Source organism: Heptranchias perlo, chromosome 34, assembly GCF_035084215.1.
Source record: "Heptranchias perlo isolate sHepPer1 chromosome 34, sHepPer1.hap1, whole genome shotgun sequence".
Classification (NCBI taxonomy): domain Eukaryota; kingdom Metazoa; phylum Chordata; class Chondrichthyes; order Hexanchiformes; family Hexanchidae; genus Heptranchias; species Heptranchias perlo.
Window position 1 is genome coordinate 26,499,948 of NC_090358.1, and position 144,179 is coordinate 26,644,126.

At 43.3% G+C, this 144,179-nt stretch overlaps 1 protein-coding gene across 4 annotated transcripts; it reads right to left on the reverse strand.

The window, feature by feature from the left end:
* Nucleotides 1-2,036: 2,036 nt before the first annotated feature.
* abhd17c (abhydrolase domain containing 17C, depalmitoylase) lies at nucleotides 2,037-78,188 on the reverse strand. 4 transcript variants are annotated; one of them, XM_067971180.1, is made up of 4 exons: nucleotides 77,337-78,188; nucleotides 43,370-43,428; nucleotides 43,216-43,266; nucleotides 3,682-3,775 (listed from the first exon to the last, which is right to left on the reverse strand). In XM_067971180.1, exons 1-4 carry the CDS (start codon nucleotides 77,801-77,803, stop codon nucleotides 3,762-3,764), a joined length of 591 nt encoding a protein of 196 aa, XP_067827281.1. In that variant the 5' UTR covers nucleotides 77,804-78,188; the 3' UTR covers nucleotides 3,682-3,761. The 4 variants fall into 4 exon arrangements, with proteins under 4 accessions (XP_067827278.1, XP_067827279.1, XP_067827281.1 ...); XM_067971179.1 differs by lacking the exon at nucleotides 3,682-3,775 and adding an exon at nucleotides 29,269-29,420; XM_067971177.1 differs by lacking the exons at nucleotides 43,216-43,266; nucleotides 43,370-43,428 and adding an exon at nucleotides 29,241-29,420 and having other exon boundaries at nucleotides 2,037-3,775.
* Between the last annotated feature and the right edge of the window lie 65,991 nt (nucleotides 78,189-144,179).

The window sequence follows — 144,179 nt, forward strand, 5'->3', positions numbered from 1 at the left end:
CAGGTGCAGCCCGTCCCAATGGTACAGCTCCCTCCTGTACCTGTACTGGTGCTAGTGTCCGATGAAATGGAACCACTCCTTCAGTTACGTGTTCATCTTCTTGATCTGTTTGTCCCTATGACAGTTAGCACGTAGCTTGGGTAATAATCCGGAGATTACCACCCTTGAGGTTTTGCTTTTTAATTTAGCTCCTAACTCCTGATACTCCCTCAGCAGGACTTCCTCCCTACGGCAATGGTCCTGACCTGGCCCACGACAACTGGATCTACCCCCTCCCTTTCCAAATTCCTTTCCAGCCTGATCTTACCCTGGCACCAGGTAAACAAAACACCCTTTGGGACTCTCTATTGTGACTGCAGAGAATGCCATCAATCCCCATAATTATTGAATCCCCTATAACTACTACGTTTCTATTCTGCTCCTCCCCACTTTGGACAGCCCACTGCTCCCCAGTGCTTAGGTCAAAATTATGGCTGACCTCCCCGCAGTCTTTCTCCGTATCCTCACTGGTATCAAGTATATTGTACCTGTTGGATAGAATCAGTGTCTGCAGGACCTCCTCCTCTATCTCCCCTCAGTTCCCCCTACCCTGCTGACGAACAGTCACACTCTCCCCTTCCTGTACCTGTGTTTTCCTCTGGGGTGTGACTGTGCACTGGAGAAAACTATCCAGAAATTCCTCCTCCTCCCTAATGTGTCAGAGTGATTCTAACTCTCACTCAGCTCAAGGACTGGAGTGTCTCAAGGCAGAGACATTTCCTGCAGATTTGGAAATCCAGGACAGTCTCGCTGTCCACAAACTCCCACATATCTCAGTTCTGACACATAGCCTGCATTGCCATTCCTAGTTTTTAAATCTATTTATTAGTAATTTAATTCCAGATATAATAGAATTACTTGAGATCTAGATTATATTTAGTAGATGGATTTAGCTTGATTCAGATTAATTTGTAACTATTTAGTCTTGTTTATTGTTTATTAACTTCTTTATTTTAGTATCCTCTTAACTCCCATTTATTATGTATACCAGATTTTTATTTAATGCAATTCAGATCCCTTTAATGTTGGTATCCTCCATTTAGTTCATTCTAATTTTATCCCCTTAGATCTAATTAATTACTGATTATTTATATACATTTACTTATTTACTGTTGTCCCTTGGTTTAAATTACTCCTTCCCCCCTGCACCAAATTCCCACACTCACCAAATTCCCATCATCACTCTGTTTAAACTCCACGTACCAAGGATAGGATAATCAGAATAAGTACTACTTTAGTCTTTAGTTTCCAATCAGGCACATCACCATAACGATACCAGGGAAAATAACCAGTAGGTCACACTGCATCACAAAAGTGATAAGCCTGCTCATGCCAAGTTCCCAATTTTAGTCGTGATGTCTGGGGAGGTAGCAAACAGAGGCCAAGGAGTTCCCTCTAGGGAAAGGAAACAGCAGTATTAATTGTCCGATATGCCCTCCGTTTTTTGGATCAGACATTAAACTGAGGACCAGACTTCCCTCTCAGGTGGATTTAAAAGACCTAATGGTACTATTCAAAGAGCAAGAGAGTTCTCCCCGGTGTTCTGGCCAACATTCATCACTCAACCAACATCACAAACAGATTATCCGGTCATGTATCTCGCTGCTGTTTGTAGGATCTTAATGTGCGCAAATTGGCTGCTGCATTTCTCTACATTAGAACTGTGACTATATCAAGTATACTTCATTGGCTGTAAAGTGGTTTGGGACATCTTGATGATGTGATAGGCACTATATAAATATAAGTTCGTTCTTTCTTCTTTACACACCTCCTTGCTACAGGTTTAAGGATGGCATTGATAGAAACCTATAGGTAGATCTGCCTCTCCCCTTAGATAGATCAAAGGACAAGAATTAGAAAGGAAAGGAGGAAATAAAGTACATTGAAGAAAATTCACACCTGTTTTGGAGTATAGGAAGTCAGAAATTAGCTTGTATCTTGCTTTTCTACAAAAATCAAAATAATTGTAAAAAGGAACTGTACAATTAGTCAAAAGGTTTGTTTTACACAGTATTTTCAATGTTTAATCCAGATTTTAAATCACAAGTTTTTTTTGGCTGATCACACCAAATGATTCTGCAATTGTGCGATAGTGTTTTGTTGCTTTTTCATGTACACAAACAGTTAAGTTCTGCTAACTTAAAAGTCTCATCCTAAATTCCATGCATCCTTCATTCCATTGAAACTATCTGTTGCTTATATGCAACTTACAGCAATGAACTACTGAAATCAAATATACAGCAATCGGAGGCATACAGTACATTTAAGGCTTTGATTTGTTTGTCTAGTAGTGTTATTCCTAATGTCTTGCATTATTTATGCATATTTCAATGTGATTCCAGTGTCAAAATCATAACCTCAAATCACTGGTTGTTCCAACTAAATCAGCAAATTACATCTGTTCCTGTATAAAATACAGATGTGTAAATTTATGAAATTAAATGGTAACAGGTTTTTTTTATAAAGTTGAATGGTTAAGTAATTCAGGGTAAAAAATAGTTACATCCACGAATCAAACACGTTTCACAGAATAAAGCTGTATCAAATTAGGCAGTTATCACATCTATTCTCAACACTTTTTGAAACAGAAAATGTTTCTATAACCTTGAAAGACATCATATACAAACATTGCAATTTATGAAGATACAACAGTTATTTTGGGAATACGAACTTCAAAGGGGATTGCGATTGAAAAGTATATTACCTATTCTGAAAGACAATACACAGCAACATTTTAAAACAGTCAAAATAGTTCATAAATTTACACATTTGTGAAAAAAAGTATTCGGCTATATGCCACGTTTTGCACCATTAGAGAAGTACTTGAGGTATTGTTTCACATCTTTAATATGGAAAAACCCTCCACGAATATTAGAACATTAAGACCATTCAAAAGAACATGTGTTCATTAGCAAAGAAGTGGAAATTATCTTTCCAAATTCACTGAGTTTTACAAATACAGTACTTTCTGAGGCAATGTTAGAAATATTAAGAATGTGATAAACATTCAGATCACATTCATCGTGTTGGGTTGATCAATCCTTCAGTGAAGGGCTGCTTTATCTATGAAGCCACAATCGCATGACCTGCCATGTTATGTTACGTTTTACAAAAAATAATCCCAGCTTATGAACTAGTTGCAAAACAAAACAAGTTAAAAGCCTTTGTGACATACAATTGTGGCCCAAATACTAAAAGAGACCATAACCCCTGATGAATGAACTACAATTTTAAGGAATGCAGGAAACAAATGCAAAGAAAAGGATGATAACCATCAAAAACTGGTTCAAAATTACAGTAGGTGAATATTACTTCATGTGCAAGGTACATAAACCACATGAATTCCTGGTATAAAAAGACTGAGATTTTGTTCAGTGTTTCAAATGAATCAGCCTGAAAGTTGATAGCTTCTTGTATTGTCGAAAGCTACAGTTATCCAGTTAAACCATGTGCAAATTACTTCAGAGATCAGTTCTCCCATTCACATTTGCCTAGGAAATATCCATACAACAGTCTTCAAGAGATGGGTAGCTCATGACATATGAAATGTTTCAGTCTTTCAAGGTACTGTGCATAAAGCTCAATGTCATTATGTCCGGCTCCCTCGACCCAAAGAGGCTCAACTGCTCTTGGACATTGCTCGTACATTGCAAGACCATGGGAAAAATCAATCACCTCATCTTCAGTGCCATGAATTACCAGCACAGGAGAAGCTACCTTGGTTATCTTGTCAATGCTGAAAGAGATGAAAAAAAGTTGAGAAATAAAAACAATGGTATGATATTAAAGCATTAAATATCAGTACTAGTTTTCATTACATCAGATGTTTTAGATAAAGTGCCAGAAGTCAAAAAATGAAACATCACTCCAATTTTTTATATTTACTTGCTAGAAACTGCCCAATTTAGATGAGGAGTCAGTCTTGGCTCAGTGGTAGCACTCTCATCTCAGTCAGAAGATTGTGGGTTCAATCCCCACCACAAATACTTGAGCACATAATCCAGGCTGACACTTCATTACAGTACTGAGGGAGTGCTACGCTGTCTGAGGTGCCATATTTGGATCAGAAATCCTCAAGCGGACATAAAAAAAATCCCGATGTTATAGCCAATATTTTTTCCCTCAACCAAAATCACTAAACCAGATTATCTAGTCATTTATCTCAATGCTGTTCCTGGGACTTTACTGTGCGCAAATTGGTGCCATGTTTCCTACATTACATTACAACAGTGATTGCACTTCAAAAGTACTTCATTGGTTGTGAAGCACTTTGGGATGTCCTGAGATAGTGAAAGGCGCTATGTAAATGCACGCTCATTAGTTCTTTAGCTTTTTGAACCCAATAAAACAATTAATGAAGCAAATGGCTGGGCAAAGCAAACAATTATGCTTAATTCTATAGAAAGCCTTTTGTCAAGAGTTAAATTACCTCACTTTTCAAGGCTGTTAATACAATCTGCTATTTCATATCCCATGGTGCATATTCTCCCTGAAGGAAGGAGGCTTAAAACCCACTCTGGGGCCCATTAAACCAGTGTTTACCAATACATTAGCCACTAGTCACATGTTGCAAATTGGGAATCCAGATGTAGCTATTTGCATTTCTGATCAGTAAATAATTAATGAGTAATAGGAACAAGAGTAGGCCTTTCAGCCCCTCGAGGCTATTCCGCCATTCAATTAGATCATGGCTGATCTGTACCGTAACCCCATTTACCTGCCTTTGACCCATATCCCTCGATAGATAGATTAAGTGAGTGGGCAAAACTATGGCTATGTCCTTTTGTAACATCTTGCTCCCATCTGCACTACTTATTGTGCATCCCAACTTAGTGTCATCTGCAAACTTGGATATACAACTCTCTCTTCTACATCCAAGTCAATGATAAATATTGTGAAAAGGTGAGGCCCCTGTACAGGTCCCTGGGGAACACCAATTGTCATATCCTACCAGAGTACGTACCCTTTATCCCTACTCTCTGTCTCCTACCTCCCAAGCAATTGACACCATCATTGGGCATGTGATCTCAATACTCATAACGACATGCCGCGTTCATGTGTACTTCAACCTTTTTGTACATTTGTTGGTAAATTAGTAAGACAAAAAGCAGATTGTACAATTGTTTTTTTTGATTGTTGTGTGATTTACTTCATTGGTTGCTGAATGATGGTAGATGTTTGTTAAGTAAATATACACGTAAAGTATATTCACCTGTATTGTGCGAGTGTTTGTAAGGTGCTTCCTACTAAAATTAGTACATGCGGCTAAAACGGTGTTGCCATAGCCACATCTATGGCTAGTTAACAATTACTATTGGGTGACACTACAATAAACTGACATTGTTTCATGACTGTGCTTTTCTCCCCACTTCACCCAGAAGTTTGAATTCCAGTGTAATTATATGGTGAACTCCCCCAGTTCAGTTTATTTTTTGGCATCAACCCTTTATTTTCACAGCAAAGTGCGTAATCAACTTAATGTTCAACAGAGAATTGGGTGTTTCTGCCAGAGAACTACAGCAGTTAATTGTGGGCGTCTGCTCTTACAGTACATAACTGAGCAGCTGTAACTTTCAAAACAGCACAACTACTGTGGTCCTCAGTACCTTTTTCTTTCAACTTTCCACATCATTGTTAAAGAGCGAAACCAATTTCTCAGTGACTGTACTGCATTAAAATTTAGCACAAATTACAATACTCAAAATTTTGGGACTGGTGTCCTAATAATAGGAGATACATGTCACACAAACGTGGAAATGTACAGATCTCTCCCATGGCTCACAGTAAATTGGATGATACACAGTTTAATAACAGGAGTTATATCCAGTAATGCATAATTTATTTTTCTGTTGCTAAGGTTCTGTGTTCCTTTAAGGCCAGAAAGTCAGCTTTAAGTCAGAGTTCAACTGTTTGTTGAGGAAATTGCACAAATTGGAAAAAGCTTGCAGGTTTCAGGCTCCAGGTGAAATGCACCATCTCTAAGCGACTGGTTTTCTTTCTCTATAGAAGTTTTTCTTTTGCATCTGTGATGCATGACAGACAAGTGCATACTGGATGCAATACACGACCAGATCTCCTGTGGCGTATTCATTGACAAACGGTGAAGGGTACAGTAGCCTAGTGGGTATGGTACTGGATTAGCAAACTAGAGACCAAGAGTTCAAATGTTACCATGGCAAGTTGTGAAACTGAATTCAATAAATCTCGTAATTTGTGACCATGAAAGCTTTCAGATTGTTGTAGCAATCCAACCAGTTCACCCATGTCCTTCAGGGAAGGGGCCTGCCACCCCTACCTGGTCTGGCCTACATGTGACTCCAGTCCAACATTATGGCAATAAATATTACCTTGCCAGTGTTGCCTGCATCTCAAGAACAAATTTTAAAAGTTTTGTACTATAACAATAGGGTGCAATGCCATGTAACACACAATATATCAGGATCAATGATTTAAAGTGACTGAATTAAGTCAAGTTATGTATGTATTACATGATTTTCTGGGATCTTTACTGTTTTTTGGGGGATCAAATTCCATGACTCTGGAGGAGGCCATGTGGCCCATTGCGCCTGTGCTGGCTCTTTGAAAGAGCCATCCAATCAGTCCCAATCCCCCGTCCTTACCTCATAGCCCTGCAAATTTTCCCCTCTCAAGTATTTATCCAATTCCCTTTTGAAAGTTATTATTGAATCTGCTTCCAGCACCCTTTCAGGCAGTGCATTCCAGATCATCATAGCTCACTGCGTAAAACAATTAGCTGCAGTTGGGGTGATTCTGGGTTTTGGCAACACTGGGGAATGATCCTGAGGTCTAGCATCATTGTTTGGGGTTTGGCAGAACTAGAGGGGTGGAATGAGTGATTTTAAAATTTCTTATGACATGGGGTGGGGGGGGGGGCTTGGGAAACACAGGAGGATTGTAAAGGACTTGAGGGCATAGGCAGGTTAACGGAATGGTCAGATGCATTTTAACGTGCAGAAGTGTGAGGTAATACATCTTGGGAAAGAAAAAGAATAAGAGTAAACACTTCATGGAAAGATGCTGAAGGGTGTGGATAAACAAACACCATGGGGTTCTAATTCATAATTCCCTGAAAGTGTGAGTGAGTGAAAGTAGATATCATAAAGAAAGGCCAATAGTATTTTGGGTTTTATAAATAGCAGCTAAGTGTACAAAAATAAAGATAAATTTGTACAAGGAATGCTCAAAAGAGTACTGTGCATAGTTTTGGAAGGCAAATTATAGAAAGGACATTAAAGGCACCGGGAGTGTACAGTTAGATTCACCAGGAAGATCCTAGGAATGGGAAACTACAGTTAGGAGGAAAATTGAGATACTGGGAATACTTCCACTGGAGCATAAAAGGTTAAAAAGAGATTGGACAGAGGCTTTTAATATTATGAAGAGTTTTGATAGGAAATAGTCTTTCCTTATTCACCATCTGGGTGGGAGTTAGTGATGAGGGCTCATCAATTTAAAACTATCAGACTGGGAACAGATGATAGAAGTTTCTTTACATAGAAGGTTGTTGCAGCATGGAATGCTTTGCCTCGGAGTGGTCGAGGCACAGACCAATCTTGCAAGGAAAAAGTAGATAGATAGTAGATAGTAACCTTCTATGATTCTATATTTGAACTGGGGAAGATACAAGGCTATGGGGAGAGTGGGGCAGTGGGATTAGTTTTAGATTGCTCAAGTGAAGAGCCAGCACATACATAATAGGTCAAAAATAGCTTCCTTCTGTGCTGTAAACTTCGGTGGATTCCTTGGGCTCAATTGTGAAATGGTGGTAGGATGGCAGCAGGCAGGGGGGGGGGGGGGGGGGAAGAGAAAAAGAGGGGGAGATCAGTGTGGGGGGGGGGGGTGTCTTAAAAAGGAGAGGGAGATGGAGACAAAAGTTTTGGGAGGGAATTCCACAGCATGGGGCCTAGACTGCTGAAGGCACAACTGCGAATGGTGGGGCCAAGGGATGGGGAATGCTGATAAGGCTGGCCAGAAGGAGGGAAGAGGTGGAGGAAGAAATAGAGAGGAGCAAGGCCATGAAAGTATTTAAACACAAGGATGACAATTTTATATTGGAGGCATTATAGGACAGCAAGGACAGGGGTGATAGCTGAGCGGGATCTACTTCATCGGCTGTAAAGCGTTTTGGGACGTCCTGAGGTTGTGAAAGGTGCTATATAAATGCATGTCTTTCTTTCTTAGTGGGGATAGGATATTGACAGGAGTTTTGGATAAGCTGACGTTTACAGAGGATGAAGGATGGGTGGCCGGGCAGGAAAGCATTTGTCTGGTGGTGACAAAGGCATAGATGAAGGTTTCAGTGGCAGATGGGCTGAGGTAGGGAACATTGGAGAAGTAGGCAATCTTTATGTTGAAGAGTACATGGGGTCGGAAGCTCAGCTCAGGGTTGAACAGTCTGGATCAGCCTAAAACAATGGTCAGGAAGGGACATATGTAATCGCTCGCAAGGCTATGGAGTTTGTGGCTGGGGGCAGGGGGGGGCGTCAATGGCTTCAGTGTTCCTAATGTTTAACTGCAGGAAATTGTGGCTCATCCGCAACTGGATATCAGACAAGAGTCTGACAACTCAAAGATAATGGCGGGGTTCAGAGAGGTAATGGAGAGGTAGAGCTAGATGTTGCCAGCGTCGCGTGGAAGTTAACCCCATGTCAATCCCATCAGTCAGAAAGGCACTGGAGGAGGTTGGTGTAGTCAACTGTGTCAAAGGCTGTAGAGAAGTTGAGGAGAAAAAGAGGAAGGATAATGCACCACAGTCATAGAGGATGTTATTTGTGACTTTTGTTAGAGCCGATTCGGAGCTGTGGCAGGGATGGAAACTTGATCAGAGAGTTTCAAGCTTGGAGTTAAGGGAAAGATGGGTACGGATTTGGGAAGTGACAATGTGTTCCACAAAGGATTTGAGGGGAAAGGGATGTTGGAGATGGATTGGTAGTTTGCAAGGACAAACTTTTTTTTTTGAGGGGGTGATTATTGTTTTGAAAGGGAGGGGGACAATACCCGAGGAGAGGTAATCATTTACAATATCAGCTAACGTGGCAACAAGGAAGGGAAGTTGGATGATCAGCAGTTTATGCAGGAATGGGGCCAACAGGAACAAGAGGTGGGTCTCATGGACAGAAGACCAGAAAGGGAAATTTGAGGAGATGGGAGAGAAACTAGAGAAAGATGTGGGTTCAGGACTAGGCCAGGGGAGTTTAGCTTAGTGAGCAAGGAGAAGCAGCAGAGGCAGCTGAACGTATGGTCTCAATGTTAGTGATAAGGAAGTCCATAAGCTCCTTGCACTTATTGGTAGTGGTGGTGAGGCATGTTCAAGGAGAAGGGTGATAGTGGAGAAAAAAAAGCCAGGGATTTGCTCTCCAGCATGATTCTGGAATAGAGGGTGATTTTGGCAGAGGGAAGCGACTCTTGATGTGGTTGGGCCAGATCTGGTGATGGATGGTTAAAAAAAGTGTTGTCCAATAGATTGCTGACTAGCCATATGCACTAATTTTAGTAGAAAACGCCTTACATGCACTCACAATTTGGCTAAACGTACTTCACATATATATTTACTTAACAAACATCTACCACCATTCAGTAACCATGGAAGTAAAGCACTCAACAATCATAAAACACTCAATCTACTATACCATTTTGCCAACAAGCACACAAAAAGGTTAAAGTTCACATGCATACGCCATGAAAATGACTTTCAGATCAGATGCCCAGCGACAGTGTATTACTCAGTTTTTATTTATCAGAAATGCAATTAGCCACTTCTGTATTCCCAACGTATTGGACAACATTGGGTTAAACACACTTGCGCACCTGATACGGTCAAGTCTGCACTGCTTGGATATCAGTAAGCGAAGGTAGGGTCTATACCAGTGGGAGAATCAACTGGCATGGAGTGTGTAAAGGTCTTGCTGGGGACAAAACTTGTAAAGAAAGCCGGTGGCCCACAAACTTTTGTCTCCCACCATCATCATTTAACCAGCAGTTTAGTTTTAAAGGCATTAATTATGCTTACAATGTTGGTAAAATCATGATAAATACAAGTGCTTTCAAAAGTCAAGTACCAGTTAACTGGTAAAGGTGAGAGAGCAGGTCTGTAGGAGTCCAGCAGCAAAGTGGATGATCAAACCCTGCCCAATAGTAGGCAGGGATCCCAGGAACAGTAAAGAGCAGGCCCAGGCCTCAGGAGGAAGACACTAGTGCAGGGAAGTGGGAGTATGGCAGACGCGAGCGTCGACCAATATTTTGGCGGGTGCAAGCCAGAAAAAAAACAGGAAAACACGCTGGGGCCAGAAGTTATTTATCAAAAAAAAAATGGGCCTTGCCAGACAACCGCTGGGAATTATTTTGGTGGATTCAGGAGGGATTCTGAATATATTTAAAATGAGGTGCAGGTGCACTGGTTTTAATATTTTTAATAGTTTGACTTAAAGTTTGCCAGTAGAGTTAGAAGAGAACAACTTGTCCAGAAGGTACAATAATGTCATCTAGTGCTGGGAGGCCTGCAATTCTAGTGAGACAGGTAAATGTTGACTTAAGATGTTTCCAATGTAAAATGTTGACACAAAATGCATAACTAAAAATTGTGATGCATGTATTAAGGTTATGTGGTCAGGAAATGCACGCCACTCAGGAGACTTTCAAAATATTATAGATAAATGTATTACGCAGCTCTCCCACAGCGTTGCTCACTAAGGTGAATGACAGACTAAGGACATCAGCATTACGCCTTGTAATAATACACAATGTATTATTTTGCTGCTGAGGTGGAGCTATCCCTTTAAGGCCACAAAGTTTAACTGCTGCCTTAAGTAAACATAAACTCAGGTGAATCAGAGTTCAATTGTTTGATGATGGAACCATGTAGAAGTTTAATTGCTCTTCTGGCTGCAAGACAGAATCTAAGATGAAATGTCTGGCTTTCTTTCTTTCCTTTCCCCCCCCCCCCCCCCCCAAGAATGATTGCTTTCATTAAATTTTAAGTGATACAGGATCCTGATTGTCTGTAACCCATTAACAAATTATCTTCTGTTGCTGGCAGAGTTTCTCTGCTCATTCTAAACTGGCTTTTGCAAAAAAAAAACTGGGAGAAATGTTTGTATTTGATTCAAGCAACTGGAAGAAATTTGCCTAGACTAGATTTTTGCTTATGATTTTGCCTGAGAAGACAAGACCAGGAAGTGGTCAGGTTTGGTTTTATTATGTTACCAGCTGATGATCTGTGAAACTGATCAAAGAGAACACAAAAAGAAATTGGTGTAAAACTGCAATAAATGTTATAATATACTAGATCACCTGTGGCAATGCTCACAGTTAGTGGGCGGCTTTAGAACGGGATTATGCTGCAAAGTAGTATTATTGGGGCACCGACTTCTCAGCATTGGAGCAGCCATAGGATCTGTGAGCACTGGGAAAGTGGCCTAGTATCTGGCAATATTGGGATGGGGTCTCAGGAGCTCATAGTATTGGGGTGGGGGGGATGTTGTTTCAGGAGCTAGCAGTATTGGGGGTGGGTCTCGGTCTGGGAGACTAGGAACTGTTCCCAGGTTCTGAGATCACGGAGAAATATTTGGTGCTGGCCCCTTTTGAACCATCGGGCTCCAACCCTCTCATGTTCCTGCCAGTCAGCCTCCTCCCTGACATATCTTAAGCCCCTTTTGAGCCCTCAAGTACCCCCTATAAGCATGTTCCCCATTGTCAACTGATTCCTGACTTTATGTTCCTGACTTAAAGCACTGATGCAAAAATTTTCCACTTCTTAAAATCATAAACTGGGCATGCACAACTTCCTGATGTGTACTCGTGGCGTGTACCAGGAGTGTGGAAGCATAACGTTTGGTGCACTATTAGTATGTATGCCAACTTATGTAGTCTTTAACAAACAGATTTCCATAAATAAAAATTACCTCAAAACACTGTTTATGCAGTTTTCAAGTTATTAAAATTCTTTAAGCCTCAAAAATGATTTAGATGAGATTTTTTAAACCAAATTTTTGACAGCAATAAACAGCAAAACATTTTTGACAATGTTTCTTTTCTAAACAATGAAGAAACCATATTGTAGTTTACAGTTATCTATCTGAACAGTTCATGAGCGGAAACAGCATTTGTTAATAAATTTGAATGACAGACTTGCCTAACTTACAGCTTTGAGAATTCAATCTCCAGTTACTTTCAAAATCTTTTGGAAAAAGTGGAGAAACTCTCAAATCCTCACAGGATAAGGTGACACACCCATCTAGCCGTCAACTCCTCTTTATGCATAGATTGCATGCCGGGAAATTCTGCAAGCTGCATATGCTCAGAATGCACAAACGTAGTTGAAAGCTCTTTCCAACTGCTCTGAGGTATATTGGGCTTTTAAGAGGCATTGAAGTAAAATCTTTCACTGAGGTATTAAAAGACAAAAAAAAAGTGTACCTCCCATGGTGCTGACGATGAGTTAGAGAACACAGTTTTATAAGTAAGAGATGGGTGAAAAGGCAATTTGACCAAGGAGGTAGAAAGAATTTTAAGATCGATGTGGTGAGAGACCGTGAAATCAGTGGTACCGCTTTTGATTGTTTACTGGTAAATTTGAGACAATGGTGAATTTTTATAATGTGATGCACAATGTAGGTATGATGGACCTATGCTACTTTTTCCACTGCCCATTGGACATTCCTGGTTACTGTGTTTTATGCGGCTAGTAGAAAGATAACTTATGGGGGGGGGGGGGGGGGAAACTCTGTAGAACAGATGGTTCAATAGATTATGGGACAATTCAGTAGAAACACTTCTCCTGTATCTTTCAAGACAGCTGAAAATAAGTTTAAAATTATAAAACCGATATGCCTGACTACAATTCATGGGTATACCCAGGATTAATGTCCTATTTTTAGATCTGAACCATGTAACGCTTCCATATAAAGTAGATTTTACAAATTTGGACTCAGAGCTTCATCCCTCAGGAGCACATATTAGGAATTTGGAGCACTGGAGGTCAGCACAGGATTTTCCACCTGGTGCACAAGTTCACAAAGCCTACCCTTCTATCTCTATTATTTATGATTGGCTTTCTGAAAAACTATTTTAAAAACAGCTACAAAAGAAAAATCATCCCACAAATCATGACAAACAATTGTCAGGTCATCGCCTGGTAGGTCATGTGACAGCTTGAGTCACAAGACTTCACAATGAAATCCACATCTGTATTAAAACATGACATTACGACACAATGGTTTTTTCAAATAAAGTTGTTGGCTGCTTGAATGTACAGCAGTTAACCTTTGTGTCCGACTGTGAGGAGAGCTTGGGAGTGAGTTTTGAAACAATATTTATACACTGCCATGGAGAACTTTAAAGTGCTCGTGACACAACTGGAGAATCTGCTTATAAATTGGCATATTTAGATCTGCACTGCAACTGACCAACCCATCTTCTGAGAAGCATCAGAATGAAATCATTTGCTGATTAGAAATTCTAACTCCAGCCTTTACAAGCCAGGTAATAGAATCCCTTCTGCTGCAGCTGCCAATCAACAGTGACCAATTCTGATTGTGGGAGCACTGGCATTCTGCAGGTGCAGATATGGTTAGAGACGTAAATTTAAGACTGTGCGAAGCATTGCCGAAAACGATGATTACAATAGACTATGTTCTCTGGCAATTCCTACTAGAGTTTGATATCCCAATACGGTATATTATTGCCTTAGCAGCAGTCTGTAATTCCCTGGTGTAACTACAAACAAAGAAACAGAAAGCTGGGGCAGCCGAATTTGTTCTTCACTATAAACATTCAAACCTTTCTAAGCCTCGCACAGCTGACACAGTGCTGACTGTCTTCTCTGTATCAGGGAAAAGGCAGAGGTACATCTGTTCTGATCCTATTGCTATTCCTGCAGTAATGAGCGTACGCGAAAAGGAGCTGCCAATTTTAATTTATTATCTGTGGGAGAAATCAGATCTGTGCTGCAGAACCAGTAGAAAGAAAAACTAGTACAGGTTTAGTCATAAACTCTGGACAATCGGAGATGAGGCATGGATTATCCAACAAGTGAAGAAAGGGCAAACCACATTCATAGCGATCACCATTATCCACAAGAGAAGAGATTTCTGTACAGGTCTTTAGGTGTAGTGGTACAGCTGACCCAGAACAAAGAAGTGGTAACGAATTTTCAGGAGATGCTACAAAATGTTCAACATGAAGGTGGTTTAGAGATGATATAAGCTACTGGAATTGGTACTGTGCTGTAATCCCACTTGGATACCATCTTAACTACACAGAAGGATTTTGTAAAGTTAAATGTATTTTTAGTAAAACTACAAGTTCCTTACAGATTATTAAGGACCAAACCGACAGTGAAATAGTAATGATTAAAAGCACACTCATTTCATGCTAGGGACAGCTAAAGTCACACTCTCCCAAGCTCTTCATTCCCTGCGGAATAGAGATGAACATTCTACAGAATATGCAAAGCCATTTCAACATGAAGATTTTGTGAATGAAGGCTGAGGTCAGGGACAGGAGTGAAATTTGATAAAGACTGTGATACTCTTAGCTAGTGCTATCCAACCCAATGAAAAACAGCCCACCTACATCAGACAGACGGAATTGCTGACCTATGCAGGAGCTAGCTCATTGGGGCTGAGCCGACAGAGACAATAACAACTTCCATTCAAAAGTCTGCCATGGATGCCAGCACATCCTCATTAAACAGGAGCCTTTATTAAATGATAATGGCAAATTAATTAAAATATTCCTCAATAGTGTTTTCCGCTTGCCACGTTTGGAGGCCAACAGGGCCAATGAAAGCACTAACCTAGACATGGCAGAGACGGATGCTTTACAGTGACCAAATTGGCTTCTCTGCAGGATCTTCTGAAGATATTCTTACATTTGGATTTATTACTCAATGGGCTTCAATCTATGTTTAAGAACATGGAGATTTGGATACAGCCCAGGGGACGATGAATGAGAAAAAGCAAGAGACCACTTTACAGATACTGACGTTCTACTTGGATAAAATTGACAACAATAAGGTTCCTTGCCAAAATTTGGATGTTGGTGCTTCGATACACAGATCGATCACTTGTTTTAAGGCAAACAACCACTGAAAGTTTATACATACTTCTTTTTATCCAGTTATACTTTAAAGGGATTCCTATATGGGGTCATATAAATACATGAGTGGAGCACCTGAAAGCCAAAGTTGGGTTAAATCATCCCAACAGTGCATCGATATTGATGAAGTTCTGTCAAACTGTATAGCTCATGGCCAGTTGAACACATGATTTTTAAAGGAATTACTAATAATTCCTGCACAATTTCAAAAGGAATTACTAAGAAGCAATTCATCAGTTCCTGCACAGCTTTGATTGTCAATGTCCTCATTAGAAAATCTGAAGCTAACCTTGCAGATGTCCCTGGAATAATCCAAGTGCTGTACAACCAATTGCAGTCAATTACATAGCAGCGTGTGACACATACAAGCGTCACATTCCATCTACATTCTGACTTCACCCAATGCTCCAGTGGTTTTGTCCTGTCTCCTTACACACCCTATCCAATTTAACAAGTACATTAGTGACATGTGGAAATCACTATTGAGAGATCATACGTTAGCCATAACCTCAAGTAAATACTTACTTCATAGTAAAGTTACAAAGAATTCCTTATCGGATCAGAATTGTTCATCACAGATACCGTTGTGGGAAGCTTGCCTCAGTGCTTCTCCTATTATTACCTCATACTGGCTCTCCAGAAAAGGTTTGGGAAATGCTGCAATTGAAGCTTATAGAAAAATACTCCACGAAGTGATTTCTGTCATAAATGAGAAGTCTAAAGCCAACAATCTCAATAGCTGAGGCAATGTCAAGCATATCCAAGATCTTCGATCAGCTGCAAGGGAATTATGAAAAATCCTATTCTCATCAATGTGGCACTTGCAATTGAGTTTTTCTTTGAAAATTAACATGACAAGTATGAGCTGATCAAATTTGGGAACATGCAATGAAACCTGGATTTATGGTTAACATCTATTCCACCGTGGTCACTTCCTGCTGTATATAAATGACAAAAGCAATGAGGTGATAAAGGTCTGCTGAATTTGATTGCATATATTTTCTGACTCCATTATTGGACCAAAGTGTTTCAAGAGCTTTCGTTGGAGAAAACCTCACTGGATTATGAGAAATATTTGAGCGATTTCTCCTAGCACATTAGCAAAGACTTGCCCAACATCTTCTATATAGAAAGCTGTGTTGCCTTCTTCAGCAATGTACAACCTGAGATGAGAGAAAATGCAGTTACATTTATAAGTTTTCTCATACTTCAGATCGTTTTCTGTGGATCAGATTTGTGAAGAGATTATTCTTTTGCTATCGGATCATGTGCAATGTGTCAGGATTAAAGCAGTGATGGTGCTTTGGTACCTCTACATATATTAAGGACCATCAAAACAAAAGTCTTGTAAGGGAAGGAGGGGATTTTTCTGCATTGTGTTTGGAAGGAGCATGCCTGAAGTAGAGGAATTCTGATATTGAAAATGGCCAAAAGGAAGAAAATATCACAATGGAAACAGCCTGTCCTATTCTACAGGCAACATGAATGCTTCAATGGGAACCTGTATCCTTTTTACCCTCTTGCACACTATTTCTGTAAAAGACATTTTGCTCTAAATATTAGCAACAAGTTGCAATATGACTTATTCAAAAGCGATTTTATGAATAAAGGCGTTCACTTCAAGAATTATTGGCATTAATTGTGCAAATAGTATTTATTAAGCATACCCTTTTAAGTTTTCATTTTGCATTTTAAAAATGCCTTTTTCTCTTTGGGTCCATGCACACAACCTACGCCATTCTCTAGCTGAGAAGAAAGGTGGGCAAATTGCTCTAGATCTTTGGCAGTGTCATTCTAGTGTCACACACTCTAAATTTTACTTCCTTCCCTGTGGAGAAGTGCCCATCTTCTATTTGACTCCTCCCTCCCTGAGAGCCCAGTGGAGACTGAGGGATTGAAGAATTTGCAGTGGGCATAAACCCACATCCCACCATTCCTTGGTGCAGTTTGCTCAGCCCTATGCTATGCCACCTGTCAATTATTTATCATCTTCAGTACTTTTGAAGCTGGAAACAGGATCCACAAAAAACTGCTTTTACTTAAAAAAACAAACATCTGTGTCAGGAGCTGTGGATTGTGTGGGGAGAACTGCCATCAGTTTATTCTCAATAGATTGCAAAAACAGATGCAATCATCCCTTTGTAATATTTCTGCATTGGCAGTTTCTATAGTGCAAAGTAACTTTTCAACGATATACTTTAAAACACATAAACTGACTGTTTTCTTGATAATCAACTGCTTATCACAGCACATTTATGTTAGAATCGATCTTTCTTCGGTCTGGGTGGCAGCCTGACTACATCAAAGGCGTCAAATGTTGGAATAACAAAATAAAATCATCCCTCCACATTCCTGATTATAAATCATTCAATTTTCATTCTATTTGTTTTATAACTGTCATCTGAAACCCTTGATTAGATTATTCCCTTACATTCATTATTCCACAATTAACCAACCTGACCCCTTATAATCATCCAGCCCTTGTTTAGATTACTGTGTTGCAATTAATCCCGGGTATGTTTACATTTTTTGTATTTACTCCTCCGTTGTATAACATGTTATTGATCGTGACTAAATACTGTAGAATTGGCACGTGGTCTGGGACAGGAGGGTGTGACTGCGAGTGAGGCAGGTACGGGGATCCAGGATGTAGCACTGCAGCAGCCTCAGCCTCTGCACTTGTCCAATAGATACGAGGCTCTTGTAGCCCCTGTGGACAAGTGCAGGGACTGCAGGGAGGATGAGCAAACTGGCACAGCACCATGGTTCAGGGGGCCATTCAAGTGGGGGGAATAAAAAGGAATGTGGTTGTAGTAGGCGACAGTATAGTTAGAGGGATAGATACTGTTCTCTGCAGTCAGGAGCGAGAGTCCCGAAGGCTGTGTTGCCTACCCAGTGCCAGGGTTCAGGACATCTCCTCAGGGCTGGAGAGAAACTTGGAGTGGGAGGGGGAGGATCCAGTTGTCGTGGTCCACGTAGGTACCAACGACATAGGTAGGACTAAGAAAGAGGTTCTGCTGAGGGAGTTTGAGCAGAACCACAAAGGTGATAATCTCCGGATTATTACCTGAGCCACGAGGAAATTGGTAAATCAGATCAGAGAGGTGAATGCGTGGCTCAAAGATTGATGTGGGAGAAGTGGGTTTCGATTCATGGGGCACTGGCACCAGTACTGGGGAAAGAAGGAGCTGTTCCGTCAGGACGGGCTTCACCTGAACCATGCTGGGACCAGTGTTCTGGCAAAACGAATAACTAGGGCGGTAGAGAAGACTTTAAACTAAATAGAGGGGGGGGGAGGGCTCAGGTGGGGCGAAGTTTAGATTGATAAAAGAGAAAAGACAAGGAAGTAGTAAAGGAAAGTGATGGGGGTAATGATAAACAGAGTGGGTCAGGAAGGGACAGAGCGTACAAAAATAAGAGTGCACGAGCAAATGGGGCCGGAGTAGGAAAGAATGGTAAGGCGACAAAAATAAAGGTTCTTTATCTGAATGCGCGCAGCATTCGTAATAAGATAGATAAGGCAGCTGGGGAATTTAAATTCAATTAATTAAATAAAATCTAGAATTAAAATACTAGTATCAGTAATGGTGGCCATGAAACTAACTGATTGTGGTAAAAAAAACATCTGGTTCACTAATGTCCTTTAGGGAAGGAAACCTGCCGTCCTTACCCGGTCTGGCCTACATGTGACTCCAGACCCACAGCAATGTGGTTGATTCTTAATTGCCCTCTGAAATGGCCTAGCAAGCCACTCAGTTGTAAAATCTCGCTAAAAAAAGTCACAATAAGAATAAAACCGGACGGACCACCCGCAATCAGACCACTAGGCACCGGACACGACAAAGGCAAACCAAGCCCAGTCGACCCTGCAAAGTCCTCCTCACTAACATCTGGGGACTTGTGCCAAAATTGGGAGAGCTGTCCCACAGACTAGTCAAGCAACAGCCTGACATAGCCACACTCACGGAATCATACCTTACAGCCAAAGTCCCAGACTCTTCCATCACCATCCCTGGGTATGTCCTGTCCCACCGGCAAGACAGACCCACCAGAGGTGGCGGTACAGTGATATACAGTCAGGAGGGAGCGGCCCTGGGAGTCCTCAACATTGACTCTGGACCCCATGAAATCTCATGGCATCAGGTCAAACATGGGCAAGGAAACCTCCTGCTGATTACCACCTACCGTCCTCCCTCAGCTGATGAATCGGTCCTCCTTCATGTTGAACACCACTTGGAGGAAGCACTGAGGGTAGCAAGGGCACAGAATGTACTCTGGGTAGGGGACTTCAATGTCCATCACCAAGAGTGGCTCGGTAGTACCACGACTGACCGAGCTGGCCGAGTCCTGAAGGACATAGCTGCCAGACTGGGACTGCGGCAGGTGGTGAGCGAACCAACACGAAGGAAAAACATACTTGACCTCGTCCTCACCAATCTACCTGTCGCAAATGCATCTGTCCATGATAGTATTGGTAGGAGTGACCACCGCACAGTCCTCGTGGAGACGAAGTCCCATCTTCGCACTGAGGACACCATCCAACGTGTTGTGTGGCACTACCACCATGCTAAATGGGATAGATTCAAACAGATCTAGCGGCTCAAAACTGGGCATCCATGAGGCACTGTGGGCCATCAGCAGCAGCAGAATTGTATTCCAGCACAATCTGTAACCTCATGGCCCGGCATATTCCTCACTCTACCATTACCAACAAGCCAAGGGATCAACCCTGGTTCAATGAGGAGTGTAGAAGAGCATGCCAGGAGCAGCACCAGGCATACCGAAAAATGAGGTGCCAACCTGGTGAAGCTACAACTCAGGACTACATGCATGCTAAACAGCGAAAACATGCTATAGACAGAGCTAAGCGATTCCACAACCAACGGATCAGATCAAAGCTCTGCAGTCCTACCACATCCAGTCGTGAATGGTGGTGGACAATTGAACAACGAACAGGAGGAAGAGGCTCTGCAAATATCCCCATGCTCAATGATGGCAGAGTCCAGAACGTGAGTGCAAAAGACAAGGCTGAAGCGTTTGCAACCATCTTCAGCCAGAAGTGCCGAGTGGATGATCCATCTCGGCCTCCTCCCGAGGTCCCCACCATCACAGAAGCCAGTCTTAAGCCAATTCGATTCACTCCACGTGATATCAAGAAACAACTGAGTGCACTGGATACAGCAAAGCCTCTGGGCCCTGACAACTCCCGGCTGTAGTGCTTAAGACTTGTGCTCCAGAACTAGCTGCGCCTCTAGCCAAGCTGTTCCAGTACAGCTACAACACTGGCATCTACCTGACAATGTGGAAAATTGCCCAGGTATGTCCTGTCCACAAACAGCAGGACAAATCCAATCCAGCCAATTACCGCCCCATCAGTCTACTCTCAATCATCAGCAAAGTGATGGAAGGTGCCGTCGACAGTGCTATCAAGCGGCACTTACTCACCAATAACCTGCTCACCGATGCTCAGTTTGGGTTCCGCCACGACTACTCGGCTCCAGACCTCATTACAGCCTTGGTCCAAACATGGACAAAAGAGCTGAATTCCAGAGGTGAGGTGAGAGTGACTGCCCTTGACATCAAGGCAGCATTTGACCGAGAGTGGCACCAAGGAGCCCTAGTAAAATTGAAGTCAATGGGAATCAGGGGGAAAACTCTCCAGTGGCTGGAGTCATACTTAGCACAAAGGAAGATGGTAGTGGTTGTTGGAGGCCAATCATCTCAGCCCCAGGGCATCGCTGCAGGAGTTCCTCAAGGCAGTGTCCTAGGCCCAACCATCTTCAGCTGCTTCATCAATGACCTTCCCTCCATCATAAGGTCAGAAATGGGGATGTTCGCTGATTGCACAGTGTTCAGTTCCATTCGCAACCCCTCACATAATGAAGCAGTCCGAGCCCGCATGCAGCAAGACCTGGACAACATCCAGGCTTGGGCTCATAAGTAACAAGTAACATTCGCGCCAGACAATGACCATCTCCAACAAGAGAGTCGAACCACCTCCCCTTGACATTCAACGGCATTACCATCACCCAATCCCCCACCATCAACATCCTGGGGGTCACCATTGACCAGAAACTTAACTGGACCAGCCACATAAATACTGTGGCTGCAAGAGCAGGTCAGAGGCTGAGTATTCTGCAGCAAGTGACTCACCTCCTGACTCCCCAAAGCCTTTCCACCATCTACAAGGCACAAGTCAGGAGTGTGATGGAATACTCTCCACTTGCCTGGATGAGTGCAGCTCCAACAACACTCAAGAAGCTCGACACCATCCAGGATAAAGCAGCCCGCTTGATTGGCACCCCATCCACCACCCTAAACATTCACTCCCTTCACCACCGGCGCACAGTGGCTGCAGTGTGTACCATCCACAGGATGCACTGCAGCAACTCGCCAAGGCTTCTTCGACAGCACCTCCCAAACTCACGACCTCTACCACCTAGAAGGACAAGAGCAGCAGGTACATGGGAACAACACCACTTGCGCCCTCTAAGTCATACACCATCCCGACTTGGAAATATATCGCTGTTCCTTCATCGTCGCTGAGTCGAAATCCTGGAACTCACTTCCTAACAGCACTGTGGGGGAACCTTCAGCAGACGGACTGCAGCGGTTCAAGGCGGCAGCTCACCACCACCTTCTCAAGGGCAATAAATGCCGGCCTCGCCAGCGACGCCCACATCCCATGAATGAATATAAAAAAAAATTGACGGCACAAATAGAAACAAATGGGTACGATCTATTGGCTGTTAGAGACGTGGTTGCAAGGTAACCAAGTTTGGGAGCTAAATATTCAGGGTTATTTAACATTTCAGAAGGATCAGAAAAAAGGTAAAGGTGGTGGGGTAGCTCTGTTAATAAAGGATGAAATTGGTATAACAGAGAGAAATGATCTTGGCTCAGAAGATCAAGATGTCGAATCAATTTGAGTGGAGGTAAGAAATAGCAAGGGAAAGAAATCACTGGTGGGAGTAGTATATAGGCCCCCAACAGTAGCTACACTGTAGGGCAAAATATTAATCAGGAAATAAGGGGGGGGCTTGTAAAAAAGGTGATTTTAACTTTCACATAGATTGGACAAATCAAATTGGCAAAAATAGCCCTGAGAAGGAGTTCATAGAGTGTATTAGGGACTGTTTCTAAGATTAATACTTCAGGGAACTAACCAGGGAACAGGTCATTTTGGATCTGGTAATGGGTAACGAAACAGGATTGATTAATTAATGATCTCAAAATGAAAGGATCCCTTGGGAAGCAGCGACCATAACATGAATTTCACATCCAGTTTGAGATCGAGGATCTTGGGTCTGAAACTACTGTATTAAACTTAAATAAGGGCAATTATAAAGTAAGGAGGGTGGAATTGGCTAAAGTGGACTGGTTAAACAGATGAAATGGTATGATGGTGGATAAGCAGTGGCAAACATTTAAAAAGATATTTATGACTCGCAACAAAAATATATCCCTGTGAGGAGGAAAGACTCCACAAAAAGGGTGAACCAACCATGGCTAAACTAAGGAAGTCAAGGATGGTATCAGGTTAAAAGAAAAAGCATACAACGTGGCAAAGATTACTGGTAAGCCCGAAGATTGGGAAAACTTTAAAAACCAGCAAAGGATGACTAAAAGAATAATAAAGAGGGAGAAAATAAATTATGAGAGTAAACTAGCAAGAAATATAAAAACTGACAGTAAAAGCTTCTACAAGTATATAAAAAGGAAGAGGGTAGCTAAAGTAAACATTGGTCCCTTAGAGGATGAGACTTGGGAAATAATAATGGAAAACAAGTAAATGGCAGAGGAATTGAACAGATATTTTGTATCTGTCTTCACAGTAGAAGGCACTAATATACCAATAATAGTAGAAAATCAAGGGACAATGGGGAGGGAGGAACTAAAAACAATCACTATCACGAGAGAAAAAGTACTAGGTAAACTAATGGGTCTAAAGGCTGACAAGTCTCCTGGACCTGATGACTTGCATCCGAGGGTCTTAAAGGAAGTAGCTACAGAGATAGTGGATGTATTGGTTGTAATGTTCCAGAATTCACTAGATTCTGGAAAGGTCCCAGCGGATTGGAAAACCGCAAACGTAACACCTCTATTCAAGAAGGGAGTGAGACAGAAAGCAGGTAACTATAGACCAGTTAGCCTAACATCTGTCATTGGGAAAATGCTAGAATCCATTATTAAGGAAGTAGTAGCAGGACATTTGGAGACTCATAATACAATCAAGGAGAGTCAACATGGTTTTATGAAGGGAAAATAATGTCTGACAAATTTATTAGAGTTCTTTGAGGAAGTAACAGGCAGAGTGGACAAAGGGGAACCAATGGATGCAGTATATTTGGATTTCCAAAAGGCATTCGATAAGGTGCCATATAAAAGATTACTGCACAAGAGCTCATGGTGTTGGGGGTAATATACTGGCATGGATAGAGGATTGGCTAACTAACAGAAAACAAAGAGTCAGGATAAAAGGGTCATTTTCAAAATAGCAATCTGTAACTAGTGGGGTGCCGCAGGGCTCAGTGCTGGGACCTCAACTATTTACAATATATATCAATGACTTGGATGAAGGATCGGAGTGTCTTGTGGCCAAGTTTGCTGATGATACAAAGATAGGTGGAAAAGCAAGTTGCGATGAGGACACAAAGTGTCTGCAAAGGGATATTGACAGGTTAAGTGAATGGGCAAAAATTTGGCAGATGGAATATAATGTGGAAAAATGTGAAGTCATCCACTTTGGGAGGAAAAAAAAAGCAAAATGTTATTTGAATGGAGAAAGACTACAAAATGCTGCGGTACAGAGGGATCTGGGTGCCCTCGTACATGAAACACAAAAAGTCAACACACATGTGCAGCAGGTAATCCAGAAGGCAAAGGAATATTGGCCTTTATTTCTAGGGGGATGCAGTATAAAAGCAAGGAAGTCATGCTACAACTGTACAGGGTGCTGGTGAGACCACACCTGGAGTACCGCGTACAGTTCTGGTGCCCTTATTTAAGGAAGGATATAATTGCATTGGAGGCAGTTCAGAGAAGGTTCACTAGGTTGATTCCGGGTATGGAAGGGTTGTCTTATGAGGAAAGATTGAACAGGTTGGGTCTATACTCATTGGAGTTTAGAAGAATGAGAGGTGATCTTATTGAAACATACAAGATTCTAAGGGGACTCAATAAGGTAGATGCTGAGAGGATGTTACCCCTCATGGAGGAATCTAAAACTAGGGGGCACAGTCTCAGAATAAGGGGTCGCCCGTTTAATGCGGAAATGAGGAGGAATTTCTTCTCCCAGAGGGTCGTGAATCTTTGGAATTCTTTACCCCAAAAAGCTCTGGAGGTTGAATCATTGAATATATTCAAGGCTGAGTTAGACAAATTTTTGATCAGCAAGGGAGTCCAAGGATATGGGGAAAAGGCAGGAAAGTGGAGTTGAGGTAAAAATCAGATCAGCCATGATCTCATTGAATGGCGGAGCAGGCTCGAGGGGCCGAATTGCCTACTCCTATCTCTTATGGTCTAAGGCAGAATTTAAAGTGAACTTTAAGTAACTTGACAGTAGAGCCTCCATTATTGGAGAAAATCATATTCCTGATGGATAATGGAAATTAGCAAATAATCAAAGTCCCCAAATTTTCATCTTGCATGTATGTACAGCAATAACCTAGGCACAGAAATGAAAAGACGCGCACTACAAATTGAATTTAATCCTTCTCGAGCAATGAAGTTGATTTATGACAGACAGCAGGACACTGGTTTTAGTGCACAACAATGATGGGACTTTTTATGCAAGACCTTTTTCCACAAGCACTTTGGAAGCTGGTCAGGACAACAGATAATAAAGATTCCACTGAAATATAGGAGTAAACTTTGCGAGACTAGAATCCCAGTGCAGATTGGAGAATCTGGGGCTCAGGTCAGCACACCTGATTCATGGTGCTCCTGATTTTCCACACCCAATTCGCCAATCCGTGCTCGCATTGAGCAGGCTCCATACCGTGAATGTCATCTCACAAAATGTATTCATAATTACAAAAATAAGGGAACATAATTTGGCTTTGAAATAACTGTAGTCAGCAGGAAGGTTTTCTTAGTGATCTCTACAGGTGCCTGAGGAAGCATCAATTAAAATTAGATACTGGGGATTTACTCGAATCAATGCTATGGCAGCTGTTAACTTCATATAGGGTAAAAAGAAAAATCTATAGTTTTGTGCATTGAAGTGTACAAGGTACAGAGAACTTCCAGAATGTATAATGAGAGAAAGTCACAACGGTTACATGGGGAATTAATTCAGCAACCTGCTCTTAAAAATATATATTTTAAGACAGATTTCAGATAGGGAAAGCGATAAAAAGCATCTTTGCACTCTAGCCTTTTTGTGTATTTGCTAGTAAAATGGTAAGACAAAAAGTAAAGTTCACATGCATACACTATGCCAAAGTGAGTATTGCGATCATGTGCCCAACGACGGTGTCTATTACTCATTTTTTATTTACTAATCAGAAAGGCAATTGGTGTAATCCAAATTCCCAATTAGCCATAAGTTGCTAATGGCTAATGAACTGGAGAACACTGCTTTAGGGGTAGGATTTCAATTAGGTTTGAAGTTATAGTTATGGTTAGGATTCGATTTCATTTATGGCAGAAAGGTTATTTCATTGAACCAGAGACACTTTTGGGGTGGGTGGGGAGAGACTGTGCTGGAATGGATTTAACAGGGCAGATCTGTTATGGGACAATTATATTGCAAGACACTGACCACAGAATGCACCCATCACCACAGGGTGATGTATGCAAAACATGTTGCTTGTCAAGTCAGACACATTTGCAAATTGTGAGCAAGCGCCCACACTATTTTCACCACAGCAGAAAGTGCCCAGCTTGTGGGGAGAAATTTCCACCCATCCCATTCCCACTCCACCCCCCCCACCCACCAAGATGGGTGCTGCAGTGTGAGTGTAGGTTTGTGGGGCAATGGCAGCACAATAATATTTTCTGAGCACTTCCAAGGTTTGCTGGTTTCAGAAATGGAATCGATCATTCTTTGATTGATTGCATTGTCAAACAGGCCTTTTAAATCACTGACTCATTTCCCCCAGTTACATGGTATTATAATACATCCACCCATTTATAGGTAGGTGTATGCTGTGTTCACCCCCACCATGGCTAGTATTTCTGAAAGGTGAAAAAGGTGACAGGGATTCCACGTAATCAGATTCAGCCCCAAATTATGCCCCACCCACCCGGCCTCCATTTACTGCCCGAGGATCATGGAATTTTGGGACCACTGTGTATATTTATATTTGGCTAACAATTGTATATGTACCGTGGCATAGTAAAAACAAATCAGTGCACTGACCAGAAAGTGAACGCAGGAAGTATATGGTGGATTTGCAGGAAGTGCTTGGCTAAAATTATCTTTCATTTTTCCTCTTCTGCCACCTGCACCCCCCACCTCCAACCCACCAGAGATGATGCCAGATGTTTTCCCACCACTGACACTGTTGACTTCAGGTGTCGGTGCAACTGTTGCTGTTTAAACCTTTTTGGAGCTCTGGCCTACTGTACATACTGGAAGATTTATGTATAACCCAAGAATTATTTGTCACTAAGGAGGGCATTGTTAGGTGAGCTGTGGATGAATGTCTTTGTTGTAAACTGGCAGATAGAGATTACACTACTGGCAAGGTGTGGCAATCCTCACAGCTTTACTAAACTACTGTTTGGATTTGTTTTTCAGAGATGCTCCCTTTTAGTACAACAGCTTTACCCTTTAATTTAATTTTAAATACTTTCAGAACTTTTACTGTACCTTGATCAGTATGGTTGACAACTGCAAAAGAATTATACATAATTTTAAAAAAAAATGATTTTCCTATCTAGGATCTCCAAAAAGGGAAGTTAAACCTTAACACTAAGGGCACTTACTTGTCATGAGTGGACATTTTAAATGTTGGCCTCATCTATCTGAAAACAAATCAATACCTGGCAAAGTATCAGTGTGCAAAATTTCATGCTTTCATAGAATCATACCTCACCAAGGAGGCCATTCAGCCCATCGTGCCTGTGCCGGCTCTTTGAAAGAGCTATCCAATTAGTACCACTCCCCCTGCTCCCCAAATCCCACTCTTTCCCCATAGCCCTGCAATTTTTTCCTTTTCAAGTATGTATCCAATTCCCTTTTGAAAGTTACTTTTGAATCTGTTTCCATCACCCTTTCAGGCAGTGCATTCCAGATCATAACAACTCGCTGCGTAAAAATAATTCTCATCTCCCCCCTGGTTCTTTTGTCAATTGTTTTAAATCTGTCCCCTCTGGTTACCGACCCTCCTGCCAGTGGAAACAGTTTCTCCTTATTTATTCTATCAAAACTGGGAGCATTGCATTACATCATGAGGGAATCATTGGGCACTGTACAGAGCATTGTGAACGTTTGGAATTCTCTACCAGAGGGCTGTGGATGCTCAGTCATTGAGTATATTCAAGACTGAGATCAATAGATTTTTGGACTCTAAGGGAATCAAGGGATGTGGGGATCAGGCGGGAAAGTGGAGTTGATCTTACTGAATGGCAGAGCAGGCTCGAGGGGCCATATGGCCTACTCCTACTTCTATTTCTTAAATTATGCACTTTGTGAATAAAGTAAGAGCTTTAGAACCTTGATCCACTTCCCCAATACTCCCAGATTCAACGTGGACCAGCCCCTACCAAAAGGTCTCAGACTCTAGCACGTGCCTCCCTTAGTTCCATACCCAGGGGTCCTTTTCTCAAATGTTACTAGATCTCAGCACTCCGCACTCCTTCCACTGCCAAATCTCACCACAAATCTTTACAGTGATCCCATAGCCTCACATCCCTTCCCAGTACTTCCATATCCTCTTACTCAATGGTCATACATATTCCAGGAACCCCCTCCCACCGAGTGCTCCCAGACTCCACAACTCTCTCCGCCCAATGTTCCCTCTGTCCCCAGTATGACTCCACCCAAACGCCAAGATCCTGGGACATTTTCTCTGTGCTGTCACAACCCTAGGACCCCACCTACTGCTGCAGACCTCAGAAGCCCACTGCTCAGTAATCCCTGACCCAGGGACCACCCCCCCCCTCAACATTCTACGTCTTACCCCTCCCTGCACTCATTATTGATGCAAAATGACTGCAGATTTTTTTTAAAACAGAGGAAGCTATTATTTCAAGAAGTTAGTCATTTTGACTTTCTTTATAGATGAAGATCAAGGGAAAGAATGAACGGACTTAACATTTATATACCACCTTTGACGTCCTCAGAACGTTCCATAAACAGCAATGAGATAAGTGACGAAGTAGATTTGTCATCACACTTATGAATATGATGACAGCTTGCCTTTGCATTTGCATTTCCCAGGGTGATGGTAGTACAATGGTTTGGCCGATGTATGGAAATAAATTTGTTACGAATGAAACTGCCTTCCCATATGGGCCTGGCTACTGTAGTAATACTTTAAGCTAATGGCAGCTCTGACCTGAAGTAAAATAATCAACTCTGTTTTTAATTTGACTGTGTAGCTGTTGAATGATGCACAAGTTCCTCACTAATGGTCTTGAGAAGCAAAAAAATTAGCATTTTTCAAAGAATTAACTTTTCACTAACATTCAATAATCCAGGTTTGGAGGGGTTAGGAATCCACCACTTTTTAAACTCTTACCTACTATATCACTAAAATTAAAAAGAATTTTGGTCACAAATATTCTTGTCAGAGCACTCATAATACATTTGTACCACACTTTACATGTGCTATACAATATGCTGTTGAATGGCTTTTATACTTAGTGGAAAAAAAAAGTAAGAAGATATTTGGAGATTATGGTTGAATGCTACTAAACTCATTTCCGTAGTTTAAATTTGGTTAAAACATACACTTTATAGCAAAATTATAAAGCAAATATGTAGGTGTTCCTGCTAATGCATCTTAAAATATCAGTTGCATTAGCTCACAAAAGTAAGTGCCAATTTTCAGTCTTTTCACTGTTCTAAACTTTGTAAATTGAACAAATATACAAGTTTTACTGCTTCAGAGGTCAACATCAACTACACTTACCTTGGAAATGCATCAAAACAGTACGTTTTCCTGGTATCAGGGAATGCCACACGCAAGCCAGACATAAGAGGAGAATGGAGGATAACAGCTGCACATTCATAGCGTGATGCAAGATCTACTGTTGGGACAGTGCCAATGCTTTGACCATATAGAATGATGTTCTCTGGGCTAACACCATACCTATAAGAAAATGTACAAGTCTCAGGTACTTGAATAAAATAAAAAAAATAAAAAAACACTACACAATGCAGTTATTCAAAGTAAGATGCTGAAGGCCACCCCTACCCACCCCCCCCCCCTTTTCTGATGGCACTGGTATATAATTCCACAGGTGCTGGTCACCTCCAATACCTTGCTCAAGTCTCTATTCTCCATGTGTGAGATAAGAGTGAATATTGGCCACCTCTTTTAACCCTGGGAAGTATCACAGTCGAGATCTGCTCTCTCTACACCAATGAGCTTCCTCTCAAATCACTGTGTTGGAATTGAAGACTTTCTCTTTCAACTCAGGCATTCCTCAAAGCTCCATCCTCTATCCAGCTGTGCTTGCTCTTCATATTAATGACCTCCTCCACACACTCAATATTAGCACTCCTTTCCTGATTTGCATTAACTAACTTGTTTCAGGTAGCATACCCTCAGTACACACAGCCTTCATTCTTCTCCATTCAATGATGGAATCACTACATTTTGGTTTCCTTTAGGTCTTTCAACTGGGCAAAGAAAATACTTTTTCTTTCAGTTCTTTGAAGACTGCTTCTTCATGTCTTTTGGAAATTCAACTACCTCTTACCTTTGATGGTTCTACCCTTGATCCATCATCTATTGACAATGCTGGGCTTCTGAATTCAAATGGAACTCCAAAATCTCCTCTATTGCTACAGCTGTCTCAAAGAAGTTCACTTTTATGACAACCACAGTTTTTCCCTCAACAACTCAACTCTCTTTAAAGACCACTTTACACACTCTAATATTACTACCAAATTCTCAAAGGGTTCTCATACACCTGGACAGGACTGGAAAAAAACCTCACCATCTGATAGGTGATTTTTTTCTCACCTCCAGCATCTCTGATCATAAACTTTCTATATATAAAATTAAGACCCCCTCAGCTTGTTCAGAGGGACATAAAAGATCCCACAGTGATCTGGTCAACATTCACCCCTTGATCAATACCACCAAAAGCAGACTAGCTGATCAGTCATCTCGTTTGCTGTTGGTTGTGTGCAAATTAGCTGCCATGTTTGCTTATTAAACAGTGACTACACTTCAGAAGTAATTAATTTGCTCTGAAATCCTTTGGGACATTCAGAAGATACAAAAGGCATTAAATAAATCCAAGTTCTTTACTGCTATGGTCAGTATTCCTCTGCGTTCCTCTCTTGTTCATCCGATGTGGCAAATCCCCACATGCTCTTCTACCTCTCTGCAGCCATACTGTGTTAAAACCAAGAAAACTCCTCCTGTAAGCCATTTGGTCTTAGAATCTCAAAACAGAAGGCCTCTAATTTCCATTAGTCTTTCCTGTCCCCCAAAATCTTTACACTTTTAAACAGAGAGTTTGAATCAGCGAATCATTACTTTCTAGTTTACCTTATTTTTCTCCCCACAATTTGTAGTCTTGGTGGTATCCTGCTAAAGGGTCTTGAACTTTCACCTCGATTTCTCAATAACATTTAAAGCTAAGCTCATTTAGAACAGCCACATTCAACAACTAGTTGGTAACATTTTTGAATGAAAACATATGATTGTAATCCTTGCAGAGTTAGAGAATTAATTTTCTAAATTGAGAATTTTTCCTACCACGACTATAGCATGGGCTATAAAGAACATAACTGGCAGTCTTTTTATTGTATCCCTACATTGGGAAAGAGAGTTTCCTGAACATAAGAGTTGTGTGCCGAACAGCTTTCTTCATTACCTCTTTGAAAAATAAGTAGTCATTTGTTCAATCACTTAAACCCTTGGAAACCCTTAAACTGCTACCAACATGTGCTTGGATGAAAAACCTGGGTGGATAAAGCCAGCCAAAGAAGATTACTTTGTACCCAAGAAACTGCAGCTTTCTGGATCACATGGGCACAGCCACCTTGGAGGTCAATGGTACATTAGCAGTACAAATAGCCTCTGTATAATGCTAAGCAAGGTTCCACATGTTCAGAAATTTCTTCCAAGTTCCTTCAATGGGCCTTATGCCCATTACTTTGTTACGCAAGCGCGCTATCCTGGCAGCATGCAGTATTCAAACAGTCCAAGAATAATAGCCAGCCCCATATACTGAAGAAAGTGCTACTAATAATCTCATGCTCACAAAAGCAACTGATGCAAATAATGGAGAAACCAAAGTGATGAAATGGTGAGAGGTAGCTCTTGGTATTCATATACAGCATGCACAAATATTTATATCCCACATGCAATAACATACTTTCTAAATTTTCACATGTGGTAGGGTACTTAGAAGATCCTGGTGAAGAAACAAAAATCCCCTGTTCAGATTTACCACTTTGATAATAGAGTTGTCTAATCATATGTTGAGAACAATCTGAATTAAAGAAAATTGAAGAGTGAAGTCAAAATAAAAAAGAAACTTTTTTCCCCACCATGAAACTGAACTTCATGTGATATGTGATCTTACACTAAAAATAAATACAAACAGCTGGAACAGGAAAGAGGATAAAATAGCTGAAATATGCCAACACCTTAGAAGTAATACCTTATAAGGAAGGTATAAAATTTGTTTTACAAAACTAAAAGATTTCCAAATTTATCAGATATGTCCACACACGATTTCAGGTATGAATCAGAATGTGTGTGCAAAAGCTTAATTTAGGCCTTATTTAAAATTCTGTAGCTGTTCTGAGCTTCAGTGGAAATATTTTGGTCACCTCTGATGTGCACTGTTTGTATGGACAGCAATCCAAGCCACATTTTCCATCAGTAAATATTAGAGGAATTGGCTTAGTAGCATGCTTCATTTAATACCAGATCCAGTCAATATTTTCTACAGTGAAGGAATCACAAATTACATTATAACAGATAATTTGAAATAGTACAAATGGATAAAATTTTATCTTTAAAACAAATATTGCAAAAATGTAAATGCAGCTGCAGAGGAGACAATGCATTTTAATGGATTTATTCATGAAGTGCATTTCATGTAACAAAAAAATATCAACTGACTCTTGGCTCTACTTCAGGCAGCCCAAGCGAAGGCACAGATAATTAAGTAGCTTACAAGTTTTATTAACAAAACACAAAAGATCAATTACAATAACAAAACATCAATTACAATCCAGAAGAATCCTATAAAATGCAGCAAGTCAAACTGGACAGAACAGGTACAAATAACCCCAGTACTATCAGTCCTAAATAAGCAGTTTCAGTATTCTTACCTAATGCATAGGACTGGTATTAACGGTAATATAAATATCCTTACAGCGGAGGCTGGAAAATGTTACCCTCTTTGCAAATGCTGTTGCATTACAGGTCAGTGTTAGAGGGTAAACAGTTGAGAAGCTTGATTTCTTCCAGTTCTCCTTATTTGAAAGGAGAGCAGAAGTAATGTACAAATCATAACTTATTCCAGGTGTACAGTGAAGTATTGGGAGAGGAAAAGAAAAAATATTGTATTGGAACAATCATAATACTGTTCAGATTTCATTCCAACAGCAATAATGTGCTGTTGATGTGCACAAACAGACTTTAGACTGGCAGTAGCAGCTTTGCAAGCTTTTGACATTAATAAAAATGGAATTTGTATATATAGAAATTTGTAAAAAAGAGCAGAGAACATGGATTGGGTAATATGATGACAAGTTATTGCTTTCTTTGTGACATTCCAACTTACAATTTCTGCCTTTTCTCCCCCTTTCAAACCAAGACTACTATGTTATGCTGCTTTCTGTTCTCATAACCCATTTATATTGCAACCCTGCCACCAGAGTGAACCCTGAAATATATAGGAGGGAGGGTACGAGCCTCTGGAGTACCAAAACATGCCTCCTGAGGGATATTTCAATGTCTGGCATGGCAGGAAAGGTAAAAAGGCCGTCGCTGCTGTAATCTGTCACTGGCTCTGTCATTTTATCTTGCTGCACCCTCACCAATGGTTGGAGAAAAATTTAGCTGCTTTTTTTTTTAAAAAAAGAGCACAGCCACTGACTTAACAATGGAGCAGGTTTCTTTTTTCTGCTGCCCTTTGAACACGAGGATGTGAATTTTAAATTCAAGGCATGCTGTGCATCTAAAGATAGAATCTACTTGAGGAACCAGTTCTAAAAGAACTGAATCCATTCTTTCCCAATAAGTGCAATTCGGAGTTTAATACTCTAAGTCAGAGAAAGGGACAGTAGAGTAAATAAAATGCCTGCCCCTTTTGAGATCAAGTCAGCATTGAGATCAAGTCAGTACTCATGCTGACTTTTCTTTAAACTTGGTTCCGACAGAGTACAGGGAAACAATGGCTTGAATCGTCATGCCACCCACAGAACTTTTCCATGTAGGGGAGGCCTCATAGCTTCATTTTTTTTATTCGTTCATGGGATGTGGGCGTCACTGGCAAGGCCAGCATTTATTGCCCATCCCTAATTGCCCTCAAGGTGGTGGTGAGCCACCTTCTTGAACCGCTGCAGTCTGTGTGGTGAAGGTACTCCCACAGTGCTGTTAGGTAGGGAGTTCCAGGATTTTGACCCAGCGACGATGAAGGAGCAGCGATATATTTCAAAGTCAGGATAGTGTGTGACTTGGAGGGGAACGTGCAGGTGGTGTTGTTCCCATGTGCCTGCTGCCCTTGTCGTTCTAGGTGGTAGAAGTCGTGGGTTTGGGAGGTGGTGTCGAAGAAGCCTTGGCGAGTTGCTGCAGTGCATTCTGTGGACGGTACACACAGTGTTCAGTTCCATTCGCAACCCCTCAGATAATGAAGCGGTCTGTGCTCGCATACAGCAAGACCTGGACAACATCCAGGCTTGGGCCGATAAGTGGCAAGCAACATTTGTGCCAGACCAGTGCCAGACAATGACCAGAGAGTCTAACCACCTCCCCATGACATTCAATGGCATTACCATCGCCAAATCCCCCACCATCAGCATCCTGGGGTCACCAATGACCAGAAACTTAACTGGACCAGCCACAAAAATACTGTGGCTACAAGAGCAGGTCAAAGGCTGGCTATTCTGTGGCGACTGACTCACCTCCAGACTCCCCAAAGCCTTTCCACCATCTACAAGGCACAAGTCAGGAGTGTGATGGAATACTCACCACTTGCCTGATGAGTGCAGCTCCAACAACACTCAAGAAGCTTGACAACATCCAGGACAAAGCAGCCCGCTTGATTGGCACCCCATCCACCACCCTAAACATTCACTCCCTTCACCACTGGCGCATCATGGCTGCAGTGTGTACCATCTACAGGATGCACTGCAGCAACTCGCCATGGCTTCCTCGACAGCACCTCCCAAACCCGCGACCTCTACCACCTAGAAGGACAAGGGCAGCAAGCACATGGGAACAACATCTCCTGCACGTTCCCCTCCAAGTCACACACTATCCCGAATTGGAAATATATCGCCCTTCCTTCATCGTCGCTGGGTCAAAATCCTGGAATCCCTACATAACAGCACTGTGGGAGAACCTTCACCACACTGACTGCAGCGGTTCAAGAAGGTGGCTCACCACCACCTTCTCAAGGGCAATTATTGATGAGCAAGAAATGCTGGCCTTGCCAGCGACACCCACATCCCATGAACGAATAAAAAAAATACATTGCTGCATTCTGTCCCTAGACCATCCTAGCGGATGCAATCAAAAAGGATTTTTATTTTGCTGATGGCACCACCCTCTGGAATGGTTAATTCCCTATCTGAAAGAATGGCAGCAAATAAATAACAAAGTATATATGGACAAAATCAGACAGGTAAGTGGCAAGCAGCTTTTTACTGTCAGCACTAAGCCCACCATGGCAATAACTGTTGAAAGTATTTAACAATGTTGTCCACAATCCATCCTCTCTCCATAAAAATACCAAGTTCTCCAGTTGCAAACATCCTATAATGGGTCAAAGTAGGGATGGTGAAGATGACTGGAAAATTCCAATCCAATTTGCCACAGTTGGCAAATGTCCCAAATTTCAATAATGATATTGTAACTGTTTGGGAAGCTGCAGTGAAAATTTACCACCTGCTGTATCAGTTTAATGTGGCGGTTAGCCTTTATCATCAACCTCACATTATACACCATAATAAACCAGACGATACCAAAGGATCAATGTTTGAGCGAGTCATTGAGCACAGATCAGCTGCACTCGCTCATTTACAAGCAACTCAGACTTCCACATGAAAACAGCAAAATTTTGTTTTCCCAATCAATCCCAACATCTGCAGCAGGTTTTATTGAGGTAGTGCGAATTCAGATTTGTGATCCAAACCTACTCTCCCAGTAGTGATATATTACAAACTACAAGAGCGCAGTAAAATGAATGCAAATCTTCAAGCTGCCATTTCTGTTAATAGACGGACTGCACGGACACACGGACTGCAGCGGTTCAAGGCGGCGGCTCACCACCACCTTCTCAAGGGCAATTAGGGATGGGCAATAAATGCCGGCCTCGCCAGCGATGCCCACATCCCATGAATTAATAAAAAAAGACAAATCCTTGCAGCAAATTCTGGTACAGAAATAGTGTATATACGGTACAGGATTCTACAGCAGATATGTTTATACCACAATACAGCTCCATCATCATTAAAGTAGCTTTTCAAACTAGTGGTTTAATCATCTCCACAAAGAGTTGGCTATCGTTAAACTCGATTCCTATTCAAGTTAACAATTAACAATAAAGGAAAGATATAAAATGGCGTATCGAAGAATATGTTATTGTACATAATTCTGAACAGAATTTGAAGATAACCAGCCTAAATCTGCAAGGCTCTTCTGATTAATTATGAATTTATAAAAAGGTTGCTGGTACTCAGATCTTAGACATCAGCCTTAGCTCAGTAGTAGCAGTCACCAGAGTCAGAAAATGGTGGTTTGAAGACCCACTCCAAGTATTTGAGCATACAATCTAGGCTGAGACAACAGTGCAGTACTGAGGGAGTGCTGCACTGTCAGAGATAATGTCCTTAGAATCAGGCATTAAAATGAGGCCTAATTTGCACGCTCACGTGTAAAAGATCCCATGGTACTATTCAAAGAAGAGCAGGGGAGTTCTCCCAGTATGTGGTTATTTATCTCATTGTTGTTTGTGGGACTTTGCTGTGCACAAATTGGCTGCTGCATTTCCCTACATTACAACAGCAACTACACTTCAAAAGTGCTTCACTGGTTGTAAAGCACTTTGTAAAAAAGGCACAAGATTAATGCAAGTTCTTTCTTTGCAGCTTAAAAGCATTTGTAGCATTTTCTCATTTCAGCCAAAGAACTGATCCCAAGCATAAGAACACACAGTAAGCAATGTGCAGACAACATGCCACAAGTTCCAAAGTGATCCTGTCAAGCTTCTGATCATAATGGAGTTACATGTTAAAGACAGCAACCGTTACCACAAACTGGGCACTGTCAGGATCACTGATTTGAATCTTATTTAGAAAGCACTTCCTCAAGACAAAAAGAGCCATAATTTGCTGTCAAAATAATGGTGAGGCTAATCGCGCTCACCGTTATTCATGTGCAAATGCCACAATAACTTCAGGCGAGGGGCAGATGCGCGGATGAATGCAGAAATCTAGAAGTTGCTGTCCGAGATGCGATGCTCCGCCATTAGCTTCATGAAAACAGCATCTCGTCATCTGCCTCACCATTGAAATGCATTGAATGCCGTGAAGTTCCTGTATTTTCATGGTAGATACAAACTAAACTCGCCACAGAAAGTTAAGTCTTGTCCATTTCAGTCTAAGTACCCCTTTAATGATGTGATAAATGGTAATTACTGCAAGTCAACCTCTGTCACTAAAAATTAACTATTAAAAGTGTGGAGTCTCATTCCTTCAGGTTTTAACTGTCATTGGAGATTTAAAAATATTAAAATTGATCTGTTTAAAAAACTTTTCCTTTCTGTCTCTTTTTTCTCTCTTAAATAAAGATAAGATAATTGCTGGTTATCTACCTCAACTCCACTCTCCTGCCCTTTCCCCATATCCCTTAGTGTCCAAATATCCATCTGCATCAGCCTTGAAGATACTCAACGACTGAGCAGCCACAGCCCTCTGGGGTAGAGAATTCCAAAGACTCTCAACCCTCCGAGTGAAGAAATTTTCCTCATCTCGGTCCTAAATGGCCGACCCCTTATCTTGAGACTATGACCTTTAGTTCTAGACTCTCCAGCCAGGGGAAACAGCCTCTCAGCATCTACCCTGTCAAGCTTTTTATATGTTTCAATGAGATTACTCACCTCTCATTCTTATAAACTCCAGAGAATATAGGCCCATTCTACTCAATCTCTCCCCATAGGATAACCCTCTCATCCCATGAATCAATCTAGTGAACCTTCGTTACATCCCTTCTAAGGGAAGTATATCTTTCCTTATGTAAGGAGACCATAACTGTACACAGTACTCCAGATTTCTGTACCTGATTTGACATTGAATTTACCCACTCTAATTTACACTTCCTTCTTAGCCCTGGTGGTGTTTATTTCTCAATCCTTCAATTTGATTGGTTAAGGAAATACACAGCTGTTTGCCCTCTTCTTTCAGGTCCCAGATGCAATGTTGCCTTCGCTGCCTCGTACTTTCAGCAACTTGCTATGCAAATAATTATGAAACCTAAACAGGCAAAGGCAAGTCCAATGGCTGACGCCATTAGATGCCCTGCCACAGAAAGTTATGGCCCATTGTATAACGAGTTGAATCAGTGTCATGCGGATAGCACAGAAGTAGTGGCAGAAGGGTTGGTAACCAGAGAACACAGCTTTAAGATAATTGGCAAAAGAACCAGAGGGGAGATGAGAAGAATTTATTTTATGCAGCGAGTTTAAGAACATAAAAATGTTCTTGATATATATTAATGACTTGGACTCGGGTGTACAGGGCACAATTTCCAAATGTGCAGTGACACAAAACTTGGAAGGGTAGTGAACAGTAAGGAGAATAGTGACAGAATTCAAGAGGATGTAGACAGGCTTTCTTGAATGGGCGGACACATGGCAGATGAAAAATAACGCAGAAAAATACAAAGTGTTACGTTTCAGTAGGAAGAATGAGGAGAGGCAATATAAACTAAAGGGCACAATTCTAAAAGGGGTACAGGAACAGAGAGGTCTGGGGGTATAGGTACAGAAATCATTGAAGGTAGGGCAGGTTGAGAAAGTGGTTAAAAACATACGGGATACTGGGCTTTATAAATAGAGGCATAGAGTACAAAAGCAAGGAAGTCATGATGAACCTTTATAAAACACGGGTTCGGCCACAACAGGAGTATTATGTCCAATTCTGGGCACCAAACTTTAGGAAAGATGTGAAGGCCTTAGAGAGGGTGCAGAAGAGATTTACTAGAATGATTCCAGGGATGGGGGACTTTAGTTATGTGGATAGACTGGATGAACTGGCATTGCTCCCCTTGGAACAGAGAAGGTTGAGAGGAGATTTGACAGAGATATTCAAAGTCATGAAGGGTCTAGATAGAGAGAAAGTGTTTCCACTGGCGGAAGGGTCAAGAACCAAAGGACACAGATTTAAGGTGATTGGCAAAAGAACCAAAGTTGACATGAGGAAAAACTTTTTTACTCAGCGAGTGGTTAGGATCTGGAATGCACTGCCAGAGGTGGTGGTGGAGGCAGCTTCAATCATGGCTTTCAAAAGGGAACTGGATAATACTTGAAAGGAAAATATCTGCAGGGCTTTGGGGATAGGGCGGGGGAGAGGGATTGCTCTTGCATAGAGCCGGCACGGTCTCGATGGGCCAAATGGCCTCCTTCCGTGCTGTAACCTTTCTATGATTCTATGAGTTGTTATGATCTGGAATGCACTGCCTGAAAGGGTGGTGGAAGCAGAAACAATAACAACTTTCAAAAGGGAATTGGATAAATACTTGAAGAGGGAAAATCTGCAGGGCTATGGGGAAAGAGCAGAGGAGTGGGACGAACTAGATAGCTCTTTAAAAGAGGTATGATGGGCCAAATGACCTCCTTCTGTGCTGTACCATTCTATGATTCTAATGTTTAAACATATCTGTATATAATCAAACTCATAAGTGCAAGAAAACCATTACAAAATAAGAAGTCAGTATGTTACCTGTCAATTCAGATGAAGGAAAATATCACTGTGAAACCACATAACACAGGCTATTTTTCTTTGTGTCTAAACTCTTTAAAAAAATCATGTTTAAGAGTCTCGGCACCGAGCTACTGAGAAATCTAAGCCTACAGAGTATGTTTGCCCAATACACAGTGCACACTCTCCCCGTAGAGAGACACCACGCTTATTTAAGTCCAGTGTACCTATGTGCAGGTTGGCATAGTTAAGACGTAGGGATTTCCAAGTATGCACTTGGCTGCTTGAATATAGTCACCTGATACCGCACAGCTCATCAGTACAGATCAATGGTAAGCTTCCTGCTGTCTGTCTTCACAGTAGAAGACACAAAAAACATACCAGAAATAGTGGGGAACCAAAGGTTTAATGAGAGTGAGGAACTTAAAGTAATTAAGATTAGTAAAGAAAAAGTACTGGAGAGATTAATGGGACTAAAGGCCAACAAATCCCCTGGACCTGATGGCCTACCTCCTAGGGTTTTAAAAGAGGTAGCTACACAGCTAGTGGATGCATTGGTTTTGATCTTGCAGAATTCCCTAGATTTTAGAACAGTCCTTGTGGATTGGAAGGTAGCAAATGTAACCCTGCTATTCAAGAAAGGAGGGAGAGAGAAAACAGGGAACCATAGGCCAGTTAGTAGTAGGGAAAATGCTATAATCTATTATTAAGGACGTAGTAACAGGGTACTTAGAAAATTATAATATGACTAGGCAGAGTCAACACTGTTTTATGAAAGGGAAATCGCGTTTGACAAATCTATTGGAGTTTTTTTGAGGGTGTAACTAGCAGGGTAGATAAGGGATGTAGTATATTTAGATTTTCAAAAGGCATTCGATAAAGGTGCCACACAAGAGATTGTTACACAAGATTAGGGCTCATGGGATTGGGGAGTAACATATTAGCATGGATTGAGGATTAGTTAGTGGGCAGAAAACAGAGTAGGAATAAACGGGTTATTTTCGAGTTGACAGGTTGTAACTAGTGGGGTGCCGCAAGGATCAAAGCTTGGGCCTCAGCTGTTTACAATATATATCAATGACTTAGATGAGGGGACCGAGTGTAATGTATCCAAGTTTGCTGATTATACAAAGCTAGATGGGAAAGTAAGCTGTGAGGGGGACGCAAAGAGTCTGCAAAGGGATATAGATGGGTTAAGTGAGTGGGCGAGAAGGTGCAGATGGGGTATAATGTGGGGAAATGTGAAATTATCCACTTTGGTAGGAAAAATAGAAAAGTAGAATATTTTTATAAAGGTGAGACACTAAGAAATGTTGGTATTCAGAGGGATTTGTGTATCCTTGTACACAAATCACAGAAAGTTAACCTGCAGGTACAGCAAGCAATTAGGAAGACAAATGGTATGTTAGCCTTTATTGCAAGGGGGTTGGAATGTAAGAGTAAGGAAGTCTTGCTGCAATTATACAGAGATCTGGTGAGACCACAGCTGGTGTACTGTGTACAGTTTTGGTCTCCTTACTGAAGGAAGGATATACTTGCCTTAGAGGGGGTGCAACAACGATTCACTAGATTGATTCCTGGGATGAGAGGGTTGTCCTATGAGGAAAGATTGAGTAGAATGGGGCTATAGTCTCTGAAATTTAAAAGAATGAGAGGTGATCTCATTGAAACATATAAAATTCTTAGAGGGCATGATAGGGTAGATGCTGAGAGGCTGTTTCCCATGACTGGAGAGTCTAGAACTAGGGGTCATAGTCTCAAGATAAGGGGTCAGCTACTTAGGACTGAGATGAGGAAAAATTTCTTCACTCAGAGGGTTGTGAATCTTTGGAATTCTTTACCCCAGAGGGCAGTGGATGCTCAGTTGTTCAGTATATTCAAGGCTGAGATCGATAGATTGTTGGACTCTCGGGGAATCAAGGGATATGGGGATAGGGCAGGAAAGTGGAGTTGAAGTGGATGATCAGCCATGATCTTATTGAATGACTGAGCAGGCTCGAAGGGCCGTATGGCCTACGCCCGCTCCTGCTCCTATTTCTTATGTCCAACTAGAGCCACTCTCCCCATTAGGGCACTGGCTTCCTAGGTTTTCTGGAGCCGAGTTGGACAAAACCCAGCCGCAGTGACTGTTCTATCCCTCCATGCACTATTCGTGAGGTTGGCTAGTCAATCATTTATAATGCCCTGGAGCACTGGAGACCTGCCTGACACAGATATCAGCTTGTGAAATCTGCCACAGAGCAGACTTGATGCTGAACTCCCACTGTCACTTAGAACCCCACTTACCATCCCCCCCACCCCACCCCAAGGAGGATAACACTTAGCTAATCGGTGGACAAATTTTATTTTGAGCCCTCAATAGACCATAGGTTAAATTACTATTTGGGTTTATTTACAAATTAAATTTTCAAAGGAAGCAAAAACAGGCAAGATACTATATAGTATAATCACACTACATGCAAACTGGCTAGACAGTTCCAAAAAGTCCATGATTTTTTCAGTTTCTCTTGACAAAACTCAAGTCAATTTTCACTAGGACATATGCAAATACCCCTCAGAGAGCTCTAAAAGACCCTCCATACATATAATGGCTAATCACATCTCTTGCCATAATATATATCAAACATGAATTATATATTGAGGAGCACTACTTACAAGGATGTTTTTACTTTGAAGTGAAAGCTGACTCTTTGAAACAGTCAAGCAACCAAAATGTTAACGGTCTCCACAATTTGGTAGACAATGGCCCACGGTAATTGAATTTCCTTTCGGCATTTTCCACTAGTGTTGTCAAAAATGACTACAACTGGAAATAACATATCTGTTTGTCTATCAAAATGCTGCATTAGGATTTTAAACATCCTGCCCCACTAAAGAGAATCTTTTATCTGCTAATTCTCGGACAACACCACTGCCTAGTTCATTCAGGAGTGTTGTCCGAGAATTAGCAGATAATTCTCGGACATACCCCAAAATGCCTTTCCTATTCAAAAAGGACTCCATTTGGCCCCTTATAGCTTTTAAGATTTGTACACTTAAATTCTTGCATCCACCTGCATTGGTTATTGATTGCTAGTCCAAACCCAAACTCCCCCAACTCCCCTCTCACTCTCATATTCCCCCTGCACCAACCTATTGCCACCATTTTGTACAAAGTGAAAAGAGCAGGCTCCATTTTAAACTTTAAGGGGGTGCTTTTAAAACTGAGCCGGGAAGGGAGCGGGAGGGGGTCAAATTGAGGTCGGGAAACCGTTAGTACAGGTTTCCCGGACGTCCTTACGCATTTGACTCTTTTTTTTTGTCGGTTTCCTGTCCGACTGACCGGCCTGAGTGACAAGCCAGTCGAACGGGGTCGGGGGGGGGTGGGGTATGATCATTGAGGGGGGTTGGTGCAGGTAGGCTTGTTGGGCCTGGGGGAAGCACTCCTGCTCCTCCGGGCCCACAAGCTGTGCCTTTCAAGGCACCTACCTGTTAGTCTCGGGCCTTCTCACCTCCTTTCACAAGGTGTAAAACAGAAGGCCCTGGAATCCCGGCCCCCCGGTGTTGAAGTCGGGAATTAGTGACAAATGAAGGCCTGAAGCCTCCTTGAAAGGTTTTAAGGCACGACCCGCCTCCTTGGAGCAGGTTGGTCGACCGCTCCTCGTCCCGCCCCGGAAATGGGCAGGTTGGAGGCGGCTCTGAAATGGTGGCAATTTTCAATGCCCCCCCAGCCCCCAACCCATCCATTTTTAAAATTTGAATTACACAAAACCAGAGACAGAAATTCTTACCTTTGTCACATTTTCTTCCAAGACCTGACTCTATGGAAGCAGACTCGGTCACTAGAAGAGGATCAGGCATGTTACTGGAAGGAAGTTTCTGGCCAACCAAAGAGAAAGAATATTTCCCATGAACCCACCATCCTATGTTGGCTAAATTACTTACCATCAGTACCTCTGCCGTGAATACTGCCTCTCCTCACACTGCACCACCCGCCAGTTAACCTGTAACAAAACGGACCACAAGGTTGCACTGGACCACTCATGAAGCAGTAGACTTGGACCTCCCAATCAACTAAACCCAGCACAAACACCATCAGGTAGGCCCTGAACACTTCCTACAACACAGAACCCAGATGATGGCTACGACCACCATTCAGGCACCAACAACTCCAATCGTCAGATAGGCCCTTGACTGCCAAGTAGGTCCTATACTCCAGCCATACCCCAAAATGCCTTTCCTATTCAAAAAGGACTCCATTTGGCCCCTTATAGCTTTTAAGATTTGTACACTTAAATTCTTGCATCCACCTGCATTGGTTATTGATTGCTAGTCCAAACCCAAACTCCCCCAACTCCCCTCTCACTCTCATATTCCCCTTGCACCAACCTATGCATCCCTCCATGCACTCACAGCAATATCTGCTGCTGCCTCTTCATAGCAGTAATGCCAACTGCCTCATCCCCTACAAAATCTCAGCAGACTTTGCAAAATTTCATGGTGTACAGATAATTTACCAGCTGTCTGATCATGAACATCAAGAATCTCCCTATGTACTTAAAATGCTAGCAACCCACAGCACAGTACACAGCGGTATCCAGCTGATACTGACTGCCCCAACCCAGACATCTTACATTTAACAGCTAAACTGGTTTCAGATGCTTATGCATAGCATTCCCCAACCTACTTCCTGATGCACCTGACATCTGCAAAGCAACTCTGTGATGCGGGGGGAGGGGAGGCTCTGAAATGATATTTCTCAACGAGGATGAAAATCTATTTTGATGTTGGGAATAAGCAGCAGCAAATCTTTACTAATAAATACCATTTTATTGATAAAATCCAAATTAGCACTTTGTGAACCTACCTGCCACTCTTTGTAGCACTGAAATCTGCATTACATAAAAAGACAAGAGAAATGGGGAAAGTCAGGAACCCTTCCCAAACTCAGTTCCTGCTCATACATCATTTTAAAACCTGAAGTAATTGCACCTACCCCAACCCATCAAGAAGCAACAACGACCTGGTATACACAAATGGATATAGATAGTTCTGCACCATTATCGCACATAGACGCGCATCATTTTTTAAAAAAATACATTCATGGGATGTGGGCATCGCTGGCGAGGCCAGCATTTATTGCCCATCCCTAACTGCCCTTGAGAAGGTGGTGGTGGGCCTCCTTCTTGAACCACTGCAGTCTGTGTGATGAAGGTACTCCCACAGTGCTGTTTAGGTAGGGAGTTCCAGGATTTTGACCCAGCGACGATGAAGGAACAGCGATATATTTCCAAGTTGGGTTGGTGTGAGACTTGGAGAGGAACGTGCAGATGGTGGTGGTGTTCCCATGCGCCTGCTGCCCTTGTCCTTCTAGGTGGTAGAGGTCACGGGTTTGGGACGTGCTGTCAAAGAAACCTTGGCGAGTTGCTGCAGTGCATCTTGTAGCCACGGTGCGCCGATGGTGGAGGGAGTGAATATTTAAGGTGGTGGATGGGGTGCCAATCAAGCGGGCTGCTTTGTCCTGGATGGTGTCGAGCTTCTTGAGTGTTGTTGGAGCTGCATTCATCCAGGCAAGTAGAGAGTATTCCATCATACTCCTGACTTGTGCCTTGTAGATGGTGGAAAGGCTTTGGGGAGGCAGGAGGTGAATCAGTCACCGCAGAATACCTAGCCTTTGGCCTGCTCTTGTAGCCACAGTATTTATGTGGCTGGTCCAGTTAAGTTTCTGGTCAATGTTGACACCCCAGGATGTTAATGGTGGGGGATTCGGCGATGGTAATGCCATTGAATGTCAAGGGGAGCTGGTTAGACTCTCTCTTGTTGGAGATGTCATTGCCTGGCACGAATGTTACTTGCCACTTATGAGCCCAAGCCTGGATGTTGTCCAGATATTGCTGCACGTGGGCACGGATTGCGTCATTATCTGAGGGGTTGCGAATAGAACCGAACACTGCGATCATCAGCAAACATCCCCACTTCTGACCTCATGATCTGACCTCATGATGGAGAGAAGGTTGTTGATGAAGCAGCTGAAGCTGGTTGGGCCTAGAATACTATCAAAGAACGTCATGTGATCCTCACCTGATCTGTGCTACATCACGTATGTAAATTTTAAAAAATCAATTAAAATAAAAGCTTAAAATGAGTCCAGACTTGAATTCCTGTTCCAGACAAAAATGAAATTTGTTTTATAAAGTGTGTGGCTTGACTAATGTGAACCCGCTGATCAACTCTGTTCCAGCTGATTTGCTCTAATAAAACTTTATCTTTTGTGGTAAACTAGGCTTCTTGTGTGTTTAGCGTGGGGAAGCTGCAACAGGATTGCAGATTCTTATAATATACCAATTGAAAAACTATATAGTTGTAAACTTATCCTGCTGAAAGACAGTGAAGCTACATGGAGACCTCTTTTATTCAACTGGTGAAGGCTACTTGAGCACCTATGTGTCAATGTTAAAAGATGTTCAGATGACAAATCAATGACAAGAGCCATTAACAATTCATAACTACCAAATATAAGTCCACTTTGATGGTTTGATTTTGTTTTCTTCATTAAAGGTGAAGGTACAAGATCCACAGCACATAACACCAAACAGGGTGGAAAAGAGTGAAAAAGGCGGCAAAGTAAAGCAAGTAGAACTCAATCAAGCCCTGTGAACTGACTTAATGGTTGTAAACAATTTTACAACACCAAGTTATAGTCCAACAATTTTATTTTTAATCCCACAAGCCTCCGAAAGCTTGTGGGATTAAAAATAAAATTGTTGGACTATAACTTGGTGTTGTAAAATTGTTTACAATTGTCAACCCCAGTCCATCACCGGCATTTCCACATCATGACTTAATGGTAGCACTCTTGCCTAAGTAAGAAGGTTGCGAATCAAGCCTCAGTATAGACTTTAGCGCATAATCTAGACTGACCCTTCAGTGCAGTATTGAAGGAATGCTGCATTGTTGAAGGTGCTGTCTTTCAGATGAAATGGTAAAACAAGGTCCTATCCACCTGCTCTGCTGAACATAAAAGATCCCATGGCACTATTTGAAGAGGAGCAGGGAATTCTTCTAGTGTCCTGACCAACATTCCTCCCTCGACCAACACTACCAAAAACAAATTACCTGGTCATTCATCTCATTTGCCATTTGTGGGGCCATCCTGTGCAAAATTTAACTGCTGCATTTGCCTACTAACAGTGACTGCATTTCAAAAAGTAAGAGAGCACCAATGAAGTCCAGGCCAGGACATCATAAATTTCCACAGCTGCAAAAACATTTACTTTTAGATTTCTATGTCAAAAGAATAGACTTAGGACAGTGGCAATGCCCAGGTAAAGAGAAAAACATCTGCTTCAATCTCCATCAGAAGTTAATGCCAAACAATAGGGAAAAGATTTTAAGACAGCATTTATCAATTCTCACTCTGAATGTATCTTGAATTATTGATCCATGGCAGTTACCAACATTTGTCAAAAAGGGAAAATACGTACAGGAGCTTCCAAGCCATTTCAACACTTCAAACTTTGAATGGCATGTATAAATAACTACTGCTCAGTCTATGCCAACTAAATTTATTAACGCTGATCAGCAGGAAGTTCAGCTAGACTGCAGAGGTGCTGCTGTGGGCAAAAGACAGGGGAGCAGATGTGGAATGAACCTGCTCACTGTATTGCTCAAGGATGACAGAAGTACAACAAAATAAAGTATGTAAAACTCTTGATGTGAAATTTAATAGGAACACAGGTAAGCAGAGGACTGGAAAAGACTGCAGCCCTTCTGACCAGTCCCAACAACTATTATCCTTCAATCATCCACTCCTTCAGACATCGATCCAGTTCTCAGATTATATGTAGGGGCAACAAGTGTTTTGCACAGTCCTATATAAAACCTCCATTATAGCTCATAAAAAAATACCGCAAAGCTGAAACATGGGTCTCTCACATCGCATAAGAGCCCAGTGACTAGAATCTTGAAGCCTGTATGGACATATCCTACCTAAGGAACACTGTACTAGCTTCAGAACAGTAGTCACTTCTATATGGTCCACAAGATCAATACATATAAGGAACGTATTTCGATCCATCTTAACTCAACCATGTAGAAAAACAGTACAGCCTCTCCATCCTAGCACCCAACTGCTTCTTAAATGATTCCAGAGTTTTTCCTTCACTACTTGGAAGTGCTTTCCATGTGCTTATCATTCCGCGCGAAGATATCTCTGCCATCTGCCCTAAATCTGCCTTTTACTACTTCGAAACTGTGTCCTTTGTCTGACGACCATAGTTTCGAATGAAGTAATGATCCCAATCTTCCTTTTTGTACTCCTTACTATATGACACCTTTTCAAACTGGGGTCTCCAAACAGTAGGACGTCTGTAAGAAGATCATGGGGAGTCATGAGATTATCCATCTGTCATTAGATTTCTGTATCTTATTCCATTTGTTGACTTGCTAGCACATGACTTCCATTGCTTTATACTAACAAATGCTTTTTGCAACGATAACAGCTTTCCTTTGGAAAGCACGAAGGCCAATCCACCTTCCCCCCCACCTCCGCATGGCCAAAAGTCAAGTGGGACGGACCTCGAGAGTGTGCTCTGCCTGAATTAACACCCACCTGTATTTGCAAATTCAGATCACTACCCTGAACCCAACATACCCAGGTGCAGGCTGTCCCCTTGGCAGGGCCCTGTGCCTGCAAGGGGGGGGGGGGGAAGGGGAGGTGAGAACAAGCAGAAATCCAAATGCTGCTGCAAATCTAAGACGCCTGTCGCAGTTGTAATGGTTGCGGGGCCATCTAGCAGCTGTCCGAACACAAAAGCAGGCGGCTTCTGGCCCCAATCTTTTTCCTCCTGAACCTTCAAAAGAAGCTACTTGCTTTCTCTCGGCTCCAACAAGTGGCAGTCAGGCCTTGCTCAGATCCACTAATTTGAACAGGGGTATACCCACTTCTTCTGGGAATTCCTCCAAATGGGTGCCTATCCATCACTGAGAACCCAAAATAAGGCAGCAGGTTCCTTATGCCCTCCATTTCGATCCATCCTAACTCAACCATCCAGAGTAACAGCAAAGCCTCTCCATCCTAGCACCCAACTGCTCTTAAATGATTCCAGAGTTTTTCATTTGCATAGGATCTGAATCCAAAGCATTTTCATAAGGAAATGTTCAACTTTTATCAAATCATCACTAATTATCTATTTTGCTGCTTTGTTACTAATAGTTTATTTGTCATGAGTATTAGTTGTACGTTATAAGTTGTCACTTTGGTAATTATCCTTTTCTCCCTTCCCCCTAAAATGCATTAGATCCTTATTAAAAACTATTTCAACAATTTGCATTTTAATAGTGCCTTTCACATGCCTTCCTCACTCTACCATTACCAACAAGCCAGGGGCTCAACCCTGGTTCAATGAGGAGTGTAAAAGAGCATGTCAGGAGCAACACCAGGTGTACCTAAAAATGAGGTGCCAACCTGGTGAAGCTACAACTCAGGACTACATGCATGCTAAACAGCAGAAGCAACATGCTATAGACACAGCTAAGCGATTCCACAACCAACGGATCAGATCAAAGCTCTGAACTCCTGCCGCATCCAGTCGTGAATGGTGGTGGACAATTAAACAACTAACGGGAGGAGGAGGCTCTGTAAACATCCCCATCCTCAATGATGGCGGAGTCCAGCACATGAGTGCAAAAGACAAGGCTGAAGCGTTTGCAACCATCTTCAGCCAGAAGTGCCGAGTGGATGATCCATCTCGGCCTCCTCCCGATATCCCCACCATCACAGAAGGCAGTCTTCAGCCAATTCGATTCACTCCACGTGATATCAAGAAACGGCCGAGTGCACTGGATACAACAAAGGCTATGGGCCCCGACAACATCCCGGCTGAAGTGCTGAAGACTTGTGCTCCAGAACTAGCTGCACCTCTAGTCAAACTGTTCCAGTACAGCTACAACACTGGCATCTACCCGACAATGTGGAAAATTGCCCAGGTATGTCCTGTCCACAAAAAGCAGGACAAATCCAATCCGGCCAATTACCGCGTCATCAGTCTACTCTCAATCATCAGCAAAGTGATGGAAGGTGCCGTCGACAGTGCTATCAAGTGGCACTTACTCACCAATAACCTGCTCACCGATGCTCAGTTTGGGTTCCGCCAGGACAACTCAGCTCCAGACCTCATTACAGCCTTGGTCCAAACATGGACGAAAGAGCTGAATTCCAGAACTGAGGTGAGAGTGACTGCCCTTGACATAAAGGCAGCATTTGACCGAGAGTGGCATCAAGGAGCCCTAGCAAAATTGAAGTCAATGGGAATCAGGGGGAAAACTCTCCAGTGGCTGGAGTCATACCTAGCACAAAGGAAGATGGTAGTGGTTGTTGAAGGCCAATCATCTCAGCACCAGGACGTTGCTGCAGGGGTTCCTCAGGGCAGTGTCCGAGGCCCAACCATCTTCAGCTGCTTCATCAATGACCTACCCTCAAGCATAAGGTCAGAAATGGGGGTGTTCGCAGATGATTGCAGTGTTCAGTTCCATTCGCAACCCCTCACATAATGAAGCAGTCCGTGCCCGCATGCAGCAAGACCTGGATAACATCCAGGCTTGGGCTGATAAGTGGCAAGTAACATTCGCGCCAGACAAGTGCCAGGCAATGACCATCTCCAACAAGAGAGTCTAACCTCCTCCCCTTGACATTCAACAGCATTACCATTGCCGAATCCCCCACCATCAACATCCTGGGGGTCACTAATGACCAGAAACTTAACTGGACCAGCCACATAAATACTGTGGCTACAAGAGCAGGTCAGAGGCTGGGTATTCTGCAGAGAGTGACTCACTTCCTGATTCCCCAAAGCCTTGCCACCATCTACAAGGCACAAGTCAGGAGTGTGATGATATACTCTCCACTTGCCTGGATGAGTGCAGCTCCAACAACTCTGAAGAAGCTCGACACCATCCAGGACAAAGAAGCCCGCTTGATTAGCACCCCATCCACCGCCCTAAACATTCACTCCCTTTACCACCGGTGCACTGTGGCTGCAGTGTGTACCATCCACAGGATGCACTGCAGCAACTCACCAAGGCTTCTTCGACAGCACCTCCCAAACCCCGACCTCTACCACCTTGAAGGACAAGGGCAGCAGGCACATGGGAACACCACCACCTGCACGTTCCCCTCCAAGTCACACACCATCCCGACTTGGAAATATATCGCCGTTCCTTCATAGTCGCTGGGTCAAAATCCTGGAACTCCCTTCTTAACAGCACTGTGGGAGAACCTTCACCACACGGACTGCAGCAGTACAAGGCGACGGATCACCACCACCTTCTCAAGGGCAATTAGGGATGGGCAATAAATGCTGGCCTTGCCAGCGACGTCCACATCCCATGAACAAATTTTTAAAAATCCCAAGACGTTTCATAGAGGCATAAGGAAACTGTTTCCACTGGCAGCAGGGTTGATAACCAGAGGACACAGATTTAAGATAATTGACAAAAGAATCAGGGGAGAACGAGGAGGGATTATTTTTACTCAAGTTATGATGATCTGGAATGCACTACCTGAAAGGGTGGTAGAAGCATATTCAATAGGAACTTTCAAAAGGGAATTGGACATATACTTGAAAAAGAACAATTTTTCAGGGCTATGGGGAGAAAGAGCAAGGGAGAGTGACTAATTGGATAGCTCTTTTCTGTCTGGGTTAAGCAGAAACAAGCAAGCAAGCTCTCCTACTGGAGAGCTGCTGTAGTTAAATTGTAAACAATTTTACAACACCAAGTTATAGTCCAGCAATTTTATTTTAAATTCACAAGCTTTCGGAGATTTTCTCCTTCCTCAGGCAAATGTTTAAAATAAAATTGCTGGACTATAACTTGGTGTTGTAAAATTGTTTACAATTGTCAACCCCAGTCCATCACCGGCATCTCCACATCGTAGTTAAATTGGTTAGCTAGATTAAACTGGTTCCTGAAACAGTAGCAGAGTAGGGCTGACAGAGTAGGGCTGACTCATCTGAGTCATAAACAGTAGAAATACAGGGGCCTGTGAGTGTAACCGGCACTGAGTGAACTTGAGAGTTTGGTAAGTGTGGGAGTTCAGTGAAGTGGGGAAGGAGGTGCTGCTTTGCCTTGCTTTTCCTAACTTTTCCGCAGAGCGGCGGCGGACCTGAGCAGCAGCAGACCGAGAGCGAGGATAAAAGCAGCAGCAGACCGAGAGCGGGGAATAAAAGCAGCAGCAGACCTGCAACAAGAGAAAACTGCAGTGTGACATCACAGGTGAGACAGGTAAGTGGCTGCTAGTGACTGTGGGCTAAGTTTTAAGTTAACATATAACTAAATTTTAAAAACTAAATTTAATTTAATGAATCTAATAAAAGAGGTAAATAATTTGATTAATATTAAATTAATTAATTAAATAAATGAAATAATGGGAGAACAGGAGATGTGTTGCTGCTGTAATATGTGGGAGCTTGTGGACATTTTTGTCCAGGGTGACTACATCTGCAGTAAGTGTCTGCGGCTTGAGGAACTTCGGCTCCAAGTTGAGGAGCTGGAGTCTGAGCTGCAGACATTGCGAGACATCAGGGAGGGAGAAAGCTACCTGGACCTTTTGTTCCAGGAGGCAACCACACCCCTTAGATTAAATACTTTAGAATTGACACGTGGTCAGGGACAGGAGGGTGTGACTGTGAGTGAGGCAGGTACGGGGATCTAGGAGGTAGCACTGCAGGTGCCTCAGTCCCTGCGCTTGTCCAATAGATTTGAGGTTCTTGCAACCCTTGTGGACAAGTGCAGGGACTGTGGGGAGGATGAGCAAACTGACCACGGCAACGTGGTACAGGAAGCCGTTCAAGTTGTGGGGGGGGGGGGGGGAGCAAAAAGGAAAGTGGTTTTAGAAGGTGACAATGTAGTTAGGGGGATAGACACTGTTCTCTGCAGCCAGGAACATGAGTCCCAAAGGCTATGTTATCTACCCAGTGCCGCGGTAAAGGACATCTCCTCCAGGCTGGAGAAGAACTTGGAGTGGGAGGGGGAGAATCCAGCTGTCGTGGTCCACACAGACTTACCTATGTCCTTGGTACCTAAGAAAAAGGTTCTGCTGAAAGAGTTTGAGCAGCTAGGGACTAAATTATAAAGCAGAACCACAAAAGGTAATAATCTCTGGATTATTACCTGAGCCACAAGCAAATTGGCATAGGGTAAATAAGATCAGAGAGATGAATGCGTAGCTCAAAGATTGGTGTGGGAGAAGTGGGATTTGATGCACCAGCACTGGGGAAAGAGAGCGTTGTTCCGTTGGGACAGACTACACCTGAACCATGCTGGGACCAGAGTTCTAGCGAATCAAATAACTAGGGAGGTAGATAGGGCTTTAAACTAAATAAGATGGGGAGGGAGGGTCCCGGTGGAGAGAAATCTAGAATGTTAAAGAGAAAATACAAAGAAACAATGCAGGAAAGTGACTGGGGTAAGGATAACCAGATTGTGTCAGGAAGGGACAGAGCGTACAAACAAGAGTGCATTAACAAATAGGGTCCAGGTCAGAAAAAATGGTAATAAGACAAATAGGGCCATAGTACAAAAAAATGTTAAGATATCTAAAAATGTTAAAAAGACAAATCTAAAAGGCACTGGGCTAGATATTAGCAGGGCGGCGGGATCTCAGTGGGGGGTCGACTGGGCGCGTGGGTAACGCGCCTGGTGAAATCAGTGTGCTCCGCATGCAATCGCAGGCTAATTGGAGCCACTTACCTTGGCTGGTAAGCTGCGCGGCGGGCGGACTGCACATGCGCAGCAAGGTCTGTCAGCTGGAGGAGCCCTATTTAAAGGGGCAGTCTTCCACTTACTGATGCTGCAGAAAATAGGAAAAATTACAGCATGGAGCAGCCCAGGGGAGAAAGCTGCTCCCAGGTTTAATGATGCCTCACTCCAGGTATCATTAAATGGGGTGAGGAGGAGGGGGGAGGACAGAGATCTTCCCGCCCAGCGGGCGGGAGGAAGTGGCCTGTCTCTGCGACCAAGAAGGCCTGGCTTGAGGTGGCAGAGGAGGTCACCAGCACCACCAACATATCGCCCACCTGCATACAGTGCAGGAGGCACTTCAATCACCTAAGTAGGTCAGCCGAAGTGAGTACACTTCCTCGTTCCCCTACACTCCGTCTGCCACATCACCGCCCCCACCCCACATCTCCTTCTGCACTGCCAACACTACTCTGTCACATCACCCCTCACATCCACTCAAAGCTCATCCTCATCTTACCTGCACTTACTCACCACGCCAGTACTCATCCCACCACTACCACTCAACCCAATCCTCATACAATCTCATGGCTCTATCTCATACTCACCCTCTCGTGCATCTCTTTCACGGTCAGCCTCAACTCAACCTGCCACTACCTGTGCTGCAGCCACAGGGCATGCATCACATATGTGCAGTAGGAAGCGTAAGGCAAACGTGTCGTGAGCATGAGGGTTTGTCATGGTGTTTACTTATATTTAATTTCTGATCAACTCACATAACATAGTATATTATCACCACTACTGCCACGTCTTTGAGAATCTTGTCTGGTTTGTGCAATAATGCCCTTTCCTGAGGATCACTATGAAGACCCACAACTGATGCCACCCATTGTGTCACTGCAGAGTAGGTGTAGGTGTATTTGCAGGGCTCTTTTGTGCAGACGACTGAGAGACGTCGGCGATGTTCCCGGTGGCACTCTGGAAGGATGCGGAGAAGTTGTTGAGGGCAGTGGTGACTGACAACGACAGATCAGAAGATGGTGCTCGGGCCAGCCGGGAGCAGCTCGGCATGAAGGAGGTTGCAGATGTCCACGACTACATGTCGAGTGAGTCTGAGCCTCCGTGTGCACTGCTGCTCAGAGAGGTCCAGGAAGCTGAGCCTCGGTCTGTAGACCCTGTGGGGAGGGTAGTGCCCTCTGCGACGCATCTCTCTCTGCGGTTGCCCTCCCTCCTGCTGTGCAGGTGGATGTGTCACAGCACTGTGTTGTGGAACTCCACGTGTCAGAGGTGGACGGCGTGGCCGGCGAGGCTGGTGACGCTGTTCGCCCTCCGAGGAGGTCATGACTGCAGCTATGGCGGCTCCCATCCGGAAGATGTACATCCGATGGGGTCCGCAAGGTAGGTAAATGTGTCTGGACACCGGGGTAAGTGTGCAAGTTGGTGAATTTTATTGTTAGGAGGAGGCTGGTGGAGGCCAAACTTTGTCCAAAGTGACAGAGTGGCCTCCTGCAACGAGTGAGGGTCTCTTCTTCCCCCCCCCCCACTACAGCTGTCAAATGGACCTTTGCAGCTGCCACAGGCTGGTGGCTGCAATACGTCCATTTCAACTGGGAGTGTTTCCCCCAGTACGAGAAACAGTCTCAGTTCATTGCAAAATTCCACCCCTCCTAAAATATCAGGTCAATCAGGTCTGTAAACAACCTGAAGAACCTGTTTAAGTACTTTAAGTGGCACCCCGCCGGCTTTAATTGCCGGCAGGAGTCCCACATTCGGGGGCGGCGCGTCACTGGGGAACCCAGAAGTGGGCAGGTTGGAGCCGGGCTCCAGACCCGCCCTGGGAAACCCCGATTTTCGCAGCCCCCCCGCCACGAACGCACCCGATCGCGGGAGCTAAAATCGAGCCCACTGTATCTGAATGCACGAAGCATTTGTAATAAGGTAGACGAATTAACAGCGCAAATAGATGTAAACGGATATAATATAATTGCAATTACGGAGACATGGCTGCAGGATGACCAAGGCTGGGAGCTGAATATCCAGGGGTATTTGATGTTTAGGAAAGACAGACAAAAAGGAAAAGCAGGTGGGATGGCGTTTAGTGAAGGATGAAATTAGAGCAATAGTGAGAAAGGAGATTGGCTCAGAAAATCAAGATGTAGAATCAGTCTGGGTGGAGTTGAGAAGCACCATGGGGCAGAAAACACTGGTGGGAATTGTCTATAGGCCTCCAAACAGTAGTGGTAATGTAGGGGACGGCATCAAACAGGAAATTAGAGATGCATGTAACATGGGTACTACAATAATCATGGGTGACTTTAATCTGCATATAGACTGGCCAAACCAAATTAGCAATAATATTGTGGGGAATGAATTCCTGGAGTGTGTACGAGATGCTTTTTTAGATCAGTATGTTGAGGAGCCAACCAGGGAACAGGCTATCCTAGATTGGGTATTGTGCAATGAGAAGGGATTAATTAATAATCTTGTTGTGCGGGGTCCTTTAGGGAAGAGTGACCATAACATGATAGATTTCTTCATTAAGATGGAAAGTGAAGTAGTCCAATCTAAAATAGGGTCCTAAATCGAAGCAAAGGAAACTACGAAGGTATGAGGAGCGAGTTGGCTATGATAGATTGGGAAGTTTCATTAAAAGGCATGACGGTGGATAGGCAATGGCTAACATTTAAGGAACGAATGCATGAATTGCAACAATTATACATTCCTTTCTGGCGCAAAAACACAAAAGGAAAAGTGGCCCAACCATGGCTAACAAAAGAAATTAAGGATAGTATTAGATCCAAAGAGGAGTCATATAAAGTTGCCAGAAAAAATAGCAAGCCTGAGGATTGGGAGCAGTTTAGAATTCAGGAAAAAAGGACCAAGAGATTTTTTTTTTGAGGATGTAACTGGTAGGATAAGGGAGAACCAGTGGATGTGATGTATTTGGATTTTCAGAAGGCCTTTGATAAAGTCCCACAAAAGAGGTTAGTGTGCAAAATTAAAGCACATGGGATTGGGGGTAATGTACTGGCATGGATTGAAAATTGATTAACAGACAGGAAACAGAGAGTAGGAATTAATGGGTCTTTTTCGGGGTGGCATGCAGTGGCTAGTGGGGTACCGCAGAGATCAGTGCTTGAGCCCCAGCTATTCACAATATATATCAATGATTTGGATGAGGGAAGCAAATGTAATATTCCCAAGTTTGCTGACGACACAAAACTAGGTGGGATTGTGAGTTGTGAGGTGGATTTAAAGAGGCTTCAAAGCGATTTAGACGAATTGAGTGAGTGGACAAATACATGGCAGATGCAGTATAATGTGGATAAATGTGAAGTTATCCACTTCGGAAGGAAAAACAGAAAGGTACAGTTTTATTTAAATGGTGATAGATCTGGAAATGTTGATGTACAATGGGACCTGGGTGTCCTTGTACACCAGTCACTGAAAGCAAACATGCAGGTGCAGCAAACAGTTAGGAAGGCAAATGGTATGTTCGCCTTCATTGCAAGAGGATTTGGGTACAGGAGCAAGGATGTCTTACTGCAGGGCACTGGTGAGACCACACCTGGAGTATTGTGCACAGTTCTGGTCTCCTTACCTAAGAAAGGATATATTTGCCATAGAGGGAGTGCAGCGAAGGTCCACCAGACTGATTCCTGGGATGGCAGGGCTGTCGTATGAGGAGAGATTGGGTCGACTCGGCCTGTATTCACTCGAGTTCAGTAGAATGAGACGGGATTGAAACATATAAAATTCTGACAGAGTTGGACAGACTGGATGCAGGGAGGATGTTTCCCCTGGCTGTGGGGCTCCAGAATGAGGGGTCACACAGTCTCAGGATACAGGGTAGGACATTTAGGACTGAGACGAAGAGAGATTTCTTCACTCAAAAGGGTGGTGAACCTGTGGAATTCTCTACCACGGAAGGCTGTGAAGGCCAAGTCACTGAATATATTTAAGAAGGAGATAGATAGATTTCTAGACACAAAAGGCATCAAGGGGTATGGGGAGAGAGCAGGAATATGGTACTGAGATAGAGGATCAGCCATGATCATATTGAACGGTGGAGCAGGCTCGAAGGGCCGAATGGCCTACTCCTGCTCCTATTTTCTATATTTCTATGTTTCTCTTTCAAAGGGCTGGCACAGGCACAATGGGCCAAATGGCCTCCTTCCAGGCTATAAGATTCTATGAGGGTTTGAGCGTCGAAGGTAAGCAATGTGAAAATAGGCAGTCATAGTGATTTAGAGTCAGCAACTCAGTTCAGGGTCAAACAGAACACCAAGGTTGCCAACAGTTTGCTTCAGCCTGAGACAGTAGCCAGGAAGGGGAACAGAGTAGGCAGCAACTGAACAGAGTTTGTGCTGGGAGCCAAATACAATGGTTTCACTCTTCCTAATGTTTAGTTAGAGGAAGTTACGGCTCATCCAAAATTGGATTTTGGACAAGAAGTTTGACAGCACAGATGCAGTTGAGGGGTCGAGATAGAAGATAGAGCTGGGCATCATCGGCATATAGATGGATGCTGACCCCATGGCTGTGAATGATGTTGCAAGAGGACACAGGTAGATAAGGAAGAGGCCAAGGATGGACCCTTAGGGAGACTCCAGAGATGATGATGTAGGGGTGGGAACAGAAGTCAATTTGTTAAATTAATCTGCTTTTACTGCTAGATGTGGTATTCTGGTAACAATGTTCCATCCCCTCTGGTGCTGTGTAGGCTTTTTAATTTAAATTCACTTCTTTCCTTTGTCTTCACGTTGACTTGACCCTGATCCAATATCTTATACATGATCCTTATTATAATTTTATTTTGAGGAATATTTTCCTGTTCTTAAAATTTTGGATCTATTCTTTTCAGTCTTTATCAAATTTCTGTACATTGAAGTCTGAAAGACAAAAATGTTCTGCTTGAGAGAACATCCGACTCCAATAGCCATTTTTATTTTGGCTTTTACTTTTCATGTTTTTCCTAGATTAACAAGTCCGCCAGTCTCTGGAAACTGGATCAAACAGCTATCAATACTAGCAGCACACTCCTCAATGTCAGGCTCCCAGCATCTAACTCAAAAGACCAATATAAAAGACGTGTCTTCTGACATCACAAAACCTCATTCCCGATTACTCAAAAATGACAATTTATAATGGCTATTACACAGACTAAATTGGTTGCTACAATACAAAATGGTTGCAGGAAATAGTATACTATACTCAGAAGACTTATTAATGTTTAACAGCTTCCATTAAAAACTGCTGTAAGTGCTCACATTTCAACTGAATGTGGACACAGAAAACAAGAGATATGCTCTTATGCTCCATTTTGAAAACAGAACATTCCCTAAATACAGGCTGAGTAAAGGCTGTTTCACCAAGAACACTATTTTCTACTGAATCTTTGAACGTTCAAATAAATTGTGGTAATTTATCCATGTTGCTTTAACATTAGCAGTTCTATTTCTGAAGGTCATACATTACGAATCAGTATTAACCAGTAATAATCTGGGCCAGGCAGCAAATCAAAGCAGATTCACAGCACTTAAAATTCTGACATTCTATTATTTAAAAATATATTTCCTTTTACCTAGGATTTTATACTACATCCCTCATCTAAAATAATGCTTTATTTTATACAGTACTGACAATGCAAAGAAAAAGAAAGGCAAGAAAAATTAGAAGGCCCAACCTTGCTCACTCTATCCATTAGACGGTGCAACTATCTCCAAACAATAGTTATACAAACTCCTGAGGTAGGTTTAAAAAAAGAAAAAACTGTGGCCAATTTCAAGAAAAACAAACTATTTTGAATTTGTATTATGAAAAGATGTACACTGGGAGTGATTACAAGAATAGTTATCTTGAATTTCTGTACAAGGTAAGCTCATCATAGGGCGGAAGAGAAAAATCAGAGACAAGTCACAGGGATCACTTCATTTTATAGATAGTTTCAGATCATCATTGTTAGAGAAAAAGAATGGTATTTCATAGAATGGTTACAGCACAGAAGGAGGCCATTCAGCCCATCGAGTCTGAGCTGGCTCTATGCCAAAGCAATCCAGCTAGTCCCACTCCCCCACCCTATCCCCATGGCCCTGCAAATGTTTTCCTTTCAATTATTACTTATCCAATTCCCTTTTGAAAGCCACAATTGAATATGCCTCCACCACCCCCTCAGGCAGTACATTCCAGATCATAACCACTCAGTGTAAAAAAGTTTTTCCTCATGTTGCCTTTGGTTCCTTTGCCAATCATCTTAAATCTATGTCCTCTGGTTCTTGATCCTTCCGCCGATGGGAACACTTTCTCTCTTTCTAGACCCTTAATGATTTTGAATACCTCTATCAAATCGCCTCTTAACCTTCTCTGCTCGGAGAACAACCCCAGCTTCCCCAGTCTATCCACGTATCTGAAGTCCCTCATCCCTGGAATCATTCCAGTAAATCTCTTCGGCACTCTGTCTAAGACCTTCAGATCTTTCCTGCGGTGCCCAGAACTGGACACAATACTCCCGTTGTGGCTGAACCAGTGTTTTATAAAGGTTCATCATGACGTCCTTGCTTTTGTACTCTATGCCTCTATTTAAAAAGCCCAGGATCCCGTATGCTTTTTTAACCGCTTTCTCAACCTTCCCTGCCACCTTCAACGATTTGTGCACATATACCCCCAGATCTCTCTGTTCCTGCACCCCTTTAATTTATATTGCCTCTCCTCGTTCTTCCTACCAAAAAGTATCACTTCACACTTTTCTGCGTTAAATTTCATCTGCCACATGGCCGCCCATTCCACCAGGCTGTCTCTGCCCTCTTGAAGTCTATCACTATCCTTCCAAGTTTTGTATCATCTGCAAATTTTGAAATTGTGCCCGGTACACCCAAGTCCAAGTCATTAATATATATCAAGAAAAGCAGTGGTCCTAGTACCGACCCCTGTATACCTCCATCCAGTCTGAAAAACAACCGGTCACCACTACTCTGTTTCCTGTTACTTAGCCAATTTTGTATCCATGCTGCCACTACCCCTTTTATTTCACGGGTTTCAACTTTGATGACAAGCCTATTATGTGGCACTTTATCAAACACCTTTTGGAAGTCCATATACACATGAACTGCATTGCCCTCATCTACCCTCTCTGTTACCTCATCAAAAAACTCAATCAATTTAGTTAAACACGATTTGCCTTTAACAAATCCATGCTGGCTTTCCTTAATTAATCAATCCACACTTGTCCAAGTGACTATTAATTTTGTCTCGGATTATCGTTTCTAAAAGTTTCCCCTCAACCAAGGTTGAACTGACTGGCCTGTAGTTGCTGGGTTTATCCTTACACCCTTTTTTGAACAAGGGTGTAACATTTGCAATTCTCCAGTCCTCTGGCACCACCCCTGTATCTAAGGATGATTGGAAGATTATGCCCAGTACTTCCGCAATTTCCACCCTTACTTCCCTCAGCAATATAGGATGCATCCCATCTGGACCGGGGTGACATCTACTTTAAGTACAGCTAGCCTTTCTAGTACCTCCTCCATCAATTTTTAGCCCATCCAGTAACTTAACTACCTCCTCTTTTACTGTGACTTTGGCAGCATCTTCTTCCTTGGTAAAGACAGATGCAAAGTACACATTTAGTACCTCAGCCATGTCCTGTGCTTCCAAGGGTCACTAATCAGTCCACCCCTCCTCTTACTACCCGTTTATATGACTGAAGAAGACTTTTGAATTCCCTTTTATGTTAGCTGCCAGTCTATTCTCATACTCTCTCTTTCTCCCTCTTCTTATTTCCTTTTTCGCTTCCCCTCTGATCTTTCTATATTCAGCCTGGTGCTCACTTGTATTATTATTTAGAGCAGGAATACCCAGCATTGGCACTAAATAAATACCCTTCCAAAAGAATATAAAGAAGAGCTTGCATTTATATGGCACCTTTCATGATCTCAGGGTGTCCCAAAGTGCTTTACAGCGAAAGAAGCATAGTCACTGTTGTAATGTAGGGAAATGCAGCAGACAATTAACACACAGCGAAGTCCTACAAACAGTAATTAAATAATTGACCAGATCATCTGTTTTAGGTGTTGAGGGATAAATGTTGGGCAGGATACAGGGAGAACTCCCCTGCTCTTCTTTGAATAGTGCCGTGGGATCTTTTACGTCCAACTGAGCGCGCAGACGGGGACTCAGTTTAATGTCTCACCCTAAAGCACTCCCCTCAGTGCTGCACTGAAGTGCCAGTCTAGATTGTGTGCTCAAGTCGCTGGAGAGGGACAAGAACCCACGACCTAGTGACTCAGAGGTGAGAGTGCTACCACTGAGCCAAGGCTGCCACCTGAATAGTGCAGAATTGGCTGCAGCTTTGTTGAAGAAAACATCTTTCTGGGTACTTCAGGCAGGTTGCCTTTCCTGAAGGATATGAGTGAACTAGCTGGGTTTTTTCTGGTGCCAGCCCAAAATTACCAGATTTAATTGGATTCAATTGTACAACTTGCCATGATGGGATTTAAACTCAAACTATTAGAATATGCAATGGCATATAGTCAACTAAACAAAAAAGTGAAAACTGGAATAAAGAAATTTCTTGTAAAATTTTAATTTTTCAGAAATTGAACTGATGACTGATCAGGTCTGTTTCTATGTGAAGGCACTTTCCATATTACACACAGCACAAAGTAAATTTCTAAAACAAACTGGATCGCCAATATAACTTGTTAAAGAGCCCAACACACCCCATTAAGCCTCCAAACATCCTAAATTTCTTGTATGTTCTCCCCTATCTATGAATCGCCCAAGTTCAGAGACCTGCACACAAACCCCAGGTCCAATTTACATCACAATCTGATATGCATCTAATCAGATAAGAATTCCCAGGAAACACTACAGGCAGATCCCAAACTCTGTTTCTTTCCATCCATTTCCCTCCTGATCTGCGTTCTTTCCATGGCCGAAGGCCATTGATGTCTGCTACTTCAGTGGGCCCCTGTTTGTCAAGGGGCGGAGGGTGAAGAGAGGGGAGGAGGGGTGGAGGGTGAAGAGAGGGGAGGAGGGGTGGAGGGTGAAGAGAGGGGAGGAGGGGTGGAGGGTGAAGAGAGGGGAGGAGGGGTGGAGGGTGAAGAGAGGGGAGGAGGGGTGGAGGGTGAAGAGAGGGAAAGGAGAAAAGGAGGGGGAAGAGAGGGAAAGGAGAAAAGGAGGGGGAGGAGAGAGAGGATTAGAAAGGGAAGAGGGCGATTGAGACCATTTCTGAGGGGGCATCGCTGGCTCTACTGGGAGTTGGAGGGCAACATTTTGTGCAACTGTCCATTCAAACTTTCTAATTGATTCAGTTTGGATTTACCTGATTTCAATTTTTTTTCCCATGTCAGGAACAGTAAAACTATGAGATAATAGGAAAAAAACTTTGAGATTCTTTTCAACCGGCGTTATAGCTCACCAATCAAATCTGCACCCCGACACAGCAAATATGTAAAAACAAACAGGTAAGTCATAGCTTACTTCTGCATTGCCCATCAGCATATTGTCAAACCTGTGACCATCAGCACACCTGCTGCTGCCTCCCTGGGCACTTTCCACACACCTCAGGCCTCCCATCTAATTGTGTTCTACCTCTGCAACCGCCCCCCCACCCCACCCCCCACCCAAACTCAGTTTCAAACCATACACCCAGACTTCTCGGCCCAGAAGCAAAGCCACAAGAGATATACTAGTGATTTATGAAGAGCACAGAATTTCCAAGAAACCCATTTTAACTATTTTTTTTGGTGTGTGTCTGATTGATTATTTATTAGATTCCTTCTTACTGGTCACAGCGCACACTGGGTTAATACTCATTACTACTAGCCATTTCTGCAAGTTGCAAAGCATATACATTACAGTCTGGTACGCTGAAAGGACTGATAGACGGATGTTTACCTGCCTGCTGTGCTCATTTTAGACAAATTGATGTCAAATGGATTGCTCCTGCAATTGAAGAAAGATGTTTGGATTAGGACCTGTTTTACAGGTCAAAGTGTTTGGAACAGACCAATGGGTCAAGCCATTCAATTGAAACACCTTGGGGTGGTACATATCTGTATTTGTGTGGACAAATGCCATTTTGAATCCCATGAACATCTGACCACCTAATCTGGTCATGAGATAATTTGGTCTGGGATACCGACAAAGCAATATCCTGGGTGGGGGGGGGGGTGAGGGGGCACCGATAGTAGTCATTCGAAAGGCAGCAGAGACAAGAGGCAAGGCAGTCACTTCAGGATGCCACATGGCAGACTGGTCAAAAAAGTACAAGTCCAAGGGATTCAAGGGAAAGTGGCTAGTTGGATCCAAAATTGGCTCAGTGGCAGGAAGCAAAGGGTACTGGTTGACGGGTGTTTTTGCGACTGGAAGGCTGTTTCCAGTGGGTTCCCCAGGGCTCAGTACTAGGTCCCTTGCTTTTTGTGGTATATATTAATGATTTCGACTTAAATGTAGAGGGCATGATTAAGGAGTTTGCAGATGATACAAAAATTGGCCGTGTGGTTGATAGAGAGGAGGAAAGCTGTAGATTGCAGGAAGATATCAATGGACTGGGCAGGTCAGCAGAAAAGTGGCAAATGGAATTCAATCCAGAAAAGTGAGAGGTAATGCATTTGGGGAGGGCAAACAAGGCAAGGGAACACACAATAAATGGAAGGATACTGAGGTGTAGAGGAACAGTGGGACCTTGGAGTGCATGTCCACAGATCCCTGAAGGTAGCAGGACAGGTAGATAAGGCGGTTAAGGCGGCAGGCGGGATACTTTCCTTTATTAACCGAGACATAGACTATAAGAGCAGGGAGGTTATGCTAGAACTGTATAAAACACTGGTTAGGCCACAGCTTGAGTATTGCATACAGTTCTGGTCACCACATTACAGGAAGGATGTAATTGCACTAGAGAGGGTACAGAGGAGATTTACAAGGACGTTGCCAGGACTGGAGAATTTTAGCTATGGGGAAAGATTGGATAGACTGGGGTTGTTCTCTTTGGAACAGAGGAGACTGAGGGGTGATTTAATTGAGGTGTACAAAATTATAAAGGGCCTAGATAGTGTGGATAGGAAGGACCTATTTCCCCTAGCAGAGAAGTCAATAACCAGGGGGCATAGATTTAAAGTGATTGGTAGAAGGATTAGAGGGAGCTAAGGAAACAATTTTTCACCCAGAGGATGGTGGGAGTCTGGAACTCACTATCTGAAAGGGTGGTAGAAGCAGAAACCCTCATTCCATTTAAAAAGTACTTGGATGTGGACTTGAAGTGCCGTAACCTACAAGGCAACAGACCAAGTGCTGGAAAGTGGGATTAGGCTGGATACCATAAGAAATCGGAGCAGTAGTAGGCCATTCGGCCCCTCGAGCCTGCTCCACCATTCAATGAGATCATGGCTGATCTGATTTTTACCTCAACTCCACTTTCCTGCCTTTTCCCCATATCCTTTGACTCCCTTGCTGATCAAAAATTTGTCTAACTCAGCCTTGAATGTATTCAATGACTCAGCCTTCACAGCTTTTTGGAGTAAAGAAGTCCAAAGATTTACGACCCTCTGGGAGAAGAAATTCCTCATTTCCGACTTAAACGGGCGACTCCTTGAGACTGTGCCCCCTAGTTTTAGATTCCCCCATGAGGGGTAACATCCTCTCAGCATCTACCCTATCGAGTCCCCTCAGAATCTTGTATGTTTCAATAAAATCTCCTCTCATTCTTCTAAACTCCAATCTTTTCTCATAAGACAACCCTTCCATACCCAGAATCAACCTAGTGAACCTTCTCTGAACTGCCTCCAATGCAAGTATGTCCTTCCTTAAATAAGGGCACCAGAAGTGTATGCAGTACTCCAGGTGTGGTCTCACCAGCACCCTGTACAGTTGTAGCATGACTTCCCTGCTTTTATACTCCATCCCCCTAGAAATAAAGGCCAATATTCCATTGCCTTCCAGATTACCTGCTGCACCTGTATGTTGACTTCATGTGTTTCATGTACGAGGACATCCAGGATCCCTCTGTACCGCAGTATTTTGTAGTCTTTCTTCATTCAAATAATATTTTGGTTTTTAATTTTTCCTCCCAAAGTGGATGACTTCACATTTTCCCATATTATATTCCATCTGCCAAATTTTTGCCCATTCACTTAACCTGTCAATATCCCTTTGCAGACACTGTGTCCTCATCGCAACTTGCTTTTCCACCTATCTTTGTATCATCAGCAAACTTGGCCACAAGACACTCCGTTCCTTCATCCAAGTCATTGATATATATTGTAAATAGTTGAGGTCCCAGCACTGATCCCTGCGGCACCCCACTAGTTACAGATTGCCATTTTGAAAATGACCCTTTTATCCCGACTCTGTTTTCTGTTAGTTAGCCAATCCTCTATCCATGCCAATATATTACCCCCAACACCATGAGCTCTTATCTTGTGCAGTAATCTTTTATATGGCACCTTATCGAATGCCTTTGGGAAATCCAAATATACTGCCATCCATTAGTTCCCCTTTATCCACCCTGCCCGTTACTTCCTCAAAGAACTCTAATAAGTTTGTCAGACATGATTTCCCCTTCATAAAACCATGTTCACTCTCCTTGATTGTATTATAAGTCTCCAAATGTCATGCTACTACTTCCTTAATAATGGATTCTAGCATTTTCCCAATGACAGATGTTAGGCTAACTGGTCTATAGTTACCTGCTTTCTGTCTCACTCCCTTCTTGAATAGAGGTGTTACGTTTGCGGTTTTCCAATCCGCTGGAACCTTTCCAGAATCTAGTGAATTCTGGAAGATTACAACCAATGCATCCACTATCTCTGTAGCCACTTCCTTTAAGACCCTCGGATGCAAGCCATCAGGTCCAGGGGACTTGTCAGCCTGTAGACCCTTGATTTTCTACTATTATTGGTATATTATTAGTGTCTTCTACTGTGTTACAAAATATCTGTTCAATTCCTCTGCCATTTACTTGTTTTCCATTATTATTTCCCAAGTCTCATCCTCTAAGGGACCAATGTTTACTTTAGCTACCCTCTTCCTTTTTATATACTTGTAAAAGCTTTTACTGTCAGTTTTTATATTTCTTGCTAGTTTACTCTCATAATTTATTTTCTCCCTCTATTATTCTTTTAGTCATCCTTTGCTGGTTTTTAAAGTTTTCCCAATCTTCGGGCTTACCAGTAATCTTTGCCATGTTGTATGCTTTTTCTTTTAACCTGATACCATCCTTTACTTCCTTAGTTAGCCATGGGTGGTTCACCCTTTTTATGGAGTCTTTCCTCCTCACAGGGATATATTTTTGTTGCAAGTCATAAAATATCTTTTTAAATGTTTGCCACTGCTTATCCACTATCATACCATCTCATCTGTTTAACCAGTCCACTTTAGCCAATTCTGCCCTCCTTCCTTTATAATTGCCCTTATTTAAGTTTAATACAGTAGTTTCAGACCCAAGATCCTCGCTCTCAAACTGGATGTGAAATTCTATCATGTTATGATCGCTGTTTCCCAAGGGATCCTTTACTTTGAGATTATTAATTAATTCTGTAGCTCATTTTCATCTGGCGTGGACACGATGGGCCAAATGGCCTCCTTCTGTGCTGTAAATTTTCTATCATTCGACCGTACAGCACATAAGTAAAAGTGACCAAGGTTGGGAACTAAAAATAGTCCAGGGTACATGACGTTTAGAAAAGACAGGCAGAATGGAAAAGGAGGGGTGTAGTCCTAATAATATAGGATCTTGGCTCATAAGGTCAGGAAGTAGAATCAGTATGGGTGGAAATAAGAAATAACAAGGAGCAGAAAACACTGGTGGGAGTAGTTTGTAGGCCCCCTAATAGTGGCTATACTGTTGGCAGAGTATTAATTATGAAATAATAGGAGCATGTAACAAAAAGTAATGTAAACATGGGGGACTTTAATCTTCATATAGACTGGGCAAATCAAATTCGCAAAGGTAGTTTGGAGGACGAGTTCATGGAATGCATTCAAGACAATTTCCTAAAGCATTATGTCATGAAGCCAACCAGGGAACAGGCTATTTCAGGTCTTGTACTGTGTAATGAGACAGGGTTAATTAGTAATCTCACAGTAAAGGTTCCTCTCGGGAAGAGTAATCATAATATGATGAATTTCACGTTGAGTTTGAGAGTGACGTACTTAAGTATGAAACTAGAATCCTAAACTTAAATAAAGCCAATTACATAGGTATGAGGGGCGAGTTGACTAAGGTAGATTGGGAAAATAAATTAAAAGGATATGACGGTTGAAAAGCAATGGCAAACATTTAAAGAAATATTTCAATATTCTCAACAAATATAATTCCACTGAGACATAAAAACTCCACGGGAAGAGTGATCCACCCGTGGCTAACTAAAGAAGTTAAGGATAGTGTTAGATTAACAGAAGAGGCCTATAATGCTGCCAATAGTAGTAAGCCGGAGGATTGGGAGAGTTTTAGAATCCAGCAAAGGACGACCAAAAAAATTGATAAAAGAGGGAGAAAATAGAATATGAAAGTAAACTCGCAAGATATATAAAAACGGATTGTAAGAGCTTCTACAAGTATGTAAAAAGGAAGAGCAAAAGTAAACGTTGGTCCCTTAGAAGCTGAGACAGAAGAAGTTATAATGGGGAATCAGGAAATGGCAGATGCGTTGAACAAATATTTTGTATCTGTCTTCACAGTAGAAGACACAAAAAGCATACCAGAAATAGTGGGGAACCAATGGGCTAATGAGTGTGAGGAAATTAAAGTAATTATTAGTACAGAAAAAGTACGTGAGAAATTAATGGGACTAAAAGCCGATAAATCCCGTGGACCTGATAGCCTACATCCGAGGGTGCTAAAAGAGGGGGCTGCAGAGATAGTGGATGCATTGGTTATGATCTTCCAAAATTCCCTAGATTCCAGAACGGTCCCAGCGAATTGGGAGGTAGCAAACGTAACCTTGCTTTTCAAGAAAGGAAAGAGAAAACAGGGAACTACAGGCCTGACATCAGTCATTGGAAAAATGCTGGAATCCACTATTAAGAAAGTGGTAACAGGGCACTTTTTACAACATCATAATATGATTAGGCAGGGTCAACACGATTTTATGAAAGGGAAATGGATGATCGAGCTCGGCCTCCACCCGATATCTCCACCATCACAGAAGCCAGTCTTCAGCCAATTCGATTCACTCCACGTGATATCAAGAAACGGCTGAGTGCACTGGATACAACAAAGGCTATGGGCCCCGACAACATCCCGAAGACTTGTGCGCCAGAACTAGCGGCGCCTCTAGCCAAACTGTTCTATTACAGCTACAATACTGGCATCTACCCAACAATGTGGAAAATTGCCCAGGTATGTCCTGTCCACAAAAAGCAGGACAAATCCAATCCGGCCAATTACCGCCCCATCAGTCTACTCTCAATCATCAGCAAAGTGATGGAAAGTGTCGTCGACAGTGCTATCAAGCGGCACTTACTCACCATAACCTGCTCACCGATGCTCAGTTTGAGTTCCGCCAGGACCACTCAGCTCCAGACCTCATTACAGCCTTGGTCCAAACAGAGACGAAATAGCTGAATTCCAGAGCTGAGGTGAGAGTGACTGCCCTTGACATCAAGGCAGCATTTGATCGAGTGTGGCACCAAGGAGCCCCAGTAAAATTGAAGTCAATGGGAATCAGGAGGAAAGCTCTCCAGTAGTTGGAGTCATACCTAGCACAAAGAAAGATGGTAGTGGTTGTTGGAGGCCAATCATCTCAGCCCCAGGACATTGCTGCAGGAGTTCCTCAGGGCAGTGTCCTAGGCCCAACCATCTTCAGCTGCTTCATCAATGACCTTCCCTCCATCCTAAGGGCAGAAATGGGGATGCTCGTTGATGATTGCACACAGTGTTCAGTTCCATTCGCAACCCCTCAGATAATGAAGCAGTCCGTGCCCGCATGCAGCAAGACCCGGACAACATCCAGGCTTGGGCTGATAAGTGGTAAGTAACATTCGCACCAGACAATGACCATCTCCAACAAGAGAGTTTAACAACCTCCCCTTGACATTCAATGGCATTACCATCGCCGAATCCCCCACTATTATAATCCTGGGGTCACCACTGACCAGAAACTTAACTGGACCAGCCACATAAATACTGTGGCTACAAGAGCAGGTCAGAGGCTGGGTATTATGCAGCAACTGACTCACTTCCTGACTCCCCAAAGCCTTTCCACCATCTACAAGGCACAAGTCAGGAGTGTGATGGAATACTCTCCACTTGCCTGGATGAGTGCAGCTCTGACAACACTCAAGAAGCTCGACACCATCCAGGTCAAAGCAGCCCACTTGATTGGTACCCCATCCACCACCCTAAACATTCACTCCCTTCACCACCGGCTCACCGTGGCTGCAGTGTGTACCATCCACAGGATGCACTGCAGCAACTCGCCAAAGGCTTCTTTGACAGCACCTCCCAAACCCGCAACCTCTACCACCTAGAAGGACAAGGGCAGCAGGCACATAGGAACACCAACTCCTGCACGTTCCCCTCCAAGTCACACACCACCCCAACTTGGAAATATATCGCCGTTCCTTCATCGTCGCTGGGTCAAAATCCTGGAACTCCCTACCTAACAGAACTGTAGGAGGACCTTCACCACACGGACTGCAGCGGTTCAAGGTGGCGGCTCACCACCACCTTCTCAAGGGCAATTAGGGATGGGCAATAAATGCTGGCCTTGCCAGCGATGCCCACATCCCATGAACGAATAATAAAAAAAGTGTCTGACAAATTTATTAGAGTTTTTTGAGGGAGGAAGTAAGTAGTAGGGTAGATAAAGGGGAACCAGTGGATGTAGTATATTTGGATGTCAAATTGCTGACATTCAAATTGTAACATTAAACAGGCTATGCTGGTAAATTTTCTCTCCTTTTATCATTAATAAGAGAACAATTGTGTAGTTTTAGAGGGAACTGGATGCAGTGATTCAGAGCACAGCCCTTTCATCTCAGAGACCTGGAATTGAATCCAACCCCGACAGATGGGTGAAAGTAATGTAACAGATTTAAGGCACCTACATGAAGACAGTTTGAGCAAGTTCCCATCCACTGCTTATTAGAACAAATTCGCAGCAGAAAACTGACATTAATTAGCACTAAATTATCATTCTCGTTCAGAGAGATACCATATGATGGCTGTGAGATCACTGGAAAAATTCACACCGATGTAGTTTACTCTTGTGGGATATAGATAGAGTAACTTCAGTCTGCATCTGCTTCATGCTACACCTGACCTGAAAGCACTTGCTCCTACCAGAGTGTCCAAAGTGAAAAAGAAAGAAATCTTATGTTCTCTGGATGTCCCAAAGCACTTCACATCTAATTAATTACTTCTGAAGTGCAGTCACAGTTGTTATGTAGGAACAGCAAGTGAGATGAATAACCAGTTAGTGTGTTTTTTGGTGGTGTTGGTTTAAGGAGAATCCCTAAACCAAGGGAGAATCAAACAGTGCTGGGGAATCTCATATGCCCACCTGAATAGGAAGAGAAGGTTTCAGTTTAATCTCGCATTGAAAAGACAGTATCTCCCACAATGCAGCACACCCTCAGTACTGCATCAATGTGCCAGCACAGATTACATGCCCAAGGCCTAGAATGAGGTTTGAACCAACAACCTTCTGACTCAGTTATGAGCACTATCAACTGAGCCTGGCTCTATTTCCTAACATTGACATCCATCACTTAACAGTACAATAACTTTTCTGAGAAGCAAATTTACTATGGAAGACTATACACACACTATAGGAGCTCCATAACCAAGTGGCACAAAGCATAATGACTACTGGTGCTACAAGATTTTTACAGGTTAATCAATTCCTATACTTCAATTATTGTGATGCTGCAAAGGCTTAATTAACTGCGACTTTTACCATAGAAACATAGAAAATAGGAGCAGGAGTAGGCCATTCGGCCCTTCGAGCCTGCTCCGCCATTCAATATGATCATGGCTGATCCTCTATCTCAATACCATATTCCTGCTCTCTCCCCATACCCCTTGATGCCTTTTGTGTCTAGAAATCTATCTAGCTCCTTCTTAAATATATTCAGTGACTTGGCCGCCACAGCCTTCTGTGGTAGAGAATTCCACAGGTTCACCTCCCCGAGTGAAGAAATTTCTCCTCATCTCAGTCCTAAATGTCCTACCCCGTATCCTGAGACTGTGACCCCTCGTTCTGGACCCCCGCAGCCAGAGGAAACATCCTCCCTGCATCCAGTCTGTGTAGCCCTGTCAGAATTTTATATGTTTCAACGAGATCCCCTCTCATTCTTCTGAACTCGAGTGAATACAGGCCGAGTTGGCCCAATCTCTCCTCATACGACAGCCCTGCCATCCCAGGAATCAGTCTGGTCAACCTTCGCTGCACTCCCTCTATGGCAAATATATCCTTTCTTAGGTAAGGAGGCCAAAACTGCACACAATACTCCAGGTGTGGTCTCACCAGTGCCCTGTATAACTGCAGTAAGACAACCTTGCTCCTGTACTCAAATCCTCTTGCAATGAAGGGGAACATACCATTTGCCTTCCTAACTGTTTGCTGCACCTGCATGTTTGCTTTCAGTGACTGGTGTACAAGGACACCCAGGTCCCATTGTACATTAACATCTCCAGATCTATCACCATTTAAATAAAACTCTACCTTTCTGTTTTTCCTTCCAAAGTGGATAATTTCACATTTAACCACATTATACTGCATCTACCATGTATTTGCCCACTCGCTCAACTTGTCTAAATCACCATGAAGCCTCTTTAAATCCTCCTCACAACTCCACCTAGTTTTGTGTCGTCAGCAAACTTGGGAATATTACATTTGCTTCCCTCATCCAAATCATTGATATATATTGTGAATAGCTGGGGCCCAAGCACTGATCCCTGCGGTACCCCACTAGTTACTGCCTACCACCCCGAAAAAGACCCATTTATTCCTACTCTCTATTTCCTGTCTGTTAACCAATTTTCAATCCATGCCAGTACATTACCCCCAATCCCATGTGCTTTAATTTTGCACACTAACCTCTTATGTGGCCTTATGAAAATCCAAATAATCTACAGCCACTGGTTCTCCCTTATCTATTCTATCAGTTACATCCTCAAAAAACTCCAGTCGGTTTGTCAAACATGATTTCCCTTTCATAAATCAATGTTGACTTTGTCCAACCCCGTTGATATTTTCTAAGTGTCCTGTTATCACATCCTTTATAATAGACTTTAGCATTTTCCCTACTACTGAGGTTAGGCTAACTGGTCTGTAGTTCCATGTTTTCTCTCTCCCTCCTTTTTTAAATAGTGGGGTTACATTTGCCACCCTCCAATCTGCAGGAACCGTTCCATAATCTATAGAATTTTGGAAGATGATAACTAATTCATCCACTATTTTCATGGCTACCTCTTTTAGTACTCTAGGTTGCAGATTATCAGGCCCTGGGGACTTATTGGCTTTCAGTCCTATTAATTACTCAAGCACTATTTTTTTTAATAATACTAATTTACTTTAATTCCTCCTTCTCATTTGTCCCTCGGTTCCCTAGCACTTCTGGGAAGTTATTTGTGTCCTCTTCCGTGAAGATAGAACTAAAGTATTTGTTTAATTGCTCTGCCATTTCCTTGTTCCCCATTATAAATTCTCCCGTTTCTGACTGTAAGGGACCTACATTTGTCTTCACTAATCTTTTCTTTTTACATACTTGTGGAAGCTTTTACAGTCCACCATTATGTTCCTTGCAAGTTTACTCTCACTCTATTTTTCCCCTTTTAAATCAATCTCTTGGTCCTTTTTTGCTGAATTCTAAACTGCTCCCAATCCTCAGGCTTGCTACTTTTTCTGGCAACTTTATATGACTCCTCTTTGGATCTAATACTATTCTTAATTTCTTTTGTTAGTCATGGTTGGGCTGCTTTTCCTTTTGATTTTTTGTGCCAGAAAGGAATTGTTGCAATTCATGCATTCGTTCCTTAAATGTTAGCCATTGCCTATCCACCGTTATGCCTTTTAATGAAACTTCCCAATCTATCATAGCCAACTCATTCCTCATACTCTCGTAGTTTCCTTTGTTTAGATTTAGGACCCTAGTTTCGGATTGGACTACTTCACTTTCCATCTTAATGAAGAATTCTATCATGTTATGGTCACTCTTCCCTAAAGGACCCCTTCTCATTGCACAATACCCAATCTAGGATAGCCTGTTCCCTGGTTGGCTCCTCAACATACTGGTCTAAAAAAAACATCTTGTATACACTCCAGGAATTCATTCTCCACAGTATTATTGCTAATTTGGTTTGGCCAGTCTACATGTGGATTAAAGTCACCCATGATTACCAGAGTACCCTTGTTACATGCATCTCTAATTTCCTGTTTGATGCCATCCCCTACATTACCACTACTGTTAGGAGACCTATAGACAACTCCCACCAGTGTTTTCTGCCCCTTGGTGTTTCTTAATTCCACCCAGACTGATTCTACATCTTGATTTTCTGAGCCAATATCCTCTCACTATTGCTCTGATTTCATCCTTTACTAACACCACCCCACCTCCTTTTCCTTTTTGACTGTCCTTCCTAAATATCGAATACCCCTGGATATTCAGCTCCCAGCCTTGGTCATCCTGCAGCCATGTCTGCATAATTGCAATTATATCATATCCGTTTGCATCTATTTGCGCCGTTAATTCATCTGACTTATTACGAATGCTTTGTGCATTCAGATTGGTCTTAAACATTTTAATTTTTTTGTACTATGGCCCTATTTGTCTTATTACCATTTTTTCTTACCCAGACTGTTAGTGCACTCTTTTGTTTGTACGCTCTGTCCCTTCCTGACACAATCTGCTATCCTTACCTCAATCACTTTCCTGCACTGCTTCTTTGTCTTTTCTCTTTAGCATTCTAGATTTCTCTCCACCGGGACCCTCCCCCCCACTTTATTTAGTTTAAAGCCCTATCTACCTCCCTAGTTATTCGATTCGCTAGAACTCTGGTCCCAGCATGGTTCAGGTGTAGTCCGTCCGAAAGGAACAGCCCTCTCTTTCCCCAGTACTGGTGCCAGTGCCCCACGAATCGAAACCCACTTGTCCCATACAAATCTTTGAGCCATGCATTCATCTCTCTGATCTGATTGACCCTGTGCCAATTTGTTCGTGGCTCAGGTAATAATCCAGAGATTATTACCTTTGTGGTTCTGCTTTTTAATTTAGTCCCTAGCTGCTAACTAGTAAACAATTTTATTTTACTCCAATTGAGATATATTACTACATTTGTCAAACATATTTCTTGTCAATCGTATCAAGGGTTTAGTGATGCAAAATTTTATTTTATTGGTTAGGTTGCAGCAGTGTGTGACGAAAGCATACTGCATGACAGTTGTTGCTTATCTCCAGAAGTGTCTTTGTCTTTCTTCTAATCTGTCAGAGCATTCTCCACACATCATTGCTCCTTCCCAACATTTCTCTCAGTCCTTGCAGTTCTATTTTCAATCCTCTTCTGGCAAACAGTGAACCAAAGCTGAGGTATGAAGCTGACCTCAAAGGAAGCGAGAATGGAAAGAAGTCACGAGCAACCTTTCTGATGTCACATTGCCATGACATCACAAATCTCAATGGGGAGGTTGGCCCTCATGCAATCTCTTTCCCCAAGAGCGTGGCTCATTCCAGCGCTGTGCGGAGGTACTCCCTTAGATGAAAGAGAACGGCTCTACTGGAAGTAGGCAACCACTCTCTTTCTAGCTTTGCAGGTAGAGTTTGAGAACTATTGCCAAATCTGTTCTCAGCTTTGAACTGAACAATTAAACGTCTGTATCCTATATTGAGCATTAATACTTGGTAATCTGCACAAGTGAGTATTTCCTCCATACTTCTAGAAGGTATTACAGGTTCTTTAATATTGTGATTTATATGGCCTTACCAGCAAAAATCTGCCAACGAAAACACAAACCATTTTAAAATAGGAGTTCCTATTTTCACCTACAACTCTAAATGAAACAGAACGAAAGGATGAAAGACTCACATTTATATAGTGCCTTTCACGGCCTCAGGCCATCCCAAAGCGCTTTACAGCCAACGGTGTACTTTTTTTTTGCAGTGTAATCACCGTTGTAATATAGGAAACGCGGCAGTCAATTTGCACACAGCAAGCTCCCACAAACAGCAATGTGATAATGACCTGATAATCTATTTTAGTGGTGTTGGTTGAGGGATAAATATTGGCCAGGACACTGTGGAGAATTCCCCTGCTCTTCTTTGAAATAGTGCCATGGGATCTTTTACATCCGCCTGAGGGGGCAGGCAGGGCCTTGGATTTAGTGCTCAAGTCCCTGGAGTGGAACTTGAACCCACAACCTTCTGACTCAGACAAGAATGCTACCCACTGAGCCACAGCTGACACCTCACATCACAACTAATTAAACATTGTGCATTTGGAATATGAATGAGAACAATGCCTAGATGTTACATAGTTTGAAAATCTAGACCGCTATATAAACAGTTGATAGATAAAAGGATATTTGCAAGTTGACTTAAGTGATTTGAGTAACATACAAAGATAGTATGATGTCACTAGCACATTGTGACATCCAATCCACAAGTTGTACACATATACTATTTATTTGATGCAAGCTGTGAAAATGTTAAGCTCCTTCATATTTATTTTTAAGACATTTTCTCAAAATTATATACACATGGTTAGTTGCCCAGCAATGCTGTAGTGGGTTATGTTTCTAATCTCCTTTAAGATAATGCATCATACATCCCAGGGCCAATTTTGTTGCACTTTATATCTATAAGAAAAGGACAGTGTCTCTAGCCCTAACCCTAATCAAAGGGTTTGGTAAGAAATGTAGTTAGAAATTGGGAAGCAGCCCTTCAGGTGGTGGAGTTGGGACTGCAACGGCAGCACTGCAGGTACATGCAAAAAAACTGTTTTGTTCTGGCCACAGAATGGACAAAGCCATAACATGTGTGAAGTGGCTCAAATCATCATTTTTCACCACTGCATGGTGAAAAACTCTCCATTCCAGTGGTGCTGGGAAGACTCCCCAAAATACAGAGCTTTCCACAGGGTACCCATGCCAGATATTAAGAATGCATCCAGGCAAAGATGGTGAGGAACTAGAGTACGCACAACCATGACTACAGGAAATCCAACTGTGCAGAGGGAGTTCCCAAGACAACTCGAGTCACCCTTCAGAAAACATACTAGATCAATCATGAGGCCAATTTTATTGCATATTATACAGAAGGAAATAACTTGCATTTATTCAACACCTTACGTACTTAGAACATCTAAATCACTTCACAATTATATAACATGCACTCGCTTTAAAAGTAAGTAAATGCAGCATCCAATTTGCACACAGCAAGGTCCCGCAACAGCAAACAAGATGAATGATCAGATAATGTGTTTTGGTGGTGGTGTTTGAGGGAAGAATGCTGAACAGGAGAATACCCTACTCTCCTTGGAATAGTGTGGTGGGATCTTTTACGTCCCAGTGGTACAGGCTGTCATAACATCCAAAAGATGGAACCTCCAACAATGCAGCACCTCCTCCACACTGCATAGAAGTGCCCACCTGGATGGAGTAGGCCTTGAACCTGCAACCCTCTGACTCAAGGCGAGAATGCTATCAAACTACTTTCATAATATAATATATTAAAAAAAGGGACATAAGAATTGCTAGACGAAAAAAAGACTAAGGTTCATACAGTTCGTCATCTATCATCTGGCATAATATAACAATAATGGAGTTGTTGACTAATTATAGCAATCAATCTCTACCAATCGCTCTACAACAGACCCAGAAATAACAAGAGCAAAACCCCAGTGGAGAACTTTGGGAACCATTGGTCCAAAGTCATCTTTTTCCTCCCAAGCATGCTACACTTGTCACATGTCTCAAATTACTCATGTACTGTATCCCAAAATGTTATTTTTTGAAAGAAACCTGTCTCATTTACATCTCAATGAATCAATACTAACTGATAGGAGAGATAGTCTCTTTAATCTCAAACAGTAAGGAACTGTAACACAAATTCAGAGATGCAGACCTTTGAGGGAATGATGCTCACACAAAAGTATTTCATTGCAATGAATGGAAGTTGGAGCCATAGCTGCGAGCGCAGAGCGCCGACCCCCCCAGCATTTACACCGAGCACTGACCTTGTCCTTAACGCCGTCCACGCCGCGTCAATGTCAGCGTAAAGGTTTTTCTCGGATGGTTTCCCGTTGCTGGCCCCATAACCCGAGTAGTCGTAAGAGAAGACGTTGCAATTGATCCGGGAGCCCAGGCCGATGTAGAAACTGCACATCTGGCCCAGGTCCACCGCGTTGCCGTGCGAGAAGAGCAGCGTGTAGCGGGAGTTGGGGGCGCAGCGGACGAACATGCAGCCGATGCGGGTGCCCCGGCTGGTGCGGGTGAAGAAGACCTCGAGCGTGTCGAGCTCCCGCTGGCTGTACTGCCAGTCGGCCCGCTCCGACAGGTGCAAGGTGCTGGCGCTGCCCGGCTCGTCCACCAGCACCGTGTAGGTGGGCTCGGGCGGCAGGAATGCCAGCTTGGCCGCGATACGGCTCGGGCAAGGCGGGCAGCAGAAGAGCCAGCACAGCTCGCCGAGCGAAAAGCCATTCATCCTGGGGGCCCGGGCTGCTCCCTGACGACCGTCGTCGGCATTCAGGCCTGTTACCAGGGAACGGCGCGTGCGGGGGGTGGTGGGGGGGGAGGGTTATGGGGGGGAGGGGAGGAGGAGGAGGAGGAGCCGCGAGCCGCGGGCGCGAGACCTCCGAATAACGGTCACTGGCCGGGTCGGGGCAGCTGCCGCATGGCGACCGCGCGGGGGGGGGGGGGAGAGAGAGGGCGCGGCCTGGCGGCGCTTGTCTTGTCCGATGACGACAGGTAAGTGGCCGAAATTTAGCACCGAGGGAGCCGCCGCTCAACCGGGGGCCCCACGCACACAAAAGGCAGCCATTTGCGAGGACGGTCGGACGTGAAGCACCGAATCCGTCCGGTCTCCCTCCCCCCCCCCTGCGTCGAACCAGCACTTCCGGGTTATCTGGGGACAGTGGTCGCTTCAGCGCGCGCGCGCACATATTCTCCTCTCCACACCAGGGTAGGGCTGTCAGTCAGGGAGATGCTATTTAATCATCAAAAGAAAGATAGAGTTACATTTATATAGCGCCTTTCACGACTTCAGGATTCCCAAAGTATTTTACAGCCAGTGAAGTACTTTTGAAGTGTCACTGTTGTAATGTGAGAAACGCGGCAGCCAATTTGCGCACAGCAAGCTCCCTCAAACAGCAATGAACAAGTAACCAGATATTCTGTTTTAGTCATGTTGTTTGAGAGATAAATGTTGGCTCAGGACACTGAGCAGAACTACCCTGTTCTTCATTGAAATAGTGCCATTGGATCTTTTACGTCCACCCAAGAGGGCAGACAGGGCCTCGGTTTAACGTCTCATCTGAAAGACGACACCTCCGACGGTGCAGCGCTCGTTCAGATCATGTAGTCAAGTCTCTCGAGTGGGACTTGAACCCATGACCTCGAGACAGATCACAAGTCCATTTAAACAAGTAGAGCTGTGATTATTTTCAGAGTAGACACATTCCCACAAGGGGGAAAGGAGGGGCATCCAAAGCTAGAGCTCCATGGGTGGCTAAAGATACAGAGATTAAAATGAAACAGAAAAGGAGGCTTATGACCTGGACTTGGGTCAGGAATGTAGTAAATAATGTGAAGGATAGTAACAGACTTCAAGAGGACATAGACAGACAGGTGAAATGGCTGGACACCTGGCAGATGAAATTTAATGCAGAGAAGTGCGAAGTAATACGTTTTGGTAGGAAGAATGAGGAGAGGCAGGAACAAAGAGACCTGGGGGCGCACAGACACAATTGTTTGATGGTGGCAGGTCAAGTTGAAAAGGCTGTTAAAAAAACATGGGATCATGGGCTTTATTAATAGAGGCATAGAGTACAAAAGCAAGGATGTTACGCTAAACCTTTATAAAACACTGGTTAGGTCTCAGCTGGAATATTGTGTTCATTTCTGGGCACCACACTTTAGGAAGGATGTTAAGACCTTGGAGAGGATGCAGAAGAGATTTACTAGAATGGTACCCGGGATGAGGGACATCAGTTATGTCAAGAAACTGGAGAAGCTGGGGTTGTTCTCCTTAGAACAGAGAAGGTTAAGGGGAGATTTGATAGAGATGTTCAAAATCATAAAGGGTTTTGATAGAGTAAATCAGGAGAAACTGTTTCCAGTGGCAGAAGGGTCAGTAACCAGAGGACACAGATTTAAGGTGATCGACAATGTGATGAAACATTTTTTTATCCAGAGAGTTGTAATGATCTGGAATGTACTGCCTGAAAGGCTAGTGGAAAGAGATTCAATAGTAACTTTCAAAAGAGAATTGGATAAATATCTGAAGGGGAAAAATTTTGCAGGGCTATGGGGAAAGAACAGGGGAATGGGACTAATTGGACAGCTCTTCCAAAGAGCTGGCGCAGGCTCGATGGGCCGAATGGTCTCCTGTGCTGTACCATACTATGATTCTACTGTGAATGAGCTGGGTTAATCTGGTCTACCTTTTAAAACAAGACCTTGATAATTCTACTCTTTACTTTATCAGGGTAAATTTTCTCATTGCATGCCCCCGACATGGAGTCTCGCCTGTTTGGAGCACAGATCAGGAAAATGTGTGCACACAGTCCACAATTTGTGTTCTGTTACTGGATGAAAAATCATGGGACGTGTGCACACAATTCTTGATGATTGTTTCCAGCAGGAGGGTACAATTGGAAAGTTTATCCTATTGTGTTGAGTTCTCCCGATGTCCTGGCCAACATTTATCTTTCAACCAACACCTGAAACAGATTATCTGATCATTTATTTTATTGCTGTTTGTGGAAGCTTGCTGTGCGCAAATAACTGCCACATTTTCAACATTACAACAGTGACTAAAGTTCAAAAGCAGTTCATTGGCTGTAAAGCACTTTGGGACATCCTGAGGTCATGAAAGGCAATATATAAATGCAAGTCTTTCTTTTATATAGTTGAAGGGAAGAAAAGTCTAGGAGAAATGCTTTTTGTTCAACAATCCCCATTTAAAGGTGCATGCACCACTGAAGAGCACCAGTCCTGTTTTTGGATTCAGGGTGTAAGCATTTATCACAAAACAGATGCCCTCCTATTAAGACATTTCATTTTAGGACCAAGGCCGTTGATTTGAAGTTTTCACAGTAATGGAATTCAATTCCCAAAATACTGGTGAAAATTCCATGTAATGAAAACAGAATTTGATTTATTCACCATCATAAATCAGTGGCCCCTGTTATTGGAGATATCTCCTACCTGACTAGTGCACAGCGTATACGGATATTTTGAACCGGACCAGAAGGGTGGCATTGGGATAATCCAATGTCTCCAGGACAAAAACATCATTACAAGTGCCCCCTCACGAGGAGGACACCACTAGTACAACTGATCCATTTAAACTAAGCTGTACTAAAAAACAAAAGGAAAACAAAATCATAATCCAGTTCTTTTCATTAATAATACAGTTGACGTCCTATAGTGTCCACCGTTGGCGGAAGGCTTCAAGCGTAACGGTCGACACTGCATGATCCTGCTCCAGGGTCAGCCAGGCATGCATAGGCCACAGAAGAGAAGCGAGCAGTTGGAGCAACCCTCCCTGTGGATCATATGCATCTGGACCTGTGGTTGGCAGTTTTAGCCAGGCCCAGGTGATTGAAGATCTGGAGCATTGGACTAAAATTCAATCAAAAGTTGAGGTGCAGCCCCTTTAAACATTGAAAGAAGGGCTGTAAACACAGTAGGGTAGAGTTTCCACTTTGGATGCAATTGGGTAATTGTGCCCAAAATGCACTTGAAATTGCGCTGGTTAGGTTACAGGTCAAGTTTCTGCTAAAATTCATTTGCATAATCACAAACGTAATATCTTCCAACTACCAGTGAAATTGGGCAGCGTAATAGAACATAATCGTTTTTCTTCTTTCTATTAAAAAGTATTCCTTGATATATTAAGAGTGGTGTTTTACTTGGTGCAGTTTTATTAATACAGCTGAAAATGGGTTTATCACCAAAAATAATCTTTTTAATAAAGGTGTCCAGTCCTCCACCTGTGAGTAACCTGATTTAAAATCACTGAAAATGACTTAAAAAAACTATACAGAACCATTTAATACTTTCATTGGTGTGCACTAGTCAGTTTCTTAGTGAATTAAATATTTTTTGATACGAGAAAGCTTTTAAAACGTGCCTATTACTGCCTGTTCGCCTAGAAAATAAGCGCAATTTGAAGAGCCTTCAAATTTGAAGAGACCAGCGCAATCTGCGGAATCTCGCAATTTTGACCTGAGGGGGTGTGGCCAGTTTTGTGGGCGGGGCCTGATCCGGGCAAATTGAATCTTAAACCAGCGTAAAAGATCGCGGAAAACACGAACGTGGTTTTGGGAATAACTCACGTTTAAAATTTCCCGATCTTTTTGCGCTGGTTCGGCTGATTCTGCCCGGATTGCACTGATATTACAAGTGGAAACTCGACAGCAGTGTTTGCAGCTGGGCTAAACATTCTTTTTCCTTGTGTAATTCAGCTTCAATTAATATACCAATTATTTCATTGTAAATGTGACAATTTAGACTCTCTGTACGCATAACCACAGCAAAATGCAATTTCCAAAGACTGTTCCTTAAGATCAGAAACTTAATCCCTATGCATGCCTTGAACAGGAGTAATGTATCATGTGTAAACAATTGCCCTTCTACTGTGATATTTCACTCTGGAGGTTGCACAGATTGCTCACCATGCTCTCCTGTGCCCTCCAAAAGGTCGAAAACATCATGCTATCAGACCACATAATTCAAATTAAAACTAGTAGTTGAATTTATTTACAAGATTTATGCTTACTTGGAAGAAAATCATAGTAAGCAAATAATCAATATGACGATTGACTTACACTAATTTAAATTGGCTCAAAAATAATGAAATGACTGAAATCTTAGCTCTTTTAACAAGGTTTTGATTATCATAATGTGAGTGCGCTTCTTCCTACAGTGTCCTGTTTCATCTCCTTGATGTGGAAACAAATGGTTAAAACAAAAGATCTATAGAATAGGGAAAGCCAGGTGAACTTATCAGGCTTTCTAAGCAGCCTTTCAACACTCCAGATGAAAGGAGTTCTTTCCCTAAGGAAACACACCCTGCAAGGTGTAAGGAAAGGGTTAATTAAATTGTCTTGCAGTCTCTTCATATTAACTTTTAGCTTTTGCCTGTTAAGTGTGTTTCAATGCTCAGTTTAGTCATTGGGAATTATAAGAAATACCAGGTAGAGACAGTTTTTAGCTGAAAAGAAATTCAGCAGTGGACAAACAGGTTTCCTTTGTTATAGGAATATATAGCTAAGGATTATCTGCGCAAGGATACATCTGCCCAAGACAAGTCATAATGTCACCTGTAGAGAGCCTTTGTTCATTCATCTCTCTGTAACTGTCTCCAGTTGAATGTTTTGATTGACATTTCAGTCAGGGTGAAGCTGGAACAAAGTTTGGGGAGTTATTCTTGTTAAAACTGCAGTTATTGATGAGAGAACAGCTAATTCAATGAGGTAATGCTATGAAACATGTGGATTCTCACACAGCCGGGTTCGGAAAAAGGTATACAATGGGGATATTAGGAGAGATATCTCAGAATTCGATGAGGCCTAATCAGCCGTGAGCCCCTCGAGCTCAAGAACTGTAACATGTCAATTCTCCAGTGAACTCGCAAAGTATTGCCGTAAGTGTGCTGTTAAGTTTATGTGTAATTATTGTCAAGTAATGTATGCTTAAACTCTGTGAACATCAACAATAAATGCTTTTGAACCCTATTATTTTGAGGAGTAACTTATAAACTTATAAGTAAGAACACCCATACTTTAGCAAGAATACTGTTGACCTCGACTGGCTCTGCTTTGTATGCTAACCCTACCTTATTAGGATGATGTGGAGATGCCGGTGATGGACGGGTGGACAAATGTAAGGAATCTTACAACACCAGGTTATAGTCCAACAATTTTATTTTAAAATCACAAGCTTTCGGAGATTATCCCCTTCGTCAGGTGAATGAGTGAAAGGTTCTCAAATCGCATATCTTATATTAGGCTGGGACACCATCACACCAATCAAACACCGACTGGGAGGGAACCCTTTAGCAATCAAGGACATTCAGCCACCGATCTTCGGGTAAGCGTTCTCCAAGGCGGCCTTCAAGACACACGACAACGCAAAATCGTCGAGCAGAAGTTGATAGCCAAGTTCCGCACCCATGAGGATGGCCTCAACCGGGATCTTGGGTTCATGTCACGCTACACGTAACCCCACCAGCAAAAGGGAAAAAAAGTTATCTGTTTTTAAAAATCTCTCTCTCACTTCCATTTGGGTCTCTTTCTCTCTGTCTGTGTAATTGACACAATGTATATTCAGTGTACTGGGACGTACTGTTCTCCGTGACTGGCCTGTTTGAACACCAACGACACCTTTTGATTGGTGTGATGGTGTCCCAGCCTAATATAAGATATGCGATTTGAGAACCTTTCACTCATTCACCTGACGAAGGGGATAATCTCCGAAAGCTTGTGATTTTAAAATAAAATTGTTGAACTATAACCTGGTGTTGTAAGATTCCTTACATTTACCTTATTAGGAGGCACTGATCAATTCTTGATGCGCAACAACACAGCTTTGGCACCAGCAAATTGCAATCCTTAAATGTTTTGTAGAACATCTCTGACGGACCTCTTGAGCTGGTCTCAGAAGCAGGACAATGTTATAACCCCAAGAGGAAGCTTTTGCCTACCAAATCTGCTCAGCTCTGTCCAATCAGGGATGCCTATTGTAGCTCAGAGAAAACTTCTGAAAAAATATAGCTGCAAGTCAATGGCGCTCTCACCTCAGTTATCAGATTTCCCATTCTCTATAGCTAGCAGTGCTAATGTGCATTTGATGAAGTGATCCCCATCAGCACCATTTAGCATAGCAACCCCACCAGTGGGAACCTCTGATTCCCTTTCAAAAATTCCTGTTCTCAATTGATTATGGCCACACGTAAGGTGACCATTTCATCAGTGCCTTTGTGTGGGGCTATTATATCTCACACTGTATTTCCCATATATTAAGTCCACTCTCTCCGGTTGTTTGCAGATGTTTGTATTCTGCACTCCTCTACACTCAGAGAGGATCAGAGCAGTGTGTCTGCCCCTCCTTTAGCTTGGCAACAATTTTTTTATCAGTAAGTTTGGTTCAACAATTGATAGCTAAGCTTAAGGTATCTAACCCCACAGGTCATGCTATGCCTCCTCAATCTTCCATGCCAATAGCATCTACTACAATTGCACAAACTCTTTCATTGTCTAAAACCATAGAGGATTTGGAATTCAACCAAGAGGATGATAGTGAGCAGGACTTTCTAGCCATGGGTATTCATATGCCACACAACCAATCTGTGAATCTTCTTGAATCTTTCAATGCTAGAGTAGCCTACAGAATGAACATATCCCCAAAAGTTTCTCAACAAGGAGTGAAACTCAGCTCAAATCTCCTCAAAATCCTGTGTCAATTTTACTGACATTAGTCCTGCCCTCATCTATCTAGATCTAGTACTTCTTGCCCATTGTGCCAGAGCCATGGGATGATACTCTTGACTCAACGTCTTGCCAGATTGGACAATACAATAGCTAATGCCCTCATTCACTCAGTAATTCATATTCAAAAGTGGATGATCGATAGTGTAGTCAAGGATATCTTTAGGATTTGGGGCTACTGCTCCACAGACTTCTTTTTATCACTGGAGAATCACCAGCTTCTGTTAATCTGTTCAAGAACCATTATCAGAATAGCCCTGTAATTGGATGGTGTTACCTTTTCTGGGTAGGTAGGGGATTATATTGGATAACCCCCGAAACCGGTCGCGGTGCGCGATTATTCCACGCCCAGTCGTTGAGATGCAGGCAGCAGGTTATATTTGTGCTGCCTGGTGATTTACCTGATTGCTGTGAGCAGCCAGGCCTGGCTGCGCTGTTGAGTGACTGCTCACCAGCAGGGTGGCCTCAATATCACGTGTGGCTGGCACCACTTAAAGGCAGCCTGCACCACTTTAAGGCAGCCTGCACCTCTTATTTGCAAAATATAAGGTACGGGTCCACACAGAGTCTGAATGGAAATCAGACCTCGCACACGTAAAACACAGATGCGGGTCCCGTCCCTATGTTTACAAACTGTTGAGTTATGTTAAATCATTGAATAAAGATTGCACACTACTAAATCCCACATCCTCCAATCTGCATGCCGGACCTCACTAATCTGCCAATCTGAGTTTGTACCAGACCTGCGAGAGAGCGTGCACCTGCTGATACAATAGAGGCCTTGGTGCAAGAGGTAGACAGAAGGAGGGGCATCCTATATCTGCAAGGGGGGGCAAGAGGCCCTCCGGACATTTGCTCCCGAGGCAGTAGGGGACGAAGTCAATGGCGCATAACACCACGAACATGGATGCAGTGCAGGAAGAAGTTCAATGCTTTGACACGAATGGTCAAGGTGAATGAGATCAACTGTCAAGTGGCATCTCCTACTAACTGCACCACAAGCCTCATCCACTGCTCCAAGCACTACACCCCCTATCAGCCATATACCAACAAACTCTTTCAACCAGTATTCAACTCTTCCAATTAGATGCTTCCTCTCACCCTCACATATTACCACAGTTGCAAGCCACACACCCACAACTCACAGGTCACACACACTAGCAGCTATTCAACCATAACAGGCACATCACCCAAACATCTTGCAGGACACTCACCGACACACGTCCCTCTTTCTTGCAGGAGAAGGTGGCGCATAACAGGAGGCAGCAAGTGACAGTGGCTCAATGGAACATGAACCTGCTGTCCTCTCTCAGGATGACAGCATTCCTGTCCCACCCCTGCCACTCTGCCAGTGGCCTTCCTGTTGCCTGTCAGCTAGCCAGCCCACTCCCTGTAGAGTATTGAAACTTTATTATAGGAACAGGGCAGGCCATTTAGCCCCTCAAGCCTGTTCTGCCATTCAGTGAGATCATGGTTGATCTGTGACTTAACTCCATATACCCGCCTTAGCCTCATATCCCTTAATACCTTTGGTTAACAAAAATCTATCAATCTCAGATTTAAAATTAACAATTGAGCTAGTATCAACTGCCGTTTACAGAAGAGCGTTCCAAACTTCTACCACCCTTTGCGCGTAGAAGCATATCCTAACCTCATTCCTGCAAGTCCTGGCTCTAATTTTTAGGCTCTGTCCCCTAGTCCTAGTATTCAAGTATAGGAGACCTCCAATAACAGGTACAAATGCATCAGCAGCCAGAAGCAATAATTCAGCAACTAACCTGTAACTCCTGCATGATCCCTTTGGATAGGGCTGGTGGGGGGGTCCTCCATGCTGTTTACGACCTGTTCAGCTGTGCGAGGCTAAGACAGTGCGTTAGCTGGAGCGTTGAGTTCCAAAATCGCACCTGTCCCTTTAAATCAGGGTTAAACACTGATCTACCGCATATTCTCCCTACTTTACATGCTGCCAGCGTTCGTTATCTGTGCATGCGCAAATGCCTTTACCAAGTTGGTGTTCCGGGCACATCACACTAGAAGTGTATGCGCATTCCGGATGCCATTTTGGGTCCTTAGGAGGCCGCGTAGCGCCTACAAAACGGGTGCTATGCAGCCCAATTTATACCCTGTAGTTTCTATGTACACACCTTCTGTTGGAAATATGCTATTATCAATGCTACCAAGGGTTGTTAATCCTTCTTAATAATAACTTCCAAGATGATTCGGGCCTGAGTGTGACCGAACATGCAAGTTTTATTATAGACACAAGAGCAACGTTCTAATGCGGTTATACCAAACAACAAGTATTTATATAACAATGTCCTAATACAGTTATATCAAATAAACAAGGATGGTACAACCTGTCCCTAGGAAATCTCAAGCTGATCAGACCTGGTTTGTAGGGTATCTGGACCTCCGCCATCTCCAGAAGCTGCTTTTGCCTTTTAGTGGGACAGTGTCCCAGTTTATATAACTTTCTGAAGCACAGTTGCTTCTAGTAGCTTAACGACATTAGTCTCATGATGTAATCTGTCCTGGATATCTTCCCCTCAGGGTGCCCATTGTTCCAGACATCTTTTGGATATCCATTCTATGGTATTAACTATTGTCAATCCTATCTAGCTTATGCCCTTATCTTTTTGTGTATTTGGATTGTTCGGATGCAGATATTTAAGATGTCTCATCCTGTATATGCCAATCACAAAGGTTACCTAATTATCTGCACAAAGCTCCTGCAATTATAATAACAGAATTAGTCTGTGTCCAGGTCTTGAGACTTTGGGACTTCTTGTTATCTGTGTCTGACAATTTGTCTTTAATGTGTCTGTTTCACGCTTCTATTGTCTGCAATATTCTCAATCACTTTGCCTGATGTCAGATAATCACTCCCTGTGGAATGTTGCCTCCCTTTATATTCTCACAGACCCCAGGTCTACCCACAGCTTCGCTTTTTAGCCAAGCGCCTGAAGCTTTGCAAGATGGGGTACATGATTATGATTTGGTCTAGAAATCTTATTTCTTACACCTTCCATTTCCCTTGATACCCAGGGTGTTGTAAATGGGAGTGATGATGATGCTAGTAGCTCCTTATTGGGCTTGCAAACTATGGTTCTCAGAGATCCTGCAATTGGACAAATGCTTGCCTGATTCCAATCCCCCATGGAAGAGACCTGCCATCTCATAATTGGGCCAGAACCTATGCTCAAAACCAGTAGGCTTTCAATTGACAGCATAGCTAATTAGAGCGAATGTTCGTTAAATCAAAATCTACAATTAACAGTAGAAAACAGTCTTCTGACTTCTTGCAAAGAGTCTATGAACAGGATTTAAGTGGAGGAAGTTTACCCAATGGTGTTCCTCCAAAAGTATTTGTTCTGTCTCCAATGAGTGTCTCCTTTTTTATAGAATATCGTCAGCAGCTAGTTGACCCTATGCCTGAAATGCAGCTGCACCCATGTTCATGTGACTACAATTTCAGCCTTTCCTGATCCTCTGGTTTCAGATTACTTAGGAAAACACCCCTAGGTTTCGTGATTTATGAGAGCAGTTTGGAAATTAAACCCACATCGACCCTCCTCTTGTTCCTTGCTAGAACCCAAGCCTAGTTTTACAACAGTTAACAGACTCCTCTTGGATAAATGTGACATGAGATTTCTATTGTGGAAACAGCATTGTTAGCAGCCTTGGTTTTGGTGCCTATGATGAGGGAGATCCAGATACTGGTAGTCAGGCAACGTATCTGTTCTGGCGCAACGATAGTGCAATCCTACATACACATACAGTTTCCTTGTCAAAACCAATCTCTCAATTCCGTCTAGGTCAGGCAATAATCATTCTTCGCTCACCCACACCTCTGATCCGGAGAGATGCCTCTATTGTTTGGACACCTAAAGGGCTGTAGGACCAACCCCTTGTACGTTTGTGGGTAGGCTCCCAGCACTATTTGTGTCCTCTATTGAAAACTAGCCTCTATCCAACTGTCCAACCAATTGTTTGTTTCATATAGAAACAGGACACTTGGAAAGTTGATCATCTTGCCAGATGGCTTGTGGAGTGCATTTTGCACTGCTGCCACCATGTTGACAAATCCCGTGGGATTAATTCGACCTCACTCTATAGCAGCTTCAGGGGCTTCCCTCAGACAAGTTTGTATAATATCTGCAGGGCAGTTATGTGGAGCAATCCATAAACATTTGCAAAACAATGTTGCTGTGGATTCTGGGAGTCAATTGAAATTTTTAAGACTGAGATTGATAGATTTTTGTTAGGTGATGGTATCAAAGGATATGGAACAAAGACAGGGAATTGGCGTTGAGGTACATAATCAGCCATGATCTAATTGAATGGCAGAACAGGCTCGAGGAGCTCAATGGTCTACTCCTGTTCCTATATATCAAGGGATGTGGAGCAAACGTGAGTACATTTCTTTGACTTTGTGGTAAAATGTCAATTTTATTATTAGCATGGAGACCCTTGAGTTGGATCTCCCTCCTGCAGACGTCAAGGATGGATAATGCCACATTTTCAATCTGTGAAAACTGTTCCAGAGCCACCTCAGGAAACCACATTACTAACTGGGAAATCTGCATTCCCAACCTATAGCATGGTTTTCCAGGGTTCTGCAGTTCTAAGACTGATTCAAACTCTTCCCTCATTTAGTTTGCTTTGGAAATACTGAAGAACCCCCTCTGTTAGTGGTGTCACTGGAGCGACTTAGAAGGAATATAACTCTAGGGTCTCCATGCTTCCAATGAAATTAAAGTCTTCATTAAAATATCAAAAAAATATGGTATTATTTTCTTCTTTAAAAAGGACCCTAAAGAAAAAGAACTGTTACATTTTTGGGTATCTTTTACCTTTTTGACCTGGTGTCGGATAGGATCTGAGAACTATTGTTTTGGCTGTTCTGAAGTATATGGAGGGTGGAGGATGGGAGGCTGACCAGGACAGCATTGGAATAGTGGTCTGGAAGTGATAAAGGCATGGATGAGGGTTTCAACAGCAGATGGTCTGAAACAACGGCAGAGGCAGTTGATGCTATGAAGGTGGAAGTAGGCAGTCTTTGTGATAGAGGGTGTATGGGGTTGGTAGCTCAGCTCGGGTCAAATAGGATGCTGAGACTTCACACAGTCTGGCTCATCCTGAGACAGTGGTTGGGGACGGGGTTGGGGAATAAAAAACAGAAAACCCTTTTTTTAGATGATTGTTACTGATTCTATTGAATGCCTCACAGGATCCTTCTTGATGTGGAGATGCCAGTGATGGACTGGGGTGGACAAATGTAAGGAGTCTTACAACACCAGGTTATAGTCCAACAGCCTTATTTGAAATCACAAGCTTTCGGAGGCTGACGAAGGAGGAAGCCTCCGAAAGCTTGTGATTTCAAATAAAGCTGTTGGACTATAACCTGGTGTTGTAAGACTCCTTACAAGGATCCTTCTTGTCATTGAAAGCAGAATAATACCATACTAGACCTTGCTTTAAGTTTTATTTGCCAAACAAATTTATTAAATAGCAAAAGAACAAGTGAAAGGTGGCGACAACATAATATGTATCTTTACAATAGTGAAGTGGCTTATTTTTGTAATAGAAAATAACAAATGGTTCACAACTAATATGCTAAATAGTCATATGTCGTTGTACCCCTTTTCTGTTTCTCATCAACTACAGAAGTATCTGGCTTGGCTATCACTGTTTAGAAGTTTCAGACAGATTCACTTCAATGACTACAGAGAGACTTTTTTCTCTTTGAAAGCCCAGGTAGCCCCTCTTTGAAACAGTGACTGGGACCGAGCAGAATTTAAGTCTGTTAATCAAACATATATTAGGACAAATCACACTGCACGTTTGCATTTGAATTGAATGGCTTGGCTCCTCCATCAAGCAACTCCTCGACAAAAAAATGACTAATTGTTGTAACAATGTATCGAGTTATGCTGGGACATGATTTCTGTGAATAAAGCTGGGTTTTAACCTTATTTCCTATAACAGAATTAAAGAGGCCAGTACCAAGATAAATGTTTAATTTTTGTCACAAGTACTTTACTTCTGTTTTAAACTAATTATGTGACATGAGGAGGATGTGAGTGTTTACCCTTCTCATATCTTTTGCCTAATATTTATAATGATATTAGTGACTGCAGGCAACCTTTACACAATGAACTTAAAAATGCTTTTCAGGACATACAACATGGAATAAGTAAAAGGTCATTCAGTTCATCAAGCCCCATTTATGGAATAAGTCTGATATACACAGAACTGTCAACATTGGACAAATCCTAGGTTTGAAATTTTTAGTCACAAGCTGTATTGCAAACCTGAGGTGTCCACTCACACAAAAAAGCACAAATTTAACCAAAAGCTGCAGCTGCCATATGGGCTATAGGAAATGGATTCTTTACTTCTATTATTCTTTTTTCTGTTTTACTCTCAGAAAGTTCCGTGTCCATAATGATCTCTTCCTCCAATGAGACAAAGCAAAAACAAGTGCTGGGAATTACCGGGACAGTCCCAACACAAAGGAGATTGTGCTCCTGAAGTGGGAGGGAAGGAGATTTCATTGAATGCAGGAGAATTGATGGATTTGTCATGGATTGGGGTTTGTACACATTGCTCTTGCTCATGGTTGGAAAAAAATGTATATTGGGGTTTGATGGCCTTTCTCTGGCCTATTTCAATCTTCCTTGTCATCTACAGCTTTCTGTGAGTCTAAGAGTTGATCCCAGTATTTACTGATCTTCTTCACAAAACCTCGAATTCCTGGACTTCCAGCCTGCAAGCTGATCTCTGCCTTTAGACTGACTCCAGATCACCCTGTTGAACCTGGAGCCACTGACCTCCAACCATCCTGAGACCCACTATCAAGCTGGTCATCAATTCCATCTATCTTTCAGAAGACTCTTTTTAAAGAACTTTTACATTGTCATGAACCTAGACTCTTGTGTTAGCTAATGTAACTTTGCTTGCTGCTGCATTGCATGATAGCTGCTGACCCAGGCAGCTCCACATCCTTCTAGCCTCTCCTTCACCACATACAGTCGCCCTTGCCTGTATCTTTCCTTCCTTTAACCCCCACCTACCTCTCCCCATCTAACTGCTCTACGAACACTCAGATGTCCTGCTCCCACATTAAGCTATTCCTCCACTGAACTCCTCTCTGCATCATCCAGGCTCATGTCCCTGTTGTAGTGGCACACAGCCTCCCTCTACCTCAAGTTGGGCATGCTTTGCCCCACTCATCACTGCACACACTGTTGCTCCCTATACTCCAGTGGTCATTCCAACTCCTCACCCTGTTCTCCTGGAACTTCCCTTGCCTGCTTTACTCATCTAAAGTTAGTCTTCTAAACCTTCCTATCCCATTCACTTCACCCGCACCATTTCCGAATTCCCCTCCACAGGAAGTCTCTCCTTGTCCCTCAACCCAGTAAATGAACCTTCCTTCTCCTCATCGCCCTGCAAACAATATTTGGATGAACAATTTGACATCCTGGGCAAGACTGAAACTTGGCTCACCACTGATGACTTCCACCCTCATCAAAGCTGTCTTGCCTGACTTCACATTATGTTACCGTGATGCTCCCCACTCAAACTACCATAGTGACAACATGGGACTCAGCTGGAGATCTTCCTATTCCTCCACTCCAGCTCCTTCTCCACATTTAAATACCTCACCCTCTACCATCCATCCTACTTTAAGATCCTACTCGTCATGTCCAGCTACTAGTTTTTACAACATTTCCTCTAATTCTGTTAAAATAAGCTCTGTTATTACAAGTCTCTTGCTCTAACAAACCTTGCCCTCATTTCTGCCAAAATTCAATAAGGTCAGGAGAGCAACTCAAACCTATCTAAGTTGAACCCTCTCACTGACTTGTCGCCACAAGTTTGTAATAAAGATGTTCTGTACATTTTTGGGTTAAAAAAATCATTTTCAAAGCCATTCATTTCAATGTACCTTTTGTTCAGCTAAAAGCACTGCTTTCAAGATTTCTCAATATCAAAATGCTGATGTTACTCCGACTCAGTTGACACAAGATGCAGATTTATAGGCAAGCTGAATTAATTGCCAGGAACATTCCTTCCCCCAGGCTGTTGCTGCCCAGCAGCTTGACTTACAATCAACTCAATTTGATGAAAAGTGAACAAAGGCTCAAATGTTGGTCTTCATTTTGACTGCAACCTAGAGGCATTATGAGAGGGTGCAGCAAAACTCTACTAGATGATCAAGCTCTCCACTTTGAGAGATGTGGTTTATTGCCATGCCATCTATATGTCATTGATTATCAAATGCATACCAATGCATTTTCCAAGGATTCTGAAAACAATAAATAACGATTCCTCATGTCCCATTTATCCGATAGAATATATTTGATGCACTTTACCGTCATACAGTAGTTTCCAAATTATATCCCTGAAAACTGCACATTTTCATGTCAGAATATGTGGATTATTTTTTATTGTTTTGCATTTCTCGAATCAAGTTGCCATTGTGCCTGTATTTTTCATTTTGCACCAGTAGAACTTCCATGGCATTGCTCACAAGTATCCAGGGATGTGGAACATGGTCCCGCAGCAACTCAAACATGGGACAGTGGCTTGCTTGTCGCTGTAATACATCACTGTAATACAGCAAATTTGTTGAAGCAGTATATTGTATGACTTAGATGAGGTAAAATACTACATTATTGATACTGAGAGATGCAGGCCTCACAGATATACTCCTAATACTATTACCTACTATTTTACAAAACTTGCTTATGATACAAATAATTTTGTTCTTCCTTCTCCAAACCTCTTACTCTTACTTATTTACATTATAACATCCTCAGTGAATTGACAGTATTTGCTTATGAGGCAAGTACATTTTATTTATTTGCTGCTTCTTCCTTCCTCAAAACTTATTTCTCATCCACTTACATGGCCATAAAAATATTTTTTTCTCACCCTTCTTGCCATAACAATCCTGAGAGATTAGGCTGTGGGAAGGAGAATTGTGACTAGGGAAGGATAGGGATATGTTGGATATATAAGGCAAAACCCAGAAAATTCTGTGGAGCAAGAGAGAGCGTGAAAGGCGAAGTGCTGCTGCGGATGCTGGCTTGTATCATTGCTACTAGTTATTGTTAAGAACACTCTTCTGTATACATAACTGCGTTTGAAGTTTTACTTGAGAGAAGGTAAAGACCTTGTCATCTCGTGCTTACATAGGTCATCACACCACGGTAGATTTGCACTTTTTGCTGAAATTGTTGTTGGTGTAGCATTACACCAAGGAATTCTTTCCCATAGTTAACCAGAGTTTAAAGAGGCATCAACAAGCAGCTAGTCACTTGGAGTAATATGGGCCTGACTGACCAAAACCAGCCACAATGTCCAAACCCAGCATCAAAGTATCTCATTCACATTCTCTTTTGACTCCAGTGCAAACATCAGTACCCCTCAGCAGCATAAAAAACTCACACAAACTATACCGTTAGCTGAGAATTTTTATTTAATGACTTAAATTGTAGAAAAAAATGAAAGCAACTAAATTCTGATTCCAACAATCAGCCAGTGGAAGTGCCTTGACACTAACCCTGTCAGAAATCACAGTGTCAGCTAATATTAATAATTAAGATTGCTCCCACTCTCTGTCATGCACAGGTTTCTTTGTATGCTTGAACAGTAGTTCCAGGACTTCCTCCTCAAATAGAAATGAGGGTCAAAGGCTTGGCATTCGGGGGGGGGGGAGGGGTGAAGGATCCTCCCCACCCCCCTCATGGCACTCCTCCATCTAGTATTGTATGCAATCTTCACCTTCAGAAGGTACAGAGTGTGGATACGCTTTGTTTGCCATTCACAAAGAATACAACCCAGGTGAGAGTTAGGATTACTTAATGGGGGTGATTCCAAGTGCTGGATTGAATGCAGTCCTGTCCTTCAAGAGGAAGGTTCGGCGTATGAATGCATTGTGTTTGCTATGTTTCACATTTATACAGTTGAGGGTGTGAGTTGAGGAACAATAGCAGGGTAAGTGTGTGTGAAGGACCATATGTTTCATCAGGGAATTAAGATACAGTATCTAACACAGGGAGGGTAAAGTGGGTGGCACTGGTACACATGCATTCATTATAGTTACAGGAAAGACTGTTAGTCCTCTTACCTTGGCTGACCTGGTACAATCATTAATCCTTTTTCAATGTTGGTTAGCCATGCGAGGGGTTCAGAAGGTAGTATTTGCAGCATCTACTTTCTTTGTATTCTTTGTGAGTGGCAAACAAAGCGTATCCACACTCTGTACCTTCTGAAGGAGAAGACCGCATACAATACTAGATGGAGGAGTGCCTTGGGGAGATGGGGGGGAACCCCCCTGCTGCCCCGCCAAGCCTTTGGCCCGCATTCCTATTTGAGGAGGAAGTCCTAGAACTGCTGTTCAAGCCTACAAAGCATTCTTCAACTGGGCCTGGATGGTTGACTTCACCAGCTTCTTCCACTCTGTGCCAGATAGCCCAGCTCAACCTACTTCTGATCTTCACCAATAGAACTTCCACTGAGACTCTGAACTTTGGTGCTCTGTGTCCCGAGGATCCATCTTCTGGCATTTTTAATCTTCTACAGGCTGCAATTCCTCAAATGGCTGTCCTGGGATTCCTTGCTGTTATAGCCACTGCAACAGAATCAGATTTTCTTCACCCTCAGAGGCTATTTCCCAATAGAGGATGCAAATAGTGCTGTGAGCCCACCTACAATCATACAAAGGGTTGGTCCCAGGAAAATTAGATAAGTCACAGTGGGGTCATCAAGACTGCTGGAAGTGCAGTCTTGGTACTATGCTGATGCTAAACCCAATAGAGAGGATAATCTCGCTCATAGAATTTGTCCACAGGAGCTGGAAATCTTCAGGATCCAAGACCGAGGTAAAATTTCCAACTCTGGGACTTGGGGAATTCAAGTCTCTGAGAGTGGCATGCATCTGTAGAGAAATATTAGTGTAGCAATGTGGAATATCATAAAGATAACTCTATGAATAAACTCAGTTCTTTTAGTAGGAATTCTAGTTTCTATCCTATGTTTGTTATCCAGCTATATTCAGGTAGATCAGAAATTTTAAAAATGGTGACTCGTATCATTTTATCAAAATGCATTAACCGTTTACATTGGTTGAAATTAGTTTGAGAGTCTGTCGGATCATTGCTGGTATGTATTTCAGCAAATCAGTTATTTCCTGCCAGTGACATAAATGTGACACCTGATATTTGTTTCTGCTAGACAGACTTAGGGATATATTTTAGCAATGAGATGGGATCTCAGCAAGGGGTGACAATAAGCAGGTGGGAAACCGGGAAAACATTTTTGTGCGTGCTCTCAAGCGATCACAGCTCAATTGAAGGCACTTAATTTTACTCCCGGGTTTCACGCCTCCAAGCTGCACAGTGGGCGCATTGCACACCCACATGACATGATTTAAAGCCCACTATTTAAAGGGCCAATGCAACAATATATTTTGAAGGAGAAAGGAGTAAAAAGCAGAAAGGAAGGACATTGAGGAAAGGCAGCACCCAGGTTCTCGAACGCCTCCCTTGAGATACTACTGGCTGCTGTGAGAAGCAGGAGGGAGTTGTTATACCCAGGTGACAGGAGGAAGAAACCTGCTTCTGCCACCAAGAAGGCGTGGTGGGAGGTGGCAGAACAGGTCAGCAGCAGGAGCACAGTGCCGAGGTCTTGGGTGCAGTGCAGGAAGTGATTTAATGACCTAACCAGGTCAGGGAAAGTGAGTATATTTATCGATCCACCTACATCCTGTGATGCACATCACCCCGCAACCCCCCCCGCACCCCCCCACCTCACTCTGTCTTGCTAAGCCTACTCCATGTCCATCATATCACTCCTCACACCCACTTAAGCCTCATTATCAACTTACCTTCACTTTCTGTGTACTTCTTCACCTCCCAATTTGTGAATCCACCACTCCCACTCACCCCAATCCTACTTCATGACACGCAATGTCATGAATCTGTCTGATTGTCACCCTCTGATGCGTCACTTTCATGGGCAGCCTCACCCAAAGCAATGCATCCATCGGGTGACCCCGTCACCCTCACTCACTCACACATCTGTTCTTTCTCCCCTTCTAGGAGAAGAGAAATGCACGGGAGAGGAGTAGGATTGGAGGGGGCGCCACCACAAATAATGGCCCTGACTGAGGCGGAGGATGAGGCGTTGGAACGAAGCCAGATGCGGGAATGCTTGGCCGTTGGAGATGCCGAGACTGGCACCTTGCAAACATCTGGTAACAGAACTTTAACATCCCTCACACACAACTTGAATTGATGTTATCAATGATTGACCTCTCGCACACATCAGGATGCTCATCACAATATCACTCTGCGATGATTCTTAACACTGCTGTTACGTTCTCTTCCAGGGCCTTCAAGGAGTGCTGAATAGGCCGACGACGTGGACGAGGGCAATTCCTCAGAGGAGCTCCATGCCTCTGAGGGTGCACTGTCATATTATAGCGAGCCATGCACCAGCACAGATACTCACATCTTGGTGGGTCCTATCAGGGAGGAAGTTGGGTTGTCACCCGATGATTCATCACACACAAGTGAGCACGAGCAGACACTGGTGGCAGGGGCAGCTGTGGAGCGTCCGGGTTGGTGGGCACAATCCTTTCCAAGCTCTGCTCACCTGGTCACGGAGGCTGAGCCCTGGGGGCCTTGACAGGAGAATGATCGAGGTACAGACAACCTTTGCGATGTACTGGAAGACTTGCCATGGTCAGTCTCCATATTAGCGGAGGGGATAGAATCATAGAATCATAGAAGTTTACAACATGGAAACAGGCCCTTCGGCCCAACATGTCCATGTCGCCCAGTTTATACCACTAAGCTAGTCCCAATTGCCTGCACTTGGCCCATATCCCTCTATACCCATCTTACCCATGTAACTGTCCAAATGCTTTTTAAAAGACAAAATTGTACCCGCCTCTACTACTGCCTCCGGCAGCTCGTTCCAGACACTCACCACCCTTTGAGTGAAAAAATTGCCCCTCTGGACCCTTTTGTATCTCTCCCCTCTCACCTTAAATCTATGCCCCCTCGTTATAGACTCCCCTACCTTTGGGAAAAGATTTTGACTATCTACCTTATCTATGCCCCTCATTATTTTATAGACTTCTATAAGATCACCCCTTAACCTCCTACTCTCCAGGGAAAAAAGTCCCAGTCTATCCAACCTCTCCCTATAAGTCAAACCATCAAGTCCCGGTAGCATCCTAGTAAATCTTTTCTGCACTCTTTCTAGTTTAATAATATCCTTTTTATAGTAGGGTGACCAGAACTGTACACAGTATTCCAAGTGTGGCCTTACTAATGTCTTGTACAACTTCAACAAGACATCCCAACTCCTGTATTCAATGTTCTGACCAATGAAACCAAGCATGCCGAATGCCTTCTTCACCACCCTATCCACCTGTGACTCCACTTTCAAGGAGCTATGAACCTGTACTCCTAGATCTCTTTGTTCTATAACTCTCCCCAACCATTAACGGAATAGGTCCTGGTCTGATTCGATCTACCAAAATGCATCACCTCACATTTATCTAAATTAATCTCCATCTGCCATTCATCGGCCCACTGGCCCAATTTATCAAGATCCCGTTGCAATCCTAGATAACCTTCTTCACTGTCCATAATGCCACCAATCTTGATGTCATCTGCAAACTTACTAACCATTCCTCCTAAATTCTCATCCAAATCATTAATATAAATAACAAATAACAGCGGACCCAGCACCGAACCCTGAGGCACACCGCTGGTCACAGGCCTCCAGTCTGAAAAACAACCCTCTACAACCACCCTCTGTCTTCTGTCGTCAAGCCAATTTTGTATCCAATTGGCTACCTCACCTTGGATCCCATGAGATTTAACCTTACATAACAGCCTACCATGCGGTACCTTGTCAAAGGCTTTGCTGAAGTCCATGTAGACCACGTCTACTGCACAGCCCTCATCTATCTTCTTGGTTACCCCTTCAAAAAACTCAATCAAATTCGTGAGACATGATTTTCCTCTCACAAAACCATGCTGACTGTTCCTAATTAGTCCCTGCCTCTCCAAATGCCTGTAGATCCTGTCTCTCAGAATACCCTCTAACAACTTACCCACTACAGATGTCAGGCTCACCGGTCTGTAGTTCCCAGGCCTTTCCCTGCCGCCCTTCTTAAACAAAGGCACAACATTTGCTACCCTCTAATCTTCAGGCACCTCACCTGTAGCTGTCGATGATTCAAATATCTCTGCTAGGGGACCCGCAATTTCCTCCCTAACCTCCCATAACGTCCTGGGATACATTTCATCAGGTCCCGGAGATTTATCTACCTTGATGCGCGTTAAGACTTCCAGCACCTCCCTCTCTGTAATATGTACACTCCTCAAGACATCACTATTTATTTCCCCAAGTTCCCTAACACCCATGCCTTTCTCAACCGTAAATACCGATGTGAAATATTCATTCAGGATCTCACCCATCTCTTGTGGTTCCGCACATAGATGACCTTGTTGATCCTTAAGAGGCCCTACTCTCTCCCTAGTTACTCTTTTGCCCTTTATGTACTTGTAGAAGCTCTTTGGATTCTCCTTTGCCTTATCAGCCAAAGCAATCTCATGTCCCCTTTTTGCCCTCCTGATTTCTCTCTTAACTCTACTCCGGCAATCTCTATACTCTTCAAGGGATCCACTTGATCCCAGCTGTCTATGCATGTCATATGCCTCCTTCTTCTTTTTGACTAGGGATGGTGGAAGTGCGGGAACGTCTGCGATGGAAAGAATGGCAGCGCATTTTGAGCATTCCAGTGGTTTGTTCAATGACAGGCCTGGTGGTGATGTGACTGTTGTTGTACCGCTGTTGTGCCTCGCTGGTGGGGTTTCTCACAGGTGTCATGAGCCACGTCTGCAGGGGGTATCCGTTGTCTCCAAGGAGCCAGCCCTTAAGTGAGTCTTATGCGTGTAAGAGGGCCGGGATGTTGGATTCGCGTAAAATGAAGGAATCATGGCAACTGCCAGGGAATTTGGCACACACCTGCAGAAACCTCTTCCTGTGGTCGCAAACCTGCTGTGCATCGATGGAGTGATATCCCTTTTGGTCGATGAACAGTTTTGGTTCACATGCATGTCCTCGGATTGCTACGTGTGTGCAATCAATTGCGCCCTGTACCCGTGGGAAGCCAGCCAGAGAGTGGAAACCCACTGCCCTCTTAGTCTGGCTGAAGTCGTCGATGGGGAAGTTGACGTCGTGGGATGCCCTGGCAAACAAGCCATCTGTGACCTGTCGTACACACTTATGTGCAGATTACTGAGAGATAGGAACATAGGAACATAGGAACAGGAGTAGGCCATTCAGCCCCTTGAGCCTGCTCCGCCATTTGATAAGTTCATGGCTGATCTGTGATCTAACTCCATATACCTGCCTTTAAGAACATAAGAACATAAGAAATTGGAGCAGGAGTAGGCCAATCGGCCCCTCGAGCCTGCTCCGCCATTCAATAAGATCATGGCTGATCTGATCCCAACCACAAATCTAAAGAACACAAGATGTCGGAGCAGGACCCGGCCACACAGCCCCTGGGCCCTCTCCGCCACCCACAGGGCATTGACCGATCCGAACTCAGCTTCATGTCCAATTTCCTGCCCGCTCCCCATAACCCCTAATTCCCTTTACTTCTAGGAAACTGTCTATTTCTGTTTTAAATTTATCTAATGATGTAGCTTCCACAGCTTCCTGGGGCAGCAAATTCCACAGACCTACCACCCTCTGAGTGAAGAAGTTTCTCCTCATCTCAGTTTTGAAAGAGCAGCCCCTTATTCTAAGATTATGCCCCCTAGTTCTAGTTTCACCCATCTTTGGGAACATCCTTACTGCATCCACCCGATGAAGACCCTTCACAATCTTATATGTTTCAATAAGATCGCCTCTCATTCTTCTGAACTCCAATGAGTAGAGTCCCAATCTACTCAACCTCTCCTCATATGTCCGCCCCCTCATCCCCGGGATTAACCGAGTGAACCTTCTTTGTACTGCCTCGAGAGCAAGTATGTCTTTTCTTAAGTATGGAGACCAAAACTGTATGCAGTATTCCAGGTGCGGTCTCACCAATACCTTATATAACTGCAGCAATACCTCCTTGTTTTTATATTCTATCCCCCTAGCAATAAAAGCCAACATTCCGTTGGCCTTCTTGATCACCTGCTGCACCTGCATACCAACTTTTTGATTTTCTTGCACTAGGACCCCCAGATCCCTTTGTACTGCAGTACTTTCCAGTCTCTCGCCATTAAGAAAATAACTTGCTCTCTGATTTTTCCTGCCCATCTCCCTTAATATCTTTGGTTGCCAAAAAGCTATCTATCTCAGATTTAAATTTAGCAATTGAGCTGGTATCAATTGCTGTTTGCGGAAGAGTGTTCCAAACTTCTACCACCCTTTGTGTGTAGAAATGTTTTCTAATCTCACTCGTGGAAGGTCTGACTCTAATTTTTAAACTGAGCCCCCTACTCCTAGAATCCCCAACCAGCGGAAATAGTTTCTATCTATCCACCCTATCTGTTCCCCTTAATATCTTATAAACTTCGATCAGATCACCCCTTAACCTTCTAAACTCCAGAGAATACAACCCCAATTTGTGTAACCTCTCCTCTTTACTTAACCCTTGAAGCCCGGGTATCATTCTGGTAAACCTACGCTGCACTCCCTCCAAGGCCAATATGTCCTTCCGAAGATGCGGTGCCCAGAACTGCTCACAGTACTCCAGGTGTGGTCTAACCAGGGTTTTGTAAAGCTGCAGCATAACTTCTGCCCCCTTGTACTCTAGTCCTCTAGATATAAAGACCAGCATTCCATTAGCCTTATTGATTATTTTCCGCACCTGTTCATGACATTTCAATGATCTATGTACCTGAACCCTTAAGTCCCTTTGGACATCCACTGTTTTTAACTTTTCACCATTTAGAAAGTACCCTGTTCTATCCTTTTTTGATCCAAAGTGGATGACCTCACATTTGCCTACATTGAATTCATTTGCCACAGTTTTGTCTATTCATCTAATCTATCAATATTCCTTTGTAATTTTATGTTTTCATCTACACTGCTTACAATGCCACCAATCTTTGTGTCATCAGCAAACTTAGATATGAGACTTTCTATGCCTTCATCTGAGTCATTAATAAATATTGTGAATAATTGAGGCCCCAAGACAGATCCCTGCCGGACTCCACTAGTCACATCCTGCCAATGTGAGTACCTACCCATTATCCCTACTCTCTGTTGCCTTTCGCTCAGCCAACTTCCTAACCAAGTCCGTACTTTTCACTCGATTCCATGGGCTTCTATCTTAGCTAACAGTCTCTTATGTGGGACTTTATCAAATGCCTTCTGGAAGTTCATATAAATAACATCCATTGACATTCCCCTGTCCACTACTTTAGTCACCTCTTCAAAAAATTCAATCAGATTTGTCAGGCACGACCTACCTTTCACAAATCCATGCTGGCTCTCTCTGATTAACTGAAAATTCTCGAGGTGTTCAGTCACTCTATCCTTAATTATAGACTCCAGCATTTTCCCCACAACAGATATTAGGCTAACTGATCTATAATTCCCTGGTTTCCCTCTCTCTCCTTTCTTAAAAAGCAGAGTGATGTGCAATTTTCCAATCTAGAGGGACAGTTCCTGAATCTAGAGAACTTTGAAAGATTATAGTTAGGGCATCTGCAATGTGCTCACCTACTTCCTTTAAAACCCTGGGATGGAAACCATCTGGTCCTGGGGATTTGTCACTCTTTCATGCTATTATTTTCTTCATTACAGTTGCTTTACTTATGTTAATTTTACCGAGTCCCTGTCCCTGATTCAATATTAGTTTTCTTGGGATTTCCGGCATGCTATCCTCTTTTTCTTCTGTTAATACTGACGCAAAGTAATTGTTCAACATGTCTGCCATTTCCCCATTGTCAATGACAATATCACCACTTTCAGTTTTTAAGGGACCAACACTGCTCCTGACCACCCTCTTTTTCCTAATATAACTATAAAAGTTGTTCATATTGATTTTGATATCCCTTGCAAGTTTCTTTCAGTCTCTTTTTGTAGCTCTTACTATCTGTTTTGTGACCCTTTGTTGATCTTTGTATCTTTCCCATTCGCCAGGATCTGTGCCATTTTTTGCCTTTTTGTATGCCCTTTCCTTATGTCTTATACTGTCCCTTACCTCTTTAGTTGTCCATGGCTGTTTTTTTTGGCAAGTAGAGTTCTTGCCCCTCAGGGGTATACACCGATTCTGTATCACGTTAAATGTTTCTTTAAACATTTCCCACTGATCCTGGTGATGTCACCAGTGGTGCCCTGGAAGGATCCAGAGGTGTAGAAATTTTGGGCAGAGGTGACTTTAACTGCGATGGGCAGTGCGTGGCCACCAGGTCCTGCCAGGACCAGCTCTGCATGAAGGAGCGTGCAGATGTCTACGACCACCTCGCGACTCAATCTGAGCCTTCGTAGGCACTGCTCCTCAGAGAGGTCCAGGAAGCTCAGCCTCTGTCTGTATCCCCTCTCACTTGAGTATTGCCTCCTGTAACCTCGGCCTTTCCGTCGTTCCCCTCTCTGCTCTTCTGAAGGTCCTGGTGGCGCACCTCTGTCGTGTGTACCTGCAACTCTCAGAACTGCACGCCGTGCCTGCTGTGGATGGTGATGTGCCTCCTCCTCGAATGAACTGCTGAATAAATCCATTGCACCGCCCCCACCCCTGATCCTGATGGTGTCAGTTTGAGGGGGTCCAAAATGTAGGTAAATATGTGTGAACACAAAAATTCTGAGTGTGAACAAAGAAATCTCAGTCTAAACACAAAGAACTCCCAGCCAAAGGTTTGTCTGTGAGAACTCATTACCCTGCTGCAAAAACTCACCTTTTCTTCACATGTGTCAATCGCTGGTTTAAAGGTCCTAATGGCTGCCGGCTGCAACTCACCTCCGTTTCCATGACGTCTTTCAGAGGCCACGGGAGACACGTTCAGGTAGAGTTAGAATCATTTGTCTGGCTGAATACGCAACAATGTAATCCCCTTAACTGCTTCAACGGCGTTAATTGTCCTTTAAATATCAGCCTGTCGGCTTTAAGTGCCGGCCGGACTTCTGGGTTTCAGAAGCGTGTGCACACCCAGATGGGTCTGGGTCAAACCCAGAAGCCGATGGCTTGGAACTGGGATTCGGTCCTGCTCCCAAAACCAATAATTTTCACTGCCCACCTGCCCCCAACCCACCCGTTCTTGGGGGTTAAAATTTACCCCTTTGTATTCCAGCTTATACATTTAATGTTTGACACACAAGACGTATAATTACACACTAGTTGATGTTCCCTGGCATTGCTCACAGTAAGTCAGATGACTTGCTGTTTTATAAGGACATGCACAATTTATTATTCTGCTGCAAGAAAGTCCAATTGTTATTAAGAATACACTAAATAAGCACCTTGGGATGTTTTACTATGTTAAAGGCGCTATATAAATGCAAATTGTTGGATGAGTTTATTCAGAGTTTAATCGTGATTCAGGCTGCGGGTCAGAACCATTACGTTGTTTGTCCCTTTTTAAAGTGTGACTGGTAAAGTCAATTGTAAACAATTTTACAACACCAAGTTATAGTCCAGCAATTTTATTTTAAATTCACAAGCTTTCGGAGGCTTCCCCCTTCGTCAGGTGAACGATGAAGGGGGAAGCCTCCGAAAGCTTGTGAATTTAAAATAAAATTGCTGGACTATAACTTGGTGTTGTAAAATTGTTTACAATTGTCAACCCCAGTCCATCACCGGCATCTCCACATCATGGTAAAGTCAAAAAGGAGACTGTAGATATACTGGGGTAGATTTTCAACTTTGGTACCTGGGCATAAGTGCACCTCAGGAAGAAAATTTTGGCAATGTGCATTGCATGCCCCTGATAGAGCCCACACGATTTTCCTTTCAATAGTTGAAATTTAAATTAATTCTGTACACTTTTTTTATTATATTATGAATTGTTACCTATTTGTGCAGGAGTGTGGGACTGCTGTTACATTTTTCATAGAAACACTTCATACCCGTTATTTTTTTTAAAATTATTTATTAAATGGATGTAATGTTTATTGACGTGTTGTGAATAGTCTTTTGCAAATGACGTGTTGTGAATAGTCTTTTGCAAATGACGTGTTGTGAATAGTCTTTTGCAACCCCATCCCTTGATAAAAAAATTTGGAAACTTTAATATTTGTCAAGGAAGTTTCTTTCTGGCCGTAAGAAATGTTAAACGGTGACCTTCCAAAAAAATCAAGTTTCCTAACATCCACCTTAACAAGAATAACTTGATCCTTCCAAGACCACCAAATTTTTAATGTACCGTAAACATTAAGTGATGCCCATTTTCTGCAGGCTTTGAAGGAAATTCCATACTCATATAGTTGGCCATCCCTCGTACATTCTGTTTTGTTTTTCTTAGATCAATGTTCCCTGAGGTTATTATAACAGAAAAAATTGAACCAGATTTAGCAGTAGTCGCTTTCATTTCTCTTGAAGCATGTAAAATAATCTTGGATCAAATATCCCATCATTCTATTTGCCGATTACTCTTTCCATTTCTATAAGGAGGCACAATTTATAGGTCAATCTTATTTGGCAAAGATAAAAAGCACTGCAAATGCTGGAAATTCTGACAAAGGTTCAAAACCCAAACATTAACTTGTCTGCCCTCGGACATATCGTGTATTTTCAGCATTTTATGATTTTATTTGTCAATTTATTACTACTGGCCAGATGAAATTTCACTTCCAAACTTCCTTCTTTTTTAAATCAACTGAAAATAAAGGCCTAAAAATTGTTTCTTTTTTGGAGTGAAAATCTGGCAAACTGGGAGTGGAGGGGCAGGAAATTGTGGGCATGTCTAGTGTGTTCCCCTGGAAATCCTACCAGTTACGCCTTTTTTAAGTACACTTAAATGAAGCAGGCATACTTGCCATATGTGGGCCACAATGTCGTATTGAAATGACAATTGATCCCAGGGAGATTGATTGTCATTTGGATATGGAGGGAGCAGCATTGAAGGGCACCTTGAAATCTTTAGCCAGACCACCTACAACCCCCTCCCACCCCAAATGGAGTGGCAAGATGCTGTTCCAAAACTCAGCCAGGTCAGTATGACGTGGGTGCCTACCCCTGATATTTAAATGACCATATCCCCAGCATTTGGGATGGGGTGAATTGGGAAGGCCAGATGGGTAGGCAGAAGTCCCACTTCTGGCAGTGCCGTTGTGTAGCAGAATTTCTGTATTTTGTTTGAGTCTTGAGTTTGGTTTGGAATATTAATAGAGTACTGGAAAGGTTTAAAGGAAAGGTGTAAATCATTTTGACTTTAATATGATGTGCATATATAAAACAAATTAATGTGCAATAATTTTATATCAAACATAAATAGCAGAGAAGGTTAATGCTTTGTTCAGGACCAGCCACATCTGGGAGGATGGAGCTGATTTTTGTCTCCAGATGTAAGTTGGAATTAATTTGATTAGCACAGCTTTAACACCTCCCCGATTCTCAAGTGCAAACAATACTAAATTCTCAGATCTAAGCACATTTGTACAGTTATTCACAATTCCAGGTGCAAACTCAACATACTTCTAGGGATACTGTTGGTAGGAGAGGAAAATTGCATTTATGTATAATGTAAAGGGATGGAGACAATTAAAGTGGGTGTCACAAAGTGGGGACAAAAATTTAGAAAGCTGCTGGAGAAAGACATCAAAACCCATCTGAGGCATTTGGCAGGGCTGAAAGGACAGGGGATTAATAAGTGTCAGACAAAGATGAAGGGAAATGGAATTTTAGGTGCCGACATGAGTTGCAGGCAAGTGATGGAACAGTCCTGCACCCAAATTCCTGTTTAATGGCTGCTGAAGATGAGGTGGTGCTTCATCAGCAGCCAGTAATGGCACCAACCCTCAGGTTGGCAATGCATGAAATGTTGCATGCTGAGTAGTGTGGTTAGAGACATAGTAGTTGGTGACAGCAACAATGCTAGACAAAAGCAGAAAGAACCCATTCCACAAGCAATAATGCAGAAAGAGCAGTATCTCAAGTCAAAAACTGCAGCAAAAATCAACCTTCCATAAGCCAGTCAGTCCCAGCCTTAAGAATGGACGTTCTGCAGCAAACAGCATGGAAGCCCAGCAGTGCCAGTTATAAACTAGCGAGCAGCACATAAAGAGTGGACTAGCAAAAATACACTGGGGGGAGGGAGAAATTTTGTTTCAGCTAGTTAGGAGGCATGCTGGGAGCACGCAACAGAAGCCGGAGGCCTGAGGCTCACCTGAAATTGGGCCTCGGGCCTCATCGGCATAATGCTGGTGAACCGTGGGCACCAATAGGGTAACCAGAGGCAGCTCACTGGTTCCACGAGGACGAAGCTGGGCCGGCTGCTACCCTGGCATTGGCCATCTGCTAGGTCCGGGGTGGGAGGAAAGTGATCGGGTGGAAAGGAGGTGATCGAAAGGGAGAGGGTGATTGTAAGTGAGGAGGGGCGAGATGAGGAGGGGTGGGGTTATTGAGAGTGGGTCAAGTGGAGGCTGGTATTGGTCTTTGGAACTGCTGTGGAGCTGAGAGGAGCACTCCTGCTCCTCCCAGCTCAACATTTAGGTAAGGATTTTTAAAAAACTTACCTTTTTGGTGGTGGCCTCCAGCAGCCCTTTAAGGTCGTTGGTTAGGCCCCATGTAGACATGGTTAACCTGGATGCAACAGGCCCGGTGCCGGCTTCGTTCAGGGTAGTCCAATTTCGGAAAGGGGGCTTCAAACATGTGTTAGGCTACCTATTTACACATGCAAAGGGCGTAACACCTGTTTAGGCATGGGCCCAGGACAGTTATACTGGCACCGTTATGAATATGGTGAGCGGCACGCATCCAGCGCAGAATGTGCGCGCGTACGCCCCCTGCCATATTGGACATTTAAGCGCCCGTTTTACACCTGTGAAACAGGCCCGGTGTCAATTAATTTCTATGCCAGGGAGTTTGTCCTGGGATCTATTATATATTTAAATAATTTTTGGGGCGATAATGAAACCAATAACACCGCCTCAAAAAAAACTTCAGATATATTGTCCAGCTAAATCAGGAGTTCAATGCCATCTGTGCTCGCCCCTACCTATCCATTCCCTTACTGCTAGCTCACTGGATGTGAGGGCGCGCTCCTCAAGTGCAACAGTAGAGAATTGACCCTAATATGCTAAAAGAGGGCTGACCAATGCTCTGTAGTAGCACTTCCTTGCTTTAATATTCTAAATCTCTTGTGGTGAAACCCGATGTCTCATGAGCCTTTTTGATCACTCTTTGCACTTATGAGTTGATGGGTTTCATCGTCAGACCCCTAGATCCCTTTGCTGCTTTACCATCCTCCCCAGCAGATCTCCATTTAGATTATACTGCTGTCTGCTATTTTTATGTCCAAAGTACTACCTTACATTTTGTTACGTTAAAGTGAATATGCCATTGTTCTGCTCCCTTGCTTAATTTGGCTTTGTTCATTTACAAATTTCTACTCTCTTCTTCACATTTCATTGCACCTCTATTTGCAAATCCAGCTCATTTAAATATATAGTGAACTGGGGCTCCAGCACTGAACCATGAGGGACACAACTTGTTGATAAACCACCAATTTGAGATTGACCCTTTTATTACAATGTTCTGCCTCCTATCTCCTAAGCAATTTCTTATCCATGCCATAAGCCCATCTCCAATTCCATACACCTCACACTCAGTTAGCAGTCTCTGGTGGAGAACCTTATCAATTTTTTTCCATTCACAATGTTGTACAGCACAAGTGAGACTACCATTTGGGGGTGCATTGTGGAGCACCTCTTGACTGATCCAGTAAGTGGAAGCATTGCTTGATGACTCCAAAAGTCCGTCCTCTGAGGCTTTCTGCTCTGATCTGTATGTTGTACCAAATCTCTACCTCAGTGCGGGTTCCTGAATGGAAGGATGAGCCACAGTAGCACAATGTAATCCTTGTCTCCCAAAAGCTGTCCTTCTGTCCTACCATTTCTTTTTTTTTCTTCGTTCATGGGATGTGGGCGTCGCTGGCAAGGCCAACATTTATTGCCCATCCCTAATTGCCCTTGAGAAGGTGGTGGTGAGCCGCCTTCTTGAACCGCTGTAGTCTGTTAGGTGAAGGTTCTCCCGCAGTGCTGTTAGGTAGGGAGTTTCAGGATTTTGACCCAGCGACGATGAAGGAACGGCAAAATATTTCCAAGTCAGGATGGTGTGTGACTTGGAGGGGAACGTGCAGGTGGTGCCTGCTGCCCTTGTCCTTCTAGGTTGCAGAGGTCGTGGGTTTGGGAGGTGCTGTCAAGGAAGCATTGGTGAGTTGCCTAAGTGCATCCTATGGATGGTACACACTAGCCACGGTGCGCTGGTGGTGCAAGGAGTGAATGTTTAGGGTGATGGATGGGGTGCCAATCAAGCGGGCTGCTTTGTCCTGGATGGTGTCGAGCTTCTTGAGTGTTGTTGGAGCTGCACTCATCCAGGCAAGTGGAGAGTATTCCATCACACTCCGGACTTGTGTCTTGTAGCTGGTGGAAAGGCTTTGGGGAGTCAGGAGGTGAGTCACTCGCCGCAGAATACCCAGCCTCTGACCTGCTCATGTCGCCACTGTATTTATGTGGCTGGTCCAGTTAAGTTTCTGGTCAATGGTGACCCCCAGGATGTTGATGGTGGGAGATTTGGTGATGGTAATGCCATTGAATGTCAAGGGGAGGTGATTAGACTCTCTCTTGTTGGAGATGGTCATGGCCTGGCACTTGTCTGGCACGAATGTTACTTGCCACTTATCAGCCCAAGCCTGGATGTTGTCCAGGTCTTTCTGCATGCGGGCACGGACTGCTTCATTATCTGAGGGGTTGCGAATGGAACTGAACACTGTGCAATCATCAGCGAACATCCCCATTTCTGACCTAATGATGGAGGGAAGGTCATTGATGAAGCAGCCGAAGATGGTGGGTTCAAGGACACTGCCCTGAGGAACTCCTGCAGCAATGTCCTGGGGCTGAGATGATTGGCCTCCAACGACCATTACCATCTTCCTTTGTGCTAGGTATGACTCCAGCCACTGGAGAGTTTTCCCCCTGATTCCCATTGACTTCAATTTTACTAGGGCTCCTTGGTGCCACACTCAGTCAAATGCTGACTTGATGTCAAGGGCAGTTACTCTCACCTCACCTCTGGAATTCAGCTCTTTTGTCCATGTTTGGACCAAGGCTGTAATGAGATCTGGAGCCGAGTGGTCCTGGCGGAACCCAAACTGAGCATCGGTGAGCAGGTTATTGGTGAGTAAGTGCCGCTTGATAGCACTGTTGACAACACCTTCTATCACTTTGCTGATGATTGAGAGTAGACTGATGGGGCGTTAATTGGCCGGATTGGATTTGTCCTGCTTTTTGTGGACAGGACATACCAGGGCAATTTTCCACATTGTCGGGTAGATGCCAATGTTGTAGTTGTACTGGAACAGTTTGGCTGGAGGTGCGGCTAGTTCTGGAGCACATGTCTTCAGCACTACAGCCGGGATGTTGTCGGGGCCCATCGCCTTTGTTGTATCCAGTGCACTCAGCCGTTTCTTGATATCACTTGGAGTGAATCGAATTGGCTGAAGACTGGCTTCTGTGATGGTGGGGATATTGGGAGGAGGCCGAGATGGATCATCTATTTGTCACTTCTGGCTGAATTCCATTGAAAACGAACACAAATGATTGCTGCAAAAAGAGGGTTTCATGTGACTTGCAAGGGATTGGATGTTAACATGCATGAATGATAGAATAGAATGTTAGACAGAATTTATTTGGTTAGAGTTAAGAAAAAATAGAGGTGCCATTTTACTACTGGGTGTATTCGATCGGCCACCAAATCGTGGGAAGGAAATAGAGGAGCAAATTTGCAGGGAAATTACAGAGAGGTGCAAAAGCCGTAGAGTAGTGATACCTAGACTGGGATAGTAATAATATAAGGGGCAAAGAGGGGTGGAATTTTTGAACTGTGTTCAGGAGAACTTTCTTGACCAGTATATTTCCAGCCCAACGAGGAAGGAGGCATTGCTGGATTTGGTTCTGGGAAATGAGGCTGGCCAAGTGGAGCAAGTGTCAATGGGGGAACATTTAGGGAACAGCGATCATAGTATCATAAGGTTTAGAATAGCTATGGAAAAGGAAATGGACCATTCTAAAGTACGAAATACTCATTTGGAGGAGGGTCATTTTCAGTGAGATGGGAACAGTTCTGACCCAGGTAAATTGGAATCAAAGATTGGCAGGCAAAACTGTAATTGAACAGTGGGCGGCCTTTAAGGAGGAGATGTTTCGGGTACAATCTAGGTACATTCCCACGCAGGAGAAAGGTAGGGCAACTAAAGCCAGAGCTCCCTGGATGACAAAAGAGATAGAGAGTAAGATGAAGCAGAAAAAAAGAGCGTATGTCAGATATCAGGTTGATAATACAAGTGAGAACCAGGCAGAATATAGAAAGTTCAGAAAACATAAAAGGGAATCCAAAAGTCTTCTACAGGCATGTAAACAGTAAATGGGTAGTAAGTGGAGGGAGGGGGCTGATTAGGGACCAAAAAGATGAACTACTCATGGGGGCAGAAGGGATGGCCGAGATACTAAATGAGTACTTTGCATCTGTCTTTACCAAGGAAGAAGATGCTGGCAGAGTCTCAGTAAAGGAAGATATAGTTGAGATACTGGATGGGCTAAAAATTGATAAAGAAGAGGAACTAGAAAGGCTAGCTGTACTTAAAGTAGATAAGTCACCTGGTCCGGATGGGGTACATCCTAGGTTGCTGAGGGAAATAAGGGTGGAAATTGTGGAGGTACTGGCCATAATCTTCCAAACATCCTTAGATGCGGGGGTGGTGCCAGAGGACTGGAGAATTGCAAATGTTACACTCTTGTTCAAAAAAGGGTGTCAGGATAAACCCAGCAACTACAGGCTATTCAGTTTAACCTCGGTAGTGGGGAAACTTTTAGAAACGATAATCAAGGACAGAATTAGCAGTCACTTGGACAAGAGTGGATTGATTATGGAAAGCCAGCATGGATTTGTTATAGGAAAATTGTGTTTAACTAACATGATTGAGTTTATTGATGGGGTAACAGAGAGGGTAGATGAGGGCAATGCAGTTGATGTGGTGCATATCGGCTTTCAAAAGGCGTTTGATAAAATGCCGCATAATAGGCTTGTCATCAAGATTGAAGCCGATGGAATAAAAGGGGCAGTAGCAGCCTGGATACAGAATTGTCTATGTAACAGGAAACAGAGTGTAGTGGTGAGCGGCTGTTTTTCGGACTGGAGGGAGGTGTAGAGTGGTGTTCCCCGGGGTTGGTACTGCTTTTCTTGATATATATTAATGACTTGGACTTGGGTGTACAGGGCACAATTTCCAAATTTGCAGATGACACAAAACTTGGAAATGTAGTGAACAGTGAAGGGGATAGTGATAGACTTCAAGAGGATATAGACTGGCTCGTGGGATGGGTGGATGTGTGGCAGATGAAATTTAATGCAGAAAAATGCAAAGTGATACATTTTAGTAGAAAGAATGAGGAGAGGCAATATAAACTAAAGGGGTACAGGAACAGGGAAATCTGGGGGTATATGTAATCAAATCGTTGAAGGTGACAGGGCAGGTTGAGAAAGCTTCTATAAAAGCAGACGGGATCCTGGGCTTTATAAATAGAGGCATAGAGTACAAAAGCAAGGAAGTCATGATGAACCTTTATAAAACACTGGTTCGGCCACAACTGGAATATTGTGTCCAGTTCTGGGCATCGCACTTTAGGTAAGATGTGAAGGCCCTAGAGAGGGTGCAGAAGAGATTTACTAGAATGATTCCAGGGATGAGGGACTTTAGTTACGTGGATAGACTGGAGAAGCTGGGGTTGTTTTCCTTGGAACAGAGAAGGTTGAGAGGAGATTTGATAGAGGTATTCAAAATCATGAACGGTCTGGACAGAGTAGAGTAGATAGAAAGTGTTCCCATTGGCAGAAGGGTCAAGAACCAGAGGACATCGATTTAAGGTGATTGGCAAAAGAACCAAAGATGACATGAGGAAAACTTTTTCACTCAGCGAGTGGTTAGGATCTGGAATGCACTGCCAGAGATGGTGGTGGAGGCAGATTGAATCGTGGCTTTCAAAAGGGAACTGGATAAGTACTTGAAAGGAAAAAAATTGCAGGGCTACGGGGATAAGGCGGGGGAATGGGACTAGCTGGATTGCTCTTCCATAGAGCCGGCATGGACTCGATGGGCCGAATGGCCTCTTTCTGTGCTGTAACCTTTCTATGATTCTATGATCTGCTGATGGTGATCACAATCCCTTGAAACTTGTGTAAACCCACAGCTTGTGGGTGAAAGCTATATATTGCAGCTATAACTTCCTGTACCCTCAGGAAGCCTGACACATTTTAAAAGTGTCAGATTAAGACGTTCTTGATTTGTCACTTTCATGGGGACAGGTCAGTTTAACTGACCTACAACTCAGGGTCACCAAGCTGAAGTTACCATAGTCAATTTGGCTAAGGTAAGAACGCATGTTAATTGGAATCCATTGATAAACTGGAAAAGCAACAAACTTGATATAAAAGTTAATGGAATACAACTAGAAGACGGTTCAAGAGGCATTGGAAGTCTCGTCACCTTTTTCTGCTGCTCTTGGTCTCGAGAAGTTGATGAAAATGACAGCGTAACAGATTAGGCTTCCTTGATGTAGCGGTGGACATTTGGTAGATATCCCCTGTGGGGACTGGAAGTTGCGAAGAACATAAAAGTTAAGGGCAGTGGTTATCTTTAATCTTACTGGTAGTGTTGTCCAGTTGGTGGAGCATGGCTGTAGTAGATTGCATATGTGGTTCACTACACCCTTAGTTAGTCACAGCCTCCTCAAAGCAGTACTTCTCTGGCATACAGAAGTAGCATTGACATCGGTGATACACCCACCGGATGGGATAATGTCAAGTGCGGGTGGCTTGCCTTTGATGGAGTCAAATTTCATCAGTATGAATTTACTGTTGTTTATGCTCCTCTTCCAGTTCCATGTGAATGCTGGATCCATGCCATGACTTTTCAGCTAGAAAAATAAAGAGAGAAAATTTAAAGTAGAGATTTGAATCAGTTGGGAAAAATAAATAGGGAAAATCAACAAAAATACACACATCAAAGAAAGGATGGAGAGAAAAATGTAACTATATTAAGTGGAAAAAAAAGCAAAATGTGTATTGGGACCAAACAAAAACTGATATGCCTCATTAAATCACTCAGTCAGCTCTGAACACTACTGTACTGCCAACTTTTATTATGAGGGGTTCTCACACAGGTCCTGTGATCTGCTAAGCAGCAGGATTTTCCATAAGGTTTCTGGAATGGTCATTAACAATCAATTAGCAACCTCAATTGCTGTTACACACGCGGTCAGCGTTACCATTAGGCTCGGCAACTCTCCTTAAGGTGGAACTACAGAACTAATCAGAAGTTGATGTAACTTCAGATGCCAGGAATCCCCCGATAGCAACATACATTATAATCACTTGTTCAATCTATGAAGAGCAGAATTTAGGGAGCAATGAATGTTAAGGAATTAGATTAATTTTCTACACAACCTTATTCAATTAAATATATTTCATACAGAAGTTTTGGAGCATGACCTACAATTATATGAACATAAGAATTTTAGAATGAGAAGAAGCTATTTGGCTAACAAGGTTCATGCTGTTACTTAAGCGCATTAAAGAAAGAAGGAAATAACTAATATTTATATAGCGCCTTTCATGACCTCAGGATGACATTTGAAGTGTGGTCACTGTCATAATGTAGGAAACGTGGCAGCCAATTTGTGCATATCAAGGTCCCACAAACAGCAGTGAAATAAATGACTAGATCATCTGTATTAGGGGACAATTGATAGCCAGGACACCAGGGGAACTGCCCTGCTCTTCTTTCAATGGAACTGTGAGATCGTTTATGTCCACCTGAGAGGGTAGACGGGGCCTCGGTTTAACATCTCATCCAAAAGACAGCACCGCCAACAGTGCAGCACTCCCTCAGTACTGCACTGAAGTGCCAGCTAGACTATGTGCTCAAGTCTCTGGAGTGGGGCTTGAACCCACGACTTTCTGATTCATAAGTAAGAGTGCCACCACTGATCCAAGGCTGTCACTTTAAATAGAATTTTTAAGACCAGGAAAAAGTCATCAGGCCCAATATATCCACCCTCTATTTTATAGATCAATTCAAATACCTGCCTATCACTATATCTTTTCTTTCTCCAACATTGCACTTAATTGCCTCCTGACCCATATATATATATAACAGACTTCCACAGTAACTTATTCCTTAAATCTATAGCCTATGGATCAAAAGATTGTGCCTGATTTTCTTTCTTCCTCCTAACTTACTCATTTTTAATCTGGTATTTGAACTATTTGATGTGGTGAAGAACTTATCTGGATCATTTTGTCAAATTCATTCATAATCGAGAAACCTTAATTTAGGGCACTTGTTTAACAGAATGGTGTTGCAGAAACTCCGATTGACTACGTGCATATTTTTTCATCTTTTCCAAACCCCAAACCTACATTAGTGGATCTCCTGTAGCATTCCTCATGGATAAAAATTGTTAAATAAAAAGCAGTAATGAGCGTGATCTCCACTATGAGGGCAATAAAAGAATAAATGTTTATGCACAGTAAAGTTCTTACAGTTAATACATCATAATTATTATTCCTTCAAACAACAAAAACCCTGCTATAAAGGAAGCAATACATTAATCCTAATTTGTACCTCTGCTAACTGAAGTACCAGAATCATGTCAATAGTAAAGAACAGTTGTCAACCTCTGCCAGACTCAAATAATTAGAGGAATAAATTATGAGGTTCCTATGGACCAACGACACTAAGAATTTGGTCATATCGTTTCAACAGAGCAATGGTATCAGCAGAACAGAGATATTAGGACTCCTTATGATTTCAATTAAATTAATAGAAGTAAAAAGGAACTACATGTCAGATGATCAACATGTGAAAGCAATGGCCCCAATATTACCAGGGAGGCGATTGGCAGCGGGGGATCAACTGGGCACGTGGGTAACGCGCCCAGTAAAATCCCAGCGTTCACGTGTAAATTGAAGCCACTTACCTTGGCTTTCGGGTTTCCCGTTGGAAATCTGTGCAGCGGGCAGACTGCGCACCCGCATCACAGGCTGTCAGGTGGAGGAGCCCTATTTAAAGAGGCAGTCCTCCAATGCTGCTCCTGCAGAAACCAACCAGAACAGCAGCATGGAGCAGACCAAGGGAAAGGCTGCTCCCAGGTTTAGTGATGCCTCACTCCAGGTGTTACTGGATGGGGTGAGGAGGAGGAGGAACATATTCTACCTGGCCGACGGGAGGAAGTGGCCTCCCTCTGCCACCAAGAAGGTGTGGCTCGAGATGGCAGAGGAGGTCAGCAGCAGCAGCAACGTCTCGCGCACCTGGATCCAGTGCAGGAAGCACTTCAATGACCTAACCAGATCAGCCAAAGTGAGTACACTTACTCATTGTCCTACACTCTGTCTTCCACATCACCGCCCCCACCCTCCAACTCCTTCGGCACTGCCAACACGACTCTATCACATCACTCCTCACACCCACTCAAACCTCATCCTCAACTTACCTGCACTTACTCACCTCCCCAGAACTCATCCCACCACTACCACTCAACCCAATCCTCATACAATCTCATGGCTCTGTCTCATACTCACCCTCTGATTCATCTCTTTCACGGTCACCCTCACCCAAACCAATGCATTCAGTGGTTGGCCATGTCACCATCACTCACTCACGCCTCTCTACTTTCTCCTCTTATAGGAAAAGAGAGCCCAGAATGCACGGGAGAGGGTAAAGACCGGAGTGGGGGCCACAACATCAGGTGGTCCTCACGGACCCGGAGCAGGTGGCTCTCGAATTGAGTCGCATCCTCGAGTGCCTGTCCGTGGGGGACGCCGAGACCGCCACCCGACAAACGGCTGGTGACAGAACTTTAACATTCAGCACTCACAATAGCAAATGATGTTAATAAGCCTTGCTGTCTTCAGCACCTCAACATCTGTCATCATGCTTAATATTGCCTTCTGTTCTCTTACAGGGCCTTCAGCGACTGCCATGATGGCAGAGGGCGATTCCTCAAAGGACCTGCCGGCCTCTGAGGGGGCACCGTCACATCTGAGCGAGCCATCCACCGCGCAGATACACACACCCCGGTGGGTCCCCGTCCTCACTTAGTTGGGGTTGCACATGGTGAGCTACCATACACATGTGAGCACGAGCAGACACTGGTGGCAGGGGCAGCTGTGGAGAGTCCGTGTCGGTGGAAGCCTGGCCCAGGAGAGGGATGATGGCGAAAGGGGACATGGAAGTGGGGACGCCACTCAAAGCACTTCCACATCTCACCTGTTGCCCCCCCTCTCAACCAGTACCCGCAATGCTGCCTCCTCACCAGGTGATCGAGTCTGCCCCTGCACAGGTGCAGGTGGAGCAGTCTTTGGAGGGGCCCTTCCTGTTGATGAACAGTCCTGGCTCGTGTGGAGGTGCTCGTATTGCTATATGGGTGAAATCGATTACACCCTGCACCCGTGGGAAGCCAGCCACAGCGTGGACTCCGACTGCCCTCTCCGCCTGGCTGAGGTCGTCCATGGGGAAGTTGAAAAAGTGCGAGGTCCTGCAAAACAAGCCGTCGGTGACCTGCCTAATGCATTTATGTGCAGAAGACTGAGAGACCCCGGTGATGTCCCCAGTGGCACCCTGGAAGGACCCGGAGGTGAAGAAGTTGAGGGCAGTGGTGACTTTGACAGCGACAGGTAAGAAGATGCTGCTCGGGCCAGCCGGGAGCAGCTCGGCATAAGGAGGCTGCAGATGTCTGCGACTACCTGGTGACTGACTCTGAGCCTCCGTATGCACTGCTCCTCAGAGACGTCCAGGAAGCTGAGCCTCGGTCTGTAGACCCTGTGGCGAGGGTAGTGCCTCCTGCGATGCCGCTCTCTCTGTTGTTGCCCTCCGTGCTGTTGTGCAGGTGCCTGTGGCGCAGCACTGTGTTGTGGAGCTCCACGTGGCGGAGGTGGACGGCGTGCCTGGCGAGGCTGGTGATGTTGCTTGTCCTTGGATGAAATGATGAATGCAGCTATGGCGCCTCCCATCCTGACGGTGTGAGTTTGAGGGGGGTCTGCAAAGTAGGTAAATGTGTTTGCACAGCAGAGTTTAGGGTATCAATTTATAATTTTGAGTGGAAAGACAAAGGTGTTGCAGCCAAACCTTTGTCTGAAGTGACAGAGTGCCCTGCTGCAATAAATGAGGTAATCCTCCCACCTTTCAAATAAACCTTTGCATCTCCCACTGGCTGCTGACTGAAACACGTCTGCTTCAACAGGGACTGTTTCCCACAGCACGGGAAACTCGCTGAGGATCCTTCAAAATTGCACCCCTGCCAAAATCTCCTGTCAATGAGATCTGTCAAGAACCTCAGCTATCTAAATAAGTATGTGAATTGTCATCCCGCCGGCTTTAATTGCCGGTAGGAGTCCCGCATGCGGGAGCTGCGGGCGCACCTGAACGTGTCACTGGTGAACCCGGAAGTGGACGGGTTGGAGCCGGGCTCCGGACCTGCTCCGGGATTCCTCGATTTTACGAGCCCCCCAGCCCCCAATGCACCCGCTCGGCCATCCTAAAATCGACCCCAATATGTCTAAATGAGCCAACCAGCTTGGTACAAATGGATCCCACTCAACATTTTAATGTAGAGAGATGCTTAGTTTTTGCTATTTACATTTGCTCACAATTAAAAATGACACAGGTAATGGTTTGCAGTACTTTCCCTTAATCTCCCATGAATTGTCTTTCACTTTTACAGGAGCTGTTATTGTTGAGACTACAACATGATATCCCTGTGAAGGATGTCTTTTTATGAAAAAGATGAAGGTTTTGAATTTCATGTAGTGAAAAATATAAGACAGCATGACAGTAATATCTAACATGAATTCAGATATGTGGCAATGTCGTTGACCTGAATAGGATGTCGATGTTGATGTCACTATGTTTATCTCAGTCTCTGACCCTCTTCATACATTATTTGATGTATGTTTTTGTTCACTCACCAATGTTGAGTTTTTCTCCTGAATGAAACGATGATGATGATAAACATTTCCATCATATTTTGAATATGTGAACAAAATATCAGTCAGACAACACACACACAAGGTTGAAGAAGATGAATGAATATTTCTAAGCAGTTGATGAAACACGATGTTCCCAGAAACATTTGCCTTGTCTGAAGAATGTGAATTGCATTCAATCAAAGAGCATTGAAGATGGGAAGAAAATATTACACAGATATGCAACATGAATCCAGCTGTCCAGCAGTCTGATGCAACTCGATAGGGTCTGTACATCTTGGCTTGTTGTGTGACTCTTTTAATGTTTGTATTCTCTGTTCTATTTGTGTATCACGGTTGTTACTTAAAGATGTGACCCACCCTCTAGACCTGTTTGACCTGAAGTTATAAAAATGGAGGAATGAGTATGTTTATCATCTAACAAGAATATGAAGAGAATCTCTGTAGTTAAAAACACAGAAGATGAACATGTTTAAAAAGATAAATAATGGAAAGCCTTGATGATGAACATGTAACAAAAACATTTTGGTGAAACTGAACTACTTAACTATTCTGAACCTCTTATGTCTTTCACATTAACACTGGAACCATTTACAAGACTTGTTTTTCCTAACTTTTTCCGCAGACCGGCGGTGGACCTGAGCCACAGAAGACTGAGAACGGGGATAAAAGCAGCAGCAGACCTGCAACAAGAGAAAACTACTGTGCGACGTCACAGGTGAGACAGGAGAGTCCGAGAGGTGAGCACAGTATAAAAGGAGAGTCCGAGAGCGGGAGGAGAGTTTGGGAGGTGAATGCAGTGTAAATCTAAGGCAAGTCATGGCAGCACAGCTCGCACCCGTGATATGCTCCTCCTGCACTATGTGGGAAGTCATGGACACTACCAGTGTCCCTGGCAACCATGTGTGCAGGAAGTGTGTCCAGCTGCAGCTACTGGCTAACCGTATTTTGGAGCTGGAGCTGCGGGTGGATTCACTATGGACCATCCGCGATGCTGAGACTATCGTGGATAGCACGTTCAGTGAGGTGGTCACACCGCAGGTAAAGATTACACAGGCAGAAGGGAAATGGGTCACCGCCAGGCAGAGTAAAAGGACTAGGCAGGTAGAGCAGGAGTCCCCTGGGGCCATCTCCCTCTCAAACAGATATACCGCTTTGGTTACTGTTGGTGGAGATGGCTTATCCGAAGAAAGCAGCAAGAGCCAAGTTCGGGGCACCATGGGTGGCTCTGATGCACAGGAGGGGAGGAATAAGAGTAGCAGGGCTATAGTGATAGGGAATTCAATTGTAAGGGGAACAGGTAGGCGTTTCTGTGGCCGCAAACGTGACTCCAGGATGGTATGTTGCCTCCCTGGTGCTAGGGTCAAGGCTGTCAGGGAGTGGCTGCAGGGCATTCTGGAGGGGGAGGGTGAACAGCCAGTAGTCGTGGTCCATATTGGTACCAACGACATAGGTAAAAAAAGGGATGAGGTCCTGCAAGGTGAATTTAAGGAGTTAGGAGATAAATTAAAAAGCAGGACCTCAAAGGTAGTGATCTCAGGATTACTACCGGTGCCCCGTGCTAGTGAGTAGAGGAACAGGAGAACAGCCCAGATGAATGCGTGGCTGCAGGGATGGTGTAGGAGGGAGGGATTTAGATTCCTGGGACATTGGAACCGATTCTGGGGAAGGTGGGACCTGTACAAGCGGGACGGGTTACGCCCGAGCAAGACCGGGACCAATGCCCTCGTGGGGGTGTTTGCTATTGCTGTTGGGGAAGATTTAAACTAGAATGGCAGGGGGATGGGAACCTGAGCAGGGAGACAGAGGAGGGGGAAACAAGGATAGAAACAAAAGACAGAAAGGGAAGTAGCAATAGTGGAAGGCAGAGAAAACAAGGGCAAAAAACAAATAGGGCCATAGCGCAAAATAAAACTAAGATGAATAGCAATCTTAAAAAGACAAGTCTAAAGGCATTGTGTCTTAATGCATGGAGCATTCCCAATAAGCTGGATGAATTAACAGCGCAGATAGATATTAACGGGTATGATACAGTTGCAATTACGGAGACATGGCTGCAGGGTGACCAAGGGTGGGAACTGAACATCCAGGGGTATTCAATATTTAGGAAGGACAGACAAAAAGAGAAAGGAGGTGGGGTAGCCTTGTTAGTAAAGGAGGAAATCAATCCAATAGTGAGGAAGGTTATTGGCTCGGAAAATCACCATGTGGAATCTGTATGGGTGGAGCTAAGAAATACCATGGGGCAGAAAATGTTAGTGGGGGTTGTCTATAGGCCCCCAAACAGTGGTGGAGATGTAGGGGAGGGCATTAAACAGGAAATTAGAGATGCATGAAGAAGGGTACAACTATAATCATGGGTGACTTTAATTTACATATAGATTGGTCAAACCAAATTAGCAATAATACTGTGGGGGAGGAATTCCTGGAGTGTGTACGTGATGGCTTTCTAGACCAATACGTTGAGGAACCAACTGGAGAACAGGCAATTTTAGACTGGGTATTGTGCAATGAGAAAGGATTAATTAACAATCTTGTTGTGCGGGGTCCCTTAGGGAAGAGCGACCACAGTTTAACAATAAGAAGTATCCCACTTAAGATGGAGATGAGGAGAAATTTTTTCTCTCATAGGGTCGTGAGTCTGTGGAACTCCCTTCCCCAGAGAGCGGTGGAGGCAGGGTCATTGAATATTTTTAAGGCTGAGTTAGATAGATTCCTGATTAACAAAGGTTATAGCAGGTGGACGGGAAAGTAGGGTTGAGGTCACAATCAGATCAGCCATGATCTTATCAAATGGCAGAGCAGGCTCGACGGGCCGAATGGCCCACTCCTGCTCTTAATTCATATGTTCATATGTAAGACACTCAGATCGCTTATGGGAGTAACTAAGCGTAGCTGTACCTGAGAGAATGTCTAAGGCAAGACCATAAACGTGTAATACCTGTATTCTCTAATATTAATTATTTTAATTTGTCTTAAGCTTCTGTCAGCTTTCAGCTTAATTCCTTGTTCACTCCAGCTCCCTTCCATGCTGCCTCCATGAGTTGTTCTTCAGCTCCCTCAGCTACTCTCAAACCTTCACTTCTGCTACGCAGATTTCTACAATTCCACTTCCACCTCCAGTGTACAATGCTGCTCACACTGGGGAATATCATGGAAATTACACCAGTCACATTAGGAAGCCTGACAAATGAAAACTGGATGCAACACCACAAAAGGGCCAAACAGATGCCAAGAGAGTGGCTAATGAGCCAAAACAGTGGCAATTCAATTTCAGCTTCTCAGAAATCAAGGGTCATTTCATGAAATGGTGATCAGTATTTGAGATTTAAGACTTTATTCATCAAGAAAAATCTGGCCAACTGTTGGGAACAGCATTCACTGTGGCATCATTTATAACAGCCCAGTGTGAGAAGTTCCTTTATTGAATTAATCTTTGTCTTTGGAGGTCTGGGGCCCGATTTTAGCACCCGCTCTCGGGTGCGTTCTCGGCGGGGGGGGCCTTGAAAATTGCGAAATCCAGGAGCGGGACCGGATCGCGCCTCGATCCCGCCCACTTCCGGGTTCCCCGCTGACGCGCGGGCGTGCGCGCGCAGCCCCCGCTGGTGGGAATCCCGCAGGCAATTAAAGCCAGCGGGATGCCACTTGACGCTATTTAGTTAGGTATTTCAGGTCATTAACTGACCTGATTAAGGGACTGTGTGTGATTTTTGAGCAACATGGGACTGTTTCCCATACTGGGGGAAACAGTCCCAGCTGGAATGGACGTGTTGCAGCTGTCAGCCTGAGGCAGCTGCAAAGGTCCATTTGACAGGTTTTGGGGGTGGGGGGGACCCTCACTCATTGCAGGAGGCCACTCTGTCATTTGGGACAAAGTTTGGCCTCCACCACCCTCCTCCTGACGGTCAAAGTCACCAACCTGCACACTTACCCCGGGGTCCGGAGACATGTACCTACCTTGCGGACCCCCTCAGATGTACATCTTGTGGATGGGGGCCGCCGTAGCTGCAGTCATGACCTCCTCGGAGGGCGAACAGCTTCACCAGCCTCGCCATCCACGCCGTCCACCTCTGACATGTGGAGCTCCACAACAGAGTGCTGTGACACATCCACCTGCACAGCAGGAGGGAGGGCTACCGCAGAGAGAGATGCGTCGCAGAGGGCACTACCCTCGCCACAGGGTCCACAGACCGAGGCGCAGCCTCCTGGACCTCTCTGAGCAGCAGAGCACACGGAGGCTCAGAGTCACTCGACATGTAGCCGTGGACATCTGCAGCCTCTTTCATGCCGAGCTGCTCCTGGCTGGCCCGTGCACCATCTTCCTACCTGTCGGTGTCAAAGTCACCACTGCCCTCCCGAACTTCTCCTCCGCATCCTTCCAGGGTGCCACCGGGGACATCGCCGATGTCTCTCAGTCGTCTGCGTAGAAGAGCCCTGCAAATACACCTACACCCACTCTGTAGTGACACAATGGGTGGCATCAGTGGTGGGTCCTCATAGTGATACCCAGGAGTGGGCTTTATTGCACAAACCGGACAGGATTCACGAAGACATGGCAGTAGTGGTGCCAATAGAATGTGTGATGTGAGTTGTTCTGAAATTCAATAGAAGTAACAACCATGACAAACCCTCAAACACACTTGTGCATCCCCTTCATGCTCACGACACGTTTGCCTTACGCTGCCTACTGCACATATGTGATGCATGCCCTGTGGCTGCAGCACAGGTGGTGGCAGGTTGAGTGAGGCTGGCCGTGAGAGAGATGCACGAGAGGGTGAGTATGGGATAGAGCCATGAGATTGTATGAGGATTGGGTTGCGTGGTAGTGGCGGGGTGAGTACTGGCGAGGTGAGTAGTTGCAGGTAAGATGAGGATGAGGTTTGAGTGGGTATGAGGGGTGATGTGACAGAGTAGTGTTGGCAGTGCCGAAGGAGATGTGGGGTGGGGGCAGTGATGTAGCAGACGGAGTGTAGGGGAAAGACTACGTGTACTCACTGTGGCTGACCTACTGAGGTCATTGGACCGCCTCCTGCACTGTGTGCAGGTGGGCGATATGTTAGTGGCGCGGGTGACCCCCTCTGCCACCTCGAGCCAGGCCTTCCTGGTGGCAGAGGCGGGCCGCTTCCTCCCGCCCGCCGGGTGGAAGATCTCTGTCCTCCCCCTCCTCCTCACCCCATGTATTGATACCTGGGGTGAGGGATCATTAAACTGGGAGCAGCCTTCCCCCTGGGCTGCTCCATGCAGTCATCTTTGCTATTGGTTGCAGCATCTGTCAGTGGAGGACTGCCCCTTTAAATAGAGCGCCTCCAGCTGACAGATCTTACTGCGCATGCGCAGCCCGCCCGACGCGCAGATCAGCAGCGGGGAACCCGGAGGAGCAGGTAAGTGGATCCAATTAGTGGGTTGCCTGCTGCGATCGCGCGGGAAACCCACTAATTTCACCGGGCGCGTTACCCACACGCCCGCTAGCCCATCCGCCGGGAACCCGCACCCCTGGTAAAATCGGGCCCTTGATATCTGAAATTGAAAACAATAGGCTAAACATAGCCTCATTAAAACATTATATTGTACAACTTTCAGTAACATCTTTACTATTAAGATCAAGTTTCATACGAACATAATATATTAATGTTCATCCCTGACAAGATCAGTTTTCTATTAATACTTTGTTCTCTGTTGAAAATTGAATTGGTCTTAATAAGGTTTTTCCTCCTCCTATTTTTTCCCCTTATCCCCAGCCCATCTAAAGGTACGACTCATGTACCTCATCGAAGTGGAAACCTATGTTAATTGTATCCATGTGATTTATATCAATTAGTGTTTATTGTTTTCAGATGGTGCATATCAATTGGCAACTTTCGTATCCATTTATAAGAGAGCTGATCTAGGGTGTGGTGTGAGTGTAATGTGGAACTCTGTGAATAAAGGCTTGGAAGCAACTGAAGACCACGTTCTAGTATTCTATCCTTCACCACTGGGTTATCCAGTTTATTACGATCTAAACAGAGTGTCAGTAGGCAATTCCACAATGCAGATATCACAGTTAAGCTGAATTCTGACCTCAACCAATGTTCTCACATTCACACTTTGAGCAGGGGTTACCAGACAGTGGTCAAGAACAGCAGCCAAGTTGAACTCTCTCTTCTCTATCCTGGGGATGCTGAGACCAGCTCCAGTTCCCAAAACTGGCATAGTTGAGATCAGCTAACTCAGAAAAGACCAGGAATTAAATGTTGAACTTTCCTGGTCTGTATGTCTCAGCACCACAGCATGCAATGTGCTTGCCATCAGGAAACTGGTCTTCCTAAGTTTTGACTAATTTTCTGAATGCCCCATTAAGTATTATTTGAGTTGACTGCAAAGCACTGCAGTCTTCTTTTTAAGTTTCTGGTCTCTTTCGTCCTTTCCTCGTTTGTTTTTAATATTAGCTAAATACAGGAAACATTCAGTAGGTCTAGCATGTGGGCAGTTAGGCAAAAGCCATGACACCACAATTGTATTTGGTCAGTCGAAACATAATTTCAACACCAGTGCAGCATTCATTAATGACATTGGGGAAGAAAATTTTAAAAAGAAGTTACTATGTGTGATAAGGGAGGGTGGAGGAAATATTTATTATGTTGGCATGACATTACTTTGTATCTTAACCCATGTAAAATAGACCAGTTAAAAGTAATATACAAATGCATAAAGTGTGTGTACATTAAAACTGCACATTGCAATTCTGAGGCTTACAACCAAAATTCTAAGTAATATAAAAGAAAAACTTTTGTAAGGAATCAAAAGAGTTAAAATTGCAGAACAATAAACTGAAAACATAATGGCCCAGAATTTGCTGTCAAAATAACGGTGAGGCTAACAGCACTCACTGTAATTTATGCACAAATCGCACAGCAACATCAGACGAGGGCAGATGCGAGGTTAAACCCGAAAATCCGAAAGTTGCTGTCCGAGATGCGCTGCTCCGCCGTTAGCTTCGCGAAAATGGCATCTTGCTGTCTGCCTCACCATTGAAATACATTGAACAGTGTGACGTTCCTGTATTTGCGCGGTAGATACGAACTAAACTCGCCACAGAAAGTTAGGCTTGTCCATTTCAGTCTAAGTACCCTTTGTAATGGTGTGATAAGTGTTAATTACTGCCAAATAACCTCTCTGGCACTGAAAATTAACTATTACAAGTGTGGAGTCTCATTCCTCAGCTTTTCATTGTTGGAGATTTTTTATAAAAATGTAATTAAAGTTTTTTTACTTTTTCTGTCCCTTTTTTCTCTCTCTCTTAATCCAATCTTTCTTTCCCTCTCTTTATTTCTCTTTCTGTACCTGATTTGATATCTAATTCACTATTCTAACTTACACTTCCTGGTTCAGACTCTGCGCGGTTCATTTCACAATCCTTCAGTCCGATTGGTTAAGGAGATACACAGTTACTTGCCCTGTTCACACTGATCCCAGAAGCCCTGTAGAGGGTGTCGCGCCGTTTCCATCTCCCACTTCCAGCAACTTCCAGCGCAAAATATCCTGGAGGTTAAAGGGGTAAGGGCTAGTCTAACTAACGGCGGGTGCCATTCGTTGACTGACTACAGCAAATTCTGGGCCAATAGCTGTAAACATGTGGCCAAGGGACTGATAGGAAAGGATAAGGATTGTTTTCTATTGTTCATAATGAGAACACTGACGTAAAAAAGATTTAGAAATTGTGGAAATTATGTTTTTGGCAGGATATAAAGGATCAACACGACAATTCATCATGCAACTATTGTTGTATTTGAAAAGATCATAAGGTAAATTCAGTGATCTTGCGCTCCCAGGAGGAGCTGGGATAGAGACAGGGCTACAATATAAATCCTGATGTTCAGACCCACACTTCTGTCTAGCGAGGCTGTCTACTGGGAGCACAGCATGGTTGAATAAACCCTTGTCTTTATATTGTCATCGAAAATTATAAATGATGGGGCCACTTCTGTTCACTGTGCATATCAATGATTTGGATATAGGACAAGAGGGAGTGGTCTTGAAAGTTGCAGATGTTACCAAATTAGGAGGTATAGGTAATTCCTTAGAAGACAAAAGGAAGCTGCAAAGACATATTGATAAGATAGGGAAACGGGTTAAAAAGTGGCAGGTGGATTTTAATGGGGTAGAAATTGGTATGTGTGGTGCCTGTTTGTCGGGTGTGAAATACCAATTTAGCAGTGGAATAGCCAGCGCCAAATTTGTGGGGCCCATTTTTTAGGTGTTCCAGGCAAACGCACAATGCAGGTGTTAGGTCCCTTGAATATGTAAATTAGGGGCCTAATGCCTGTTAAAGGATGCCTTTGACAAATTGGGCAGTGATGCATTGGGCCTGCCCCTCTCGGGATTCTTCAGCAGCTCCCAACCAAAGGTAAGTTTATGAATTTTCTTTTTAAAAACACCTTCCTGTAGAGCGAGGAGGAGCAGGAGTGCTTCCCCCGCCTACACAGGAGTCGCGATCGCCCCCACCCCCCCCGCCACCCCGTAGCCCGCTCCAATCATCCCTCCTGGTACTTACCTGAGAACCGCTACTGGCAAGGCAGGCAGCCTGAAATTGATGTGGAGGTGTATAATTATACTCTGAATGGCAGTATCTCTGGAAGAGCAGTGGGATTTGGGGGTACAGGTTCACAGAACATTAAAGGCAGCACTTCAGGTTGATAAGGCCATAGAAAAGGTTAATGTAATTCTTGGTTTTATCATAAGTGGTATAGAATATAAAAGCCAAGAGGTAATGATGAGCATCTATAAAAAAAAAAGCAAGGCTTGCATTTATATAGCGCCTTTCATGACCCCAGGACGTCCCAAAGCATTTTACAGCCAATGAAATACTTTTTTGAAGTGTAGTCACTATTGTAATGTAGGAAATGCGACAGCCAATTTGCACACAGCAAGGTCCCACAAACAGCAACAATGACCAGATAATCTGTTTTCTTAGAATCATAGAATCATAGACAGATTTCAGCATGGGAGGAGGTCATTCGGCCCATCAAGTCCGTGCTGGCTCTATGCAAGAACAATCCAGCTAGTCCCACTATCCCTGTAGCACTGCAAATTTTTTGTTTTCAAGTACTTATCCAGTTCCATTTTGAAGGCCATGATTGAATCTGCCTCCACCACTCCCTCTGGTTTTAGCGATGTTGGTTGAGGGATAAATAATGGCCGGGACACTGAGGAGAACTCCTCTGCTCTTCTTCGAAATTATGCCTTGGGATCTTTTATGCCCACCTGAGAAGGCAGACGGGGCCTTGGTTGAATGTCTCATTGCAAAGACGACACCTCCGACAGTGCAGCACTCTCTCAGTACTACATTAGAGTGTCAGCCTAGATTTTGTGTTCAAGTGCCTAGAGTGGGACTTAAACAAACAACCTTTTGACTCAGAGATGAGAATGCTACCACTTTGCCACAGCTGACAGCACAAAACCTTGATAAGACCTCAGTTAAGTACTGTGTGCAGTATTGAGAACCACGCTGTGGCAGAGATATTAAGGCTTTAGAAAGGGTACAGTGCAGATTCACTGGAATGTTCCATGGCATGAGGAAATACACATTTGAAAAAAGACTTGAAAAATTGGGTCTTTTTCATTAGAACAACGCAGATTACGGGGTGATATAATAGAATTGTTTAAAATTGTGAAAAGATGAGACAGAATGGATAGAATCAGACTATTTCCAGTAGTTAGGGATCAAGAACGAGGGACCATAAATACAAGATTAAACACAAGAGATTTAGAATAAAGGCCAGGAGAAATTTTCTTTACACGGAGAGCTCTGAATTTGTGGAATTCACTTCCACACTTATTGGTTTAGGCAGAAACTATGTCAACATTCAAGATTAGATTGGATAAGTGGATAAAGATAAAGGGGGTAAAGAGATATGGGAACAGGGTGGGTAAATATAATTAGAACGATTTGCTACATGGAGGGTAAAGGCTGATTTTTTTTTATTCGTTCATGGGATGTGTGGGCATCGCTGGCGAGGCCGGCATTTATTGCCCATCCCTAATTGCCCTTGAGAAGGTGATGGTGAGCCACCTTCTTGAACTGCTGCAGTCCGTGTGGTGAAGGTTCTCCCACAGTGCTGTTAGGAAGGGAGTTCCAGGATTTTGACCCAGCGACGATGAAGGAACGGCGATATATTTCCAAGTCGGGATGGTGTGTGACTTGGAGGGGAACGTGCAGATGGTGTTGTTCCCATGTAGCTGCTGCTCTTGTCCTTCTAGGTGGTAGAGGTCGTGGGTTTGGGAGGTGCTGTCGAAGAAGCCTTGGCGAGTTGCTGCAGAGCATCCTGTGGATGGTACACACTGCAGCCACTGTGCGCCGGTGGTGAAGGGAGTGAATGTTTAGGGTGGTGGATGGGGTGCCAATCAAGCGGGCTGCTTTGTCCTGGATGGTGTTGAGCTTCTTGAGTGTTGTTGGAGCTGCACTCATCCAGGCAAGTGGAGAGTATTCCATCACACTCCTGACTTGTGCCTTGTAGATGGTGATTGGTTGGGCCGAATGGTCTGTTTCCGTGTTGCAACTTCTGTATATTTCTATCATAGTGGATACAGCATAGAAGGAGGCCATTTGGCCCATCGTGCCTGTGCCGGCTCTTTGGTAGAGCTATCCAATTAGTCCCACTCCTCAGCTCTTTCCCCGTAAACACATTTATAACATCTGCAATAAAATTTGTGACATTCGCAAAATCACCCATTCTTCTTCATGCTCAGCATCCTCCACACTGCTGGAGTGGCATTGCATTGTTCTTCTGTGAATTGTGAGATGTTATGCACATGACCTTCCTCCTCCCATGCTGTATGAAAGTAGGCCTATATTTGCAAGGTTGCAGTTCATTCTTCTGCATTGGTTAAATATTCACCATTTCCAAAGCTCACCAATTGCGCTTTCTTGTTCCAAGATGAGCCGATTATCATCCCAATCTGTCTTGAATGGCATGGGCTATGTCTTGAGCTGCTGATCTCCGATAGTACCTCATAGATTAAAGGGCTTCTTTTGCAGAACTCAGACCCCCTTTACACCCACAGAGGATGAAAATCTGTGGCCCTCCCGTAACTCTGGTGGGAGTGTGGTCGAAGGGCCCGGGGTACCCGGGCCCCGACTTTTCTCCAGAGAAAAGGCCACCTGGCCTTGTGGGGGTGGATCCTCCACCCACCCCAAACAAGGCCCATTGATGCAGGAGGGGGTAGGCCAGGGATTCCCTATGTCAGGAGTTTCTTTGTCACTGGTCTATCAAAACCAGACCTAACAGGTCACCAAGTGGCAGAGGTAAAGCTCATCTTGAAGGTTGAGGGCAGGACATGCAGGAGGCCTGATTTCGTCCCCTCAGAAAATTTTTAGGCGGACCCTTACAAAGAAAAAGTACTTGCATTTATGTAGCGCCTTTCACAACCTTAGGATGTCTCAAAGCGCTTTATAGCCAATGAAGTACTTTTTTGAAGTGTAGTCACAGTAATGTAGGAAACGCATCAGCCAATTTGCGCACAGCAAGGTCCCACAAACAGCAATGTGATAATGACCGGATAATCTGCTTTTAGGTGTTGGTCGAGGGATAAATATTGGCTAGGACACCAGGGAGAACTCCACTGATCTTCTTCAAAATAGCATTATGAGATCTTTTATATCCATCTGAGAGGGCAGATGGAGCCTTGGTTTAACGTCTCATCCGAAGGATGTCACCTCCGACATTGCAGCACTCCCTCAGTACTGCACTGGGAGTGTCAGTCTAGATTATGTGCTTAAGTCTCTGGAGTGGGACTTGAACCCACAACCTTCTGACTCAGAGACCCACAGGACAGCTCTGATCTGTCAGGAAGAGGAATCAGCCCCCCACACCAGTCTACCAATCTTCAGCTGGACGTTCTGGCCTCCCAGATGCAACCCTTGTGTCTGCCATTCCAACGGTAACGAGGGAAGGTCCCCATGACTCCGGACAGTCTGCCACAAATCATGTGTTAAATCCTTAGTGTTTGTGCGGGAAAAGAAAATTCAAGATTTGAATGGCTATCACCTTAAATTAAATTAGTACATTAATGTAGGCCCATGTTATATACAACAGGTGAGAGGATGCTGTGATCTATCCAGTAGTGTGGAGGATGGTGAGAACCAACAAATAAACACTGATTTCTGAAAGATTAATGAGTACAGGTAAACATTTATGATAATTACAGTCTTGAAAAATGTACTTTACTACAACCATTCTAGGAAAAAAATGGGTTTTCATAAACATTGAATTATGCCCTGTTTTACAATCTTACTTTTGTATTTCCAAACTATTTTAATGAAGATTGAAGGAAACAAGCAATCAACTTTTATTAGAAGGGTCATGAAAACAAAATGTCATATTTTGAAGAAGGATTTATTGACAAGAAAAGGCAAGTATTTAATGTAATAAAAATTAGCTGTGACTCTTGAAAGCAGAGTGAAAATATCAGGTGAGTCTGAGTTTCAGATTGACGCTTTTACTGAGTAAATAATGCACAACAGACATTTGAATCAATATGCACTGCGCATGGCCTGCCTGCCAGATGTTCCAGGGGTGTTCCTAACTATCCATTGATGCAGAGTTACATCGAAAATACAGCACAGAAACAGGCCATTTGGCCCAACTGGCCTATGCCGGCATTTATGCTCCACACAAACCTCCTCCCTCCCTACTTCATCTAATCCTTTTATTCCTTTCTCCCTCATGTGCTTATCTAGCTTCTGCTTGAATGCACCTATGCTATTTGCCTCAACTATTCCTTCTGGTAGCACGTTCCACATTCTTACCACTCTTTGGGTAAAGAAGTTTCTCCTGAATTCCTTATTGGATTTATTACCAACTATTTTATATTGATGACCTCTAGTTTTAGATTCTCCTACAAGTGGAAATATTTTCTCTACGTCTACCCTATCAAACCCTATCATTATGTTAAAGACCTCTATCAGGTCACCCCTCAGCCTTCTCTTCCCCAGCATGTTCAACCTTTCCTGATAAGAATATCCTCTCAGTTCTGGTATCATCCTTGTGAATCTTTTTTACACCCTGAATGCAACGTGTACACCATTGGGAGATCACATAGCGGGGAAAGCAGAATTTCTCTTATTGCTATAACCTTGTAAAGGGCTGCAGCAGCAATTTAAAGTGACATGACTAATTAAAACCTGCATGTGGAGGAGAACATTTTAAAGGCTGTCAAATATCAGTGAAAGGTAAAATGGAAACCAGCAAAAAGGCTGTGAAAGTGTAAACGTTTTGGACTGGAAAAGATTTTCAAAGGGAAAAAGAAATGGCTGTAAAAAACAATGGATAGCAAAACAAAATATGGAGACAACAAATATAGCCTGGGGCCACACAGCACAAAACCCTAACCGCCCCACCACCACCCCCCCCCACCCAGCTGATGAAGTGGAGGTGCCTCTGCTTGAGGTGGTTACAAGGAGGATTGTTCTTTTTGGCACCCTAGGCCACCATCCCTGAAAGAGAACAGTGCAGCATGCCGGGTAGGAGGCTGCGGCCGCTATGTACAATACCTACAGATATGGAAGGGAAAGCTCCAAATGAATACCATATACCAGGTAGATTGCCCAAGTATGCATGCCACAGAGTGTTATCTGTCCACCTATTACACATTTACTGCTGGCCCTCGGACAACTGTACTGCCTTTTCATTGCTTACCATTCAATCTCACATGGACATACGTTACTACGGAACCTTCTGATTAGCTTCATACCTGACGACTTTGGCCTGACTGCTGCCTGATTGCAATGCATCCCAAGATATAGCTGCCAAATTCCTCTGAAGGTAGACCAGAGGAAAAGGCATTAAAACTTTATTTCCCATAACTAGATTAGGTGGTCCGTCATTCACAGGGTTCAAACCGAACCGCCTTTTGCCCACATAAATACATGCTTTGCGCATGAACTGTGAGCAGCCCCAAAGGATGCTTATAATTGAATGGAATGGTCAGTTCCAAACACTTTGAATAATTTTGTCAGTGGGAGTAATTAATTCACGCAAACAGGGTGTGTAAGAAACAGCAGTGACCAATTCTAACTCTGCATCCTCTGTGACCAGCAAGAAAAAATCCATTAAATAATCAATGAGACTAAAAGGCTTCATTTTGACACATCATCAATGACCGCCCCCCCACACCGTCCCCATACTATAGAAAACGCAGCAGTGTGGTGGCTGGGCAGTTATGTTGTGCTGCTGTTACTGTTTTGGAGACAACAGGATAGATTTTCCAACTGACTCATACTGAGGTAAGATTCAATGGGCAGAGCTGCCCTCTAGTGCCTCCCTCAGCTTGACGTTACTCTTGTGCAAGCCTAGGCAGTGAGTATTGGCAAGTGATTTGACTGCAGGGGATGTTATTGCTGAGCATGATCCTGTGCTAACAGACATATCGTCCAGCAGGAGTCACTGCAGAGCAACCAGGAACAGGAAGTTTGGTTGGTTTTCCTCTCTCTCGTTCAAGCCTCTGTTCAAATGTATCGCCCCATTGCTGCCCTGGCTGAAGTCAGCTCATTCAGAAGCAAAATACCGCAGATGCTGGAAATCTGAAATAAAATCAGAAAATGCTGGAAATATTCAGCAAGTCAGGCAGCATCTGTGGAGAAAGAAACAGAGAACATTTCAGGTCAATGACCTTTTGTCAGAAGTTGAAGATTAAACAGTTTTTAAGTAGTTACAGAGCCAGAGAAAAGGGGGCATGGGGGGAGGGGAGGAAAGAACAAAAGGGAAGGTCTCTGATTGGGTGGAGGGCAGGAGTGATTAAATGACAAAAGGGATGATGGTGCAAGACAAGGAGGGTGTTAATGGGACAAGTAAAGAAACAAAAGATGGCTCTAGAGGAGCTGTAAATGGCAACATCAGAACCATTATCAGCACTTGCTGTCTGAAAAAATGGGAGCAGTGGTTTGATCTGAAGTTATTGAAATCAGTGTTGAGTCCAGAAGGTTGTAAAGTGCCTAATCAAATGATGAGATGCTGTTCCTCGAGCTTCCGTTGAGCTTTATTGGAACAGTGCCCACTGACTCCCACAGCTGATTACACTTCCTCCCGCCCTGCTTCCTGTAAGGACTCTATTCCCTTCTCCCAGTTTCTCCGTCTCAGTCACATCTGTTCTGACGATACCACCTACCACACCAGTGCTTCCGATATGTCTTCCTTTATCCTCAACCAAGAATTCCCCTCCACTGTAGTTGACAGGGCCCTTAACAGTGTCTGTCCTATTTCTCACAATTCTACCCTCACCCCTTCCCCTCCCTCCCAGAACCACAATAGGATCCCCCTTGTCCTCACCTTCCACCCCACCAGCCTCCACATTCAAAGTATCATCTTCTGCCATTTCCATCACCTCCAATGCGATCCCACCACCAAACACACTTTCCCCTCCCCTTTCAGCACTCCAAAGGGACTGATCCATCTGCGACAACATGGTCCACTCTTCCATCACCCCCAACACCCACTCTCCTCCCTGCGGCACCTTCCCGTGCGAACGCAGGAGATGCAACACCTGTCCTTTCACCTCCTCCCTTCCCACCATCCAGGGCCCCAAACACTCCTTCCAGGTGAAAAAGTGATTTACTTGTACTTCTTTCAATTTAATATACTGTATTCACTGCTCATGATGTGGTCTCCTCTACACTGGGGAGACCAGACACAGATTGGGTGATCGCTTTGCTGAACACCTCTGCTCTGTCTGCAAGCTTGACCCTGACCTGCCGGTCGCTTGCCATTTTAATCCCCTGTCCCACTCCCACTCTGACCTCTCTGTCCTCGGCCTCTTACACTGTTCCAATGAAGCTCAAGGAACAGCACCTCATCATTTGATTAGGCACTTTACAACCTTCTGGACTCAACATTGATTTCAATAACTTCAGATCAAACCACTGCTCCCATTTTTTCAGGCAGCAGGTGCTGGTAATGGTTCTGATGTTGCCATTTACAGTTCCTCTGGACCCATCCTTTGTTTCTTTACTGTCCCACTACTACCTTCCTTGCCTTACACCATCATCCCTTTAGTCATTTAATCACACCTGTCCTCCATCCTATCAGAGACATTTCCTTTTGTTCTTTCCTACCTCCCCCCTGCCTTTCTCTGATTCTGTACTTACTTAAAAACTGTTTAATCTTTAACATCTTCCAGTTCTGACAAAGGATCTTCGACCTGAAGCGTTAACTCTGTTTCTTTCTCCACAGATGCTGCCTGATCAGCTAATTCAGTACAGACAAGGGATCTCCTGGTCCGAATGGTTTAGTGTTAGATTAGCGAGTAACATAAAAGGGAACCCAAAAGTCTATTAGAAACATATAAATAATAAAAGGGTAGTCACAGGACCGATTAGGGACAAAAAAAATCTTCTCTTGGAGGCAGAGGGAATGGCTGAGGTACTAAATGAATACTTTGCATCCATCATCACTAGAGAAGAGGATACTGCCATTATAGCAGTATAGGAGGAGGTAATAGTGATATTGGATAGGATAAAAGTAGATAAGGAGGAGGTACTTAAAAGATTGGTAGTAGTCAAAGTAGAAAAGTCACCCGGTCCAGATGGGATGCATCCTAGTTACTGAGGGAAGTAAGGGTCAAAATTTCAGAGGCTGTGACCACAATCTTCCAATCCTCCTTAGATTTGGGGACGGTGCTGGAGGACTGGAGAATTGCCTCTCCCCTGTTCAAAAAAGGGGAGAGGGATAAACCCGACAATTATAGGCCAGTCAGCCTATCGTCAGTGGTGGGGAATTTTTTAGAGACAATAATCCGGGACAAAATTAATTGGCACTTGGAAAAGTATGGGTTAATAAATGAAAGTCAGCACGGATTTGTCAAAGGCAAATCGTGTTTGACTAAGTTGATTGAGTTCTTTGATGAAGTAAGGGAAAGAGTTGATGAGCATAATGCAGATGTTGTGTATATGGACTTGAAGAGACATTTGATAAAGTACCACATAGAAGACGTGTTAGCAAAATTAAAGCCCATGGGATTAAAGGGACAGGGGCACCAGGGATTCAAAACTGGCTAAGGGACAGAAAGCATAGAGTACTGGCTGAACTCTTGTTTTTCAGCCTGGAGTGATCAGTATTAGGACCACTGCTCTTTTTGATATACGTTAATGACCTGGACTTGGATATAGAGGGTATCATTTCAAAGTCTGCAGATGACACGAAACTTGGAAATGTAGTAAACAATATGGAGGTTAGTAACAGACTTCAGGAGGACATGGACAGACTGGTGAAATGGGCAGACACATGGCAGATGAAATTTAATGCAGAAAAGTGTGAAATGATGCATTTTGATAGGAAGAATGAGGAGAGGCAATATAAACTAAATGTTACAATTTTAAGGGGGGGTACAGGAACAGAGAGAGCTGGGGGTGCACATACTCAAATCTTTGAAGATGGCAAGACAAGTTGAGAAGGCTGTTAAAAAAGCATATGGTTTTATTAATAGAGGCATACAGTACAAAAGCAAGGAAGTTATGCTAAACCTTTATAAAACATTGATTAGGCCTCAGCTGGAGTATTGTGTTCAATTCTAGGCACCACACTTTAGGAAGGACGTGAAGGCCTTAGAGAGGGTGCAGAAGAGATTTGCTAGAATGGTACCCAGGATGTGGAGAGATTGGAGAAGCTGGGGTTAGAGTCATAGTCATAGAGTCATAGAGTTATACAGCACGGATAGAGGCCCTTCGGCCCATCGTGTCCGCGCCGGCCATCAGCCCTGTCTACTCTAATCCCATATTCCAGCATTTGGTCCGTAGCCTTGTATGCTATGGCATTTCAAGTGCTCATCCAAATGCGGTTGTTCTCCTTAGAATAGATTTAAGGGGAGATTTGATAGAGGTGTTCAAAATCATGAACGATTTTAATAGAGTAAATAAGGAGAAACTGTTTCCAGTGGCAGAAGGGTCAGTAATCAGAGGACACAGATTTAAGGTGATCAGCAAAAGGGCCAGAGACGACATTACATTATTTTTGCTTAGGCTCATTATTTGCCATTCAGCAGTATTTTTCTTTCTGTCACACGTTGCAGCATTTGTTGCCAAGTATGTTGCCAGGAAGATGGAAAAGGCACCTTTTTCCATTCAACTATCTGCGCAACATACATTTCTGAAAGTTTGTATCCATTGGCTACAAATAACATATCTGACATGCATGAATTGAACTTAAACAAATTAACAAGCATCCCATCACTTTTAACTCTTTCAGATATAAGTTGCCTCACAGGGATGATACATTTCTGTTTAATCATGTACAAAAGTTATTTCTATATTAATACCTAGAACTGAATACTTTAAACCAAAATTAATATCAAATCAGAGAGTATTTCTAAAATTCACAGAGGTTAATTTAGATTTGTGATTTGTTTGAGGACAACCTGCCCCTGTAATGAATGGGTTAATATCAGGCTGACAGACATGGATATGGAAAATTGGAAAAAAAAGTGTTCCTGAATAATAATTATATTAAAAACAAATGAAATGTTATTGAAGTATCCGGAATCAGAAACAGGAAAAGGATATGAAACAGCTGAAAAGTCAGATTGTATCAATTTCTTTCCATTAAAACTGTTCCACCAGCTGCCATGTGCTAAAGGGTGGATTTAGCCACAACTGTATATTATTGAGTTAAAATCACAAATTAGATGCGCTGCTCATATTTTTGATAGTTTTCTATTTACATTGTAAAATATTATTGTTGTCATATTTTACCACAGGACTGTGTTTCCCAGCATGCCAGCAGAAAATGCATGTTAACCAGGAGCTGATTTTCCTTTCTAAAATATTTACAAGAAGATTATTTCTTCTAAGTTCCTGATTATTTCAAAACAGATATAATGGCCCAGAATTTGTTGGGAAATTAACGGCGAGTTTAATGGCACTCGCCGTTATTAGTGTGTAAAATACCCAGCAATTTGTGGCGAGGGAGAGATGCCCCATGAGTTGTGAATCGCCACAAGTTGCTGGATGATTTGCGTCTCTCCGCCGTTAGCCTCGCGAAGACAGCAGCTCGCCCTCAACCTCCCCGTGAGGTTCAAGAAATTGCTGCATTTGCACAGTAAATGCGAATTAAACCCACCGCAGAAAGTTAGGGCTTTTATTTAACAATATTAGGACCCTTTTAATGAGGAGATTTATGTACCGGTAATGCCACTCAACCTCTCCAGCCCAGAAAGGGAACAATTGAAACTGTGGCGTCTCATTCCTGCAGGTAGTAAATTGTTCCTTGTGGATTTTAAAATTGAAAATTTAATTTTTTTCCTTTCTCTTTTTTTCTCTCTTAATCCGATCTTTCTTTCCCTCTCTTTATTTATCTTTCTGTATCTAATTTGACTCTAATTCACCCTATTTCCTTCTCCACTGTTCCTCAGTTTCTTTCTCTATTTTTAAATTTCATTGGTTAAGGAGATAGACTGTTGGTCCCGTCATTCACCAAGATCCCAGATGTCCCTTTAACCTTGCCATGCCGTTATCAACTCGCACTTCCAGCATTTTGCGGCGCAAAAACTTTTCAAGCTGAAGGGTAAGGAAAAGTTCCAACTCACAGGACAAGCCGCAAGATGTCCCACTCCAGCAAATTCTGGGCCAATATCTGTAGGAAATGTTTTCACGAAACCCAGATTTGTATTAAAATGTCCCAGACCAATGACTACAATCTATTCAAGTTAAGTATTTGGAAGCTTCCATTTATTTATGTAATGCAGCTACAATCAGCAAATGCTGGTTAAACTAACAAACAAATGCAAAAACTATTCTTGGTACCGTGCACTGAGCTTGCAGTAGAATCGCCAACAATGGAAATACGCATAACATTTAAAACTATCTGACAATCAGTGAGGTAGACTATTTTAGAACAAATCTACAATTGTACCTTTTTAAAGGAGACTTTGTGCTCCCAGCCTGGAACCTGGCTCGCCAAGGCCACATTATTGGAAATTCCAGCTTTTTCCGACTGGGAGCTGACAGGTAAATACCCATTTATAATAACGTGTTTTCAGCTAATGAACATTCTAACAACTTGTTGAGAAAATTCTTTACTTCAAATAAACTAACTTGTAAGCAAATAAATTCTCTTGAGGCTTTTTGACATCAAACAATATATTATAATATCCATGCATTTTCAGTTTTAAATCTTTCTCTGCAGATGTCTGTTCAGGTTTCTGGTTGGCTGTGAACATCTGAAATGTGGTATGTAAAGTATGATGGAGACCACAAAAAAGTTTCTGGCACGTGGGGGTCTCACTTCAGCCATCACACTTCAAAATGTGACAACTACAACAAAAAAAGAAAAAAAAGCCAGTCATTTCCTGCTGGCTTTTCTAAACTAAACACCATTGCCTCTCTCCTAGGCCAGGATCCAGGTATTTGCAAATACCTGGCAATCTACAAAAACTTCTGTCAACAATTAGCCTCTAATTGACCTCTATAGACCACATTGCAGGAGGGATTACCTAAGGAGAAATCCTAAAGACACAGGCCGGGTTAAACACAATTCCATCTTTGCAGCTAACATCGCAACTGTGCTACAGATCCCAGGCTATGAACAATTCCTCAGGACATCAGCTAATATTTAAAACATATGTATTCACTCCTTAAACATTTGAACTTTTATAACATGTAACTAAGAGACACTTGCCTTTACCTGTTTAATCATATTTAGTTTGACACACATTGCAAGTAATTCATCACCATGCTGTACACAGCATGTTGATGAATTTCTCACCCTGATGCATCACTACCACAGTGAACATTCTTGTAAATATCCCACATCTAGGTGCCCTGGACAGATTTTACAGTTCCTGACTGAAGCAAAACTTATATTTCTTGATCAGAGTTTTTTTTAATACATGGAATCACATAGCATTTACAGTACAGAAACAGGACATTTGGTCTATGCCAGTCTTTATGCTCCACACAAGCCTCCTCTCACCTATTTCATCCAAAGCTATCTGCATATCCTTCTGTTCCTTTCTCTCTCATGTACTTATTTAGCATTTCCTTAAGTGTACATTCAGACTTCTCTCCACACTCACTATTTGTACTCAGGATCCACGTTTTAGACAGCAGTCAGATGAGTTCACAGCCCTCTCAGGCCTGCAGCCACAGCCCACTTTCCTACCGCAAGCCCCTTCTTGGGATATGGGAACACTGACGAGGCAGCATTTATTGCCCATCGCTAGTTGCTTTGATAGCATAAAGAGTAAGCACGTAGCCACCAGGTAGGGGTGGGAGGCTGCCTTCCCTGAGTGAGCCAGTTGGGTTTTTATGATGATCAGCCAGCTTCCTTGGTCAGAATTACCAATTTAGTGAATTCAGTTTCACAACTTTCTGTGTTGGGGTCTGTACTGACTGGGATGCTAGTCCAATATCATAACCTAGGCTACTGTACACATTGCATGTTACTGACATTGTAAACATAGCAATAAGATTTCCTATGTTCGATCTTACTAATGAAATTGTAAAAGTGACAATTTTATTCTCATCCTCACAGTTGCTTCCTCAGCTTTATTGCCAGAATGTAACGACCATTCAACTGCAAGTATCTTCTGAAATTGGCCACAATTTTTACACTGATTGATGTTGAGACACCTGCAAATTTCCATGGCTGATTTCCTGTCTGTTGCACATTGACAAATTTTAGTTTCCATCCATGACACTCACAACACAGCAGAATGGGCAGAAATAAATGCAGTAAAGGTTGCCCCGAGTAAATATGATAATGTCAAATTCTTGTCCGTTACAGAACCATTCCCAAAGCATAGTTTTTTAATTAAACAACTTGTATTTAAATCCCACACACTGAACTTATACTATAACTGCATGAGGCACAAAAGCTTTATGTGGATATTGGAAATACTCCGGGAATTCAGCAAAAATAAAAATAAAGAGTGATGATATTTGCTGCAGTGATCCATCTGAAAAATGAATAGAAGCTGATGTGCCACAGTAAACAGTTCCTGCTGGGTAAATATGTGCAATAGTGACCACACCTACAGTTTACCAGTGCATCCTCCCAGCCCTAAGGAGAGGAGAGACCTTGAAAGAAAAATAAGAAAAGTTGAGAAAAAATTATTGGGAAATAGACAGATTTATGATACTCAGATTTACAGCATGTTGGACTTAGTGTTCACTTTGATTGTGGAGCAGACTAAACAATAGGAGATGATCAGCAGTGTTACCATATAATGTGCGATATGCAAATTTTCAGAAAGCCTTAGATAAAATTCTTCATGAAAGGCTGCTTCTAAAACTGAAAGCAATGGGAGCTCAAGATAATACCTGGATATGGATAAGAAATTGTTTGGAGGTTAGGGAGCACCGGGTACTGCTTAGGGGCGTGAGGTACAGAGTGGAGTGATGGCTGAGGGCAGCACACAGATTGAGTGAACGTTGTGTCTCACCTGTATTTATATTGTGATCACCTTACCATTAAAATTTCCTTATATTTCATTAATAATTGAAAAACAATAAATCCTTTTATCTGAAACTTGAAATTTAATGTTAAAGGTCGTTTTTAGTCCTTTTTTTCAAAAATCAGAAATGTCACTTTGTGTAACTTGGGAAAAGTATATAATATTGACAGAGAGAACATATCTGTCAGGCTATATACCAACTTTATAGATGTACCATGTAATGAACAAAATACACTTTCCTTTGTAACTCAAACCATAAGCAGCTGTTACATAGCCAAAATATCATGGTGTGGTTAAGTTGTTTTATAAATGCAAATATCAACAGTACTTAATATTTTGACAGTGATGTTATTTTGTAGGTCAGGATTCCAATGAACACTTCCCTTTTGTTGATACAGATATAATCCATCTGAAAATACTGGGAACATAAAGCATTGAATATGAAAAGGTGACTCAGCCCTTTCTTTCCACAGACCATGTGCAATCTCCTGTATCACGCACTCTACTCAACTCAATAAATCCCCCGAGAGAGGATCTGCAAAGTTCCTCCATGCACTCCCCGCACCAAAGGCAATTTAAACGAAGATCCAGAATATCTATCTGGCCCTACTTCCTACATTATTCATTCTAGACAATTTCCTGCCGGTTTTTCTGAGCTTAATACCATTGCCTCTGTCCAAGGACAGGATCCACGTATTTACAAATACCTGGCAATTTACAAAAACTTCTGTTACCAATAAACCTCTAATTGACCTCTATAGACTGCTTCCCTGCAGGGAGCCCCTAAGGAGAAATCTTAAAGGGACAGGCCAAGTTAAATACAATTCCATCTTAGCAGCTGAACATCACAACTGTGCTGCAGATCCCAGGCTACCTAGGAACAATGCCTCAGGACATCAGTTAATATTTACAGCGCATGTTTTCACTCCTTAAACTTTTGAACTGTTACAACATGTAAATAAGAGAGACTTGCCTTTACCTGTTTAATCATATTTAGTTTGGCACACATCCATTGCAAGTAATTCATCAACATGCTGTATAAGCAGCCGGGTATTTCTCACACTGATGCATCTTTACCACAGTGAACATTCTTGTAAATATCCCACATTTGGGTGCCCTGGACAGATTTTACAGCACCTTGCTGAAGCAAGACTTACATTTCTTGTTCAGTGTTTGCAGTGCATATTGTTACATTCAGATTTCTCCCCACACTCACTATTTGTACTCGGTATCTGCATTTTTAGACAGCAGCCAGATGGGTTCACAGCCCTCTCAGGCCTGCAGCCACAGCCCACTTTCCCACCGCAAGCTCCTTCTTGGCATATAGGTGACACAGACGAGGCAGCATTTATTGCCCATCACTAGTTGCTCTGATGGCATAAAGAGTCAAGCATGTAGCCACCAGGTAGGGGTGGGAGGCTGTCTTCCCTGAGTGAGCCAGTTGGGTTTTTATGATGATCAGCCAGCTTCCTTGGTCAGTTTTTCTGGTGCTAGTCCACAAATTACCAATTTAGTGAATTCAGTTTCACAACTTTCCGTGTTGGGGTCTGTACTGACTGGGATGCTAGTCCAATATCATAACCTAGGCTACTGTACACATTGCATGTTACTGACATTGTAAACATAGCAATAAGATTTCCTATGTTCGGTCTTACTAATGAAATTGTAAAAGTGACAATTTTATTCTCATCCTCACAGTTGCTTCCTCAGCTTTATTGCCAGAATGTAACGACCATTCAACTGCAAGTATCTTTTGAAATTGGCCACAATTTTTACACTGATTGATGTTGAGATACCTGCAAATTTCCATGGCTGATTTCCTGTCTGTTGCACATTGACAAATTTTAGTTTCCATCCATGACACTCACAACACAGCAGAATGGGCAGAAATAAATGCAGTAAAGGTTGCCCCGAGTAAATATGATAATGTCAAATTCTTGTCCATTACAGAACCATTCCCAAAGCATAGTTTTTTAATTAAACAACTTGTATTTAAATCCCACACACTGAACTTATACTATAACTGCATGAGGCACAAAAGCTTTATGTGGATATTGGAAATACTCCGGGAATTCAGCAAAAATAAAAATAAAGAGTGATGATATTTGCTGCAGTGATCCATCTGAAAAATGAATAGAAGCTGATGTGCCACAGTAAACAGTTCCTGCTGGGTAAATATGTGCAATAGTGACCACACCTACAGTTTACCAGTGCATCCTCCCAGCCCTAAGGAGAGGAGAGACCTTGAAAGAAAAATAAGAAAAGTTGAGAAAAAATTATTGGGAAATAGACAGATTTATGATACTCAGATTTACAGCATGTTGGACTTAGTGTTCACTTTGATTGTGGAGCAGATTAAACAATAGGAGATGATCAGCAGTGTTACCATATAATGTGCGATATGCAAATTTTCAGAAAGCCTTAGATAAAATTCTTTATGAAAGGCAGCTTCTAAAACTGAAAGCAATGGGAGCTCAAGATAATACCTGGATATGGATAAGAAATTGTTTGAAGGTTAGGGAGCACCGGGTACTGCTTAGGGGCGTGATGTACAGAGTGGAGTGACAGCTGAGGTCACCACACTACGGGGCAGTTGTGCACAATTCACACACGCCCAACTTCTGGTTGGGCTTATAACCAGTCAGACGATCTAAGCTTATAAATCAGAGGATGTCATGTGGTAATTGTGCAGTGCCGTTGTCTGACAATACCTT

Bases quoted from the DNA above. Each gene is read 5' to 3' on its own strand.
- abhd17c (XM_067971177.1), bottom strand. From the start codon at position 77,803: ATGAATGGCTTTTCGCTCGGCGAGCTGTGCTGGCTCTTCTGCTGCCCG. The intron at 29,421-77,336 runs GTCAGTGCTCGG...ATTTTCTTATAG, and splicing joins TGGACGGCGTTAAGGACAAG to GTATGGTGTTAGCCCAGAGA. The intron at 3,776-29,240 runs GTAAGTGTAGTT...CATCTCTTTCAG, and splicing joins TGTTTTGATGCATTTCCAAG to CATTGACAAGATAACCAAGG.